General features: G+C 36.7%; 2 protein-coding genes across 2 annotated transcripts; one reads left to right on the top strand and one right to left on the bottom strand.

Annotated features, from left to right (window-relative positions):
* The first annotated feature begins 34,617 nt into the window (after positions 1-34,617).
* Positions 34,618-72,687, top strand: LOC145687850 (uncharacterized). Its single transcript, XM_081761321.1, has 4 exons — positions 34,618-34,894; positions 48,824-48,913; positions 57,441-57,599; positions 71,418-72,687. Exons 1-4 carry the CDS (start codon positions 34,666-34,668, stop codon positions 71,534-71,536), a joined length of 597 nt encoding a protein of 198 aa, XP_081617447.1. The 5' UTR covers positions 34,618-34,665; the 3' UTR covers positions 71,537-72,687.
* A 16,718-nt stretch (positions 72,688-89,405) lies between these two features.
* On the bottom strand, positions 89,406-125,323 carry LOC145687849 (proteasome assembly chaperone 2-like). The gene is made up of 7 exons (XM_081761320.1): positions 125,110-125,323; positions 121,188-121,359; positions 117,982-118,040; positions 116,722-116,900; positions 103,865-104,008; positions 96,666-96,774; positions 89,406-89,911 (listed from the first exon to the last, which is right to left on the bottom strand). Exons 1-7 carry the CDS (start codon positions 125,194-125,196, stop codon positions 89,810-89,812), a joined length of 852 nt encoding a protein of 283 aa, XP_081617446.1. The 5' UTR covers positions 125,197-125,323; the 3' UTR covers positions 89,406-89,809.
* Positions 125,324-144,179: the final 18,856 nt, after the last annotated feature.

Raw genomic sequence — 144,179 nt, 5'->3', positions numbered from 1 at the left:
CGCCATTGGGTACCCACTTACTTTTGCATAGTAATACATTTCGAGTTGTTCAGCATCAATAAACACTTTTTTTTAATTAATCGTTTTTCTACCAGAAACCCAAAAGTCCATACCTAACTGAACAGATTTTGTCCATTTAATTTAAAAAAATAATAAATATTTTAAAATGTAACATTTTAAATATTTTTTTGGATTTTTGTTTCAGGTATTTCATGCATCAAAACAAAACCAGGATTCTGCATGAAAGACAGCGAAAAGAAGCAGTGTAATTTGTGGCTAAAAGCACGTCCTTTCTGAAGACAGACCCGATTATATTTACATTCTTTTGTACGAATATGTAACCTTAATAAATATACTGCTCCACAAATTATTTCTTTCTTCCATAAATTAGAATAAATGTATGTTTGTTTAAAGAAAATGTTTGTTAGCGTTAAGTCCTTTCAACTCTTTTTCTCTGTAAATAAGAACATTATACCTTGCAACATTTTTTTTTATCATTGTGCAATTCCGATTGGATAAAGTATCTGCACGAAGCACTATTATTTCAGACATACATTAATAACTAATGTATTGTTCTGTGAATAAGGCAATGGTATAGTGAACATGTTTTAACATAAAATCTGTAACTCAGCTTTTCAGTAGTCAACTTTATTGAGAATCCGAAGAAAGAAAGAAAAAATGTTGGACTTAATAACGAATTTCAAAATTATTTTTGTTCGAATTCTGGACTAATCCAAATTATCCAGAGAAATCATTTATGTTGCTCTCTACAGATGTATCCTTTATCCAAATCGTATGAAAAGGAGACTTCATACATCGCTATATTTTGTATGAACTATGTTTCGTATTTATTTAATCACTTTGTACCTTTCTCTAGTGTTGACAAGGCCGCAAGTGTCAATCGAATAATTTAGTGTTTCACTCATGTAACCTTGTGACTAACGTACGTCCTGTCGGTATATATATGTTACTGGGTTCGATTAGCGACAAACAATTTTTAGTGTTAAACAAATACAAAAATCTACACGCAATGAGATACGATTATCTTTGCCTCATAGACAATACCAAGCAACTAACGGTACTGAGTGTGGTTGAGTTTACTAGTGGTATTATCTGGCTATAATCAGTGTTCCGAGAGCTATACTTCTTTCTGTACTCTGAATTGCAAACTTTGATATAACCGTTTTAAATTATTGTATATATATATATATATATATATATATATATATATATATATATATATATATATATATATATATATGTATATATATATATATATATATATATATATATATATATATATATATATATATATATATATATATATAAAATTGTATACTAGAAACTTCCGAGTAGTTCTGAGAATCATCGCTCTTTCTTTAAATAATGTATGAGACTATTACACTGCTCGTTACTTAAAATGTTGAACTAAGAAGGATACATCCAGGAAAGTCCAAATTTGCAGAATGTGTAGAGCAGGGAAGGATAAATATGTTTGGTCGATGGCTGCACAGCTTCTCATACCTGTGAACTCCGCCAGCTACAGTTGATGAGCTGTGGCCTTGGATCGTAAGACGCATGGCTTACCATACCAGAAGAGAACATCCTCTCGATGTCTCGCTGTGTTACAGTCGTTCTGGTTGTCAATGTTGGGTCAGTTCTGCTCCTTTGTCACCACGTTGTCACACAGCGAAAACAGCGGTAAGTTTAACCCTTATTTAACGTACCAAGCCTAAGTCGTCAAAGTTGTTTACCAAGCTGGAGTCTTCTGGCGACCCCAAGTATAATTTTAATTTCTCAACATAGTATTGCAGAGGGTTACTCCAACTATTATTTTTTGGATGTCTAGAAGCATACTTAAGTTAAATGAACATTGTTGACATCAAATATTATGTATATTTGAGCACTATTCAGTTCTTCATACAATTTTATATTGTTGTGTTCGTAAATCTGAAACACAGGTTTAACAATGGAGTTTTTACATTTTCAAGTGAGTTTTATTTTTTGTATTTTTTAAAGAAACGAGTCGTTGAACTAATCATGTAATTAATATCTCAAAGGGTTGCAGGATACGAGGGCTATCCAGAAAGTAGATTACGTTTTCGTCTGTGTCCGCTAGGGGCGGGGCTAGCGCGGCCATCTTGGGGTCAGAGCGTTGCGCAGCTCAGTCGGCATCTAGCCGTGCTAGTGAGAGGTTCGTGCTGTGCTCTGTTAAGATACTGTGACGGTTTGAAATGTCTGCGTTAATTGAAAATCCCGCGAGCTGCGAGGTGCGTGCAGTAATAAGGTTTCTGACAGCAAAAAACTGTAAACCGATAGAAATCTATCGGCAGCTGTGTGAAGTGTATGGGAACAACATTATCACTGAAGGTGGAGTGCGACAGTGGGTCATAAGATTTAAAAATGGCCGAACCAATGTTCACGACGAAGATCGAAGTGGGAGACCCAGCAAAGTGACTGCCGAACTTGTCGAAAAAGTCGATGTTAAAGTCCGTGAAAATCGAAAGTTCACAATAACGGAACTTTCTTTGAGTTTTCCACAAATTTCGCGAAGTTTGTTGCACGAAATCATCAGCGAAAAGCTTGGTTACCACAAGTTTTGTGCAAGATGGATTCCAAAAATCTTGACAGAGGACCACAAAAATCAGCGAATGGCTGCAGCGTTGCACTTTTTGGACGCCTACAATAAGGATGGTGACTCTTTACTCGATCGCATCGTTACTGGTGACGAAACATGGGTGAAACACGTGAACTGTGAAACGAAATTGCAATCAATGCAGTGGGGGCACACAGGTTCTCCCCAAAAACCCAAGAAATGCATGCAAACAATGTCGGCAAGGAAGATGATGGCGACTGTTTTTTGGGACAGAAAAGATGTGATTTTGGTGGACTTCCTGGAAAGAGGCACTACAATAAACGCTCAAAGGTATTGCCAAACTCTGCAAAACCTCAGAAGAGCAATTCAAAACAAGCGCAGAGGAATGTTGAGCTCTAAGATCTTGTTGATTCACGACAACGCCCGGCCCCACACGGCAAATGTCACACGTGAAGTTCTTGAATCTTTTCAGTGGGAGTTGTTTCCTCATCCGCCGTACAGTCCCGACCTGGCACCGAGCGACTTCCACCTATTCCCAGCAATGAAGAAGTGGCTGGCTATGCAGCGTTTTGATGACGACGAACAGCTGCAAGAAGAGGTAACGAAGTGGTTGAAGTCGCAGGCGGCCGAATTTTTCGACGAAGGAATTTCCAAGCTCGTACATCGCTACGATAAATGCCTTAATTTGAATGGTAACTATGTCGAAAAGTAGTATTTGTGTGTGGCTTTCATCTGTATATAATAAAATTTGTTTCCTATACTTTGTTGATTTTTTATTCCAAAACGTAATCTACTTTCTGGATAGCCCTCGTACATATAAAAATTGAGAATAAATTGATTCTTATGATTGCGGCAGTATCACTAAATATCACTCTCTGGGGTCCCTAGAGTACCCCGCTTGGTATGTTAAGGGTTAAGCATATTCGACACTTACTATTAGATATCGGCTTGGGAACTTTGGCGTAGCTACCCTGTCTCCATGAAGTTGCATTTTTAATGGCAAGTACTGTAGGAATCATCTTGTGAGGGAACACGTTTTCAGCTGACACCATGTTTTTAATTATAGCGTCATTTAAAAAATAACTTATCTGTTAATTAAAATGTGCAGAGAAGTTATTTCTGGAAAATCCTATTCACGCCTCTTGTGGTAACAACTTCTGCATTTTGGAAGAGGATATTATTAAGGAAAAGAATGAGGTAAAGTCGTCTTTATATAGTACACACGGAAAAGAAAGTATTTGACAGTTGACAAATTTTCTTTTGCCAATAGCTCGGGAACAAATGAATTTATTTGGATCTTTTTGTTGTTATTCTTCGAATAATTATCACTTGACAACCTGCCCAAGTCGGTACTCTAATAGGTTAATTTATTGTTGAGTTTCTAGGAAAACAAATTTTGTCAACTGAAGAATATTTAATTTCGTGACTGTACAAGCAATGGATGATAACGGCTTAATAAATGACTGTACGTAAGTTTGTTTGAGTTTGAACATAGGATTGTACATGGCTGTGCATTTTGCATTATTATTGAAGTGCTGCAACTAAGTTATTGCAAAAGGTATGATAAATTCTTACAGTAATATTGTCACATATTGATTTACTCTGTATGAAAACTAAAATAGTTTAACATATGGTTAACCTCCTTTATGCCAATAATTTTAAAATTAACGCTTGTGCCACTTTTCAACCTTGGCTTTGCAGTAGCTTTCCAAAGAATTAGCAGGAAGTCCAAACTTACACCCTGCAGGTAAATACATTTCTCGGGACATTTCACGGCTCCAAACTAAGATTGAAAAGTGTAGTATTTTTAATTTTATTATTATTGGCACAAAGGAGATCAACCATATTTTAAGCTATTTTTGTTTCCATACAGAGAAAAACAATATGTGACAACATTACAGTAAGAATGTATCATGCATTTCTCAGTATGTTGCAGCACTTCAATAACGGTGCACTATACGTACAATCTAGATCCTGAATATGTCCAATCCATATATTACAACAAGGCAATACGTATGCGATACAGGTAAAATCCGTATATTTCATACGGACAATCTATAAGCTACATACATCCAATCCATACATTACATATGGCCAGCCTGTACGCGACATACGTATAATCTATATACTGCATGCACACAGTCTGTAAGCTGCATATGTGCACTCTCTATGGTGCATACGGATATTCTGTATGCTGTATCGGGACAAGCTGTGTGCGACATAAGGAAAATCTGTATAATACATACGTAAAATACGTATACTGTATCTAGTCGTACGTACGGGGCACAAGTACAATATAGATGCTGTCTCGGGGTTGAACGCAAGAAACACACGTACAGAACGTATATTGCATACTTCTTGAAATTATGCTCCGTCCTGATAGTCAGTGAGTGTCGTCATTATTAACCCACATGCTACATACGATCGTGACGTCACAAAGCTAGATATTACATCCGTATATACTTGTTACTGCAGATGACGTCACACGAATGACGTCATTGCACTTATGCAGACAGTATGTATAATACATACTTTTTCAGCTATACGTTTGCTGCAGGATGTTATATACGGTTGCACGTTAAGTCCGGAAACTACAGGAATTACGAATGTAACCTACGTTTTTAAGTATGCCACCTACATTTTTTTTTTCTCAGTGTGACTCAGGCATTTTGTTCGTATTTCATAAATAGCATAACTCGTTTGTCCTGAAAAGATACACAAGGGATATTTTATTCTTGGGGATGACTTTTTTGACGATTTCTCAGAAAGCACTCAGACGCTTTTGCTCATAGTTCACATACAATTATTTCCTTAATAATTCTAATATAAGGCATAAGTTATTTCTAACAGAAATATGACCAATGGGTACTTTACTTTTGGACGTAAGTTGCTTCGAACAGTTTTCCAAAACACATTATTTTATTCGCATTTCCCAAGTAAATGTTTCAGTAATAGCTGCAGCCTAACACGAGTCAGTTTAAGAAATTCGAGCGAGAAAATTCAGTGCGTCTCATCCGTACCCATTCTTAAATATATTTTTAAATGTTACACCTAATCACAATTTTCCTAACAAAATTGAAACTTCTATTTAAATGTGCCTTGTTGTTGCCAAATGGTTCAAGTCCATTGGTTCTGGATTTGATTCCCGGTGAGAGCTAGTGTATTTTTATCCAACGTCAAGGTATAGGTAATAAGTAGGTGCAAAGAGAAAAGTTTTTAAACAAGCCTAACCAAGCTAATGAATAATACAAAGAAATAATACAATATTACAAAATTATAGAAGAAACGTCGTTAATATTAGATATTTGCGTGTGAAATGTCCAACCGATGACTGTCAACTCCAAAGGTAAGAAAGTGAAACAGGTAAAGGTTAAGTGACTAGAGCTGGTAAATACATAGGGAAATAGTCCCATAAAATTATTAAATAAAATGAAGGAGAATAAGGAAATAAATAGGTACAATACCAGGTTAATCAGCGGTCTCTAGTTAAACCTATCCTACTAGGAAGTGATTGAGATACCAAAATATGTTGTAATCGCTGGGAGACAAGTTAGGAGAATACAGCGGGTGAGAGAGTTTAGTACTGCAAATCATGAATAGTCTGCACCTTCGTTGGTGTATTGAAGTGCAGAGGTCTATATAGGTTTGCATTGAAATGAGCATTAACACACAATATCTGTTGAACATTACGGGGGGGGGGGCTTGCGGACAGATTTGCAGTATATTTCACGGGGTTCGATATTGTAACGATCCTAGCGAACTCCTGAGCCTTCCCCACTGACACTATAAGTTAAATTCGTGCTTAATTAAAACTATTTGTTTAAATTTAACACTGTTAACCGTTATCACCTGTGCACTATGGGCAACAATCCGCCAGTAATTCTTTATTTTTGCCCTTTGTTTTAGCGCCATAAATGTCTTTGTTCATAAATTTCTTTGTCTATGGTTTTGCATATGCGTAGCGTGGACATTAAATTTTGACTTCTACGTCGTATGCATCTAATTACCAACACACCTATAGAACGAATACAACAAACTTGGAATATATAGTTTGTGTATGGAAAATCATACACGAGGCGCTGCACTGGAGAGCAGTAAAATCTTTGAGTTTTAAGTCCCACGGTTATGCTGGTTAGGCTAAAGGAGACGGTGATGATGAGTAATGAATGAAATGGTGGAATGAAGAAAGTCGGAGGAAACGGGAGAACCCCGAGAAAGCCCACGCACACGGTGTTTGTCCACCACAAAGTTCATTTGGTGAGAGCTGGGTCGAACCAAGGATCCCATGCACCAAAGGTGAACGCTTTATCACTGAGCCAACTCGGCCCCTCTGAAATTATTTATAGGAGAGAGTGACTACTTTATGAAAACTTGATATCGAACACATTTGTTTAAAAATACCAGCTTTTTGTGAAATATTGCTTAATATTCAGGAAAACCTAAGTCAATAAAATAATAATAATAATAATAATAATAATAATAATCTTAAATTAAAAACTCTCTGGACCTAGTGCATTGGCACAATTTCACGAATTAAAAAGAATTTGTTTACTTCTCATGTAAGTGTAGAAAGACTTAATCCCTGTTGCATCAATATATGAAGAAAGTGTCCAACTGTCAAATGATATGCTACATAAAATGCCCTATGCAACATAATGTAGAATAGAGTCATCATTTCAGGTTGTCTAAAGAACACTTTCGTTTTAGTAAGAAAGGAAGAAAATAGAAAATACTCAGTTTTAACCTAGAAGAAAGTTTGCAGATTTAAGGGGAAATGCACAGAGTTTGTTGGATATTAAATGTAGTTCGGATAAATGGAGTAAGACACCGTAAACAGTTTATTGTTTGAAATATACTGGGAGTGACCATGCCATTACATATACATTAAGAGATACGTTAATGGTGTTAGTTGCAAACTGTTGTAGAAATGAAAAATTTAAAGAAACCTCTAAAACTCTAAAAATCACAGATCCAAATTGACTGACTGTTAAGTAAAACTGCTAAATTTACTAAAGCCAAAAAAAATTAATGACCTGTGTTACAGTTTCAGACATATCATTCACATCAAAACTACGATAGAAGTAAATTATGAATAAAGGTGAATTTACAGTTCTGGAATACCAACAAATGATTTTGCTAGATGTAAATTTTCGGAAAACTTTTTTATAAGACTTTAGATTTATTTATTGGTTTGTTTGTTTATTAGCTTCCCCATGCCGTAAGCGTCGCCAACACCTAGTGGCCCACTTGCCGGTAAATGGCGATTGTCAATATAGCGACGCGTCGAAGGATTGCCGATAGTGTGCCACTAGTGGCAGCGATTCGTCGAGTCGAAGCAGATATCTAGAATCGGGGGTATTGAAGTTACCACCACGTAAGAACGAGGACTTCATTTTGACCCGCGCTCGTTTGATTTGTCACTTAGAATCGTAACGGGACCAACACGAACTATCGCCAGTCATGTGCATGCCGGTTATTATTATATATTATTTTTCCCTGACGAATTGTTATTATAAGGACAATCCTTGAGCTCCGGTGGTCAAGAGTAAGTCCTGCCTTTACATCATGAAGTGAAAAATCTTGAGATGGGTGCGTATAATTGTATGAATTTAGTTGGCAACTGTCGCCGAGCACTAGCAAGTGAATATGGGAGAACAGTAGTAAGGGCCTGACTATAGGAAACTTTTTGGCCCCTGGGTCCCTGCCTCAGGACCCATGGTCCCTGGCCGCGGTCAATGACCTAGGGGTACTTAGGACCACCCCCTCTAAATTTCGGTAGGGGTACCATGGCCCACCCCCTAAATTTTGGCAGGGGTACATAGGACCACCCCCCTTAAATTTTGGAAATTGCCAAATCTAAAAATTTGGTATGGTAGCCTAGGACCATAGTATGTACCTCTATCAGTATTGGGTGTCTATGTCGTTCCCTTTCATGGGTAAAAAATTGCCAAAAATTCAAATTTCGGTGGTTTTTGACCTAATTTATCCCCTTGGATGAGGTGTTATTACCCTATATGGTTGTATGGGCGTATACAGGGGTCCATTCCCTTTCACAAGACATGGGTATATTAATGCACCCCTTGAAAAATTTGGGAGGGGTACCTTGGCCCACCCCTTAAATTTTGGAAATTGCCAAATTTCAACATTGGGTATTATAGTACAGGACCCTAATATGTATTACGATAAATTTGAGTGGTCCACCTCATTCCCTTTTAGGGGTACATAGACCACCCCCCCCTTAAATTTTGGAAATTGCCAAATCTAAAAATTTGGTGTGGTAGCCTAGGACCATAGTATGTACCTCTATCAGTATTGGGTGTCTATGTCGTTCCCTTTCATGGATAAAAAATTGCCAAAAATTTAAATTTCGGGGTTTTTTGACCTAATTTATCCCCTTTGATGAGGTATTATTACCCTATATAGTTATATGGACGTATACAGGGGTCCATTACTTTTCATAACATATGGGTATATTAATGCACCCCTTGAAAAATTTGGGAGGGGTACCTTGGCCCACCCCTTAAATTTTGGAAATTGACCAATTTAAACATTGGGTATTATAGTACAGGACCCTAATATGTATCATGATAAATTTGGGCGGTCCACCTCGTTTCCTTCCAGGAGCACAAAATTGCCAAAATATAAACGTAAGCAATACGTTATACCACGTGTTTGATTTTTGGTCGATTTTATCCCCTTTGATGAGATGTTATTACCTTATATGGTTATATGGTCATGTATAGGGGTCCATTCCCTTTCATAAGATATCGGTATATTTGTACACTCCTTTAAAAATTTGGGAGGGGTACTTTGGCCCACCCCTTACATTTTGGAAATTGACCAATTTAAACATTTGGTATTATAGTACTGGACCTTAACATGTATTATGATAAATTTGGGTGTTCCACCTCGTTCCCTTTTAGGGGTACAAAATTGTCAAAATATAAACGTAAGCAATACGTTGTACCACGTGTTTGGTCTTTTGGTACATTTTATCCCCCGTTGATGAGGTTCTATTACCTTATATGGTTATATGGTTATGTATAGGGGTCTATTCCCTATCATAAGACATAGGTACATTTGTGCACTCCTTTAAAAATTTGGGAGGGGTACTTTGGCCCACCCCTTAAATTTTGGAAATTGCCCAATTTCAACATTGGGTATTATAGTACCGGACCTTAACATGTATTATTATGATAAATTTGGGTGTTCCACCTCGTTCCCTTTTAGGGGTACAAAATTGTCAAAATATAAACGTAAGCAATACGTTGTACCACGTGTTTGGTCTTTTGGCCCAATTTATCCTCTTGGATGAGGTTCTATTACCTTATATGGTTATATGGTTATGTATAGGGGTTTATTCCCTATCATAAGACATAGGTACATTTGTGCACCCCGGGAGGGGTACTTTGGCCCACCCCTTAAATTTTGGAAATTGCTCATTTTATATATTTGGTATTATAGTACCGGACCTTAACATGTATTATTATGATAAATTTGGGTGTTCCACCTCGTTCCCTTTTAGGGGTACGAAATTGCCAAATTTTAGTACAACCACGTGTTTGGTCTTTTGGCCCAATTTGTCCTCTTGGATGAGGTCCTATTACCTTATATGGTTATATGGTCATGTATAGGGGTCCATTACCTATCATAAGACATAGGTACATTTGTGCACTCTTTAAATTTTTTTTGGGAGGGGTACTTTGGCCCACCCCTTAAATTTTGGAAATTGCTCATTTTATATATTTGGTATTATAGTACCGGACCCTAACATGTATTATGATAAATTTGGGTAGTTCACCTTGTTCCCTTTCATGCGTAAATAAAATTGCCAAATTTTACTACAACCACGTGTTTGGTATTTTGGTTCACCCCTTGGATGAGGTCCTATTACCTTATATGATTATATGGTTATGTATATTGGTCCATTCCCTATTATAAGACATGGGTATATTGATGCACCCTTTAAAAAATTTGGGAGGGGTATCTTGACTCATCCACTCAGTTTTAGAAATTGATTAATATAAGCATTTGGTATCTTCGTACAGGTCTTCAATATGTACCACTATAAATTTGGATGGTTCACATCGTTCCCTTTCATGGGTAAAGAACTACCAAAAATCAAATTTCGGATGTTATTGACCCCTATTTAATACGTTATATGGTTTATTACCTCTATATGTTTATGTTCTCTTTTAAATTTGGGAATTATCAAATAACAAAATTCGGTAAACGTTTTCTAGGACCCATTGGTATTCCTCTTATGGCCAAATATTCAAAATTTAAAGGTTATTGACCGGCTTTATAATTGAATAAGTACAGGATTTATTACTTTTTCATAAGACACAGGTGTATTTGTGTACCAATCCTAAATTTTGGGAGGGGTACATTTCTTATTGTCATATCAATAATTGGTAATTGTTCTTTGGGTAAATCATTGTGATCACGTGATCAGTTATTGACCTATGATGGGATTAGGAGTCCAGGACATTGGTACATTGAAACTTTGTAGGATAATTTGAGAATGCGTCATTGGTATTGATTATTCCCCGCCAAATATAAACGTAAGCAATACGATGTACCACGTGATTGACCTTGATGAGGTAGTGTACAGGGATACATAGCTATCCTTATTGAATCTTATGACTCATAGTCTTAAGGGAATACATGCTACAACACTGGCAAAGTTATTGTTAATGCATTTTCATTGGTTGATCACTATCTTTCCTGCAATCTGATTGGTTGATCACTATCTTTCGTGCAATCTGATTGGTTGATGAGTTTTAAATCTTTGCTGTATTCAGTTTTAAGTTTTGTTGTTTGAAATTTTTTGTTTCAAAATTTTGTTTGAAAATTTTTTTTTGACAACTTTTGTTTCAAAATTTTTTGTTTAAATTTTTTTGTTTGAAATTTTTTTCGTTTCAAAATTTTGTTTGAGATTTTTTCGTTTGAAATTTTTGTTTGAAATTTTTTTCGTTTGAAATTTTTTGTTTGCAAATTTTTGTTCGAAAATTTTAGTTTAAAATTTTTTGTTTGAAATTTTTCGTTTCCAAATTTTTTGTTTGAAATTTTTTGTTTCAAAATTTTGTTTGAATTTTTTTTCGCTTCAAAATTTTTTGAATTTTTTTTGGTTTGAAATTTTTTGTTTGAATTTTTTTTTCGTTTCAAAATTTTGTTTCAAAGATTTTTGTTTGAAATTTTTGTTTCAAAGTTTGAGTTGACATTTTTAAAAGTTTGTGCACTTATTAGTAAAGAACTGGAACTGTTTAGAACAAAAACCTTTGACAACATTGTGGTGCAATAGTACACGTCAGAACCTGGGGTTGTACTTGAAATGAAAAAACACAATTCATTGAAATGGATCATTTTATTACACTCCACATACATCCATACCAGATAGTGGTTCTGGATATTGTCGATACAATGTATTTTGAACTTCTTGCACTAGTTTGTCTTTAGCATATAATTTTAATTCCAGTTGAAGTCTTTTAAGGTCTAATGCAATATCAATTGGTGGAAACTCAATGTCCATTTGATCACAAATAAACTGTTTATCAATACAGGTATGCACCCACGAACGATGTTGACAACCATCACAATATCTAGATACATGTTGTACAATATGCATGACACATTTTTCAAAATAGTACTTTTTCAGGAATATACTGGTTTTGTTGCACACTTCCACTGCATGTTTCACACACTGAAATACGCTGATGAATTTGTTCCATTCTGTTTCCGTTAGATACACCATGTTGCGAGGGACATGAAATGTACTCTTTTTACGTAACAGCACCATCTTCTCTTCGAGGACTGTACGCAGCACCACTTCATGATTTGAGCCTAATGATTTGACTATGGTCACATTTAGCTCATCATGAAAATAATCGTTCATTTGGTCGATTCGTGAACATAATATTTGCCATTCTTCACAGGTCAGTTGTACACCAAATTGTTCTGCTTTGCCCAATCGAATCACAGGTTCAAATGTTCTAGCACTGATACCAATCATCACATGTTTTGTTTGAAATATATTTATTGGATAATAGCTTGCGAAGATGAACTCTTTATCGTTAGAAGTACACATTTCTTTCCTCCTGAAAAGCACTTGCTCAAATGATTTCGTGGGATGACACTGTATTTGCTGGTTTATAGTTATTGCTGACGTCATTGGTAAGGAATATGCTGACGTTTGAATTCATGATTTCATCACAGTTGCTGACGTCATGCCGACCAACCAAATTCATACAACTACGGCTGATGTGCTGACGTTTGAATTCATGATTTTGCTGACAAATCTGGCTGTGTACTAAATTCAAGTTGATGACTTCGACCCAAGAATCCTTTGTAACATAAAGATACAGATCCAGAATTTAAGAAACGCAGCAGTTCTTCTTGTTTTGATGCTTCCATGGGTAAATATCTTGCTGGTAAAATTATATTCTTATCATTTTCAAGCTTCACTACGATTCTTAATCCAAACTTTGTAGGGATCATTTGGCTAGCTAAGATTCTATAAGGTACATTCTGTTGTAAATCAGTAATCTTGGTAAATGATTTCATCACATCACGCGTGTTTAGAAACTGCAGACAAGTAGCCATGATGTTATCATGAATACTAACTCGAACGATACTTATATATGATGAAAAACTGATGACGTTGCATTATCATGTTCTGACGTGTACTATTGCACCACAATGTTGTCAAAGGTTTTTGCTCTAAACAGTTCCAGTTCTTTACTAATGGGTGCACAAACTTTTAAAAATGTCAAACCAAACTTTGAAAAAAAATCTTTGAAACAAAACTTTCGAAACAAAAAAAAATTCAAACAAAAAATTTCAAACGAAAAAAATTCAAACAAAATTTTGAAGCGAAAAAATTTTCAAACAAAAATTTTGAAACAAAAAATTTCAAACAAAAAATTTGGAAAACGAAAAATTTCAAACAAAAAAATTTTAAACAAAATTTTCGAACAAAAATTTTCAAACAAAAAATTTCAAACGAAAAAAAAATTTCAAACAAAAATTTCAAACGAAAAAATCCCAAACAAAATTTTGAAAATTTTCAAACAAAAAAATTTTTAAAACGAAAAATTTCAAACCAAAGTTTCAAACAAAAAAAAATTCAAAAACTTTTTAAATGTTAAAACAAAACTGAATGCAGAAAAAGATTTAAAACTCATCAACCTATCAGATTGCACGAAAGATAGTGATCAACCAATCAGATTGCAGGAAAGATAGTGATCATCCAATCAAATTGCATTAACAATAACTTTGCTAGTGTCAGATTACATCACCTTATGATTAAATTTCAAACTGTTGTAGCATGTATTGCCTTTCGTCTATGAGTCATAAGATTCAATAAGGTTAGCTATCAGATTTCAAATCAATCACCACCAATGATCTTAGACTATGAGCTGTGACTAAAGTTCAATGTATTGTTTTCAAATTTCGCACCTTATGTTAAAATTCTGTTTATCACCATTCCCAAATTTAAAGAATACTTCTCTTGATATACCTAAATCTTAGAGTTAATCATATCATTATATGTTCAATAAGGTCAATAATGTCCGTCAATTGTTTACCTGAGTAGAACCAACTGTTTTCTAGAAGTGTGTGTGTACTCAAACTTAAGAAGTACCACAACAAAGGAAATGAATCCCTGTACACTACCTCATCAAGGACAATCACGTGGTACAACGTCTTGCTTACGTTTATATTTGGCGGGAATAATCAAAACCAACGACGCATTCTCAAATTATCCTACAAAGTTTCAATGTACCAATGTTCTGGACTCCTAATCCCATCATAGGTTAATAACTGATCACGTGATCATAATGATTTACCCAATGAATGAGATACTATCCCATTACCAATTATTGATATGACAATAAGAAATGTACCTCCTCCCAAAATTTAAGATTGGTACGCAAATACACCTGTGTCTTATGAAAAAGTAATAAATCCTGTACTTATTCAATAATAAAGCCGGTCAATAACCTTTAAATTTTGAATATTTGGTCATAAGAGGAACACCAATGGGTCCTAGAAAACGTTTACCGAATTTTGTTATTTGATAATTCCCAAATTTAAAAGAGAACATAAACATATAGAGGTAATAAACCATATAACGTATTAAATAGGGGTCAATAACATCCGAAATTTGATTTTTTGGTAGTTCTTTACCCATGAAAGGGAACGATGTGGACCATCCAAATTTATAGTGGTACATATTGAAGTCCTGTACTATGATACCAAATGCTTATATTAAAAAATTTCTAAAACCGAGTGGATGAGCCAAGATACCCCTCCCAAATTTTTAAAGGGTGCGTCAATGTACCCATGTCTTATGATAGGAAATGAACCCATATACATGACCATATAACCATATAAGGTAATAGAACCTCATCAAAGGGGAGAAATTGGGCCAAAAGCCAAACACGTGGTACAACGTATTGCTTACGTTTATATTTTGGCAATTTTGTACCCCTAAAGGGAACGAGGTGGACCACCCAAATTTATCATGATACATGTTGAGGCATGTACTATGATACCGAATGCTCAAATTGGAAAATTTCCAAAATTTAAAGGGTTGGCCATGGTACCCCTCCCGGGGTGCATCAATGTACCCATGTCTTATAATAGGAAATGGACCAATATATACATGACTATATAACCATATAAGGTAATAGGACCTCATCCAAGGGGATAAATTGAGCCAAAACCAAACACGTGGTTGTACTAAAATTTGGCAATTGTGTACCCATGAAAGGGAACTAGGTGGACCACCCAAATTTATAGTGATACATACTAGGGCTCTATACTATTATACCAAATGTTTAAATTGGGCAATTTCTAAAATTGAAGGGGTGGGCCAAGGTACATTGATCAGTGGACCCCCATTGCCAAAATTTAAAAAGGGTGCAACAAAATACCCATGTCTTATGATAGGATATGGACCCCTTGTAATCATAGGATCTCATCAAAGGGGATAAAATGGACCAAAAAAACAAACACGTGGTACAACGTTTATATTTTGACAATTTTGTACCCCTAAAAGGGAACGATATGGACCATCCAAATTTATCATGATACATATTGAGGACCTGTACTATAATACCAAATGTTTAAATTGGGCAATTTCCAAAATTTAAGGGGTGGGCCAAGGTACTCCTCTCGGGGTGCACCAATGTACCTATGTCTTATGATAGATAATGAACCCCTATACATGACCATATAACTATATAAGGTAATAGGACCTCATCAAAGGGGGATAAAATGGACCAAAAACCAAACACGTGGTTGTACTAAAATTTTGGCAATTTTGTACCCCTAAAAGGGAACGAGGTGGACCACCCAAATTTATAGTGATCTATATTAGTGTCCTATACTATAATACCAAATGTTTAAATTGGGCAATTTCCAAAATTAAAGGGGTGGGCCAAGGTACCCCTCCCAAAAATTTAAAGGGGTGCACAAATGTACCTATGTCTTATGATAGGTAATGGACCCCTATACATGACCATATAATCATATAAGGTAATAGGACCTCATCCAAGGAGATAAATTAGGTCGAAAATCAAACACGTGGTACAACGTATTGCTTACGTTTATAGTTTTGGCAATTTTGTACCCCTAGAAGGGAATGAGGTAGACCACCCAAATTTATCATAATACATATTAGGGTCCTGTACTATAATACCCAATGTTTAAATTGGTCAATTTCCAAAATTGAAGGGGTGGGCCAAGGTACACCTCCCAAAAATTTAAAGGGGTGCATTAATATACCCATGTCTTATGAAAGGTAATGAATCCCTGTATATGCACATATAACCATATAGGATAATAATACCTCATCAAAGGGGATAAATTAGGTCAAAAAACCCCGAAATTTGAATTTTTGGCAATTTTTTACCCATAAAAGGGAACGACATAGACACCCAATACTGATAGAGGTACATACTGTGGTCCTAGGCTACCACACCCAATTTTTAGATTTGGCAATTTCCAAAATTTAAGGGGTGGGCCAAGGTACTCCTCTCGGGGTGCACAAATGTACCTATGTCTTACAATAGGAAATAAACACCTGTATACACCCATATAAGGGACCTCATCCAAGGGAATAAAATGAGCCAAAAACCCAAACATGTGGTTTTACTAAAATTTTGGCAATTTTGTACCCCTAAAAGGAAACGAAGTGGTCCACCCAAATTTATAGTAATACATACTAGGGTTCTATACTATTGTACCAAAATGTTTAAATTGGGCAATTTCCAAAAATTGAAGGGGTGGGCCAAGGCACTCCTGCCGGGGTGCACAAATGTACCTATGTCTTACAATAGGAAATAAACACCTGTATACACCCATATAAGGTAATAGGACCTCATCCAAGGGAATAAAAATGAACCAAAAAAAAAACAAACATGTGGTTGTACTAAAATTTTGGCAATTTTGTACCCCTAAAAGGGAACGAGGTGGACCACCCAAATTTATCATAATACATATTAGGGTTCTATACTATAATACCCAATGTTGAAATTGGGCAATTTCCAAAATTGAAGGGGTGGGCCAAGGTACACCTCCCAAAAATTTAAAGGGGTGCATTAATATACCCATGTCTTATGAAAGGTAATGAATCCCTGTATATGCACATATAACCATATAGGATAATAATACCTCATCAAAGGGGATAAATTAGGTCAAAAACCTCCGAAATTTAAATTTTTGGCAATTTTTTACTCATAAAAGGGAACGACATAGACACCCAATACTGATAGAGGTACATACTATGGTCCTAGGCTACCATACCAAATTTTTAGATTTGGTAATTTCCAAAATTTAAGGGGGATGGTCCTATGTACCCCTGCCAAAATTTAGGGGGTGGGCCAAGGTACCCCTGCCAAAATTTAGAGGGGGTGGTCCTAGGTACCCCTAGGTCATTGACCCTGGCCAGGGACCATGGGTCCTGAGGCAGGGACCCAGGGGCCAAAAAGTTTCCTATAGTCAGGCCCTTACTACTAGAACTATGAAAAAAGTAAATAGACGCTTGCCATTTTGTTATAAAATTACATGGCGAGTGCATTAGATCTGATTTCAAACAGTTATCTTCAAATATACACGGTTAAAGGAACACTCTGATTAGAAATATTAAAAAGACTTCAACGATTTATCACTCTACAAGCTGTGTCTCCATAATCGACTCCGTGGCGAATTCGGAAGAACACGCAGCTAGTAACCCTAAGGTTGATAGTTCACGCCCAGCTCAGGGTACGTTTGTTTCCTTTTTTAAAAATGTTTTAGACTCACCTTGATGCAAAGAAATTACGCATATAGGCGATTTAACGTATTTTAGGGGAATAATTTTGTGCTTCGTTGGCGTTCCGTCGCTTCTCCGCCGGTGGTGGTATAATTTTCAAAACGGAAGTGGAACCAATTTTTGGCTGCGGGACCGCCAATTTTTCTGGACATGTCGCTAGTTGCCTATCGGTGGTCCAGCGACGCTTACGGCATGGGATTGTCCCCTCACAAGTGAGGCAAATTGTAATCGACCAAGAGTGTTTTGGAACAATGAGAAACATTTTCTGACTTCGAATTCTGAATAATCCGTTTTGGGTCAAGTCGAATCAAGGCTGCCCCACGGGAAGGTAGGACAAGTGAGGCAATCATTCCAAGCACTACGCTCGAGAGCGTCAGTCTCATTCAAGACTTAGACTCTTCAGGAAAAGTAACAAGTTTATTACTTGTAATTTATTTTTTGAGTCAAAGTATTTTGCAATAAACCATCGTTTTGTAAGATATTTTTACGATTGTATACTATTAATTTCGAAAATTGTACTCATAATATAATTTCCCATCATGGATTTGAAAAAATCAAAGTTCGAACAAAGAAAGATCTCCGATCCACATGTCTCTTCATATTTGATATGGATGTCTCATCTTCATTATTAACCCATAATTTATTTTAATCCTAGGCAACGCGAATCGACGGGATGGCTCTAAGTGAAAACATTCATTTAGATGGTTAAGTAATCAGGAAATTCCTGCTGTTCTTTCACGAAACACAACAGGTCTTGAGGAAAAAAAACAATTTTGCTTACCAGGGGGAGGGAGTAAATCATCTGCTTACGTTTGCTTAACTAGAAAGAAGGCAAGGCCGCCGATCCTGGGGGACCGGGCCCGCCCAAAGCTCATGTAGGTCTCCTTTGTATTTATGAAGATACAATATTTGGCATAATTTGAGTGTAATTTGTCTTAAAACCCTCATATATATATCTTCTGCATTTGAATGCCCCTCCTCCCCTTCCAAATTTACAGAGAAATCGGCGTCCTTGGAAGAAGGTCTAGTGAAATGAATAAAAATGTGATAACGTAATACTTGAACAACTCTATCTAATGGAGGAAAGTAAATTAGTATTCAACACTTCTTTCAATTTTAAGCATTTCAAAGATTCTCGTAATTTAGTAGCGTCCCGGATTTGCATGTTTGAAGTAAGGGAACTTTATCTATACCTTAACGTTGGAATCGGTTTTGGACCGTGCACTTAAGCCTCTTTGCCACAAGAAGCACATAGGAGTTTTTCTTTCGATTTCCTTAGAAATATTGCGAATGGTATGACTTTTAAAACTATGTTTAAAAAAGAATACACATTGACACAATAAGATGATAATCTGATACCTAGGAAATATATTAATATGTTTTTAATTTGTTCTCACGCTACCAAAACAGTACTTATGCTGCTTTTTTTTTAAATTCCAGCCTTTTAATATAAGCATTTCACACTATTGTCTGTTCTGGGACGATACAATTCCAGTTCATGTATATCCTAGCTTTGGAAATACAGTAGAGTTTCGTTTATCCGACATAAACAGGCAGGCAGATCGCCGAATAATATGGATGTGTTAACAAAAGACCTATCAAAAGTAAAATTTATGATATAATTTTACATATTACGCATCTAATAATCATGTTTTATAACAAATAAATGCACTGAACTGAATCAGAGACGTATCCAGCGTGAGGGCTTAACGGCTGTCCCTCTCCGAAACTCAAGCACTTTTTAATAAACTTGCTTTTACCCTTTTGAGGTTGTTTTATATCAGTTTACTAGTAGTCAGTGTCTAAACTTTGGGCAATGTGCTGTTGTCTTGTTATAATTCTAAGAACATACCATAATGCCATTATACCAGGTGGAATTAAAGAACGGTTTAAATAGGAATAACATTTCGTTTCCGTTCTGTTTTTAACTTTAATATATTAGAACGATACACTCAATGTCTTCTTGCTATTTTTGTTATGTGATATATGTAGCAGACAGTTTTCCTTAGTTACACTTCTCTCTAAAATATGTTTCATTTTGTTTGTGCTATAATGCAGTTTCCAAAGTAAACCGGTTTATAAACGAAAAGTAGGAAAACGTTCAAGAGAAGTACAGAACTGTTGCATTATTATTATTATTATTATTATTATTATTATTATTATTATTATTATTATTATTATTATTATTATTATTATTATTATTATTAAAACATTAGAATTACGTGCTTACGAGGATTCGTGTTGGGCCCCTTCGAATAAAAACCTGGATACGGTCCTGCACTGAATGATACACGTATTAATTAATGTGTAGACGGACTCGCTAGGCGATAGACTCCAGAGCATGAAAAATATATTAAGACCACAACTTGCAGTTCTTCTTGCCGATTGGTGCTATTTGCAATAATATAGGATCATACGGTATGTTGAGCAAAGGATGGTCGGATAAGCGAGACCACGGTGTATTGGTGTTTCACGCACCTAAACCTGTAAAATGTTTGTATAAACAATTATCTTTCATTCCCTAGCTAAATTTGTGGGTATGATCACACACCTTGCCTTATAAAGTATAGTCTTATAAAGAAAAAAATTAGCTAAAACCTAAAGAAAAGCCAACTTCAATAATTTAGTTTTTTTTAAAAATAATGGCAAACTAGTCCATTTCATCACGATAAATCACTTTTGGTACTAAGATGTCTTTTTCTGTCTGTATATCCTTCACACTTTGTTGGAGACAAAATTGTTCTTTTCCCAAGAAAACAGGATGAGAGAAACTATACAACAGCATGAACTGAAAACAATAGCTATTACAATAGTACTCTAATTCTGGATAAATACGTGATTACAGCAAAATATCAACAAGTTGACCTTATTATATTGCTTCGGTTCTTATTAACATGAAAATTATAATGTTTTGTAAAAAAAAAAATTGGATGGGATTCGATGTGGTGTCAAAATAATAAAATAACTACAAGTCCACCACTCTATCCACCTAACCACGGAGGATACGTTGTGTTTGCTCTTTTTTTAAAGAAAAAAATCTTCATAATTATGGTGCGTATCGCTTCGAACCTTAAGATAAGAGTTTTTCTGTTTAATTCTATATTTTCGTACGACATCTTAGTTACAGAAGCTAATTTATATTTGGCAGGCAATCTACACACTAGGTTTTAACCAATAAATGCAACATTTTACTCCACTATCCAGTTCCTTGATCCAACTCCTCGACTCCCCTACTGAATTCCCTCCGCAGTCGTGCCCTGCTACTGAAAAAATCCCGAGAAATCATCGTTGCCAGTATACACAAAACCGAGCATAATTTTGTTTTTTGCTTATATTTTTATCATTTTATTATATCTTTTTGGGGAATATCTCCTTAGATGGATTGTTTTCTATTATCTAAACATACTAATAACTGAATTTTACCCACAAAGGTAAGGAAAATGTAATAAATGCGAAAAATCGTTAGTTACAGTATACGCGCAATTTTTATTGCGCATGGGAGTACATGAAGAATAACTTCCTCAAGTGCAACTTTATAACTTGTATTTTTAGGAGACATTAAGCAAAAATTATCTTTACTACAGTGTAATTTTACACGTAAACTTACTTTGTTAGGGAGCATACGATCTAAACTTACAATATCAGCAAGAGACGTTCACGCAAAAGAAAAGCTCCTGCAATTGTAAAGTTTGGACGACCAACAAAACGTAAACATATACACGACATCTTTTCATAATGGCGCTCCTAAATTCAAATAGTTTTGAATGTTGTACCAATGAATTTGATTTCTTTTCTATACCAATAACACAAACAGCTATTGAAGCAACTGCAAATTCTGAATATCGTCCTATTTCTACATCAGCCTCAGAAATACCTATTGAATTTGTTATTCCGGGAGAAACAGGAGAATTTATTAATATTGCATATCTATATCTTTATGCACGCTGTAAAATTACAAAAGCTGATGGTACAACTTTAACTCAAGATGATACTGTTGCACCAGTAAATAATTTCTTACATTCTTTATTTAGTCAAATTGATATTTCATTAAATGATAAATTAATTAGTTCTTCATTAGGATCTTATCCTTATCGTGCATACTTTGAAACATTATTAAATTATTCTTATGATGCTTCTAAAACACATTTAGCATGGGCCATGTGGTATAAAGATACTGCAAAACATTTTAATAAATTCGATAATACAAATGCTGGTTCTCAAAAACGTGCTAATAAGGTGAGAAATAGTAAATCTTTTGAAATGTATGGGCGTCTTCATACTGATATTGTAAGTTTAGATCCAATGCCCCCTAACAAAGTAAGTTTACATGTAAAATTACACCGTAGTAAAGATAATTTTTGCTTAATGTCTTCTGAAAATACAAGTTATAAAGTTATTGAGGAAGTTATTCTTCATGTACGACGTATTGATGTAGCTGCAGATTTACCTATGCAATTAAATACACGAATGGGTTTGGAAACGGCCATGTTACCTCTGACGAGAGTGGAAACAAGATCTTATACTATACCTGCAGAAGTAAAGTCTTACAACATTGATAATCTCTTCTTGGGCAATGTTCCTAAAGACCTGGTCATTGGTTTCATCTCCAACACAGCTTTCAATGGAAAATCACATCTTAATCCCTTTGAATTTCGAAACTTTAACGTTAACAAATTGCAACTACATGTTGGATCAAAATCATTTCCTCACTCCTGATTTTAATAACGATTTATACCTTCTAAGTTATTATACTTTGATTTCAGGTACTGGTATGTATTACCAAAATTATTCACATACTGTTACTCTTGATGAGTATCCAAACGGATATGCTCTGTATGCTTTTATTCTATCTCCAACAGGAACTTTAGATGATAACACGCGGGATGTAGTACGCGATTCCCCTGTAAATTTAAAAGTATCATTTTCAGAAACTTTACATGCATTGTGTATGCACAATTCGATTCCTTACCACAAGTAGACAAAGATATAAATATTTATACTGATAAACCTTGTAATTTATTCATTTGCGTACGATGAGGGTTGTTGTACACTTCTCGGCGTATCACGATAAAGAAAATGATGAGTTTATTATAAAAGAGCTAACCATTGTAAATCCTGACGTTCCCTTTTTACAAAATTATATTTTTAAAACACCATTTCCTTTAAATAAGTTAGCTGAGCCAATCGTAACTAGAAAGAAATATCTAGGTGAGAATGTGTATGGCGTTACCTGGCACGAAAGCGATGCAGAATATTCACATCTTAAGGAAATACTTCAAACATATTGTTCAAATACTACAACCATATACACATACGGAATAACTAGAAAGGGTTTTCTTCAAGAAATTCTTCAGACACAAGTTACACATTTAGAAGAAATAAACTGTCCAAAGTATACTGCATTAAGTTTTCACGTTCATCGGTGTGCACATAATAAGCATCGTTTCGGACAATATGGGTGTAGTGTTCATGAAGCATTACTGTATAGTGAATATGTAAGAGTGTATGACTATGTGTTACATGTGAATAACAGTGATAATTATATACCTACTACGATTAAAAAGAAAATAATAATAATAATCTTCATCATGTATAGTGACGAATTGTTAGAAATGTTACTAATTGATAAAGTAACTGGTGCAAGTGTTACTGAAATTTACCCTATTGACAGACTTCCTGTAACGGTAGAACCTCCTGCTGCACTTATGAACTTATGATACATCTCATTCTGCTGGTTTCTATTGGGTTGCAGTGTACATCAATGAAAAAATGGCTATTACTTTGACAGTCTTGCTATGGATATTCCCAAGGAAATAAAAAAAAACTTTTTATCAAAAAATACTAAAATGTACTTGACGAATAATCATCAATATCCACATGATGAATCTGTGTTGTGTGGATATTTTGTTTTATTCTTTTTGCATCATATTATTCGCATTCATTCATTTGAAAAGTGTTTAAAATGTTTAATAAGAAAAATTTGAAAAAGAATGATGATATCGTTTATAAACATGTAAACATTTAAAAAAACAAATATTTTTTAATTTTTTTATTTACTTATTATATATTTACATTTTTAATTTTTATCATATATATATTTTTTTTAATTTTCAATGAATTTTTAATCTTACATCCCTGCACTTTGTTTATAATTCCTAAGAAAAAACATTACAATCTTGATAATGCATTAGTTAATGCTGTTGATCTTTCATATTTCCACCAATAATTCAAATGTTGTGCATTACGATATGCACATCCTGATTTCTTTACAACATTTGTGTGAAAATTAAAATATTCATTAAATGTGTTTCCACATAATACATTTAATGAAGGACAATGTTTTTTTCTAAATCAATAACATTATCTAATGCAAATATTCTTTTAATCCAAAGAGATTTCTCTAAACCTTTACAATAAAAGTTTGAATTCTTTAAACATAATTGATATACAAGATTTCGTATGTATGATACAGTATATCCAGTTTTGCTATTCCATTTCAAACAGTGTAAATTTAATGTTTACCAGTCAATTTGTTTTTGACAACCTAGTGATAATAAGTTATAATCTTTTGGTTATTTTACCAAGCAATGAAAATTTACTGTATCATCGCATGCAGCTAAACAAAACTCACGAATAATAAATTCGTTATCAGACATTTTAAAACCTTGAATATCGATAATATACTGATTTACACATGGTGAAATTTCATTTGTGTGATGAATGAAAAATGGAATACTTTTTGTCCAACAAATTCTGTATTATTTAAGAGATCACAAGTTTTAATGATAAAACATATAAATGAGATTTCACTATGTTCTTGTTCAAAAACTTCAAAATGTTCACTAAGAGTTTTATCAAGAGATAAGTGCTTCGTTGTAAAATTCCAGTCTTATGAAGACGTGTACAATCATGAAGAAGATTTACTTTGCATTCCATACATTCAACTGGATTATTGTTACGTAAGTATACTTTTATAGTTTTAATACACAATTCACATTAATGTTTTCATCACTACATAACATATGAAACACTATACATTTTTTTCAATCTAGTATGTCCGATTTCCGTCTGTCTTTTCTTATAAAAATGTCCATTAGTTTCGGAAGGTAGTTTGCATCACTTAATAAATCCACATACTCATCATGGAATTTTTCCCTTGTTAATATTCCAATAATATGCGTGCATACATATAAAACACATCTTTTTCAACACTAGAAAATCCGATAATAGTCCAAGCTCGGGTTTCCAATGACTTTGGGTGTATATTCCTACAATCATGCGCAAAATCATGAAAGGATCCTTCTCTACATCCGTCGGATATTAATGTATCGTTGAAATCCCATTTTTCAATAGCTTTCTTTATACATTCACCGTCCACCTTTTGACTATTACAGCAACAATCTAAACTCTAAAATCGTGATGTTCTTGATAATACAACTGGAGATTATGTCGGGGTTAATGAAACTGGTAGTACTGGTGATTCTATCAAATCAAAATCATATTCTTCATCCGAAGATGATTCGTATATTTATATTTCATCAGATGATGATTATGCTTTAATATTGCTATCGCAGTGATCCTTCTTCTCATACGACTGTATAATGTTTCTATATAAATATTTTCTGCTATAGCTCGTATTTAAAATATTTTCATGCCCACAAGGTAACCAAGTGTTCAATATTCGCGGCGCCTTACTTCTTTCCTATTGTCAATTAACGCGTCCTCAATTTTCTTTGTATTCTTCTCCGACAATGTCTTATCTTTAATCACAGCGGCGCCAAACTTATTTTTATTACTCTGTCGGCATTCGGTGATGTCTACCCGACATGCTAACGGCCTTCTTTTGTATTTAATTTTATTTCAATATGTACCTGCAACACCAACTTTCACTTCTACCCAATCGGTTTCCAAAAACTTCAGTTCGTCTCTTGAGTTCGCCAGGAAAGGACGTCGAACAACCATACTCTGTATATTCAACAGTATAACCTATCATGCAAAAGTTTACGTACTCCGTACACAACGTCTTTCACATTGTTACCTAGGAGCTTCTCGACTTCTCACACAATGTTCCAGTAAATTACAAGACAATAAAAGTTACAAATGAATGAAAATGGTCCTGCATGAATAAAGTTTATTCCTTCCATTCTTTAATATGATCACAACATTTTAACAAGTTTCCACAGCAAACGATTCAATGAATAAGCAGAGTTTGCTTTAGCATACGAACCAAATAAATTAATTAATATAATCACACAATATGCAAGTAAACTACGCAACAGTTAAATTATTTTAGTAGGCTCACACGTAGTGTTCGAATAATTAAATAAAATAGTCCGGGTTTGAGTCTTACGACTTCAAACAACAGCATAGCTGTTTTACAGAGTATGGTTTAGCATATGAACCAAATAAATTAATTAATATGCTCACAGAATGTTCGAGTAAACTACGATCCAATTAAATTATTTTAGTAGGCTCACACGTAGTGTTTAAATAATTGATTTTAATATAATCACAGCATTTTAACAACGAGTTTGCGCAGCAAACGATCCAATAAATAAACGACATATGCATTGCCTACGTTGCAATTTAAAATTAATTGGTTTACAATCTTTAATTTTGCATCAAGTAAATTATAAAAATAAAAATATATATGTCATTCAACCTTTTTCTAAAAACTGGGCCATCCCTCCTAACAATCTACCCTTTCCAGGAACTAATCTAACCACTTAGCGGTCAAATAATAACTCTTGCTTGACCTACTAACCTGTCGGGGCGGCGGCGTGACCCACAAACAAAATAATAATAACTTCATAATGTCATTCCCTTCTACATCCGTTTTATGACCTCAAAATAAATTTAGCGTGTCTTACTAAATCTGTTGTGATGACGTGGGACCACTTTCCTAAACATGACTACTACTATAATAATAATAATAATAATATGTTAAATTAACGTTTACAGTATTATCATTGTATTATATTGTCTATGTAAGATACTTGAAGAGAATACTCGAAACTACACACCGGAATTGGCTCGAATCGACTCAAAACTGACCCGAATTCGAGTCGAGTTGGAGGAAATTTTTGGGTGGAGCTCAAAGATGTTTGTTTCTAGACGAATCGAGTTTCAAAGAAAACTCGCTCGAACTCGCTCTTCCCCATCCCTACGAGTAACGCAAAAATTTACCCCTGACATCCCCTTGACTTATTCTACGTGGAGGTTGTGGGCTTGTTTGACTCTGCGGGAGAATTCTATAACGCAAATTATCAAGTGTCCCGTACGTACATCTAAGTAGCCCCCAAAATAACTATGCATATGGCCCTATGACCAATTAACAAAATCACTATACATATTTCGTGATCCAAATTGATGAACGAAAACTATTGTATGGGATAAACAGGCACATTCCGTTTGCGTTAACACAACGGAAAATTTGCGACTTAGGTAGTAAATATGGACATATAGCTCGTCCAAAGTTAAGTATGTACTGTGGTTGCTTTTGGACTTTTACTTCGGCGCACTTACCCCTTTAAACAGAACAGATTTCATTATTGTAGTTTATCATAAAGAATGTTAAATATTTACCGACGATACAAAAATAATTTTCGTAACTTCTCTTATCCTTATAAAGTATTTAATTGGCTTTTAATGGCTAGTTTTTGTTTTTTAAACTCGGAGAGGGAAGACTCGATAAGCATAACGGCTACTAGAACATTGCCAGTGCATTTTCACGTGAGTAAAACTGTCTGCTCAAACATACCGTTGTCAACTGACGAGAAATTTCACCGTAGTGTCAACCTACATTCCTGCGCCCATTAATATTGTCACTTCCACTGATTTCAAGTAGGAAAAAAGGTAACTAAAAAGGAATAAAAGTACGGCCAGAAAGAATTGAATGAAATCTTTCTGATTTTAAGAAGTAAAATTTTACTTCCACCCCCTTTTCTTTCTTTTTTGTCTATGTCAACCAAAGAAAAATATTTTAATGAAAAAAGGAAAGAGAGCGGAAAAGTTGTTGCAACTGAACGCGAGATTCGAACAACTTGCGTCCTCACGGAGAATCGAACTCAGAACCTTTCTATTACGAGGCGACGAGCGTAACCATTCATCCACGGGGGCAGTCTGAATAAAGAGACAGTAATAATTTCAGGGGGATGGTCTGCGGAATGTTTTTCAAGTACTTCAGTTTTATTAGGTCTATTATTATTATTATTATTATTATTATTATTATTATTATTATTATTATTATTATTATTATTATTATTTAACCAAGCTATAGCCATAATCCATATCTTTCCATAACTATTAACTTATTTGTATTAAATATAAACGCTAAGTGTAAAACTTCTTAGGCCAAACACTGATTCGTCAAGTGTTTCACGAAACATGTGAGTTCGATTATTACTTATATATAGGCCTATGTATTCCTCGTCGGGAAGGAAATTTCAGCGAGAATTGCTGTAGGACGCATTTCATGTTTCTTTTATCTTTCGTGCATTGAAATTTCTTTGGGAGTTCATAACTGACTGTGATTTATGTTGGCTTTCATAATAGTATTGGTTTCAGAAACTACACTAGGAAATAGGGAGACAGTTTTGTGCGGTGGATGGGGCCAATAGCTTACCTACTGTATCGTTTATTGTCGCATTAGAAGACTCTTGTCTGATTCCAAACGAAATTCTTCTCTGTTGTGCCTTTGCTATTGTGCAGTGTGTGGCGGAGTGTGGTCTCTGAACATTCGGCATTTTCTTGATTGTGTTCATTTACTTACTGTGCTGTTCTGGGAACAAAATCGCGCGTGTCTGTTTGCGCATAGGTGCGTGAGTGTTTGTTAATATACCAATATGGAAGAAGTTACAGCCAGCACCTCTTTTAAGCGTAAGAGTGGTCAAGTGTTGAAGGGCAAAGAAAGAGCTATTGTTATGAACGTGTTTAATTATTTAAAGCAGAAAAAACCCTGGTAAAAGTGCAAATTGGGTCGCGAGTGAAACAACTGAAGCCACGGGAATTTCCAGGACAACTGTTTTCAGAATTCCAAGCGAGTTATCGCGTGGGCCTTTAGTAACACCGAACAAGAAGCGTTTAAGAAACAAAATTGCAAACGACAGTCGATTTGTAAAATATATTGAATTTGTTAGGAGTGTGATCAGACAAAAGGTCCATGAGTTCTACTTTAGAAATTTGCCACCAACACTCAATTCCGTTCTCAAACAGGTAAAATTCAGATCACGATTTGCCGAACTTTAAAAGATCCACGTTTCACTTACTTCTAAAAGACTTTAAGTTAATTATGAGAAAAGACAGAATAAGGCCATGCTTATATATAGAGAGGATATTGTGTCGTTGCGCCACAAATATCTACGGCAAATAAGAAGATTTCGAAATCAAAATAGAAACATAGTATACATAGATGAATCGTGAATAAATATTGGGAAAGCCGTGGATAAAGAGTGGAAAGACAAAACAATTAAAACAGCAAGACAAGCTTTTCTGTATGGACTTTCTTGCGGACTTAAACATCCAACAGGTCGTGGGCCGCGATATGCCTTGGTTCATGCTGGCAATGAACAGGGTGTCATAGGTGGGGCAAAATTGGTTTTCTTGTGTAAGAAAAACACGGCCGATGCTCATGATGAAATGGATGGAGATTTGTTTGATTAATACTTCCGGAATCAGTTACTCCTAAGTCTTCCTCCAGGGTCAGTTATCGTAATGGACAATGCATCCTATCATAGTCGCCATAAGGAGCCACTTTCAACAGAATCTTGGAAGAAAGACGACATGCGGCAGTGGTTAACCTTACATAATATTGAATATGATGAGGATATGTTAAAGAAAGATTTGATGGATCTAATAAGCATTCATCGTCCTAAATATGAAAAATATAAGACTGACGAATGGGCTAAAGAATTAGGACACACTGTTCTCCGATTACCCCCTTATCGCTGTGAGTTCAACCCTATTGAACTCGTGTGGTCTCAAGTAAAACACTACGTTGGGGTAAATAATAGAACATTCAAAGTTAAAGATGTTGAAAAAATAATTCATGAAGCGTTTGAGCGTGTAACAACAGAAAATTGGCACAACTACGTCAGGCATGTGATAAACATCGAAAGTGACATGTGGAAAGCAGATGAACTACAAGATGATGTTGAGCCGTTGATTATTCATTTGGGTGAAGATTCCTCTGAAGAAGAATCGTCTGAAATCTTCGATGATGATGATGATATGGAAGGAATTGATTCTTTGGAGTGCGATTGATTCAATGTGGTAATTTGTTTATTATTATTATTATTATTATTATTATTATTATTATTATTATTATTATTATTATTATTATTATTATTATTATTATTTATTAGTCGTTGCTGTGTGGATTCCTTTTTTACTAGTGAGTTGGCAACATCAGTCGGCAGTATAATAGAAGCGCGACTTGTTCTACATTTATTTTTAATGCTCAACTTGGCATCGCTGTTCCCATAAGACCAACAGTCCACTTTTAAGTCTGGATGAGCAAATATAATGACTGCATTTTTGCGCTACGTTGCTTTAGAATTTTTTGCGAATTCTCGTACGGAATGAAAACCAACGCCAGGAACAGAGGCGACTCTCGAGGAAAGAAACACTGGTAAAAATTAACATTTTACGAATGTAATCTAAGAGAACTTAATTGCGCAAGTGTATGATGGAATTTAATTTACGGTGGAAAACATTAATGGTCTCAAAGGAAAAGTTCAAACAAAACACGCCAACCACTTTTTGTTTATTGTTATGCAAATTTTGTATATTATCATAATTATTATTATGATCAGGGGTGGACTGGCCATAATCAAGTACCGGCCCGATGGCCGCTGCGCCCTCCTCACATCAGTGCCTTTGCGCCCTCCTCGGGAGGGGCTAAGACCCGTCTTAGCCTCGGGAAGGCGCACAGTTTCCTCTCTGAACACAATTAAAAAAAACAAAGCTACATAATTATTTTGTAAATCGCTAGCCTTTGGCCAGCTGGGGCTCCACCCCAGACCACGGTATTTGCTCGGCCTGTGGCCTCGCTCTTTCTGTTTTTGGCTTTGCGAATCATTATAATGATCTTAGGGACCTGAAATTTATAGATTTGACTCTAATATCGATCATTTTAAATGATTTTTATATATCAACCCTACCACCCCCACTGCTCCGCCCTCAGATCCAGTCTTTACTCGGCCTACGGCCTTGCCCTTTGACCGAGTTTGGGTGTTTATATATATCTTTCTTTGGGCTTCTCCAGGAAATTCAGATATTTTTTAAAGAATCCCAGAAACGATTTGAGGTGTACTTGGAATAAAACCCAAGCGTCCGTCTTGAGGCTATTGGGATAACTCGATGGAGAAGTAAAAGCAACGCTGCTGTAAAAATATTTGGACACTTTCATTACTGGGCACCCGACTCAAAGGATGCCAGACCAAGAAAATCAAAACCAGTATATGTGGAACTCGTAGCAGCTTTAAGTGTGATTGGCAACTCGCAAGAATTCAATTACAAAGTCAGACATGATGCAATGTCTCTCATTCAAAAGTTGTGCTCCTTTGAGACTATCATTGTGGCTATGATGTTTTTATTGATTTTTCAGCATACCACACCTTTATCAGACTACTTGCAAACAGGAAACTTAGACTATGTCCAAGCATGGCGCCTGATATCCTCAACTCAAAATAAGTTGAAAGAAGCTAGGGATCAATCTGACAAAGTCTACAAAGCAGCAGAACACTTTGCAACAGAAATGTCAAATAGTATTGAAGGACTCATTACAGATGTTCCTAGTCTAGAACAAGTTATTATGGAAACAGAATTGACTGAGGTAAGATGTAGAAAAAGAAAGAAAATGGCAGGGAAATCAGCTTCTGATGAAGTAATTGAAGACAGCAAATACGGATTTGAAGTAACCGTTTTCAACTGTGTTCTAGACCAAGTTTCTAACAGCATGCAGGAACGATTTGCTGAAAATTAAAGCTTATATTTAGATTTAGAGTGTTTTGATCCTAAGAAGTTCAAGAGTTTAAGTCTGGCTTCGTTGTCACTGAAAAGAATCGCTGAATTAATTCCTGATTGTGAAGAGCGAAACTTAAAGAAGAGCTTCTTTAGTTTTCATCAATGTGGGAAGCATGGGCGGCGATTAGGGGGGGCAAAGGGGTCAGTAGCCCCCCACTTTTTTGAAGCAACCCATTAATGTATAAAGTTTCATTTGGAAATGTAAAATTTTGTATGTATTACTGGTCCATAGAAAAAATGGTGCCATATAATATTTGCCGTTGTGTGAGTACGTACTGGTTGTCTTCTCGTGGAGTTAAGAAATCTACAGAAATTGCATTTTAATTGCCACGGAAAATAGCGCAAAAATTGACCTATTGGAGTACAATTCCAGCATATTTTCACTTCTCCTTGCAAGGGCTCGATACGTGTCAGCCGCTTTGAAATTAATTGAGAGAACATTTCGCACAAAAAGAAGTCTTTCACAAGTTATTCTTTAATTGCACAAAAATTGACAATTCCTAAAATATCTTTTGTTTTTTTTTAATAGTAAGAAATATTGATTAAAAAGGGAGTAACAAGAAACAACAATTACTTTTTCCATTGTTTTGCAGTGTAATATACGAGTGAAGTGATGTGTTTAGGAGTATACGAGTGCATATACAATTAAATTTAGTGAATTCAACATAATTCTAGGTTTTAGGATTATTTTCTATAACTGGAGTGTAGAGTGATTGTAAGTATTTTGATGTGTTCCTAGAGAGTGAAAACTGCACCTAATGCCAATGACCATGTTTGGGGAAGCTGCAAAAGCAAATATATCTTTAAATGTCGTAGCGCATTAAGAATTTCATTTTCATTCTGTCTCATTTTCTGAGAGTAATAACATACATTTAATAATATGTGTGAATTAAAACTTAAGTTGTTCATTAATTTCCAGTTTGAATATAACTTTTCCAAAACATGCCTCATTGTTCATTACTGTGATTAATATTATCCTTTCTATTTATTTGTTTTGCAAATTTGTTATTAAATAATCTCATCACACAATATTCCAAACAGAATTTTAAGATGCTCATGAGGAAAGAATCAAATCTCTTCTTGCATCTTCGTGTTGTTTAAGAGTACAAAAGGCTAGTACCTACTTGTGTTCCTCTTGTCAATTTACTTATAATTTACTGGTGAGAAGAGTTTTCAAAATTTCCTTATGAGAACCAAGAAAACAATCAAGAAGCTGTTGAAGTTCGTACGATTGAAGATTTGATTGAAGAGGACAAGTTTTCTGAATATTTCATGGAGGATGAGGAGGAATATTTGGGGCCGACTGACGATATTGTGGTCCATAAAATGTGATGGAGTGAAATGCAATTCTTGCTTTAAGTGTGTCTTCGATGTGATTCTACAGTACAATATGTACTCAAGACTCTACACAGAATTATTCAAAGTTTATAAGTATCTCCTTACATTACCGGCAACACAAGTGTCCTGTGAGCGAGCATTTTCAAAGCTCAGATACATAAAAACAAGACTCCGTTCAAGACTTACAGATGAACATATGGAATCATTGTTCTTGATGAACTCAGAAAAAGACATTCTGACCAAAATAGACAACAATCTTATTATTGACAAAATGTGTGAGAAAAGCAAGGAGTTGCGAAGACTCCTTCAAGCATAAAACAGTGACTTTACTTTGATTTTCCAGTTTTGTTTTTGAATTTCTTTTCTCACTAGGTAGGTATATAATTCTAAATTTACTTTTGTTAATTTGTAGTAAATGTTTCATGTATACTTTTCATCAACGGTTTTAAAAATAGATGAAAAATAAGTTAATGTTATGATGAACATAGCTTTAAAAGGACAGAAGTATGAAAAATAGCATAAGCCCCAAACTTAACTCAATCTTCAGTTATAATTAGGCTGCTAACAAATGTAGCCGAAGAATTTAAACAACTGGCGTGATTTTTGTAGTCTCAGTTAAAGTGTGCAGATTTATATAGGCCAAATATATTTAGTATTCAAAGTCTCTTTGTTTGTTTATGAAAATATTGAATTTGTATAATTCTATCGTGATTAACTGCAATAGCTACTTAATCGTTTGTTGTTTTTTGTGTACTAATTTTCCGGGGGAAGCCCCCCGGGACTTCCTTTAATTAGGAGGGGGTATTTCATACAAGCGAAAGCCTCGCATGGACGGCGCCCTCCCAGAGTATGTGACCGCGCCCTTTTTACATAGCCAGTCCACCTCTGATTATGATTATTATTATTACTAATATACAAGGTCAGGTGTAGCCGATGCCTTCAAAGCAGAATACGCCACTGTGCAAAAGAATAGTTTGTTGATTGTTCTCCTTCCCTAATGTTTTGAAGAGTGTTATAAAACACAGCGGTTCACCGTTCAGGAAAAGAATGCATGTGATTCAAAATGTTGTGAATGAAAAATTAAAATCTTACAAATAAGTTAACTTAGGACATTTTTAAAAAGGGCATTTTAATAATTTCTTGATTTTCTAGGTGTTTCCCCAACACAGAGGACAGCTCTAAAAATACAGTACTGTACTGCGAAAATCAATACATCTGGTCAACCTAGTGTATGGTTGTGTATATATGTATGCGTGTGTGTTGCGTTCTTATCAACTCTTTTGAAACTGGTATGGAATGAAGCCCAGGATGTGTTGATAATGTTAGGTTTTTGACCTGGCAACGTTCGTTCGATAGAGACCGTTCGAGTGGTAGGCAATTTAAGTTGAAGATGCCAGTGTATTTCTGGTTCCAATTTTATTGTTTTGAAAAGGAAAAGTACTTAACTCTTCCTATTCAGTATGGGACTCGCATATTTGAAATCAAAGAAAAATGTGCAAAATACTACCAGTATCCTCTAAACAACTTCAAGCTTGTGTATAAGTGGAAGGAAATAGACTGTCAAGCTAATATTGAGAGCTTGGGTGATATGAGTGGGACCATTTATTTATTCCCCACTTGTAAGTAATAAATTCTATACGGATGTAGTAAAGTGTTGATCTAAAAAATTCGATTTTGTGTTGATAAAATGTATTTGCTTAGTTTGTGGGACAGGTACCGGTAACAGCGCACTTTGAGCAGAACAAGTGATTTTCGGTATCTTTTAGTTCCTCCCCCGATCTTGCGAATATAAGATCTCTGGTGTTACTTACTTCACAAAACATAGCTGAACGAGCGAAGAGTTTGAGAAGCCCCACAGGACTCGTTTAGGCATATTTCGTATGAATGTTCTGCTGAAGGTGTACTTTTGCCCTCTGTTCTTAACCTAGACACTTTAATTTCATTATATTATGCGTCATTTTATTCCCGAGTACAGTACGGTATTGCCTTCTGGGCTGTCAGTAATGATTTGTTTGCAATATTTAGATTACAAAAGAAAATAATCAGTTCTACGAAATTTTCAATTTCTTATATTTTTATGTTAGGTCAGAGATTTTGATCTATGAAATTCCGCAAATTTACATTTTTAAGTTAGGTTGGAGTTAAAATAATGCTGTTATGTATCATTAATGATTTGTTATAGTATAGTGTTGGATTAGGTTAAGCTCAAAGGTTACGTTCATAGTTCTGAGCACGCTGAATGATGAATTGTGGAATATTAAATTAAAGTGCTATGTAACGTAAGTGTACAAAATGATAATGGAAGTGTCGCAAAGTTGTGCCACATGTAGGGCATGTGATTTCATGCCAAATGTATTGTTTATGCATAGCCCCCCGACGCTGTCACACCCCACCGCTTTTGCTCGGGCTCCCCTATTGCACTCCTGCCCTGGGTCTGTTAGCATTCGTGCTTTTTAGTTGCCACTTAGCACAAGTTGGTTGGTGTTTTACTGTTTGTTCTTACTTTATGGTCAACATTCCTAAAGTCAATCTGCATCCAGTAATGCAACACCTGCTTTGAGAAGCATTTTTTAAGGGAGTAAAGGTGTGTTTCGTGAATGTAAGTGTGCTTCCCTAAGATAGGATAGTGCAATGGGCGAAATATATAAGCCAAAATTTCCGATGTTTTCGACGCGCAATTTATAATTTTTGATCCGATAATTCTGGTCATTAGCTGATGGGGTTTGACGCAGTAATGCATTGCACAAACTAAAATGGCACTTAGAGTAATTATCGGCCGAGAGCCATTGCGTTTACAACCTAGGACCAAAAGTTTATAAAATTTGCAGAAGAAATGTGTATTTTCATTTAAGATGAGATATAATCAAAATATATCAGGATCTTACCTCTGATATGCGTCAGCAGGTGTAAATATAAATTGCAAAATGTATGCTTATTACTACGTAATACTACAGAAGGAAGGCGGGATGAACTCTAGTGGTACACGAGGACAGGTGTTGAGTAATGATATGTAAGGATAGAAATGTCCCACGTGTTGTTTTTATTTGTGCTACCTTCATTTACGTGGATATTCACCGTAGCTAATGTGCTGGCTCCCAATGGACGATCCCCTGTGTAGACTCACCAGTCTCGCCCTGCCCTTGCTACGGTCAGATACAATTCTTGCTTTAAATAGCCACATAGCATATGTTGGTTTGTATTTTTCTTTAACTCGTTTTTTACACGTCCGCATGTGGTGGTAGTAACCAATAACGGTTAAGCTCTCTTACAGTGAATTCGCATCCAGGAATGCAGCTCTTCCCATAAGATACAATGTGTAAAGTACTAAGAGTACGTATTTTGAAGAAAGGAAAATTTCTTCTTTTGTTTTTTACTTTAACATCCCACGATTATGCACCAAAGTTATAGGAGAATGTGACGAGATGGATGATGGGGAACGGAAGAACCCCGAGAAAACCCACACATACTGTGTTTGTCCACCACAATGTACACATAGTGCGGACTATGATCACCACGCAGATAAGCGCACTGCTACAGGGCAACGGCACGCCTGATGTTAATGTATTGTTAATACTTGTAAATGTGGTTGTAGATTAATTTTTGATTATTATTATTTTTAACTTTAAGCTTAGTGTCCCTTTCAAGAGCGCGGCTATTTGAGACGTAAACCTACAGCTTAACGTGAAATCCAAACCACGTGATTTCCTGTCAGAAATTGAACTCGGGTCTATGATTGCAAATTATAAACCTGCACCGTCATTTTCTTGAAACTTCAGATAAAATATAGGAATTTAGGTTAAAAGGCTTTATAACTCTTTAATTTTTAATAACAAAGATTTCGCAGCAACCAAGGATTCTTTCTTTAGAAGAAAATAAATGATTTATATATAATTATTTGTAACATCCCTATCGCATGTTCCACTGTGATGAAGTTTAGTTTCGTTAAAGCAATTTACGTTACGAAACAGCTGAGCAAGCGTCATCGACTGAAGGGGTTAGAAGCCCCGCAGAGCTCGTTTTACTCTACCTTTAGCCATATGATAATACCACCTGACATTACGTCACGATCGAGTGGATCAACTTCAGTGTGATTCCTAAACTGCTCCGGGAACCGGGTCAGATGAATCGGTTGCAGTCACTGTCCGCATCAAAGTAAAAACTCCGAAATTTTTAGTAGTCTTGCGTTTCTTAGCTTGAAACGACAAAGAGACTATCAGAAAATTCCCGATTATTGGATGGGTTGCAGTATTGTACTGCCAGATTATTGGATAGCCTTTTTTTAAATTTTTTTTTTTCAGATTGGTGTTTATTTTTGATTTGTAGGTTCAGTTTAGATTGAGGCGAATAGTAGACGCTCCGCAACACGAGAAGGAAGCTTTACTGAAAGATCTAGAAGAATTTGCATTCTGAGGAATTCCTGATATCCGTGACCAGAGAGTTTTAGAACCTGCTCAATCACTCCATCTTCTTTGCTTCTTATCAAAACACAAAGTATCTTTGTAATAGTAAAAAAAAGTTTAGGTAGGTGTAAGATCTTTCGGAGCAAATTTTTGGACTGGATTATACTCAGGTTCAAAAACAATATATAAAAATATATTATTAGTACATTTTGTATGTCAAACAGTTACAGTAATTTTGGTTAACTTCAAGTGCATGTGTCTCATAGTAAATCTACGAACAATCTAGTTGACGATTCAGTCTACGAAAGGCTGTAGCAAGCCAGATGACTTTTACTTCGGTGATGCATGAACAGCACCTCCACTTTTATAGGTTATCTGGCAAGTCTTTACTTTGACTCTAACAGTGACTTTAATCGGTTCTTATAGGTTCAGTCACTTCCTGGAACTGTTACTGCCTGAGTCACTTGTTGGAACTGTTCGTTCCTTACGTGTGACGTTCTTAGTTTAGATTGGCGGTAGTTCATATTTTTCTCACTAGTTGTCTCCGTACAGACATATGATAGTTTGGTAGTGCGATGTCATATGTTCTGTCTCCTTGTAGCAGGGTTGGCTGGTTTAAACCAGCTGTTTAAATTAAAAAGAAAAAAAATATAAAAAAAAAACTGGTTTAAACCAAAAAACGAAAAATGTCCGTAAAAGTGTAACTATTCGTAAAATCTTGATGAACACACATTTGTGGGTTATCACGTTTCACTCCCATATATTATTCGTACTATATTCAGACCTAAATTCCCCATTCTTTACTCAAAGAGATTACATTACTAAAGCAACTTTTTTTTTATGTAACTTTATAGATGTTTCTTATGTGATTTTTTTATAGTTTGTTATTATTGTTATGCAACCAAAGGAAAATTATGAACATTGTTTTGTTTTAATAATGTTTACTATTGATAAAATACATCGAAAGCCGTACCATTTCGGAAGGGGGGTCATACAAACCCCACGAGAGCCAATTTTTGAAATAACAAGAATCTTTGGTATCTATTTATGTATAAATGGGTCAGAGCCAAAGTGGACTCAAATAATACGTATCTTTATTCACTTTTCTTACTGATATGCAAAGTAAGTCGTTATATTTCTTTCACTTGGACTAATAAAAGTCGTAGTGAACTGACTTGGACTAAATTAGTTCTTCTGTACTCTGTAGTACTTTGAAATTGTCCATATGTAATTCTGTATAATGGATCCACTTATGCAATTGTTTATCGTTTTGTCCTTCTGTACTAATGACTCTTGACGATTATATTAACAAATATGTAAAGATCAGTCAACGTATTTTTACCAGGAGTCCTTCGTGAGTGAGTCGGCAGACGTATCATATTTGTGGCCAATTAGTCCCGGTTTCGAGTTCAAATGGAGCACAATTTCTCTTGGGTGTAAGCCGAGAAGCGGTTTGGATTCCGCTTTAAGCTTATGTGGCCCTTTCCAGCATAACCCGGTTGTTGCATACTAACACTAAGGCGAAACAAGCTTACTTCTGTCCATATGTGATATAAATACATAGAGCAAATTATTTAAACCAAAAATACCTGGTTTAAACCAAAAAAAAAAAAAAAAAAACGGGTTTAAACCAAAAAAACCTGTTTTTTTGTTTTTTTTAAATAAAAACCATGGTTTTTGCCAAAGCACGTGGTCGAAGGCTGAAGGTATTTCTCACGTATGGTAAAAGTGGGTGTTTATTGTTTTTTCTTGTTTGTAATAATAGCAAGTGTGCTTACTTTAATAAATCGACGTATGTGCGGAAAGGAATATTTTTCAGTAGTGTGAAGTTGAGTATTGCGCAACTGCTTTTGCTATCTTATTTTTTCGTGTGTGGAATCAGCAATTATGTATTTTACTGGCGGCGTAAATTTGCTGATAGTTTGTCACTTGGAGAGCGATATTTTCCATTTTTACGCCATGCTAGATCTGTCTATCATTAGCAGTGAGTGTTTTCATTGTTTAATTGATACTATTTTTATTCTTATTATTTTTTTTTTATTTTTTTATTTCAGTATTTGGCAAGATTTTCCTTTGTATAGAACAGTACGTATAATTTTAAGAATTATACTATAATCTTAAGTGCAAGGGTCACATCAGCTTGTTTTAAAAATAGTGAATTACTTATAGGAGGAATGGTGTTTAGTAACATTTTGGCCCTTGTACTTATAGTGTACATTACTTTGACTCGGACAGTGATTGCAACTGATTCATCTGACCCGGTTCCCGGAGCAGTTTAGGAATGATTCCTAAACTGCTGCGGGATCCCGTTCAGATAAATCGGTTGCAGTCAGTGTTTGAGTCAAAGTAAAGACTTGCCGGTTATCTTTTCACTCTTTAACCGAAGTTCGCTGACTCTTAATTCAAGTTTCTTCGCTGTTGCTTCACGAACATCGAAAATTCTCCATCTTTCTCAATTGCAATACTGAAAAAGTTTGAGCCCACTGGGAATTGAATCCTAGGAACCACGCCTGTTAACCACACAACTACGCAAGAGCATATTTCTAAACTAGGTTTCAAATATTCGGACATCGTATTTACGTTTATATAATGCTAATTTTTTTTCTTCCAAAATTTTAGATCTGTAGGGAGCGCAGCATGCACAGAGTATTTCTGACAACTCTATCAAACTTTGTTTGCTTTCACCTGAAGTCATTGGCAACAACACTTGAATTTCACGATAAAAGTGCGTGAATATAGAAGTAGTAGATAAAATGTGTGAAATAATTGCACTTCACGAAACCAGTTTGTGTAACGTGGTCAAATTCACTGTAATTACTTTGACGTCTTCTGCGAAAATGACCGAAGAAAATAGTTAAACCGATTTCCTGCCGTTAAGTTACTATGCCCAACTTATATGGGACTTACATATATCGGGTGTTCTGAAAATGGCTCCCTTGAACCACAGAGCACTATTCTACAAGTCAAAACCAAATGTATATATATATATAATTGTATACCTTTCGGGTCTTCGTCTCGAGACGCAAATTACACTATGTGGCAACGTCGCAGATATAGAACCATTGCGTAGATCTACCAATCCATCAAATATTTATATCGATTGTTTCCATATGGCAGCTAAAGTCGATAGCTGTTGAGACTAGCACAATATATTAGCGTAACAATCGATGTAACTGCTTGATGTATACATAGAGTAATACTAATGATTCCAAGTTAATCTGTGACGTTGCCACATAGTGAAATTTTGCTTCCCGGGTGCTCCGGAGGATATACAATCACACAGCATTTTCACGTTATTTTAACCTGAAGAATAGCGCCCTGTTGTAATAATTAAACTAGACGAAAACACCCATAATATTCTCCAATATAAGAGCTGAAGCTTTTCGTGATGCAAATAACTCGAGATATCAACCAAGTTTGTGTACATCCTTCTAATCTCCAAAGTCAATATGAAAAGAACAGAAAGAGAAGCTGCATATATATACGATCGGGGTAGACATAACTGGTGGATTTTCCAGTCAATTGTGGGCCCGGAGACTGGCTCTGATTTTTTTTTTTTTTTTTTTTTTTTTTTTTTTTTTAATCGGTGGGTGCTGTTGGTTTTTAATTAGAGAAATCCATGGACTAAATGGAGAGCCGATGTCCCTGTTGAAATTGCTGTCTTCTTGTAATATAGTTGTGGCTTTCTTTCCTTTCTGTCCCAATACCCTGAGCATCTGGATAGCAGAGTGGTTTCAGTAAGTGACATGGCTTGCTATTCTTTTATCCTGTACACAGCCAGTCCTGATTTGTTGCTTGGAAACGTTGTATGTAGTGGGCAAGTTCCCTGTAGCGAACTTCAATTGTGCATCTGCTTTCCTGATGCTAACCGAGATGAGGACAGTGTTTTGTTCTCGAAACATCGGACAATGTATACATCACCTGGTTGATAATCTGACAACAGCTATTTGAATTCCCCAGTGTAATTAATAGTAAATAATCCCGTTCTATAAAAATTAATATCCTTAATTTGTGTTCTCTTTGTGAACCAAATTGCTGAATTTTCGGTGATTGCAGTTACCGACTTTTCGATACAGACATTGAAAACTACTGGTCGGATATCAATACATATTTATAAAAAAAATAGAAAAGCTGGATGTATATATATATGTATTGTAACAAAATTTAATCAGTGAATTTACGTTTGAACTTTGTCATTGTGAAAAGATACAATGAACTTAACAGAAAACAAGTAGGAGAACACAAGCTTTAACTAGTATTTAATGAGATAGGTAGACTTTAAAATCCGTGCTAAGTGCCAAAATGGTGAGTAAAAAGCCCAGATTTTACTTCACAACTGGTGGGACCTATATCCACGCGCATTCTTCTGGCGATTATTTAAACTACTTTCACAGTGAATACTAGAGAGCCCGTTGTTCGCTGAGCAAAGTTAGGCACATAGGCCACATCGTGACATTAAACCGAACTTTTTCCTTTTTGACACTTAGAACGGATTTTATTTTCAGTGTACATATATGCCTCTCATAATCTATGGATTTTTCTTTTAATAATCAATCTAAAACGAATGGCAGAAGGAATTAGTCCAGTTTTAGCTAGAGGATCGGAAGGTGATAACTGTATTAGGTCATCGAACTTTCAGTAATTGACTTATAAGTAACATTAGAAAATTCGCTAAGTTTCATTATATATATGTTTTCTGCGGGTTTATGAAGATAATTGCTCTGATAGTTTTCTTACCCTCAGCTTAATGTTTGTTGGCTGCTTGTTGTGTTAATATGTATTTTATTGTTCGTTGAAGGGTGGAGATCATGTTAGCACAAAACAGAAAAAGGACAAAATGGTAGCACAAAAGAGACAACAAAAACAGTTGATCGAGCAATTAAAAACACAATCGGAAGATCTACAGAAATATCCATATGAAACAGAAGAAGCCGGGCCGAAACAACTACATACTTCGATTCATTTCAGCCATTAATATCGTATGGATAATCCTGGAATAGAACAAAATATTTAGAATGGAAATGAAGATACTAAAAATAATTATCATTCGAACACCTACCAAACTTCTCTTTCCATAACTAAATGTATGATAAACTTTTCACCTTTTTATAACAAATGCCAAATTTACAGTACTGTCTATTTGTTGTTAATAATCTGTATCCAAACAAATCTGACAGAAAAAAAAATGCACCAATAGACTGCAGAATACTTTATATATTGCATAAGTATTCTGTTTGTGTTCAAAAACGTCTCAATTATCTATTTTCGTTCGTGAGTAAGCCTCACACTGTGAGGAAACTAGCGCCTGGGATTCAAACCCGAGTATATACTCTGGATTTGCTTATTGACATATAACAAAGACCACTAATCACTAGAAGTTAACTATCTTTATTTGGAAGTGGAGTACAAAATACACACTGTTATTTAAAGTTTCAGCCCAAACAAGTTGTGTCCATTTTACATACGAAATAAATCTATCCGCTGCATCACTAAATTATTGTGTATAGCACGTATCTATTAGTACGATTGTTTCCCTCCCCAAATTAGTCGCATTCCGTAAGTCATCCACAGTCATATGCCTACCGCTCATTATGGCATCGCCGGGGTTCGCGATTCACGGGGGTCTCCCGGGGCTAGTTCATTTCTCCACACTCACTGTCCCAGCTGTGAAACCATCTACGTAGGGGAACACAGTCACACGACTTGGAGCTGCTGCCTCACACACTGCTCGGAAACACTAACGGCACACACATCTGCCTTCCATAGTAGCAACCACATGGTGCACGTTAGACCGTGATTGTCGCTTTTTTTTCACAAATACATGTCACTTGGCGCCATCTGTGACTAGTAAAACGAAATATGGCCAGCATGTAGTTCAAGACCATCTGTGTCAGGTGTCATTTCTATTCCTTGGGAGATAAATGTTCTCATCCGGGATACAGTCTCAATCAATATGGAACGACCTGAATTTAATATCAAACTTTCGTTCATTTCCTGTATATTTCACAGTTACTGTTATCATCGAGGGGTGTAGTTAAGGAAGGTATGCCAGGTTTTATTTTGATGAGATCAATATTGCGAATCTAAATTTGTTGAAAAAAGAAAATAGCATCGTGATTGGTTCTTTGTTTTGCAATTTTTCGTTGTAGTTTCAAATAGAAGGTTTGAGTTCAGCAAAGCAGGCAGCTCCACTTTTTGACAACTGTTCTCAGAGATTAATGCGCTGCAGGAAAATTCGCTTTATCGCTTGGTGGAAAATGAAGGGAAATGTAGAGTTAATTTTATAAATAAATTTAATTTTAATAGAATTGTCTATTGCACCATGTTGTTAAATAACAATTTGGTTGTGTTTAATAATAATTGCATGTACACTCATGTCCAAAATGATTGTCGCATATCTATAACTCTCTTCCTGTAAGAATATAATTTGATAATGATTTTGCAGGGCACTTTTAATACTGTTAGTATGTGTATAATCGGGAAATGTATATTTGTGGTAAATTTCATAGGAAAAGAAATATAAATACGAAAATTAGAATGAGTAAAACAAAATGTTGCTAAATGGACAACAAAATTTTATTTTCGCTTTATTGTTCTTATTTACTGCTCTTTTGACACGAAATTTGCCACATACATGTATTTGCCGATTATACACATACTAATATTATTAAAAAAAAAAAAAAATACCGCACGAATTCGTTATCAAGTTATATTCCTACAAGAACATATTTATAGACATGCGACAATAATTTTGGACATGGGTGTACCTTGTAGCTACAAATTTCGTGTAAATTATGTTGGAAACATAATCTGAGCACTTGAAAATACTCAAGAATATATAAGAAAATTCTAAAGGATTTTGTTACTTCGGTTACCTTCATGTGGTTACATCTTATTGCGGTTCAATGTTGACTTCAGGAGTCCTCCAAATGGGTCTTTGACTCCGTTGACATCAACAGTTGTAGTTCTTACTGTCAGCTTGGGGTCTGTGAATAGCTTCTCGTGAACCTGTCACACATAGCTGACAATGACCGCTCGATAATACTGCAAATTCATCCTTGGGTTGAGGGCCTCTTTCAGGATGATGGACTGACTGTGGTGGTCATTCACCTGTAACCAGGGTTGGCAAGGTAATTTACTTGTTACGTATTTTACGTAATTTACTAGTAATATACGTCATGTAGAAAACCAGTTTTTTACGCAGACGTAGAAAACTATATTTCTTTCATTAAAATTAAGATAATTTTGAATAGTCGGTTATATTGTAAGCTCAGTTTTCTTATTTAAGCATTAAAACATTATTATCTTCTAAACATTATATTTAAAAGTAATCATTTCATGCCAAATCATAGTAATAAAAAATAAGTTTGGATAGCCCCTCGCCGGCCCACTACTACTTTCCACCTATTAGCGCACACCCAAACACAACCACCCAACATATAAGCACACACATTAAAAATATAAGTGTTGGTTCGGATATGTTTGAAAGTATCAAGTAACCTTTTTTGATTATAACAATTTATTGTTATACCTTTGCAGCTTTTAATATAAAACTCGAAACATTTCAGTATACTTCGAAACTTCTATTAGAAAAGAAAAAGAGATTGACTGTTAGACTAATTTCACCTTCATATTACACACTAACACACACACATAACTGATACGAAAAATACTGATCAGAATATTGAAATAATGAAATTTTAGAATAAACTGATTTGTTTTTCTTGCACGTCTCAACGATACTATATATACCACTTCACTTAGCACTGGGACATATTGAATTTTCGATGTAAAAGTTATTAGATTCTCATTTTAAACACACACAACTGAAAAAATATAAAAGCACCCAACATAACATTATACTAAATTTTTTGGAATGAACTCATTTATTTTGCACTTTTCTTCCAAGTCCAACAACAACACAAAATATATTACTTCCCTTAGCACTTGACTATCATTTGAACACTTAATGTAGACATTTTTCATGCTCATAATAAATAGACAAAACTGAAGAAAATACTCAACAGGATATTGAACTACTTGTTTCTTCGTTTTTTTTTTTTATTTATTTTTTTGGAAAGAAACATTTTGTCTTTCTTCCTAGTTCGAATACTGAATATATTTCACTTGGTTCCAATAAAACTGCGTATATCATTTCATTTAAAACTTAGCCATTACTTTAATTCTTAAAAAAAAAAAAAAAAAAAAAAAAAAAAAAAATGTTACATGCCATTTCCATTATAGTTTAGTACAATTCGAACACAATACTCTTAATCACACTAATATTCATAACTTGAGTGGTCTTGTAATTTGAGGGTGTAGTATATTTGAAGTAGTTTCTTCGAACGTTCGAAGCTGAACCGGTTTCTTGTGACGTTATGGACAAAGAACAAATTTGAGAAAAAAGTCTTTCAATTTGCGCTGAAGATGCTAGGATGTTCAGTAACTTCATAGCAAATTCCGACAACTCCTTATGTTGCCGAGTACCGAAATACCAGAATGCCCGTGGTATTGTAATTTCCTTCTTCATAAGTTCTTCAAATTTTCCACATTTACCCCGATATTGCTAGTAGCTAGTTATTCCTGAAGGGCCGAGGTTTTCCAACAGAAACTCCTCTACTTGTTCGTGATGCTTTTCTCAGACATTGCAGAAAGTCGTCACAAATGGAGACCAAGAAGGCTTACCATTGTTGTTATATTGCACAATAGTTTCTTCCATGGCTTCTCTGGCATAAAATTTTTCTCGATTACAGAGGGTTTAAAACATGAAACATAATGAAATGAGTTTTGAAAAGTCACGCATGTAAACCGTATTATACAATGCTACTTTACAAAGCCAGTACAAAATTCCCAGTTTATGCTTACGGATTAAGTTTTGCAAAATCCAGCTAGATTCCATACAATTTTAGGAAGAATTTTTTTAAAGCTCAGCGCGTAGAACGTTTTCTTTTAATTTGTAGACCTGTTTCTAATTTTTTTACGTACTTTACGTAAATTACGCGTATTTTACACGTCACGTAGAAAACCTTTTTTTACGCGTAATTACCCAACCCTGCCTGTAACCCTTACTTGTTATGGTATTGACGTTAAAGACAAATTCTGAATCATTCTTCACAAGGTACTCCATGACCAGTCCTCTGCTCTTGGTTGAATCTATCTCTCGCTGACTGAAATCAAAAGGTGATCGTGAGGCAGTTGAAAAAGGTGCAAGGTACACTCATGACCAAAATGAGTGTCGCATTTCTATAACTGTCTTCTTGTAAGAATATAATTTGATAATGATTTTGCAGGGTACTTTTAATACTGATACTAAGTGTATAATCGGGAAATATATATTCGTGGTAAATTTCATAGGAAAAGAATTATAAATATTAAAATTAGAATGAGTAAAACATGTTGCTAAATGGACAAGAAAGTTTTATTTTCGTTTTATTGTTCTTATTTACTTTTCTTTTGACATGAAATTTGCCACATACATGTCTTTGTTGATTACATACATACTAATATTATAAGAAATACCGGGCGAATTCTTTATCAAATTATATTCCTACAACATATTTATAGACATGGGACAATAATTTTGGACATGAGTGTACATGAAAAGTGAAGGTGAAGGATATCGTGATTTCTGCTATCGATTTATTACTTAAATATACAATTTCCATATTTTGTTCAATAGCACAGACTAAGCATTGCTCTGTTGAAGAAAGAAGAAGAAACATCATATTTGGTGACCTTCGTTCTCGTTGAGGAGAATAACCAATAATGTCAACCAATTGGTAGGTTCTGGTACGAATTTGGAATATGAGGCTTACTGGAACGTGAACGGAGCTTTGACTGCATAACTACAAAATGTATCAGTCCAGCATACAATATTACGACATTCCCAGCAGTAGTGTTAGGGCGTTGGTAAAGATGTCTATATACATAATATGTAAGTCATGGTAATACGATAGGTTACTGTGATATACAGTATGTCGGAAAAATAACAGGTCTTTTTAAATTAAACAAAACGACTTAAGTATTTTAACATCTGTAGTTCTGTTTACATCCCTTGCGCATCCCTTGCGCATCAATACATCGCTGGGTACGTTCAATCAAAGCAGGCATAGAGTTTTTAATGTTCTTTTTCGGAATCACCTCAATGACCCTCGTCACGCCGTGTGTAGCAGTGTCAGAAAATGTTCCTTTCATGGCCAATTTTAATTTTGGGAATAGGAAATAGTCACACGGCGATAAATCAGGCTAATACAGAGGATGTGGAAGCACACAGATCTGTTTTTAGCCAAAAAGTCACGAACTGCGACGGTTCTGTGACATGGTGCATTGTCGTGCAATAAACACCACCTGCCTGGTGCTCGATACTCGGACCTTACGCGAACGATTCGCTTCCACAAACGCTACATAACACCCAGATAATATTCACCATTAACAGTTTGACCCTGTGGAACGAATTCCCGAACTATAATACCTTTGGAATCGTAAAATCTCATCCCGGTTTTTGATTTTCGGTCTGCCTGGCTTTGGGTCGTCTTCCAAGGACTCTCGACCGTCCCCGGAATCGCGTATACCACTCGAACTCACGTGTACGAGATAAGCACTCATCACCATACACTAGTTTCATCATTTCCGAAGTTTGTGTAAATGTTTTACCTAGCTTAAAATAAATGGCTTTTTGCTCTATCGTGTTTTTGTGACTAGGTGACACAAGTTACACTCACTTTTCTTACTATAATTTGACACTCCGTTAATCGGTTCTCATGACATTTAGTTGAGCAGATATCCGGCTTTTCGATTATATGTTTCTTCAATAGATGGAGCTAGTAGTTATTTGTAAAGAAAAGAAGTTGAGTTACTTTTCTGACAATACTGTGTATTTATTTCACATAGTTCTAGATCTAAATGTGAAGCCATTTACTCTAGAAACAGGAGGGAAATACAACAAAGAATTTTGAAAGTCACCATCACGTCGTTCGGCTGGTAATAGGGAAAATTTCTTCTACGATGACCAGACTCTGTGTTTAAACTTGGGACTCGTTGATTGTTGAACGAGAAGGTTAACCGTTAATCTAAGACATAGTGTAAGTTGTAATCTCTATGATACACCTGTACAAATTTAACTAATGCAAACTAATTGTTTATTTTCAGCTGCGGCGCTCCGAGCGAGAAGATTAAAACGGATTAATCCGAAAAGTCAAAATGTAGTGGTTTCCCCACAGGCCAGTTTTCCGGCTCCACGTAAGTTTATTATTTATTTATTTATTTATTTTTAATAGTAGAATATTCATTCTTTAATGTACAATTTTTAATTTTTGAGACAATAAATGTATAAAGTTGAATATTTGTTCCACATACAAAGTCACACCATGAACCTTTCGATAAATGTAAGAACATAGATAAGTACCTTCCCCAAGTTGTGTCGTAGGCTATTCACAGTTCGTTTATGCGCATCGTCAGGAGAATTCAAATATTTTCCTTAAACCTTATCCTTTCTATGCAGAGAATTTACTTCAACATGATTTAAACAGTGTTGCAGACTTCAGCAGTGTTCATCATATCTTCCAAACGGTTTGAAATATTGATGTGCTGTAAACAAAAAAAAAAAAAAAAAAAAAAAAAAAAGTCAATTGTAAACCACACAAAGTATTTAGGTACTGTACTTTTCTTTTTTTTAAGTAAAAGAAAGGAATATCAAATTTACAAGCCCTAGTAACTTCGTTTCTATTCATTTTAAACATGACCTCGGTATTTTGGATGTGCATTATCCTGCTGTGTATCTCAGTCTTGTTGTGTGTCTGATAGAGGCTCCTAAACTTTGGACGTTTGTGATACTATATCATCCTTAGTTTGCAACACTGAATAATAAATGTGGTATTTTAATTTTTCGTTTAACATGTAGATTCGAAATATGTAATAATCTGACATAGTGCCATTTGAAAAACCGTAACATTATATTGGGTTGGTCGGGGGCTGCGGTGGCTCAGTGGTAGAACGTTCACCTCTGGTGCATGGAGTCCTTGGTTCGATTCCAGCCCGCACCAAGTGAGCTTTCTGGTGGACAAACATAGCGTGCGTGGTTTTCCTCGTGGTTCTCCCGTTTCCTCCGACTTTCTTTATTCCACTATTTCCTTCATTTCTCATCATCACCGTCTCTTTTAGCCTACTCGGTATAATCGTGGGACGTAAAATCAGATTTAATTTCATTTTTTCATGTTGGGTTGGCAACACTGTTCATTGGCTGTTTGTTTAATACATGCGAAGATGTCCCCTTTCTTATAGTTGCTTCGTGCAAAGTTTCGCTTTTCTCCCTCTTTAGGATTTTCCGTTATCATAGTTGGACATTATACACAACTGAACATTTTAACTTTTGAACATGATTACTACCTACGTCGGACTGTATTTTATCATAATACTTGAATTATAATGTGTCTCCAAAGGGAAGGGAGGGTGCATGCCAAAAGTCGAGTGTATGATCTGCTGTGTTATCAATACAACTTCTATTTTACCCGAGCGACACCTTTACTTCATCACCCAACAACTACATATTATAAATTTAAAATTGTGTTGGAGGTAGTTCATTATAACAACCACCCCTGCCTAATTGGTCTAAATCGAGTAGTCAGACAAAGAGTATTTTTGAAGGGAAGCAGCAATTCTTCTAGTAGTCAAGTTGGCGGAAATTATGGTGATTGGTACGGCAACTTTGACATTAGTTCCAGCCGTAGTCAGAGTAACAGCTGGCTTGGACTAAATTAGTTCTTCTGTACTCTGTAGTATTTTGTAATTGTTCACATGTAATTCTGTACAATGATTTCACTTCTGCAACTGTTTATCTTTTTGTCCTTCTGAAATGACCCTTGATAATTATATTAACAAGTATGTTCAAATGGAGGACAATTTCTCTCGGACGTAAGCCGAAGAGCCGTTTGGATTCTGCTTTAAGCTTATGTGATGCCTTCCAGCATAACCTGGTTGTTACATAATAACACCAAGGTGAAGCAAACTTATTTCTATCCATATGTAATATAAATACATCGAGCAAATTATTTAAACAAAAAAAAAAAAAAAAAAAAAAAAACGGGTTTAAACAAAAAAAAACTTTTTTTTTTCAATAAAAACCATGATTTTGCCTACACTGACTTTGGCGTGGGTGTCAGGTGTTATTATGCTCCCCCTCCCTTCCTGTCTAGGTAGATAACTTATTGGTCGCCCCTCGTATACTCTAGATGTCATTTCTTCATATGCAGTATTTCTTAACCCAGATTCCCAACAGAAACAGCAATCATATTGAGAAACCAAATTAATCTCAGAGTGGCTAGGGTCAGACTTGAACCGCAGACAGAAGTACACAAGGTTTTTATTTACGAATTTAGATGTTTATAAATAGAATCAACTATGCAGTTTATGAGTTGATCCAAGTAGACTACGGCATAGGCAATATACAATTTTTATGGTATTGTCATCCGTTCACCATATTTGGATATATATTTACGCATGGAAAAGAAAGTATTTGACAGTTGACAAATTATCTTTTACCAATAACTCGGAAACAAATTAATTAATTTGGATCTTTTTGTTGTTATCCTTTGAATAGTTATAATTTGATAACTTGCCAAAGTCGTTACTCTAATAGGTTAATTTAATGTTGAGTTACTAGGAAAAGAAATTTTTTCAACTGAATAATACTTTCTTTCGTGATGGTACAGTGGCGGCTAATGTTAGTGTTGCAGCGTTGCGCAACGACCAAAGTATTTCAAGAAAAAGATATTACCAGTAATAGTAAAGAACAGGAAAAATTACTTTCCAATACTCTCGTATACTTTAAATAACATATTTTTAACTTCTATAACTGTAAAATCCATTAATCCGTTTTAAAAAGAGAAAAACAATCCGTCAGAAAGTCTATAATTTGTATTGCGTTGCAGGAAACCTACAACGACCAGATTTCTACAGCGCGGCAATTGGAGCGAATGTTAAGTCTCCTTTCCCCTATCCCAGAAGTTAAAGGCTCTGGTCGTTGCAGTGCTTGTGCAACAACGCGGCATGGTTTTCTGTGAACGAGAAGGTCTTTCGCGCTAAATAAGATTTCTGAATTTTATTTCACTGCCAATTACAAATGGAATTTATTTTTGTGCATTCATATTTTTAAATTACGGGACTATACTGAAGCAAATCGATATAATGAAAAAAAAAAAAAGTCACAGAAATACAAAATAAGAAAGAAAATACGTAATGGAATAGAAAACAAATTAAAATAAACACGCATATACAAGTTAATTCTTAGCTCATATAGATAATGAAAGCTTCTTGTACAGCAATTTGTGAACCAAATATTAATAAGTCAATATACAGAACCCCCTTCCCCTCTCTGCATAGTAGCCTATTGTAGTGTATACATACTATCCACTCTTGAATGTATTTTATGCTCTTGATAACTTTCCACATAAAATTGTATAATGGGAAACGTCACATTGAATTTGGGACTAGTTAGCCACGAGAGAGGGGTCCACCGGGTTCGGACTTCCCAAAAATTTCCAAACTCGACAAACATTAGTAGATTTTCTTAACGAACTATACTTGTTTAACAGAGAATTGATTCATGTACGCTAAATATTTTATTTTACTCCTCATCGTGTACTCTCTCTTTTCTTATAAAAATAATCGTTCTATCATTTTTATCCTAAGAATATAGGTGACGGTAATTAAGAATTACTTATTGTCTTTTCGGGTGCAGAATAAGACAGGTTCGATGTTACATAGACGTTTCGAACCCTTCAAATACTTTGGACTCCTCCCAGCAAATATTTCTGGGTGTAGAACTGGCAATAGACTTTCGGCTTGTGTTACATGCTGATCCTACATCTAGCTGGTTTCAAAGTTTGCTTTCCAGAACGTATCACATTAATAAGTATTATTTCGCCTGTGTGGGAGTATAATTTGTTCATCGTACATTTGGATAATTTGAAATGTAGTTTTTCTTTTACGCATGTGTGTGGGTTGGTGTATATGTGACATTCGTGATTCTTATACCTCCTTTATATCTGCTGTTTCTCCGGTTTAAATTCACAGGACATCTTATGGCAGGAGTGTTGTTTGCCTTAGATATACTTCTACAATTTGTTTTAAATTTTCCTAGATAAACTGAATAAAGTGTGTTCAATTTACATTTTTTTATAGCATAGTCTCTGCCACGAACTGTCTTCTATGTACGCTGCAGGGGAATTTGGATCACTGTCAGGGACTGGGTGTGCTAGAATGAATTGTTCGCAATAATCTTAAAAAAAAAAAAAAAAAAAATCTACAAAGTTTCTGAAATTGATATTAACTGTTCTTATGGCGTCAGCAAACGGAGACAGGCTTTTTCCACACCTAAAAGAATTGACACTTTCAAGGAATTGAACGTTCCAAGAAGGTTATCACCATTGGTTATGCTTTCAATCAAAAAATGCCTCATAATGGGAATACCAGAGTTCAACCAGCATGTATTAGACAAATTTACTTCAATCAAAGAGAGAAAAATGGACTTACTAATTAAATAAGGTGACTAATCGGATAAAATGTTCTGAATTATTTTTTAAAATCAGAATTTTATTTAATTTCACATGTTACATGGCATTTGCATCTAAAGTTTTGCTGATTAGTCAATTAGTCCAACTATATATTTTCTGTCTCCGACCGTTCGTACTGCAACACTGAAACCACATTCCACCGGCCACCACTGTATGTGTATTAGGTGTGTGAGCTTTCACGTTGAGAATGGCTTGAAACAAGGAGATGCGTTGTCGCCGTTATTATTCAGTTTTATTCTGGAATATGCTCAGTGCTGCTATTCAGCCGGTTCGCTAGAACCGGTTGTTAAAATATTTCGAGTTCGCAGAACCGTTTGTTATACCCAGACAAAACACACACAAGCATGACCTAACCAAGAGTGTAAGAAAAAAGCCAAACAAATTTGAGAAAAACATCTCTGTACTTTTCCACCTGGCTTGTATTGTGTGAAAACAAGCAACTTTCAATTGTTTCAATTCAATGGACAGACAGAAATTTGAATGGGCAGATAGGAATTTGAATATGAATTCTGGGATTTTGTCCGGGATACTGGAATCTGTGAGTGTAATAAATGTAATATGTATCTAAGGGGTCGTCCACATATTACGTAACGCGGAAAAGGGGAGAGAGGGTTTGGTCTTGCGTTACAAAGTATGACACTAGGGAGGAGGGGGCTAACGTCTTCGTTACGTAACGTTTCTTTCTGTAATATTTATTTCTATTTTTATGCAATCTTTTAAACAAATAATTTTAGTCAGTTCTTTTCATTTTTATAAATAAATATTTATATTGTTTTGGAAAATTGAGAACATACAGCTCGTATAAATTCAACCATGCAGAAAGGATTTTAAGGCGCTACTAAATAGCAGCATGACTGGTGACGAATCCTGCGTGTATTGCAATACAATAAAGCTCTGTTTTGTGGCTATTGCCGCAATGCATTTACGGTACACGATCTTCTGGAGTTAGTTGTTAGCGATCGTAACTACCGCTTGAAAATGCAGTCGCGTTTTCACTCGTATCGCTGTATCTGAGACTAGATTTAAAACTTTTGGTTAGAATCATTTCCCACTCTATTCTTCCAAGAAGTTTCGCATGTGAAACAGAAGAAACTCTTTTTCGTGAAATCCGTGACACAAGCAAAATAAGATATTAAAAACCGAATTCGTCGGATATTCATCCCATACTGAATTTATCAAGAGAAATCGAGTTTATTCGCATCCAGACACTGATTTAGGACAAGAATTTGAAAAGGGGTAAACTGAAGTCCAAAGATGGTGATCGAAACCTTGTTCACAAACGAGATGTCCCTCCTTCACGTGTAGCCACGTCGAATCTGTGATCTACAAGGAAGAAAACTTCTTTGTATTGTCGACATTCGGAAACTTCAAACACAGGAAGCATCCTGGATTCCAGAAAAAAGAGATCAATGTCAATTCTCTAGATCCTGTTTTACCTGTATTTTCCTGCAGCACTTCCTCTTTGCCAATCATCGGTGACCTAAGAGCTTGGGTACGATCTCCTTGGGAAAACAACAGTATGGGATTTCGAAGAATTAAGACTGGTTAATTAAACAACCTTATGGAGTTAAAATAATATTATGGCACTATCATTTTCTAATACTTTGATTTGTTGGCGAAATAACACTACAAACATATTCAAAATATGAACATTTTGTAATGAAAAGTTGTGCCATTAAAATCATTTATTGTGATAATCCCCAAAGTAAGCAAAATTGGTAAAAAAAATAATAATAATAAAATAAATAAATAAATAAATAGAATAAAATAAAATAAAAATAAAAAATCAAAATCAAAAAGCGTTACGTAACAAAGGGGGAGGGGTTCAGTCTTGTATTACTACGTGTCAAGGAAGAGTTAGGGGGTAAAATTGATCAAAAACTGCGTTACGTAATATGTGAACAGCCCCTAATGCCTATTACGTGTGCTACCTATCTGCAACAAGTTTTTGAATGACTGCAATATCTTTATTAGATCCGGAGATATGTACCTTTGAAGCAATGTGTACAAAATTAAAGTGGCTTTTTATCGATATCTCGATCGATTGCTTGTCATGACCAATACTATCATTCCTCAAAATATGGCACTTTCCTGTTGGGACACACTATATATATATATATATATATATATAGAGAGAGAGAGAGAGAGAGAGAGAGAGAGGGTTGTTAAAAGATTAGAATAGCACCATTGAATATGCTATAAGGAGAATCAAAAATACTAACCAGGGCCTAGAAATGAAAGACACCAGGTTATGACTTACGCTGATTACGTCAACTGATAGATGATGGTATCAGCACAATAAGACTGAACGCAGAGACCTTATTAAACGCCTTCAGGGATATATGTTTAAAAATAAATGCAGGAAAACTAAATACATGAAAATTGACTGAGACCATTATTGTGCAAATTATGGGTACGTTAAAACATCAAACAATACTTTCGACAAAGTGGATGTGTTAACAGGTCACATCCATATCCATTAAATGTCGACTGAAAACAGGGAACTCGTGTTATTATTCAGCTCCAAATCTTTTCTTTTCGCGGGGGACGGTGGCTCAGTGGTAGAGCGTTCACATCTGGTGGTTGGTGTCCCTAGTTCAATCCCAGTTCGCTCCGTGCGGACTGGTACATAGACACCGTGCTCGTGGGTTTTCTGGGGTTCTCCCGCTTTCTTCGTTCCGCCATTTCATTCATTTATCATCATCATCGTCTCCTTTAGCCTAACCGGCATAATTGTGGGACGTAAAACTTAGATATTTCATTTCATTTCTTTTGTCTTCACGAATTCTATCGAAGAATTAATTATGCCTGTTGTGCTGTATGGTTGCGAAACATGATCGCTTACTCTGAGAGAAGAACGCAGACTGAAAGTATTTGAGAACAAGATCCTGAGACAAATACTCGGATCCAAGAGGAAGGGGAATGGCGGAAACTTAATAACGTAAAACTGCATACTTTATACCGTTTACCAAACATTGTAAGGGTCATCAAGTATAGGAGGCTTAGGTGAGCGCGTCATTTAGCCAGAATGGATTAAAGTAGGAACGCTTTCCAAATTTTAACAGGAAGACCTGGGTGGAGATGGGAGCACATTATTACGATGGATGTTGCAAACGTACGAATATAAAATAGAAACTGGATCCACATGGCTAAAGTCAGTGAAGAAATTTTGTAAATGTGGCATTGAAAGTCCGAGTTCCATAAACGATAGAGTGATAGAGTAATGTATTATGTACACGAAAAAGGTCGAATTTTAACCCTATAAGGAAAAAAGGTGAAGTAAGACGTACCTGAAAAATCAGAAATAATCTGCGTTAGTTGCAATAACCTATCTTCAGCGTTTGGGTAGACTGTAGATCCCACATTGGTAGAACTCAGAGGAACTACGTTGTCCTCAAAGAAGCTGTCCAGTATTTAGTTCAGTTTATCTAGGTTACAACAGTTGTTCCTGCACTTGCTAGTCTAACGAAATAAATAAATAAATAAATGATCATCCGAAATTTTGGTAGCTAATATATCGACGAGTTAACTTTTAATGAATCATTCAGTATAAAGAGTATACCACATTCAGGTAGATTGTCCGCCTTTCACCGAGTTCTTAATTTAATTTTTTGCTAAATATCACCTAAGCATTTATCAATGGATTCTCACAATAAAAATCTTAAAACTGAATTGTAGAGAATCCATGAGCATTTAGTCAGTTTCTTCAAATCTTCGATAGAAATTATCTGGAGGTAATTTTCATATCTATTTACTGAAAGCTTGAAATTGAAATTGACAGTGAAATGAAATCTTTTATTTTACGTCCCACGGTTATGCCGGCTAGGCTAAAGGCGACTGTGATGATGAGGAATGAAGAAAGTGGGAGGAAGCAGAAGAATCCCGAGAAAACCCACGGGCACGGTGTTTATCTACCACAAAGTTCACTTGGCGCAAGCTGGTATCGAACTAGAAACCCCATGCGCCAGAAATGAGCGCTCTACCATTGACCCATCGCGGCACAAACTTGAATTTAAGGTTGCTTTGTTATTTAGGTGTAAAACGAGTTGAGTAACAGCTTAGTATCGGAACGAAATGGAAGCTATTCTCCTAGAATTTTTAACTGCTTTAAGTAAACAGTATGAGCGTCTTATACTGAAATTGTTGGAGTCATTGAATTATGACCAATTACTAATTGTATTTGTGTTCTATTCCAGCAATGTCTGCACCAGCGGCCGTTCCGATGCACCCTGTAGCGGTTGGACCCCAGCCTAATATGTTCGCCCACGTACCCCACTTGGGTCCTCCAGCGCGAACTCCAATGGGACCGAGGCCAATGCTTATGACACCGCCAGGACCTCCACCAATGATGGCAGGCAAGTTTCTTGTTAGCTTTGATTATTTATCCGTAAATAAACTACCCTTTTTTTAAAGGTAGGAAGAAAATTCGAATAACCTCCCCGGGAGAATCATATATAAGCCCTAAGTTTAAAATTTTGTCTCGATACCTTGAAGGGTATGGGTCCTTAGGCGAGTGTGCATCAGGACGGACAGATGTCGAAAAATCGTTTTTCGATATCTATGAGTCATGAAACGTGTGAATCTGTTAAAATTTTGAATTGGATTTTTTTTTTTTTTTTTTTTTTTTCATTCTCTCCTTTCGTCGCTCGAAAGTAAAAAGGGCGAGAGACTTTAGTAAAAGCTTTCTGTAGCCCCCTGTACTATTTTGTTTATTGCCTCACTAAAGAAGAAAATTTGGTGAATTATAAAAGCAAAAGTTATAAAGAGTGATCGATAAGTGTGTAAAGTGGATGTTGAACGCTTCACTAACAAGGGAAGTTCGGAAGAAAGCACTCGTCTGCTGAGAAACTAAGCATGCCATTTGAAAGACCAATTTATGCTGATTACAACAAGCTAATAAAATTCCGTTACGGTTGAGAACTTTTCGGGAGATTCAACTTTAAATGCACGATTGCGCCTCCTAGGGACCTACAATTATTATACAGTTTTGATGGGTTGAATTTGCTACTCCATCACTGGAGTTCATTCATAAATTGTCCATTGCGAGTTGGATGGCGAGTGACAAAGACGTAATGGTTGAGAATATACCAAAGAACTGCACACGATGTGTACAATCATTTGATGTGTTTGGATTTCGACCAATCAAATATTATGGCAGGAGATTTGTACTTACTATGAAACTTTTTCATCCGGACGTTATGATGTACCGACGAAACAATTAAATAAAGTCCATGCTAATGAATCAGTTCCGATCACCGCAATACATTGAATTGTTTCAGTATTCGTAACAAATTATATACATTTTAAATCACCTGTTTAATTAGCTTTACGCTTTGGTTAAGCGAACTGTTCCCTTGATAGATGCAACGCAATTGAACATATAAAATGTTCATGGTACAAGGAAATATTTTGCCTGCGTCATTTCTTCACAGAACAGAAGAACAACAGTGATCAATTTTCATCCCTAACCTATCATTAATATGAACTTTATAATGACTAATTTTAACTAACAAACCTGTTAGCTATTGCAAAATAGGCTTTCTTTCTGTTACCTCCGATAGATTTCAATTCGTATGTCTATATTCGTTGCTAATGATGTACTTAACGCGTTTAAATGCGCCTAATTATTTTTTCATACAAACTTTCAAGTTGAATCTGTCGAACAGTTCTCAACCGTACAGACATTTTATTAACTTCTTGTAATCAGCATGAATTGATCCTTCAAATGGCATGCTTAGCTTCTCTGCAGGCGAGTGCTTTCTCCCGAGCTTCCCTTGTGAGTGGTATGTCTAGACAAAGTCCTACTAAAACATACCTCTACTTTTTTTTATTATTTGTAGTTATTTCGAACACCGTAGAACCCTTTGCAGTTACTTGAGACTGATGAAACTTTCCCTGTACCTATACTTTAAATAATCTTGTAATTTGTAATCGAAAACTTAAATTTAATAAGAGCTATCATCAGTTACCCGCTTCGCTGCGTTATATTAAGAAAAAATAGTAATATGTTGTTTCATTAGTCAACAACTTTTTACTATTACTAAAGCACTCTTTGATATCGGTCATTTTCGATGATTTTTATATATCTAACTCCCTTCCCCATGTTGCGGGGTATGACATAGGAAGTGTCAAAGTGTCATTGTTCATCCCAATGACCCCGAAAAATATGAATTCGATCATTCATATATATATATATATATATATATATATATATCCCTCCTCCCCCTCCCCCAAGTTGTGGGGCTGAATTTGGATTTAAACGGCATCACAAGTGTCACTGTTCATCTCAGCGACCACGAAAACTATGGATTCGACACTAATATCGGTCATTTCCGATCATTTTTAATGTATCTCCACTCTCTCACCTTTAAGTTACAACGTCAAAGTGATACGACAAAAGCAATGTCAGGTTTAAACTTCGTCCAGGTTGTAAATTTGATCGAGATCGTTCGGGTGGTTCAAGAGTGATGAAGTCACAGTCACTTTCATTTTTATTTTTTACATATATTTTCTTCTACTTTGCACCGTCAAAGTTAAATGATAAAAAATATCCCAGGCCTGAATCTCATCTACGAGGCACGTCCAGAAAGTAAGTTCCGTTTGGTAATAAAAATAAATTGTGTACATATACAGAAAAATTATTTATTGCACAAAATTCGACAACTCTTAAACTACTTTTCCACATAACTGCCGAAATTTTGCAGGCATTTCTCATAGCGTGGCACAAGGTTTTGTATACCTTCTTCATAGAAGTTTGCCGCCTGTCTTCAACCAGTTGGAAACAGTTTCTTTCAGCTCGTCGTCATTGTTGAAGTGTTGACCGCCAAGGAAAGACTTGAGATGTAAGAACAGATGAAAGTCGCTAGGAGCGAGGGCAGGCATTCAGCGCATTCAGAAAACGAATCACCGCTCAGATTTCACAAGCGGCGGGATTTTCAATCAACCCCGACATTGTAAACAAGCACAACAAAGCATACGTGAGTGACAGCGATTTCCGAATGGCGCACGTTTCTTCTTCTTGATACAGAGCGTCTACCGCGCATGTGCGCAACTGCGATCGCAGCGCTGCAGCGGAGATAAATTGAAACGGAACTTACTTTCTGGACGTGCTATGTATGTTGAAAATTTGATCGAGATCAGTCGGGTGATTCAAGAGTTAGTTATTAAGTTCTATTTATTTTTATAGATCTCTCCCTCTCCCTAAGTTCTACCGTAAAAGTGACATGATAAAAAGCACCCCAGTTCCGAACCTCATCTATGTTGAAAATTTAAGATCGGTCGGGTGGTTTTAGCGTGATGAAGTCACAAAAACAGTCACTTCCATTTTTTTTATTTTATTTTTTTTACATATATCTCCCTCCTCCCCCTCCCCTACCTTGTACCGTAAAAGTAAAATGACGAAAACATCCGAGTCCTGAACCTTATCTATGTTTAAAGTTTGATTGAGATCGGTCGATTGTTTCAAGAGATTAGGAGTCACAAACATAGTCACTTTCAATTTTGTAATATAGATTATGAACTTAGATTTTTACTTTTCTTACATTCTGTACTTTGTGCCGTAGAAAAACGGATGTCATATACTAGTAGTTAAATAAATAGAGAAAAGGGAGGAAAGTCTAAGAAAATCCATGGTGTTTCTAAACCATAAAACCCATATTACATAATATGCTGTCGAACTTGAAACTTAGCGCAAAGAAGAGGAGCACTTTACCACAGAACTTTTTCTAAACTACTTTAAATCTGAGAATAATTTTTCTTTCTTCTTTTTTAAGGAAAACTTTGGATAATACCATGATATGTTGCAATTCGTTGCAAATTACAAATCTAAATATTGATTTTTTTTTTTCGGTAGAGTCAAAGCAAAACGATTCGGGATAAGCCCTTCACAAATCTTAACTATATATAAAACTACACGAACTGACATAAATTAGAGGGGTAGTTCCGGTTGACATGGAAAGTTGAAATTTGGCGTGATTGTAGCTTTCCGGGACAAACCGACAGGAAAATTGCCAAAAGTGAATATTTTTAATTTTTAGGGATCTAAAATTGGGATGAAGAAATTCCCATGCTAATTAAATGGGGGTTTTCTTGGGATACAAAATCTTATCTTTTATATAGTTGAAATAGGAAAAGAAACGATAGAATTGTGGGATCAAGTGGTGCGAGGCCGTAGGCCGAGCAAAGACAGCAGAGATGAAGCCCCCCGGATAGGCAGTTCTAGGAAATATGAAGAGCAAGTTCACGAAATTCACTGTTGATGCAAAGGCCGATAGAGAAGAGATGCGAGGCCGTAGGCTGAGCAGCCTCGGGGGACTGGGGGCGGAGCCCCCAGCTAGCCAAAGGCTAGTCTATATTTCATAAAATTGAAAGTGACTATGTTTATGACTCTTAATCTCTTGAACCGCCCAACCGATCTCGATCAAATTCTTGACGTAGAAGCGGTTCTGGCCTAGGGGTGTTTTTAGCTATTCACTTTGACGGTAGAACTTAGGGGAGGAGGGGGAATTATAAAAAAAAAAATAAACAAAACTTAATAACTCTTGAACCACCGATCCATCTGAATCAAATTTTCAACATAGATGAGATTCGAACCTGGGAAGATTTTATCATTTCATTTCGACGGTTGATCTTAGGGTTTGGGAGGAGGAGGAAATACATTCAAATAAACAAAACTTAACTCTTGAACCAATCGACCGATCTCGATCAAACTTTCAACAGATAAAGTTCGAGCCTGGGATGTTTTCGTCATTTCACTGTTTATGGTGTAACATAGGGGAGGGGGATTGGGGATATATATATATATATATATGTAAAAAGAAAAAAATAAAATTGACTGTCTTTGTTACTTCATCACGCTTAAACTACTCTAGCGATCTTAACCAAATTTTCAACGTAGATGAGATTCGGACCTGGGGTGGTTTTTATCATATCACTTTTACGTTAGAACTTAGAAGAGGGGAAGGAGAGGGGAGATATCTATAAAAATAAATAAAACTTAATAACTCTTGTTCCATCCGACCGATCTCGATCAAATTTTCAACGTAGGTAAGATTCGGGCCTGGAAAGTTATATGTATATGCTTTGACTTTGACGGTGGAACCTAGGGGAGGGGAGGGAGATATTTATATATAGAAATAAAAAAATAGCTCTTGAATTACCCAACCGATCTCGATCAAATTTTCAACATAGATTACGTTCGACCTGGGATATTTTTTGTCGTTTAACTGTGCAACGTAGGAGAGGGGGAGGGGAAAATATATGTAAAAAATAAAAATGAAAGTGGCTGTGTTTTTGTGACTTCATCACTCTTGAACCACCCGGCAGATCTCAATCAAATTTTTAACATATATGAGGTTCGGGCCTAAGGTGTTTCTTATTTCACTTTGACGGTGGAACTTAGGGGAGGGGGTAGAAGGGGGAAATATATAAAAATAAATAAAACTTAATAACTCTTGAACCACCGGACCGATCTCGATCAAATTGACAACCTGGATGAAATTTGAACCTGAGATGGTTTTTGTCATATCACTTCCTCCAGATAAAATGTATGTTTAGGATTCTCTCTTGTCGACAGCGACCTCAGGGGGTGTTGTTAGGTTAATGATCAGTTATGAACTGATACCTCGGTCCTCTTTTATGGGTAACCTTTGAGAGGTTCGTCCATCTTCGGTTACCTCCGAACCGACTTCGTGTCTTCTGTATCCTCCTACTATCGTCTACTTGTAACTGTGTTGGTAAACAATAACACGTATTTACATTTGTGACATGTTTGTAGAAATAACATACATTAGAAAGTGTGGATCCTTACAATATATCTGATAATATTGTTGATATATGTACGAGTTTTGGAAAAATCATCGCTTACATATGTTAAATTTTGTGAATGCCAATGTGTTAATATTGCACCTGTGAGGCTTGTTAAAATCTGAATGATGTGTATATGTCGAAATTTTATATATCAGATATATCAACAGGCTGTTCTTTTGAGCCTTCACTATACCACGGTCAAACAATATGCCTATCACAACCAGTGAAATCTCGTTGGAACTTTGTCAATGAAATGTTATGTAACTTAACACATTGGCTGCCGGACATGAATCACCAAAGGTTATGTTCCAGGTCAAGGCCTTTTTCAGGTATCCACACTTTATGGAATATGTGTATTAATTTGATACACATGACAGTCTATGTGTTAAAAAGTATCGATCTGGGTTTCCAGGCATCAACAACAAATAAAATGAAATTAAAGAAGTGTCTTCAAATGAAACTGAAATCCAGAAATTAATGTCTCAAACTATCCTCATCAGAGTGACATAGAAGACTTAAAAAAATGTCCTATAAAGTACGAGACTGCTCAGGGTTTATCATTATATATTTTTTTCATTAACCAGAGCAAGGGAAACAAATACTAGAATCATTTTACACTACGGCACGTAAAACTTAAAAATTTCATTTTTCATTCTTCATAATAGAATCACAGATATTCCTGAGAAGGCAAAAAAGCACAATACAGTGTGTTTTCTGTTGAAGCACCTTCGGTCTTAAAATTAAACTTCCAAATATTTGTAGAAAATGTGTCTCCATCGCAGAAATGTCCTAAAATTCGAAAGCCTGACGGGCGCACTAAGTTGGGCTTGGGCTCAATAATTGAGCGTGAGCCTAATTGAGAGAAACGAGCTCGTGCGAGCCCAAGAATCTTAGTGAATAGAAGACCGAATGGGTCCGAGCCCCAATGAGCTGGAGCGCGAGCGTAATTGAGGGAAGTAAGCGTAGGCTCGGGCTCTCTTTCCTCATGAAAGGTGATCTGGAAAGCGGATCATGTAACAAATTTGAAATTGTATAGAAGAATGCTTTCGATATTATTATTTGATTTTTCTCTACTCATTTGAACTGGCGATATAGAAATATACGGGTCATCCAAGTATATTACTTTTTTTTCCTAGGGCTTGCAGGAAGTTTCTTACAATACCTTCTATCGTTTAGTGAGTAATTAGCGCATTGTCTAAGGAATAAAGCTCACTATATTTAGTGGCCAGGGAGGCTCGACCTATTTGTATATGGTACTTTATTTCTCGATAACTATTGGCCAAATCGGAATGAAGTTTGATCGGCAAGTATCCCATTACCTAAGGGATAAAAATCGCTGAATTTGGTGGCCAAGCTTGGCGAGGTACAAGCTCGACCCGACAACAGAGGCTGTGTTTTAGAGCTTTGCACGGCAGGAGCATCTGAGCTCGGTTCACCTCGACTTATTGCTTCTTTTTATTCTCTTCCTATTATTGCTTTTTAGTTCCTGTTGAGTTCGTATATGATTTTGTTCTTTCATTGAAACGTAATGTAAAAGTCGGTCTTCCACCTTTAGCACCCAACTCGAAGGCAGATTCTCTGATACTGCGCACGGGAAATTGTGAGAGGTGTGATAGAAAAATGACGTACAACGAAAGCTGATGAAATAACGTGCAAAGTCGCGTCGAAAACACACAGCATGTTTCACATTAATAACAACAAACTCGTGCAGGATGTTCAAGTCTAGTCCGAACCCTTCAATTGCAAGAAGTAGAGATGGTTGGTGCCAGTATAATTCACTTCTGGGGAACTACGACTGTAGTGAGCTTTCAAATTGGGAAGTTCAAAATCCGCTCACCAAGAAATCTTAATTACCACCAAAGGGAGTTCTGCTGGATCAACCATCTCTAGTGTATATTCACAGTTGAATGGTTCACTTATCTGTAAAGATACCCTGCATCAATTGCTGGTGTTATTGATGTGTGGCATGCAGTGTGTTTTCCAGGCGACTTTTCAGCATTATTTTACTTTTTTTAATCACAAAGCTCACGTTTTGCCGTATGTGGTGTCAGGGAATCATTCCTTTTAGAGAAAGGTACAAGATACTTCATTAATGGAAGTATACATCACTTCCTCTGTGAAAAATGAATACGTCACACCTACATGTGTTTCGTAATTTACGCGATATTGTTGACAATCCATATTGGCGCCCTAAATTTTCAATGCGTGTGACTTCAAACTATTCAGATTTCCTTTGGGTGTTTTATTCCGTTTCGTGCCACCGCCGCAAGTCTTTACAGGTAGTTTTATAACATACTATATATGTATATATACAGGGTGTGTCAAAAGTTCCCAAACAAAATGTCATTTACCTGGACCCACAACATAAGTGAATGAAGTTATTATTTGAAATGACGGCTAGTCATCAACGTGTTAGCGTAAAAGACAGTAACTGCATTAACTTACGTTTTGGGTCCAGGTAAATGGAAACGTTGCATTTTCATTTAACATTGGGTGCATAAATAGTTTGCGCCCAAAATGGCTCATCCGATTAAAAAAAAAAAAAAAAAAGCCTTCACTTTAGATTGAAAACATATTTGTAGACGGTTTCCCCTCTTACTTTTTGGTGTAACTCTGATAATAATAGAGTTGCCCTATGTCAAGGGACTTTCGAGACACCCTGTATATATTGTTGTGTGTACATATACAATAATTCATAAATCCATTTGTTGCTATACACTGTGTGTTTGTATTTGGTCTTGGGAACTGAGTTTTGTACTGTATTTACTTTCGTTTAATATTTAGGCTGGTTTAAACATGTTATAAACTATTCATATCTATTCCTCTTATTCCTCGTGGTATTTTATACGTTGTAAGAACTCAGAATTGTAGAATTCAGAACTACTGATACATTTATAGACATAGGGGCCGCGGTGGCTCAGTGGTAGAGCGTTCACCTCTGGTGCATGGGGTTCCGGGTTGAAACCCTGCTCCCGCCAAGTGAACTTCGTGGTGGACAAACACCGTGTGCGTGGGTTTTCTCGGATTCTTCCGTTTCCTCACACTTTCTTCGTTCCACCATTTCATTCATTTCTCATCATCACTGTCTCCTTTAATCTTATCGGCATAACCGTAGGCAGCGGCGTGCCGTCAAGGGGACTAGGGGACTAGGCTAGTCCCCTGGCATTTTAATTAAAGCATTTTGTGATAAATATATACCAAAGAAAACGAAAACGTTATTTGTATTTCTCTATTTTCGTAAAAGAACACTATTTCAATTGTTCTGACACAACTATAGTCAGCGCCCGTGTGCTGGGTGCGACAGCGAAGTGGAGATCGGAAACGCTCGGGTTTTAATCGGCTTTTCTCGGGGAAGGGAACAGGGTCCAGTCAGCTAGTCCTCATATTATGTTGTCTAAGCTCTAAGCACCGGCGTTCTGTCGTAAGCGAATTTAATGCTTGTTTGCTTTTTACAGTTAATAGTTTTAACGCTATTAAATTTACAGTATTAATCTTGACACTTTAAGAAATGTAGTGAAGTGTGAACTTTTTAGATTATCAATATATTGCAAATGACTCGAAGAATAAAGTATGGAAGGGGACTCGTCTGAGAAATCGAGTCCCTTGCAGCAAAGCGATGGCGCAAGCAGTGATATTACTTCAATTGGTATAGGAGACAGTAGGGGTGGGGATCGACCGTTTCAGTCTTGTATTCTGGACCATTGGATTCCTTAATTTTCAAGAAATGCAACTAATAATAACCAGTGGTAGAACAACTCCAAGCATTTCCATTTAAACAAAAATGAAATATTATATACATAATATCAAAACGGATTATTTTGCTTCTTCGAAATAGTTAACTGCATGTAAGACAAGAAACAAACTGTATTGCTGGCTTGTATTCTGTTCCACATAGAAAAGGACGAATGATGGAAGAATGATGGCTTTTGTGACATGAACAATTTTCACAAACCCAAGTTGCGCCAAGAAAAATGTTATTCACACCTGTCCACAATAACTAAATTGAAAACTTTCGGGAAACCAGAATTGATTTTTAATTGAGCAAACAATGCAGAAGTTGATTCAAACCAAGAACTAATGAACCGATTGATTTATTCCTCTTGTTTTATGGCTAAACAAGAGCTATCATTTAGAAGTCATAACAAACAGGAAGATTCTGTCAATGAGGAAAATTATATTGAAGTAATTCAGTTACTTTCTAAGTACGACACTAAATGGACTTGCAGGGGCGCCTAAAGAAAATTTTCTAGGGAGGGGCCCATCTCCATGGTTGCTATTTTCCGTCTGATATTTATGGTATTTAATATACAGGGTTTGCTATATTACGTATACATTTTCGTGAGCCAGAGGAGATCCGGGCCCCATCCTGCCCTCTCGTTCGGGCGCCCATGTTGACTTGTCATCTTCACAGCATAGGAGTGTTTAAAGGAACATCAAACAGAATTCAGAATTATATTATTAAATGTGTTGGTGAGTAATTCTGGATAAAATTAAGTCAGGAATAAACAATACACTTCTTACAGCAATAATGTTGGACAAAACTACGGACATTGCAAAGATCTCTCAACATTCAATCGGTACGTGAAAGACGGCAATTCACGAAAGATTTATTTGTTTTGCAGATGTTACTAGTGATTGTACTGCGACTGCTTTAAGTGAACATGCTTTCCAAATTATCTCTCATTTTAATTGTAAGCAAAAGCTTGTAGCAGTAGACAATGGATGGAGCTGCCACATTTTCTGGACATTTGAACGGTTTACAATATTTTGTGAAAAGGTGTTTGAGTGCACTTACCATTCACTGCTATCATCACAGACTCAATCTCGTTGTTCCACAGTCTGTTAATCATATCAAGGAATGTAAAATATTTTTTAGAATAAGTGGCATTCCAAATTTCTTTTCATATTCATCGAAACGCTGTAACGCGCTTGCTGAATCAGAAGTAACTAAGCGATTTCCAACGGTTGCCACTATAAGATGGAATTACAATTCCAAAATTGTGAATGCAGTAAATGAAAATCAAATAGAACTCTTACGGTGTTCTGAGAACATTGTAGAAGATTCAGATAATTGCGACACCGAAGCTTTCATGACTACAAAAAAGAAAAAATGTGTGAGTTATCATTGAAGGATTTCGATTTTGCATTTCTACTAAAAGTTTTCAATCATTTTTTTTTTTTTTTTTTTTCGCGCACGGATATACTATTCAACATTCTTTAAAGTAAAACCTTGAATGTGAAATATTGCATCCAAAAAGTACAAAAGATGGTATCTCAACTTAGAAATGCAAGAAACGATTTTGAAGACTTATAGAAAGGTAGAATTGGATGACAACGGGAACCTTCTAATAAAAGACGTAAAGTAGATGACTCAACAGATTTAGAAATTAAATACATGCGTCTCTTCAATGACATTATTGATACTGTGATTTCAAGATCTCAGTGAGTTACAATTTCTTGAGCTGTTAGATTTAAAGAATTTTCAGTGCTTGAAATCTCGATTTCCTGATTGCTTGTTTTTGACCCTTAAATCAATTTACGGGAGTTTTTTTTTTTTTTTTTTTTTTTTTTTTAATTTTAACAATTTGCGGAGTGACAATATAGGTTTACAGACTCTTAGATTTTTTAAATAAAACTGTGACTGAAATTATCAATTTCTTGAAAGAAAGAGGCTTGGTAGGAGAATCATTTACAGAAATATATAAATTGTGTTATTTGGTGTCAACAATACTACTCAGGACCTCCATTCTACAGCACACATTCTTTTCGAACCTAGTCCCCTGTGAGAAAAGTCACGGCACGCCACTGACCGTAGGACGTAAAACTCAAAAATGTAATTTCATTTTTTACATTTATAGACATTTCATTAATATATTGTGTGTGTTTAGTGGAAGTCCTGTTTTTATCGTCGATGCCAGGATTCAGTGTCAGGTTTCGAAACTGCGATCAGATATTGAACGTTTTTCCGTTTGTTCTACTAACGTTACTTTGATCAAAAAGTTCCCAGAATTCACTCATAAAATTAGAAATAAAAGCTTATTCCTGAAAATTGATGTTGTCCCTTTCGAAGTAATCCCCATCGACTGCAGCGCACTTACGCCAGCGCTTGATCCAGTTCTCAAAACATTTGTGGTACTCGATTTTCGGTATGTCCATCAGAGCAGTCTTCGATTTTCATATTATGTCTTCTTGGCTGCTTAAACGCGTTCCCCGTAATAATTTCTTGAGTCAATCAAACAGGAAAACGTCGTACAGAGCTAAATCTGATGGATTCGGTGGCTGCGGAATGGTGTCCATTACGTTTTAGGTGAGAAATCGCGGATTATGATGCCATGATGCAAAATCCGCTAGTTGTTTGTCCAGAGATCTTTTCTTTTGGGGGCCGCGGTGGCTCAGTGGTAGAGCGTTCACCTCTGGTGCTTGGGGTCCCGGGTTCGATCCCAGCCCCCGCCAAGTGAACTTTGTGGTAGACAAACACCGTGTGCGTGGGTTTTCTCGGGGTTCTCCCGTTTCCTCCCACTTTCTTCATTCCACCATTTCATCCATTACTCATTATCACCGTCTCCTTTAACCTAACCGGCATAAACGTGGGACGTAAAACTCAAAGATTTCATTTTCATTTTTTTCCAGAGATCTTTTCTTTTTAGGGGAATTACTTCACGCAAATGCTTCATAACGCCCAAATAGTACTCCTTGTTGACTGACTGAATTTCTGGTAGAAATTCATGATGTACAACACCGTTGTAATCCATGGAAACCGTGAGTAGAGAACTGGCAGGATCTTAAAAGCCTTAGTGGGTGGTAATCGGAACTGTCCGAACAATCATATCCTCTTACTAGTGACATTGTAACTTAACTTATGTTCAACGACGTTGCCATAGCTTTGGTTCCCATTACACTGTGATTAATGGCTTACACATTGGGTTCTTTCTTTCTATATAGAGAAGGGGGAAATAAACAAACACTGACCAATTTGCCTGCATATATAGATCATTCCGTCTCAATGGAAAAAGAAATATTCTGTTGAAAGCAGGTTGAAAGTGTCAAATAACAGCAACATCAAGCACTCGGAGTTTCCAGACTACTTTTTTCTTCGCCAAAACATTTGAGACATTCCATTCCATATTCATATGACTGAGAAGATCAGCTTTTGCTCACCCCCTATTTTTGCCGAGAGCTGCCGTCCAGTTCGAATTTTGTTCCTCTCCAAAGGAAGAAGGAAGATTTTTCCACTCAAAGTGTCAAATAACAAAACAACACAAACCATTCGGAGTTTCCACGCTACTTTTTTTTTTTTTTTCTTTTTCGCCAAAACCTTTCTCAAGTGACAGAGAGGAATACGCACTCACCCCTCTGGTCGAAAATTGTCAGCTAGCTTGAATTTCTTGGCAACGCCGGATTTCGGAGAAAATGTTTGTTTTACTACCATGTAGTGGGAGGAGAAGGTTAATAGGTCAATTTTCCATAGTTTTTAAGACGTTTCTAAAACTGTATTACCTTCTTTTTCGACTGAAAACGATGTGTTGTTTTCGGTCTTGGCTCATTGGGTGCTCGCCACTCCCTCACTTGATGTCTGGATTGCATGTCATACACATGACGCTACGTCTCGTCTCGAGCAATGATGCGTTTGGTGAATGTTGCGTGGGATTCAGCTTTGCAAATCATGTCTTTGGCCATATCGACGCAGTCACTTTGCATGAAATTCAGGTTTTTCGGCAATAACTTTGCTGCAGCACAGCGCAAATCCAAATCATTCACTATAATGCCTTGAACGGATCTATAAACAATATTCAAGTCATCTTCCGGTTCTCTCATTGTTAATTTATGGTTGTCGGCTAACATTTGTTTCACTTTATCGATGTTCTCGTCGGTTTTCGATGTCGACGGCCTGCAACTGCGATAATCATTTTCAACTGACTCACGACAAAGTGTAAAGCGTTCGTGCTACTAATAAACTTTTTTTTTAAGCATCATTGCCGAAACACCTTACCGAATCCGTTTTAACGCAAAACTTAATACACACTCATTGTTGCAAAATTAAGCCATTACTAAAACCGAAACATGCACCCAAACAGATATACTCAACACTGCGTCACTTTCAGAAATGGCAAACTAGGATGTTCAGATTGGGAGGGAATATCACTGACAGGTGTGGCAATCCACAAAAAAAAAGGGGGGGGGGGGAATCAAATCAGGTGACTGAGACCGCAATACGGTGGTGACTCCGGGAACTATTTGATCAAGGTAGATTGTAAATGTGCGTTGGGAAGTTCTTCCCATTTATTAGAACAGAACAAAGAGAGAGGAAAAGTTGGTGTAATGACTTAAGTTGTTTATTATAATTGTAATTTTCCTTCTTCTTTCAGGTCTCCGTCCACCTCTGGGGCCAATGGGTCCAATGATGCCAATGGGTGCGATGGGTACCTTAGGTCCAATGCGAGGCCCACCTATGATGGGAGCCCCTCCCCAAGGACTGAATAAATGATGTTAGTTGTGTGGTGCGATGTTGTGTGTGAGTTTTTCTCATTTTTATTGATGTCTGATTCCACTCGGGAATCCAAGAGGCTGTGTCCGAACATATCCGATGGAATGTCGAATGTGAAGTTAGTAATCGAGGCAGTTATGTGACGTTTCTGTCGGTATTAGCAACACATGCTTCAGTTTTTATTATTTCTTAATTTAGGTGTACTTTTAATTACTATATAGATATTTTCTTGTAACTTGTGTTTCTAGAAATTATTTATTCAAATTCTGTTCTATTGTTTAGATTGAAGACGATTGCTATTGTCATGATTGTCATTAAACTAAAGGTATGTGCTTTAAGCATTTCATAAAAAATTTGCATTGATATGTATTTGAATATTGTCATATTGATTTACTTTTTGTACCTTAATAAGGCTGTTATGATTTGTCAGAAGTATCGGATGCATTACATAAACAGTTTTTATTTTTCCTACTCTCTTGTGAAGAATTATATATATATATATATGTTTGTCAGCATGTGTTGCTGTAAAAAATCTAAGAATAAGGATATTGCAAGAAAGCAAGAAGGTTCTCGCTGCGAGAGAAGGGTGTTCCATTACCCGATTTGTGATACATATACTTATTGGAATTGTGGGAAAACTCCAGCCACACTCCCCAGTTACATGAATCTTCGTTTACATATATATATAGGTGAAAGTTACGATATGTATTTGAGTTGTTGTGTTCATAGGATTTGCCTTAAGGAAGTCGACCATATTAAAATATGAAGACAGGCAAGACGTACAGATAAACAAATAGTTCAGATACAATATGGAGTAATTGAATAAAAGGTTTATTTTGAAGACATTACTCGTGTGATTGCTGCAGGGTACGTTTAGGCCTAATACGTTAAGAGACGATCGTGCCTCACACCAGTTGTTCATATTGTTTTATAAAGCCGTGTTACCTGTGCTCAAGTGAAAAATATCATTAAATTTGTAAGTTCCTGAAAACTTCAGCTACACTACAAATATGTGTATTCCTTATCTTTGTTTCGGCTTCCAGAAAAGAACTGTTCTAATGTTTATGTAGAACTTTTATTTGTTCCCTGTCTTTTCCTTTTGTAAAGAATAAATTTTCTTTCGTTTTTTTTAAAGAAAAAAAGTACCATAATCTGAATTTCATTGTATTTCTGCCAGTAAGCACACATTCTATTTGTTCGAGTTTAAAAGTTTAGTATATGTGGTGTCCCATATATTCTCAAAGAAAAGTAAATCCAAAAGTGAAAATACTCTGCTACAATTATCAATATATATATGAGTTGCATTTAGAGATTTTCCAGAAAACGTTGAAAATAGCAGAGCCAGTCATAAGTTCGTTGGTTTTTGAACCCATCTGAATGTGTCATATTATTGTGTGTTACGTCGAAGCACCGAGCATAACCATAGTATGGTATGAATTGCATGTCAGTTATATCGTAGATGAGTCAAATTGAGCGGTCAAACATACGAGCTCGATCAAGTGGCTATTTTGTATACTGTTAAATCATTATTGGTAGAAATGGGTGAAACATGAAAGTTGCAGACGAAATGTGTGGTGTGAATAGGAAAAGCACTGAATATTTTTCAGCCAAAAAGTTAACTCAATTCACGTCAGGAGACACGACTGTTGAAGGCAAACCTCAGGTCTGGAGACTAGTTTCCTTAAACAGGGACCTCCTGGGTCAGACTGTAATAACCGATTCAGGCACAAGTACATGTCAACTGGCATTACAGATAAGATCATTCCAAAGAAACGTGTTTTACCATTTTCGTCGACTGGGTTTGTCTCTAAATGGTCTCAACTTGTGCCCCACGGGTTGATATCACGACCCGGCAAAAGACTAATCACAATGTACGAAATCCTAGTGACGACAGGTTGGTGTTGGATCATCGCAGGTGATGAAAAATAGATCTTATTGGGATATTCTGCTGGTGACGACCAAGTTAAAAGGCACTGCAAACTGTCCCAAGAGAGAGGTTTGAGCAAATGTCATGTTGTGTTTATGGCGGAATAATAATTGTTCAATATTCTGAAAAGCTCCTTTCAGACTACCATGCTGGGGATGGAAATCTTTACATTGAACAATTACACTGGGTCCGTAATGCTATGCGATAAATATACACAACTTTGATGAACAGGAAGAGGGTTTTACTTCAGGTGGATTTCATCCTGTGGCATTGGTCACTGGTAGTTACTCAAAAACTCCAGGAAATTCAAGGATTCGAATTGTTATAGACAGCAGAGACCTTGTCCCCATAGTTAATATGTTCCACACCTACGCGAGTTTTTGACCCCCAGACCCTTCCAATGGTAGCTTTTGAGGAACATTAGCGGAGGACCATCCAATACAATAGACTTTACTTTTAGAACAAGTGAGTAAGATTTGAGTTTTAGTGCCCCTTTCAGCAGTAAGGCTATATGACACGTGGACCTACGGCTTAATGTGGAATCCGAATCGCATGAGCTCCCGCCGGTAATGGAACCCGGGTGTCCCACACCAAAGGCGCGTATGATTTTTAGAATGACATGGGTTCTGGTGGGAGCTCATGTGGTTCGGATCCAGATTAAGCTGTAAGTCTATGTTTCATATAGCGTTAGTGCTCAAAAGATGCTCAAGTGAAATCAAATAATAAAGGAAATGCAGTTTGAGCCTTTCTTACCGCGTAAGAAGCGTGTTAAAGGGAGAAGAATGTTAATGCCTTAGATCAGACTTTATAGTAAGTTGTTTCGAACTAGAATACTCTTTCTGTCGTGACTCTCGGTGAAAAACTAGTCAAGTCAATTGAAGAAGTGTCTACATAAAAGTTGCGGTTTTTAGACTCAAAATTTGATGTGCGTGAGTATAGGAAGTTTTATAGGACGACTCTCTTTCTCTCTCTCTCTCTCTCTCCGCTATATATGTGTGTGTGTGAGAGAGAACAAAAATAGTTGTCAGAGATGTTTCTTGATATGAAGCGTGCTACAAATGTACTTCGTCACTGCTCTATTGTGAAAACGCTTAGTTTGAAAGTCTATCGTGGCTTGACAATATGAAACGAAACTCACTTGTTTTCTTACGGAATTATCATTAGTAAAAACCGAAACATCGAGATAGCCAAAATGACTTCTACTAACACCAGAATACCGACAATAAATGTACACGAAATTCATTTGCAAATCGAAAATGAAATGTTTAATGTCCCACAGTTATGTCCTTTACGTTAAAAGGGACGATGATAAGGCAAGTGAATGATGATGGAAGAATTATTGGAATGAAAATGTGGGAGAAACAGTATACCGAGAAAGCCGACGGGGACGATATTGTCCACCACAAACTCACGTGGCCGGGATCGAACCAGGGACCTCACGCACCAGAAATAAGCGCTTTACCACTGAACTACCGTGCCCACATTTGCAAATCGAATAGGGATGGCCACATTGTTTCGAAAAAAACGGATAAAGGAAAACTTTGCCGAGAAACGGAAAACGGATAATTTTCGTAAAACAAACTGACTTCATCTCATTTGTTAGTACTTCCAAACTACAGTATACTATGCATACGTATAGGAAGTCTTATAGAACGGCTATGTTCATCTGTCTGTCTATCCATCCGTTCGTCTGTAAGCTGGCATCAGAGCAAGAGCGGTTAGAAATAGCGAGAAGCATAGTTTTGCAACATGAATAGATTAATCTAATGCATTTGACTTTTATTTAATCCAGAAGTGGTAGAGATCTATCGCTTTCTGCTACATTGTTGATCACCACAGAACACAAACGGTAATATATAGAAAGACGCGGTTTTCCAGAACCAATTCAGTGTCCCAAGAATATATTCAATTACGCTTCCAGCTTAAGCTATGCATAAGTGTCGGAAGTTTTATAAAACGGCTTTGTCCGTCCGTCTGTCGACAGGTGTCAGATCAAAAACAGTAACATATTACGAAGGCATTTTTTGCAGTTGATTCAGAGTTCCCAAAATAGGTCCCATTTCCTCCATTAACCCTCCATTCAAGGCGGAAGTGGTTCAAATACTCATTTCTGGTTTCAACTTCTATCGCTATAGAACGAAAAGGGTAATAGCGAGAAGCGATTTATTGCAAACAATTTAGCGTCTTAAGACAACATATAACTATCCATAACATTCTATGGAAGTCAGAAATTGTTTATATTTATTATTATTTCGGTTTTAATACTGATTTAGATAAAGCAAAAACAGAGATATCGAAATGTAGATTTTTGCAATCGATTCAACTTCCAAAAAATAGTTCTATCTTTCCCATAAATCCTTCCTTCAATTCGGAAGTGTTTGAAATTAACCATTTTGGGTTTCAACATTAATCGATATAGAACAAAAATAGTAATAGATAGCCGCAAGACTTTTCAATCGAATCGATATAGCGTCTCAAGAGTAAATATATATATATCATCACAACTCATAATACTATCTAAACCGAAAGTGGCTGAATTTACTAGTATATTGGTTTCAAGACTGATTTTTATAAAGCGAAAACTAAGAGAAATCATGATGTGTTTTTTCGCAATCGACTAAGCGTCCTAAAAATAGGTTCTACCTTCACCCTCGACCTCTATTCACACCATAAGTGGTTCAAATTAACGATTACAAGTTTCAACATTTATCGCCACAGAACAAAATTGATAATATTTTGGATTCTTTGAGTCTGTCCCGTTCAGCAGCGAAGCTATATGAGACGCGGACCTACTGATTAACGTGGAATCCGAACCACATGAGCTCCCGCCGGGAATCGAGCCCGGGTCTCCCACGCCAAAAATTGGTAATAGATAGCGACAAGTGGTTCACCTACAATCGATTCAGGGTCACAAGAGGAAATACGACTCCAATCCACAACACTCCACAAAGGCAGATGTGATTGAAGTTTATTACTATTTTTCATTTTATTGGTAATACTAATTTCCATGGAGCAAAATCGGTGAGAAATATCGAGATACAGTTTTTTTTGCAATCAATCCAGCGTCCCAAGAATAAATTCCACGTTCTTCGTTAACACTTTATTTGAACCGAAAGTGTTCAAATTAACCAGTTCCGGTTTTAACACTTGTCGCGATAAAACAAAAATTGTAATAGATAGCGGGAAGCAATTTTCTGGAATCAATTCAGGGTTTTAAGAGAACATATCGTCATAACGTGCATCACTGTTTTTGTAACCGGAAATGCTTGAAATTTATTACTACTTTCGGTTCCAATACATATATTCATAGAGCAAAAACTATAAAAGATATCGAGAAGAGATTTTTCTGAAATCGATTCAACGTCCTAAGAATAGATTCTATCTCCTTCCTTAACCCTCTATTCAAGCCGAAAGTGATTCAAATTAGCCATTCCTGCTTTCAGTATTTATCGCCATAGAACAAAAAACGATAAGTGATAGCTAATAATGGCTTTTTGAACCAGGAATTTTAGTTGTGCTACTTGTTACTGAAGTTTGAGTATTCAATTCGCATAGATTGGAAGTGTATCATAGTTTTACACTGTGAAGCGAAACTCACTTGTTTCTCTACAAAAACAGGAAGTAGGATAAATGGATCACAACCAGAGGCGGATCGAGGCAATTGTCCCCTCCCATAAAGACACTTTCTTATTATATATATATATATAAATAAAACCCATCCCAGAGTTTGGAGCTCTTAAAAGTACCTCTAAGAAGCAGTATTACAACCCAGCGCCACACCCAAGAAGCCCGTCCTGGACCCGCCCCTGATCACAACTCCCGGTTTCAATATTGACCACCATAGAGCAAGCATGGTATAGTACGACACAAATGACGTAGTAGTATTTGCGTCACCCTATCGCGTTTTGGACTTTGACCCCGACCTTTATGATGTCATTGGTCAAAGGTCAATGACCTAGGGGTACCTAGGATCACCCCCTCTAAATTTTGGCAGTGGTACCTAGGACCACCCCCCTTAAATTTTGGAAATTGCAAAATCTAAAAATTTGGTATGGTAGCCTAGGACCATAGTATGTACCTCTATCAGTATTGGGGGTCTATGTCGTTCCCTTTCATGGGTAAAAAATTCAAATTTCGGAGGTTTTTGATCTAATTTTATCGCCTTTGATGAGGTATTATTATCCCATATGGTTATATGGGCGTATACAGGGGTCCATTCCCTTTCATAAGATATGGGTATATTGGTGCACCCCTTTAAAAATTTGGGAGGGGTACCTTGGCCCACCCCTTCAATTTTGGAAATTGCCCAATTTCAACATTTGGTATTATAGTACAGGACCCTAATATGTATTATGATAAATTTGGGTGGTCCACCTCGTTCCCTTCTAGGGGTACACAATTGCCAAAATAAAAAACGTAAGCAATACGTTGTACCACGTGTTTGGTTTCGACCTAAGTTATCCCCTTGGTTGAGGTCCTATTACCTTATATGGTATTGTATAGGGGTTTATTTCCTTTCATAAGACATAGGTATATTGGTGCACCCCTTTAACAATTTGGGAGGGGTACCTTGGCCCACCCCTTAAATTTTGGAAATTGCCCAATTTAAACATGTGGTATTATAGTACTGGACCCTAACATGTATTATGATAAATTTGGGTGGTCCACCTCGTTCCCTTCTAGGGGTACAAAACTGCCAAAATATAAACGTAAGCAATATGTTGTACCACGTGTTCGGTATTTTTGCCCAATTTATCCCGTTTGATATGATCTTATTACCTTATATGGTTGTATGGTTATGTATAAGGGCTTATTCCCTATCATAAGACATAGGTACATATGTGCACCCCTTTAAAAATTTGGGAGGGGTACCTTGACCCACCCCTTAAAATTTAGAAATTGCTCATTTTATATATTTGCTATTATAGTACTGGACCCTAACATGTATTACTATAAATTTGGGTAGTCCATCTCGTTCCCTTTCATGTGTACGAAATTGCCAAATTTTACTACAACCACGTGTTTGGTTTTTGACCTAATTTATTCCCTTGGATGAGGTCCTATTACCTTATATGATTATATGGTCATGTATAGGGGTCTGTTTCCTATCATAAGACATAGGTACATTGATGCACCCCTGGGGGGGTACCATAGCCAATCCCTTAAATTTTGAAAATTTTCCAATTTAAGCATTCGCTATCATAGTACATGACCTCAATATGTTTCATGATAAATTTGGGTGGTCCACCTTGTTCCCTTTCATGGGTAAAAGAAATTGCCAAAATATAAACATAAGCAATATGTTGTACAATCCGCGGCAAAAAACCTGCAACATGAGGATGTAAGTTTATTGTGAAACCACGCCTAACAGCACAGGGAATAAACATAACGTCTAAGTGGAACGAATCACGCCAGGATAAACCTCGGCCTCCTCCCGTGCACACTTATTTTGGAGCAAAAGACTTTGTCATTTCACAATAAACTTATATGCTCATGTTGCAGGTTTTTTGCCGCAGATTGTACCACGTGTTTGGTTTTTGGCCCAATTTATCCCGTTTGATGTGGTCCTATTACCGTATATGGTTGTATGGTCATGTATATAGGTTCATTTCCTATCATAAGGCATGGTACATTGATGCACCCTTTAAAATTGGGAGGGGTATCTTGGCTCATCCACTCAGTTTTAGAAATTGTTTAATATAAGCATTTGGTATCTTCGTACAGGTCTTCAATATGTACCACTATAAATTTGGATGGTTCACATCGTTCCCTTTCATGGGTAAAGAACTACCAAAATCAAATTTCGGAGGTTATTGACCCCTTTGATAAGTATTTAGCACGTTATATGGTTTATTACCTTTATATGTGTATGTGCCCTTTTAAATTTGGGAATTATCAAATAACAAAATTCGGTAAACGTTTTCTAGGACACATTGGTGTTCCTCTTAAGGCCAAATACTCAAATTTTGAAGGTTATTGACCTATTTTTTTTTTTGATACGGCTTTATTATTGAATAACTACAGGATTTATTACTTTTTCATAAGACACAGGTGTATTTGTGTACCAATCTTAAATTTTGGGAGGGGTACATTTCTTATTGTCATATCAAAAATTGGTAATTGTTCTTAAAATTGGATACTATCTCATTCATTGGGTAAATCATTATCAAATATGAGTATGATCACGTGATCAGTTATTGACCTATGATGGGATTAGGAGTCCAGGACATTAGTACATTGAAACTTTGTAGGATAATTTGAGAATTGTCAAATGAAATTGCGTCATTGGTTTTGATTATTCCAGCCTATGGACCAAATATAAACGTAAGCAACACGATGTACCACGTGATTGACCTTGATGAAGTAGTGTACAGGGATTCATTTCCTTTGTTGTGGTACTTCTTAAGTTTGAGTACACACTTGCAGAAAACAGTTGGTTCTACTCAGGTAAACAATTGATGGACATTATTGACCTTATTGAACATATAATGATATGATTAATTCTAAGACTTAGGTATATCGAGAGAAGTATTCTTTAAATTTGGGAATTGTGATAAACAGAACTTTAACATAAGGCGCGAAATTTGAAACAATACTTTGAACTTTAGTCTAAGATCCTTTGTGGTGATTGACTTGACCTTGAGCTTTAGAAATCTGATAGCTAACCTTATTGAATCTTATGAGTCATAGTCTTAAGGGAATACATGCTACAACACTGGAATTTAGTCACAAGGTGATGTAATCTGACACTGGCAAAGTTATTGTTTATGCAATTTGATTGGTTGATCACTATCTTTCGTGCAATCTGATTGGCTGATCACTATCTTTCGTGCAATCTGATTGGTTGATGAGTTTCAAATCTTTGATGCATTCAGTTTTGTTTTAACATTTTAAAAGTTTTTGAAATTTTTGTTTGAAACTTTGATTTGACATTTTTCGTTTCATATTTTTAATTTAAAAATTTTTGTTTGAAAATTTTTTTTGAAATTTGTTTCAATTTTTTTTTCTGTTTAAAATTTTTAGTTTGAAAATTTTTGTTTGATTTTTTTGTTTCAAAATTTTTTGTTTGAAATTTTTTCGTTTGAAATTTTGTTTGAAAAGTTTTGTTTGAAAAATTTTTTTCAAAACTCTTTTTTGAAATTTTTTGTTTGAAATTTTTGTTTCAAAATTTTTTGTTTGAAACTTTTTGTTTGCAATTTTTTTTTGTAAATTTTTTCGTTTGAAATTTTTTGTTTAAATTTTTTTTCGTTTCAAAACAAAATTTTTTTGTTTGAAATTTTAGTTTTAAAAATATGTTCGAATTTTTTTCTCTTTAAAATTTTTGTTTAAACATTTTTGTTTCGAAATTTTTGTTTGGAAAATTTTGGTTTCAAATTTTTGTTTGTGCACTCATTAGTGAAGAACCGGAACTGCTTAGAAGAAAATTTGTTTTGAATTTTTTTCGTTTGAAAATTTTTGTTTCAAAGTTTGGTTTGACATTTTTTAAGTTTGTGCACTCATTAGTAAAGAACCGGAACTGTTTAGAACAAAAGCCTCTGGCAACATTGTTTATCATGGTGCAATAGTACACGTCAGAACATGGAGTTGTACTTGAAATGAAAAAACACAGTTCATTGAAATGGATCATTTTATTACACTCCACATACATCCATACCAGATATAGGATCTGGATATTGTCGATACAATGTATTTTGAACTTCTTGCACTAGTTTGTCTTTAGCATATAGTTTTAATTCCAATTGAAGTCTAAGGTCTATTGCAATATCAATTGGTGGAAACTCAATGTCCATTTGATCACAAATAAACTGTTTATCAATACAGGTATGCACCCACGAACGATGTTGACAACCATCACATGTTGTACCATCACATCTAGATACATGTTGTACAATATGCATGGCACATTTTTCAAAATAGTACTTTTTCAGGAATATACTTGTTTTGTTGCACACTTCCACTGCATATTTCACACACTGGAATACGTTGATGAATTTGTTCCATTCCGTTTGCGTTAGATACACCATGTTGCGAGGAACATGCAATGTACTCTTTTTACGTAACAGCACCATCTTCTCTTCAAGGACTGTACGTAGCACCACTTCATGATTTGAGCCTAATGATTTGACTATGGTCACATTTAGCTCATCATGAAAATAATCATTCATTTGGTCGATTCGTGAACATATTTGCCATTCTTCACAGGTCAGTTGTACACCAAATTGTTTTGCTTTGCCCAATCGAATCACAGGTTCAAACGTTCTAGCACTGATACCAATCATCACATGTTTTGTTTGAAATATATTTATTGGATAATAGCTTGCGAAGAGGAATTCTTTATCGTTAGAAGTACACATCTTTCCTGCTGAAACGCACTTGCTCAAATGATTTCATGGGATGACACTGTATTTGCTGATTTATAGAACTACGGCTGACGTCATTGGAAAGGAATGTGCTGACGTTTGAATTCATGATTTCATCACAGTTGCTGGCGTCGTGTTCACCAACCAAATTCATAGATCGAATTCAGCATACAACTACGTCTGATGTCAAAGGAATGTGCTGACGTTTGAATTCATGATTTCATCACAATTGCTGACGAAACTGGCTGTGTACTAAATTCAAATTGATGACTTCGACCCAAGAATCCTTTGTAACATAAAGATACAGATCCAGTATTTAAGAAACGCAGCAGTTCTTCTTGTTTTGATGCTTCCATGCGTAAATATCTTGCTAGTAAAATTATATTCTTATCATTTTCAAGCTTCACTACGATTCTTAATCCAAACTTTGTAGGGATTTTTTGGCTAGCTAAGATTCTATAAGGTACATTCTGTTGTAAATCAGTAATCTTGGTAAATGATTTCATCACATCACGTGCGTTCAGAAACTGTAGACAAGTAGCCATGATGTTATCATGAATACTAACTCGAACGATACATATATATGATGCAAAACTGATGACGTTTCATTATCATGTTCTGACGTGTACTATTGCACCATGATAAACAATCATGCCAGATGTTTTTTTTTTTCTAAACAGTTCCGGCTCTTTACTAATGAGTGCACAAACTTAAAAAAAAATGTCAAACAAAAATTTTGAAAAAAAAATTTCAAACAAAAAAAAATTTCAAACGAAAAAAATTCAAAATTTTGAAACAAAAAAAATACAAACAAAAAGTTTCAAACAAAAAATTTTCAAAGAAAATTTCGAAACAAAAATTTCGAAAACAAATTTTTTTAAACTAAAAATATCAAACGAAAAAATGTCAAACCAAAGTTTCAAACAAAAATTTCAAAAACTTTTTAATGTTAAAACAAAACTGAATGCATCCAAGATTTGAAACTCATCAACCAATCAGTTTGCACGAAAGATAGTGATCAGCCAATCAGATTGTCAATTGTCAATTGTTTACCTGAGTAGAACCAACTGTTTTCTGCAAGTGTGTACTCAAACTTAAGAAGTACCACAACAAAGGAAATGAATCCCTGTACACTACTTCATCAAGGTCAATCACGTGGTACATCGTGTTGCTTACGTTTATATTTGGTCCATAGGCTGGAATAATCAAAACCAATGACGCAATTTCATTTGACAATTCTCAAATTATCCTACAAAGTTTCAATGTACCAATGTCCTGGACTCCTAATCCCATCATAGGTCAATAACTGATCACGTGATCATACTAATATTTCACAATGATTTACCCAATGAATGGGATGCTATCCAATTTTAAGAACAATTACCAATTATTGATATGACAATAAGAAATGTACCCCTCCCAAAATTTAAGATTGGTACACAAATACACCTGTGTCTTATGAAAAAGTAATAAATCCTGTAGTTATTCAATAATAAAGCCGTATCAAAAAAATAGGTCAATAACCTTCAAAATTTGAGTATTTGGCCTTAAGAGGAACACCAATGTGTCCTAGAAAACGTTTACCGAATTTTGTTATTTGATAATTCCCAAATTTAAAAGGAAACATAAACATACGAAGGCAATAAACCTCTGTACATACCCATATAACGAGCTAAATCCTTATCAAAAGGGTCAATGACGTCCGAAATTTGGTAGTTCTTTACCCATGAAAGGGAACGATGTGGACCATCCAAATTTATAGAGGTACATATTGAAGGCCTCTACTATGATACCAAATTCTTCTTCTATTCTAAAACTGAGTAAATAAACCAAAATACCCCTCCCAAATTTAAAGGGCGCATCAATGTACCCATGTCTTATGATAGGAAATGAACCTATGTACATGACCATATAACCATATAAGGTAATAGGACCTCATTCAAGGGGATAAATTAGATCAAAACCAAACACGTGGTTGTACTAAAATTTGACAATTTCATACCCCTGAAGGGAACGAGGTGGACCACCCAAATTTATAGTGATCTATATTAGGGTTGTATACTATAATACCAAATATATAAAATGGGCAATTTCCAAAATTAAAGGGGTGGGCCAAGGTACCCTCCCAAAAATTTCAAGGGGTGCACAAATGTACCTATGTCTTATGATAGGGAATGGGCCCCTATACATGACCATATAACCATATAAGGTAATAGGACCTCATCCAAGGGAATAAATTAGGTCAAAAACCAAACACGTGGTTGTACTAAAATTTGGCAATTTCGTACCCATGAAAGGGAACGAGGTGGACCACCCAAATTTATCATAATACATGTTAGGGTCAAGTACTATAATACCAAATGTTTAAATTGGGCAATTTCCAAAATTTAAGGGGTGGGCCAAGGTACCCCTCCCAAAATTTTTAAAGGGGTGCACAAATGTACCTATGTCTTATAATAGGGAATAGACCCTATGCATAACCATATAACCATATAGGGTAATAGGACCTCATCGAAAAGGATAAATTGGGCCAAAAGAACAAACACGTGGTACAACGTATTGGTTACGTTTATATTTTGGCAATTTTGTACCCCTAAAAGGGAACGAGGTGGACCACCCAAATTTATCATAATACATGTTAGGGTCCAGTACTATAATACCAAATGTTTAAATTGGGCAATTTCTAAAATTTAAGGGATGGGCCAAAGTACCCCTCCCAAATTTTTAAAGGGGTGCACAAATATACCCATATCTTATGAAAGGAAATGGACCCCTATACATGACCATATAACTATATAGGATAATAACACCTCATCAAAGGGGATAAAATCGACCAAAAACCAAACACGTGGTATAACGTATTGCTTACGTTTATATTTTGGCAGTTTTGTACCCCTAGAAGGGAACGAGGTGGACCACCCAAATTTATCATAATACATATTAGGGTCCTGTACTATAATACCCAATGTTTAAATTTGTCAATTTCCAAAATTGAAGGGGTGGGCCAAGGTACCCCTCCCAAATTTTTCAAGGGGTGCATTAATATACCCATATGTTATGAAAGGGAATGAACCCCTGTGAGGGGTGGTCCTAAGTACCCCTAGGTCATTGACCCCGGGCCTTGAGGCCCCTCATTGAGGATAATCAAAAGTTAGGCAGAGTGTCGCACTTACTACTGACGTTATGTCTGAATACCAATTTCTACGTGGCGCTAGGGTCAGTTACTCACTCTGAATACTCCCCACTTTTTCTCTGACAAGCCGGCGTTGGCATGTTCTCACCCTACCCTCCCTCTCCAACGTTCGCTCTTCCTTTTACCCAAACGCCAAAAATTATATACATTTTTTATACTATAAATCATGCAACACTAAAACAATTTTTGCGATCTAAGCCTTGGGTGAACTAGTTTCCCCATTAGATTTGAAAGATCTTGATAACGATTACTTGTATGTTTCTCGTCTCCTCTCTAATTTGAAAATGCACTCGTCTCGTGTGCAACACAGGTCCCCAACCAGCCTCAGAGGTTTGGGGGGGGGGCATGAATATGTTAGAGGGCCAAGTCATTAAAAATTCTTTTACACATATCAAAATTGTGTTTTTTGTATTAATAATAGCATCTGCTGATAAGGTCTATGGGGGCCACGAAAAGTTTGGAGGGAAGGTTCCTTAACCCCCCTGTAGTTGTGGGCCTGGCGCAACGCTACTTAGAATCCTTAAAACTGCTATATCGATGCAATTGATATGATAAGGTTACATTTAAAGAGTTATGTAACACGAAAGAACACTAATTTTGCACTAAAGAATGTCGTAAAACTTTGTTATGATGCAATAGACAAACTTGACAATTTATTCTGGAATAATGTAATGAAACATGCATGGGACTTAATACAAAAGGCTTGGACAACGCGAGGAATTTTTAAAAATTGTCAACAAACGTGTCACACTGTTAGGAAACTGTGACAGCAGCAATGATAATGATGATGATGATATCAATATTAGCTCTCCATGATGGAAAAGACGATGATTAATATCTACTGTACATCAAGTGAGTTTGTTGCCACGACATTTTATTTTTCATTTCTCAATAATAATAAAAAATGTCGTTTGTTAAAATTGCATGTTCCTTTGTATATCATTATAAGGCGTTATGTATGACATATCATTTCTGACGTTTTGCACCTTTGAGCGTCTTCATGGGTGGAGTTATGGGGGGCATTTTCCCCCCAACTTTTTGGCAAAAATTAAAAATGTCACCTATAAGATGCCCATCTACCAGGACCTCAAAGACCGACCAAAAGTTCTTCCCCCCCCCCCATTGCCCCTTCACCCGACAATTCCTAGCTCCGCCCATGAGCGTCTCCTCTACATGTACATGTAATTAATAGATGTTTTTATTTTGAATCATAGTGCATAACGTGTGCGGCCATATCACTCCATGACCAATTATTAAACATCATGTATTTAGTTTTGTTGACATTTATTTTATTTCCACTTGCAGCTAATATCTCGCTAATTATGTTGTAGTGCCTCATTTGAATTTTATATATGCTTAAGAGGTATACATAACTACAATTTAAAACTGCTTGGAATGAAGAAATCTAAAAGTGGAAATCGAAAATTAACTGCTTACCAGAAAACATTGAAAAGTTAATAACAAGATCTTTCGCTAAATGCTACATCACATAGAGATTATATATATATATATATATATATATATATATATATATATATATATATATATATATATAAACAAAAACACCAGAGGTGCAAAAAGTGCAGCCAAGTTCGTCAGCCTCAAAAAGTGTTGAGAAGTACGCTGCAAAATCATTATCAAATTATATTCTTACAAGAAGACAGTTACAGATATGCGACAATCATTTTGGACATGAGTGTACCTTTATGTAGACATTCACATCTTTATCTCATTGGGAAGTACCAAGTCAATGTGATGGGTAAGTGAGTGAACCCATTTCTGTTTGGCTAAGGACAGTTTACACCCATAAAAAAATTTTCATAGCCCATTCCTTAAATTTCGGACATTTCCCATACCCAAGTAAGGTATTTTTATGCAGAGATTGATGCCTCTATCTCATTGGAAAGTACCTAATCAATGTTATGAGTGTGAGAGTCAGTGAATGCGCCGATTTCTCCTTGGCTAAGGACAGTTTTCACCCATTAAAAAAAAAAAAAAAAAATCCTTAAATTTGAGACCTTTTCCATACTGGTCATTATAAGGTACCAATATACAGAGTTTTACGTCTCTATTTCATTAAGAAGTACTAATTCAATGTGACGAGTGAAATGAAAATGAAATGAAATCTTTAAGTTTTACGTCCCATGGTTATGCCGGTTAGGCTAAAGGAGACGGTGATGATGAGAGATGAGTGAAATGAAGAAAGTAAGAGGAAACGGGAAAACCCCGAGAAAACCCACGAGCACAGTATTTGTTCAGCACAAAGTCTACACGGCGCGAGCTGAGATCGGACCAGGGACCCCAAGCAACGGAGGTGAACGCTCTACCACTGAGCCCCCTCCCCCCAATATGACGAATGAGTGACTGAACCCATTTCTGCTTGGCTGGAAAATAAAATTTTCACCCATAAAAAATTCCCATCGCACATTCCTCACATTTCGGACTTTTTTTTTTTCACACACGTCATTATACACGTCTCATATAGCCTCGCTGCTGAAAGGGACGTTTAACTCAAAATCAACTTAAGTCATTATAAGGTATCTTTATGCAAACCTTCACGTCACTATCTCATTGGAAACTAGCTAATCAATGTGATGAGTGAATGAATGCACCGATTTCTGCTTTGCTAAGGACAGTTTTTCACCCATGAAAAATTTACCATAGCACATTCCTCACATTTCGGAATTTGTTCACACTTAAGTCATTATAGAGTATCTTTATGCAGAGTTTCACGTCTCTATCTCATTGGGAAGTACCTAATCAATGTGGCGAGTGAGTCAGTGAGCCTAAAAACAGCATATTTTAGGGGTCCAGTGCTCAAATATGGTTGAAGGTAGGAATGTGAGATTTGGTATATGAGCACATCTCTCGAATATCTCCTTAAATTTTAAATCTCATGTTTCTACCGTTAATATAATTTAGAATATATTACCGTTAATATAGGTTTTTACAGAACCTCTAAATCGGCGGTTTTATCCAAAACTCTCGTTCGTGTATAACATGCTTACGGCAGTGCAGGTCAGTTTTCATTCGAGGAACTTCGCTGCCATGCACTAACGTGCATGTTGATAAAGAGCTATGTTGCGTACACATGGGTGTGATTTTGTCATGTATGGTGACAGTAATGGTAATATTTTTGCCTGAAAACAAGAGAGTATAATGGAACAGGATAAAAAAAAATAGAACTAATAGAAAAGATTAAACTGTAAAAGTACAGAAGAGCGAAAGAGTAATAAATAAATAAATAAATAAATAAAAGTATTCTATTTTGAATTACTATCATGTGAGTGGATTCCAATACGGCATTCACTTGGACGCGTTATATCTACTTTGGACGTATTCACTTTTCTTCCTATGAATCACTTAACGAAAGTGCTTATACTGTAAGCTTGTATGCGTATGTATATATACATACACATACATTGGCGGACCCAGGATTTGATCATGGGAGGGGCTAAACCATAGTTTGCCGCTTTATCCAGTATAGAGCAGAATTGAAGCCCATTTTATTCAGTTTATACCTGAGCGTCAAGGGGGGGGGGCTATATATATATATATATATATATATATATATATATATATATATATATATATATATATATATGTACAGGGTGTTCAGAAAGTAATTATGCAGTTCATAACTTGCCGTATTTTATTTTCCATAAACCACTTTAAACAACTGAAATTAACTCGAAGCTAAACTTTAATGTCATTGAATTTATAAGAGATGCTGGAAGTGATCCCCTAGCACTTGAAGACACAATTGCACACGTTTCTGCATGTTCTTGAAGACGTTGTGCAGAACATCAGGAGTGATGTTCCGAATGTGACGTCAGTGCAGATTGGAGTTCTTGTATGGTAACCGGAGAGGTGAAACCATGCTTCACCATGAAAAACGTTTTGTCAAGAATCCCCTCATCATTGTCCTGCAGAAAGGACAGGAACCAGTTGCAAAAGTTCACACGCGGCGGGCGATCGGTGTCTCTCAGTTCATGCACGACCAAAATTTTGTACGGATACATGGACAGTGACTTCCGGAGAATCTTGTAAGCGAAATCACGAGCACGTGGGCCTGCTGAGTTAGTCGTCTAACCGATTTCTTTGGACTGTGTAGCATCACGTCTTGCACCTCTGCGGATGTGGCTGTGGATGTCCTACCTGATTTTGGAGCATTATGAACGCTTCCCGTCTTTCGAAACTTGGTGATGAGCTTCCGTACAGCATTGCGGTTAGGCATCTTGACAATCATATCAGTCATCCCTTAGCACAAAATAAACATGGCAGTGCATAGTTACTTTCTGGACACCCAGTGTATATACATATATACCTAGGTATATATATGGAAGTGACTAGTTTTCACTGGTTTTTGGTAAATAAATTACTTTACAATTTAAAAATAGTACATTTATTCTACTTTGATATTACATTTCTCCTGTAACAATCAATTTACTGACCACTGATTTAGTCTTTGAATGACTAATAGTAGAGGATCGATTTCGTAGTTAGAAATATTTTGTATTCCATTAGAGGTACTCGAAGTACTTAGCCACTTATTTGGCCTTCGTGGTTTATTGCTACGCAATTAGAGAGAGAGAGAGAGAGACGAGGTCATTACGAGCACTGCTTTAGTCTTTCTACCATTAAACCAAGTCACAATTAAACACGAAGTACTTATGAACAGCTTGAGCAGTTTTTCTCGATAACAACTCATTCCAATCTTAAGAAAAAGTGCTGTACAATAATGAAAACCGAAACCGTAACAACATTCTTGATTATTCACTTAATTAACACCGTTAATAAATTGATGCTGGAGGTTTGTTGCCGAAGCCGTTCGTCCATGATCGTGGTATACTCCAAATGCACGTTGTGGATTTTTCTGACGCACTAACTGGGATCTGAAAGAAATAAGAGTGAATTTATTTATGTAGTAGCATTTATTTTCATTAAATGAAATTAATATACGTTCAAATAATATATATATATTTTCAGTCACTAATCCTATATGTACCCTCATGTCCAAAATGATTGTCGCATATCTATAACTGTTTTCTTGTAAGAATATAATTTGATAATGATTTTGCAGGGTACTTTTAATACTGTTACTATGTGTATAATCGGGAAATGTATATTTGTGGTAAATTTCATAGGAAAAGAATTATAAATACGAAAATTAGAATGAGTAAAACAAAATGTTGCTAAATGGACAACAAAATTTTATTTTCGCTTTATTGTTCTTATTTACTGCTCTTTTGACACGAAATTTTCTACATACATGTCTTTGCCGATTATACACATACTAACATTATAAGAAATACCGGGCGAATTATATTCGTCCAACAACATATTTATAGACATGCGACAATAATTTTGGACATTAGTGTACCCGGTATTACTACTTTTATTTATGAATTCATTTTCCTTTACATTTGAACTTTTTCGGGGCTCTTAAGCGCTAGCATTCTAGCTGTAAAAGAGAAAAGGCCTCAAGGGTGTCAATTCACTATCTAACATAACTCAGGTAACTCGATCATATCATTTTCTTCTTAAAATAACCTCAACACTTTTGACTAAAACTTCGCTCTTAACAATTTGTTGTTGCCTGTAATTGTTTCAATATTTGTCTGTTTTGATTATGTACATTTTTATTTTTTATAAATGAACATAAATAATGTAATAATAATAAATATAATAAATCAACATAATCGAATTATACAAATGTTGAAACAATTGCAACCGACAACAAATTATTAAAGAATGAATTTTTAGTGACAAGTGTCCATGTTATTTCAATAAGAAATTTATCTAATGGAACTACCTCTATCTTGTTAGATAGTGAACAGACACAATACTAGCCTTATTTATTTATTATTTTATTTTTAGAATACAATAGTACCTTTTCTTTTTTCACCAGACAAGAAAATGTTACATTCGAGGATGCCAAATTAATATATTCCGCCTAGCAGAAAATATAGGCCCCGAGAAGGTTGAATTATAAAGGAAGATTAACTCATAAATAAATGGAGTACCAAGTACACGGTAGGTTTTGTTTTATATTAAAACTAGCCTTTGGCTAGCTGGGGGCCCCGCCCTCAGTCCCCGCGTTTGCTCTTATGTATCACCCTTTGCATCAACAGTGAATTTCGTGCATTTGCTCTTCAATTACACTTTCTAAATTTGGCCTAGCTCAGGGCTTCGCACCCTAAACCCCGCGTTTCTCGACCTACGGTCTCGCACCTATTAAACCCTCAATTCTACTAAATTTCAAGTTTCTTTTCCTACTTCAACTATCTAAAAGATAAGATTTTATATCCCAAGAAAACACACAATTAAATAATATGGGAATTTCTTCATCCCCCCCCCTAGACCCCTTAAAACTAAAAAATATTCACTTTTGGCAATTTTTCTCTCGGTTAGTCCCAGAAGGCTACAGTCATGTCAAATTTAATCATTCTAATCTTGCCGGAAATTCCTAAACATTTTGGGGTGTAGATGATGTCCTATATAAATAACATGGGGAAGATTTTTCAGTTCCCCATAAATCCACTCTAAAGTTGGAAATTTTTATTTTTGGCGATTTACTTAGTTAATACTAACGAAAACGTGCAAGCATACCAAATTTGAAGTTTTTATTCCGATCTCAAGCACGAAAAACATATTATAAGTCCAGAAAAAGGCCCATTTAAATAAGATGGAGAATTTCATCCCCCCTTTGGATCCTCTAAAAATTAAAAATATTCACTTTTGGCAATTTCCCTGTAGGTTAGTACCGAAAAGCTACAATCATGCTAAATTTTATCATTATAGCCCTACAGGAAGTACCCAATAATTTTGGAATGTAAAAGGTCTTCCGTACAAATAACATGGGGAAGATTTTTCAATTGTCCATAAATCCACTCTAAAGTTGGAAATTTTTATTTTTGGTGATTTACTTACTTAACGCTCACGAAAATGTACATGCATGCCGAATTTCAAGGTTTATGCCAATGTCAAGTACCTAAAACATGATATTATAGGTCCAAAACCTGCGCATTTAAATAACATAGGCAAGTTCTTCATCCCCTCTTCAGACCCCTTAAAAATTAAAAATATTCACCTTTGACAATTTTTCTGTAAGTTAGTCCCGAAAAGCTATCACTATGCCAAATTTCAACTTTTCACGTAAAACAGAAATACCCTTTTATTTTATGTCAGTCCATGTAGTTTTATATATATTTAGGATAGGATCGGACAGGATGTATTCTATAGTATTTATTAGTAATTACATTCTGGATCAATATACAGTGTGTTTGAAAAAGAACTCCCTAGTTTTAATGTGTCCTAGAATCTGTACAAAGTGGCATACACTATTCTAGTTTATGGTGTTTGATTCATCAACTCTCCAAGTTTGGCTCCCCTGGAGTTGGCAGGTCTGCTTGACCTTGAGACGGCACCAGTGCTGTTTTTTTCCTCTGTTTCCCCAGTTCAGACCAGGCAGGCGTGCAGTGCAGAAAACTCAGCAACAATGTGTACTCCGCAACAGAAAGCGCAGTGTGTTATTTGGCTTGTGAAAACTGAATCAGTTATAACAGTGCAACGTAATTTTAGACGTCAGTATGGTGGTGAACCACCTACAGCGGAAACTATCCGTCATTGGCTAAAGTCTTTCAAAGAAACCAGTAGTGTTTTAGAAGCAAAATCACCAGGTAGACCGAGAACTTCTGAAGATGTTGTTGAACAGATCCGTGTTTCTTGTGTTCGGAGCCCGAAGAAGTCATTGGCCAGACGTAGTCTACAATTAGGAGTGCCTAAAGGTACTGTGTATGATGTGCGTAAAAGACTTAAGTTGCGCGCCTACAAATTGCAACTGTTACATGAAATTAAACCTACTGTTAAAATCGAAAGGTATGAGTTTGCTGCTGACATTCTACACAGAATTGATGATGATGTCATTTTTTAAAAAAGATTCTGTTTTCTGATGAGGCTATATTTCATGTCAGTGGAACAGTTAATCACCATAACTGCAGAATTTGGGGGGCAGAGCATCCACATGAAGTTCTTCAGCATCATTCTCCCAAACTTAATGTCTGGTGCGGTTTAATGGACGATCGTGTAATTGGTCCTTTCATTTTTGTAGAAAAAACAATAAACGGGGACGTTTACTATGACATGCTGACAGAGTACGTCTTTTCCCAAATGAACGATATTGAGGCGGAAAAGGGTCTTGTGTTCTTCCAACAAGATGGCGACCCACCTTATTACAGTAATCATGTGCGTGTGGCTCTTGACACTCGCTTTCCAGGAAGGTGGATAGGCAGGGCTGGCCCAATACTTTGGCCACCAGGAAGCCCAGACTTAACTTCACTGGACTTTTTCTTTTGGGGCCACATACACAATGTTGTGTACAGTAAAAAGATCAAAGACATCAATCATTTACGGGAAAGACTCGTCGCAGCGGCTGGGACAGTTACACCTGAAATGTTGGTGAATATGTGGCGAGAAGTAGAATATCGTCTCGAATTTTGTGTGCAGGGCCAGAAATGGATCCCACGTTGAAGTCTACCAACATTAAACAAAACTTGAAGGAATTCTCTTTCATAATATGTACTCATTGACGTAAGTTTTCATTCATTTTCCAATTAAAATTGATACTTAAAACTAGGGAGTTCTTTTTCAAACACCCTGTATATCATATTTAGTTGTTGTGATCGAAATTCTACTCCATTTTTGTGGCGTGCTTTCACAGCGAAGTTAAAGCTAATGCAGCTGTGGCTGACATCAGAGGGCACAGTGGTCAGTAGTAGAACTCTTACCTATGAAGTGAAGGGCCCCTGCTTCGATCCCCGCCCAAGTCAGCTCACACTCGACATAAAAACGCCAAGAGTTAAGTATTTAAAATTCTTTAAAATTTAAGAGCTCCTCCGTGGCTAAGCGATTAGCGTACGCGCCTTTGGCGTGAAAGACCCGGGTTCGATTCCCGGCGGGAGCTCATGTGGTTCGGATTCCACGGTAATCAGTAGGTCCCGTCTCATATAGACTCGCTGCTGAAAGGAACGTTAAACTCAAACTCAACTCAACTCAACTCAACTCTTTAAAATTTAAGAAAGCCGTTCTTATGTCGAAGATTAACGAATAAAACTTGCCTGAAGCTGAAAATTCGTCGCCGAACAATCTTCTGTATCTTCGTTTCAACTGTCACGGAAAGGAATGGAATGCATACATTTAAAAATTAAAATGAAATGAAATGAATAAAATGGTGGAATGAAGAAAGTGGAAAGAAACGGGAAAACCCACAAGCACAGTGTTTGTCCACCACAAAGTCCACACGGCGCGAGCCGGGATCGAACAAGGGACCCCCAGCACCGGAGGTGAACGCTCTACCACTGAGCCACCGTGCCCCCTTGCATAAATTTAAATGATTTTATGATTAATGAAAGCGTGATAAATGCAGTTCATATGTTCGAGATGTTTCAAAATAAAGTAATACAGAGCTTGTCCCTGGAATGCACGCGGATCAGCAAATAGTTCTTCTAGGTTATGACTTAAGTGGACCATACATCCCGTTTTGACCGGGACAGTCCCGTTTTATGGAAGTAAAAGAAGCAAATAGCAAACCTAGTACCTTTACAGCTATTAAAAGTATTAATAATCCTCCTAACTATACATAAAACTACATGAGCTGACATAAATTGAGCAATTCCTGTAGGGCTACAATGATTAAATTTGACATGATTGTAGCTTTTCGAGGCAAACCCACAGAAAAATTGCCAAAAGTGAATATTTTTAACTTTCAGGGGGTCTAAAGAGGGTGTGAAGAATTTCCCCATGTTATTTAAATGGGCAATTTTTTTGATCTATAATCTCATGTTTTAGATAGTTAGAATTGGAATAAAAACTCGAAATTCGGTGTGCTTGTACGTTTTCGTTAGCGTTAGCTAAGTGAATCATTAGAAATAAAAATTTCCAACCGTAGAGTGGTTTTATGGGGAACTGAAAAATCTTTCCCATGCTATTTGTATGGGACGTCTTCTACACCCCAAAATATTTAGGTACTTCCGGCAGGATTAGAATGAAGAAACTTGGTATGATTGTAGCCTTCCAGGACTAACCGACAGGAAAATTGCCAAAAGTGAATATTTTTAATTGTTTAGGGGTCTAAATGGGGATGAAGAAATTTCCATGCTATTTAAATGAGCGTTTTCTCGGGATACAAAATCTTATCTTTTATATAGTTGAAATAGGAAAAGAAACAATAGAATTGTGGGTTCAAGACGTGCGAAGCTGTGGGTCGAGCAAAAACAGTGTGTGGGGGCGAAGCCCCGGATGGGCACATTGAGGAAATATGAAGAGCAAGGTCACGAAATTCACTGTTGATGCAAAGGCCGATAGATAAGAAATGTGAAGCCGTAGGGCGAGCAGACTCGGGGCCTGGGGGCGGAAACCCCAGCTAGCCAAAGGCTAGTCTATATTATAAAATAGAAAGTGACTATGTTTGTGACTCTTAATCTCTTGAACCGTCCGAACGATCTCGATTAGTTTTCTGACGTACATGCATTTCTGGCCTGGGAGTGTTTTTAGCTGTTCACTTTGGCGATGGAACTTGGGGGAGGGTGAGAGGGTGGGGGTTAGAAAAAATAAATAAAACTTAATAACTCTTGAACCAAACGACCAATCTCGATAAAAGTTTTAACATAGATGAGGTTGGGGCCTGAAATGTTTTTTTATCATTTCACTTTGACGGTACAACTTAGGGGAAGGGGATAGGGGATATAAATATCAAATAAATAAAACAACTCTTGAACCACCTGATCGATCTTGATCAAATTTACAACCTAGATCGAAAATGGCCGATATTAGTGTCGAATCCGTAGTTTTCAAGGTCGCTGAGATGCCGTGCCCCGCAACGTGGGGAAGGGAGGGAGGATATATAAAAATTACCGAAAATGACCGACATCAAGACAGCGCTTTAGTAATAGTAAAAATACGGTTTAGTAATAGTAACGGAACATATTACTATTGTTTTCTTAATTTAACGCAGCGAAGCGAGGAACTGATGCTAGTGAAGAATAACAAAGAGGCAAGAACTGAACTGAATTAAACATGTGCTATAATTCGCAGTACTTCCCGGCGGGAGCTCATGTGGTTTGGATTCCACGTTAATCAGTAGGTCCACGTCTCATATAGCCTCGCTACTGAACGGGATGTTAAACTCAAAATCAACTCAACTCAATTCGCAGTACTGTTCGAAAGGCAGCAGAGACTTTAGCAGTTGTTTTTTTGTTGAAGAAATTTCAACGTGCCTTGCCTTTTTCGTAAGTATTGAATTACATGGAACTAATTTGCGCCCTGACCTGACTCTCATTTCTCATGATTTTTAAAAAGCCGGAACCTGTCCCGTTTTCAGCTTAAAATTTTATGGTCACCCTATTATGACTTGTAAATATGAAAGGATATGATTCCCAAGCTAGCCAAATATTTACTCGCAACAAAATGACCATGACACTTATTTGCGCTACTAATACCTTTTGTTCGGTCACGATACTCAGTTTCTTAGAAAATAACATGCCATTAGGTAACACATACTGCATAATCTTTTTTTTTTTCCTATTTATTTTTTATTTTATTTGTTTCTTTTAATATGGAACTTATTCTAGAAATTACGGATATACATACTATTTGAAGCCATTTATTGAGCTGGTTCGCCAGGTAGCACCCATCAGGACGATTATCCCCTTCACAACAAAATGATGTCAGAAGAGCTACAGGGATTTGTTTCTTCAGGCTGTAAGTAAATATCAAGTGATTATGGAAAGCTAAATTTACGCTACAGCATTCATAAACTATACAGTTCTGGACATGTTTCTTGTTTGGGAAAATCCTCAAATTACTAATTGTAACAGACACTAAATTAATACAAAAGTAATCGCAATTTCAGCGGGAATAAATTTTTCTTCGTTTTATATTTTCTACGTACAAAATAATAATAAGAATCTTTGCCAACTGTGTTAACAAAACTCAACAATATATTTACAATAGGCCTTATTGACCAAAATATAATGATCATGTAGTTACTAGCAAAATTAAGGCTTTCAGTTTCAAGTCCCAAAGTTATGGCAGGTAGGCTAAATGAGACGGTGATGATGAGAAACAAAAGAAATGGTGGAATGAAGAAAGTGGGATGAAACGGGAACCCCCCCACACGGTGTTTGTCTACCACAAAGTTCACTTGGTACGAGCTGGGTTCAAACCAGGGACCCCACGCAACCAGAGGTGAACGCTCTACTACTGGGCCATCACGGCCCCTATGTAATTATAAAGGTAACCAAGAAAGTTCTGCTGATTTTTTACCCACCACCTTCGAACATCGATATGGCACCTAAGACGTACTTAGAAGATCAAAAATAGTCCCCATCAGCATCGACGCTCTTCTGCCAACATTCTGGAAGGCGATGGGTTCCATCGCGGTAGAACTTGGTGGGCTGTGAAGCAAAGAAGGTTTCAAGTGCATTTTGCATCTCTACTAGGGATTTGAACTGACGTCCTCTTAAGGTGATTGTCTGGAACAGGTAATAATTGGACGGTGCAATGTCCGGGGAGTATGAAGGATGCAAGTGTTTTCCATCGAATGTGTAGAATGGTATCCCGGGTCATCCTAGCCACGTAGGGTTTAGCGTTGTCCTGTAACAGGAAGACCCCTTTGCGATTCAGAAGTGCTGGCTCCAGAGTTTTCACTTTTTCTGGAAGACGGCTCCACTGCTGACAGTACACAGTTGCATTGATACTCTGAATAGCTTATCGCAGTTACCGATGCACGATACCGCGAACAGTCCACCAAACACACAGGAAAACCTTCTTCTTGTGCAGTGCTGGTTTCGACTCTTTTGGAACCGGTTCATGAGATGCTAACCAATGATGATGGCGCCATGGAGCTTCGTACAAGACTCACTTCCCATCACATGTCAACACCCTGTCTCGGAATGGCTCCTTCCTCAGACGAGACAGCAAAGAAACACAGATGTCTGCTCGCGTTGACTTCTAACCCGGAGTCAAATCATGTGAGGCCCAACGACCCAACTTGTAGTGCTTCCCAAGTTGATGGAGGTGCTGCCGGATGTTTTTTCCACTTACACTGAATTGTAGTCCCAGTTCCTCACATGTCTGGCCACTGTTCGCCTCAATTGCTGTCTGAAGATCTTCATTTTGTACATGTGTTGGTTTTCGGCACGTGGTGTGTCTTGAGTGCTTCACCGCCGTCCATAAATTTGTTAAACCACCGTTGCATTGTCTGCGTAGTCACGATACCCTCGTCAAAGGCCTGGAATATCTTCCGCCACGCTGCTGCAGCGTTTGACCCAGTTTGAACGCATGCAGCTTACACGCCCTTCTATCCGTTGTGGATTTTCAGGAGAAATGTGTTAGGCTACATAATAATGTTATTAATAAAATGTGAACAATATTGCGTGAATTGCTTTTGAGAAAATGTCCTGGAAGAAAGCTCACCCTTTGTGGAGGTTTTCAGGAGAATGAGTTTGCATTTTTTTTTTCTTTTCAAGGTTACCATACCTTAGGGGGGGAAAGTGAGGGGAAACGCGGGGGTAAGTAGTTACTCCACTACCAGAAAATATCCATGGCGTCCCTCCACTTCCTAAAAAATAAGATCAAAGATAGGCACGGTGGACGGAGTGGCATCATGCGTCCCCCTACCCTTTCAGATTCACTTTTACCCCTCGATTAACTGAGTTTCTTGGTGGACGTCCCAGTGTGTGATATGCACTAACACTTTCTCCAATAGCTCTACGATATGTTGAAGCTCATCCTCACTTCAGAAATAAAACTTCAAAAGAAAACGTGGCAAACTCCATGCATGAATATCAGACAAAATTTGTATTTCATGTTAAGACAAATAACGAGAAAGTGTTGAGAGCATCGTACTTGGTTAGTCATGGCTTATCTTTTGTAAACTTTACGTGCTTGCTGAAATTCTTATAAAACTATTGCAATAGAGTCCCGAGAACTCGGACTAATGTGGACCCAAGGGTGGCCGAATTTGTGAAAATGCCGGGTTATCGCGAATAGGGATAAAAGAAAGAATAAGGGCGAGTGTTTCCTCAGAAAATACAGTGCTGTACCTGTATGTATTGGTTACTTGAGAATAGGAGGTTGTAGGTAGACTGAACGGGTGAGCGAGCGCCAGACACGTGGTGGAGGAGTGGGAGTGTGACCCGAGAAAAACGGAATGCGGGAAAAGGGGACACACGCACGCGGGCAATGACCTCGAACTTTGTGTGTGTGTGTGTGTGTGTAGCCGAGTTATTATTTACACTGCCGGGTTATCGAGTGCCGAGTTTTAGGGATTCTACAGTATTCGTGAAAGGAGTGGATGAAACAACTCTGAACTTGATCTCCAGTGTGTCCTTGTCAAATAACAGGTTACGTTGCTGGCGTTGTTACAAGAATCAAAAAAGTTAAGGAGAAAAACAGCACAAGTAGTCATTATGTACTACACGGACATACCCTCCAAACGAAAAAAAAAAAAATCCTAGCGGTATTAAAGGGAGTAACACACAACTCCAACAAAATCATCTACTCTGTTAAGGTACAACCTTTGCAAGGTAGACTGCTCAAAATACTGTGTGAAGATATCGGAAGTATACACAAGTCATTCTTATTAAGACAGAAGTACAATGGTTATCATTAGGTTTACTTTAACTTCGAACAGAAGTTTCTTCACTTTCGAATGATCCAAAATAGTTTGCTATTCTCTCCCTCCACCCCCCTTCGAAACGAACGAATTGAACACATTCATAGAGGAGAAAGACAATTCTCGATGCTAGTAAAAAGAAAAATGAAATGTTTGAGTTTTACGTCCCACGCTTATGCCGGTTAGGCTAAAGGAGACGGTGATGATGGGTAATGAATGAAATGGTGGAATGAAGAAAGTGGGAGGAAACGGGAGAACCCCGAGAAAACCCACGCACACGGCGTTTGTCCACCACAAAGTTCACTTGGCGGGAGCAGGGTTTGAACCCGAGACCCCTAGCACCAGAGGTGAACGCTCTACCACAGAGCCACCGCGGCCCCCCGCTAGTAAAAAGAAATGCCGCGTTGAAGAAAAATATAATATTCACATAGAAAGTGTCAACATTAAGGATCTGACATGTTTCACATTGACTTAAAACTTATATATATATAAAATATAAGAAACTTGAATCATTGCAAAAGACCTTAAATGGCAATTCATTAGCAAAAATATCTTAAGTACATATTTTTCTTGGACTTAAGGCTTTTTAGCTTCTTATGAACAACATGAATCAATATCTTATGTTTAGAATGAAGCAGCAGCTAAGGAAAAATGTATTTCGAATAAACTGTTTTTCATCTTTTGGGCAATAATGTTGTGTTATTGCGTTTGCGGCTTTTTTGTTCTTTATTTTTGGGTAATAAATACTTTCTTTTAAGTTGCAGTCTCTGTTAGCTCTTTAAGAAAAGATTGTTGCTAGTTAATTTTGATTTCCAGTTTTGTAATTAGTGTCAGACTGAGGGAAGCAGTTGAACGATTTGCTTTCTATTCTGTATTTTTTTACCAAGCTAACCATGAATAGGATTTGGGATTCCAGAGTGAAAGAGATTAAGACAACTGTGAAAGAGAGAAATTCAGATTCACAATTGACGTTTGAATTAGGACACCAGGCAGTTGTGGACTTCAACGTGAACAAACAAATCATTATGAAGTCCACACTACAGATCAAGTTTTTCATGAAACTTATGCACTGATTACATCATCAATCCAGAATCTCTTATAATAGAACGAGTACTTCCTCCTCATTTCCGAATAATGTGTTTAATTGTGACGCCGAAGATATGTTAGAAGAAAATTATCGTTCGTCTTGAGTTTCATCATGTAAAGAAGAATCAGCTATCGTTTCACATGGAATGTGTGAAGATATAACAGTAATGGCTTCAGATGATATTCAGGTAACTGAGCGTGGTTTACCTAGAAAACGGAAGAAGAAATGTTCCAGTGTAGAGGAGCGAAAGAAAATCAGGTTTAAAAATATTAGCATTAAAACATAATGTTAAGACTCCTTGAAGTAAGTTCCGAACAGAATGTGCAGGGAAAATATCCCAGACCCGTAGGGAAGAAATACATAAGCACTTTTGGGATGTGAGCAAAAATGAAAGACGTATGTTTGTCTTGGGATGTACAATTCGTCATCCAGTACAAAAGGAGTGTTCCTTACATAAACTCAATAAAGATAAGGCCTAGCGTCCAAAACTAGCTAATATTGTGTACATCAAAGCCCAGAAAGTTTTATGAACATCAATGTACAGCACTTCTGATGATGCTTATGCACCATTGCAAGAGCTGGATTTCTTAAACCAGACAGCTACTAAAAGAGAAATTCAAACGGCTCAAACGAGGAAACAATGTCATGGAATCGATGAAGCGAAGAAAGAAGAAATAATCAAGAGACTTGTACCACTAATGCCCACGTAAATTCTGGTTGAACTTGTCATGTTCTCCGAACATTGCAAATCTTGGAGAAAAAGACAATTGAATGATCACTGATAATTCAATCAAGAAACAAAATTCTTAGAGAAATAAGCAACAATTATATTACTGTACCAAATACAGCTCAGCCTATGTAATTAAATTGTATTAGAAACATGTAGTGAAAACGGTTTGTTTGTAGATTCTATTCATTTTATATTTGTTTCCAAAGATATTTTTTAATAATTAATAGATGTTAGTGTATTTACAAAAGTATTCGACGTTAGTACTGTAACGGTAATAAATGCTGTATTATGTAAAGGTGTTAAAGCGAACTAAAAAAAGATGGTACTCTAAAATACAAATTTTAACGTAATAATTATGTTGTGTTTAATCGTCCACGAGGTATTTTTCCTAGTGTGATCGGTCATTTCTATAAAGGACATAAGAAACAAAATAACAGTAACTCCAAATTTACCCATAATGCAACAGTGTAAAATATTTAAATGTATTGCCACATAAAGTTTAGATCGTGAAAATATATTTAATAAAGTTTTACTGAAATACAACAAATCTGAACTTACAGCCTAAGCCAAAACGAGTTTTGCTTATTTTCTCGAAATTATATGAAATGGAGTTAAGGCCTTTTCGCTTAGGAGAGCAGTATCATTCATTTTAGATATTTTATAAGTGGAATAATTTGTTTAAAATCTGCAAGACGTAGGCACTGATAAACCAATAAACTCTGTGTGTGGAAAATAATTTTCGATCTGGAAGAAGATAATAAAATTTGACCCACACAAAACAACGAACTTGGTCGGAACGAAACTAACAACGTAGTAGCTAGCTCCGGGAGAGAGCGCATTTATGACGTAAGAGTTGACTGGCGTAAGAGTTCGCAAAAGGTTCTTGCCTGGACTTACTACGCTCATCATCATCATCATAGATGTTCTGCCATTATTGACTGGTCACTTGCCGAAACTGACAAGTTTGCATGCTCTACGGTCTTCAGCTAACATCTTCGTCTTCGTGCACGAATTTTCTGTTTTGATATCGTCCATCAATTGTAGCCTGCTTCACCTCCTCTCTCTCTTTCTTGTCACCATACCCTCTACTACCTCCCGCATGATACAGTTCCTTCTTAGCCAATGTCCCAACCAGTTTTCCTTCCTCTTCTTAATAATATCTAAAATTGTTATTTTCTCCCCAAGCATTCTATTACTCTCTCAGTCGTTTTCCATTCAGCTCAGTTAATTCTCTTAATTCTTCTCCACACCCACACTTCGAAAGCTTCCAGTTGTTTTTCATCATTTTTGCGTAACTTACATGTTTCTGACCCATACGAAGCATTTTATCAGTCCTTTTTTCAACTCTTTATTCAAAGTCCCAAAAAGTAGTATTTTCTTCCTCCTAAAGGCTTGTTTCACAATTCCTATCCTTGCTTTTACTTCATATCATTACTAATAATACTACCCACGTATCGAAAACTAGTCACCTGGTCTTTTTTCATCCCTCTTACTTCTACATTTCGTACCAATCACTTCATTCCAATTATCATGTTTTTTTGCCTTTCTAACATTTATTTTCATCCTATATTCTTCACAGCCCTTCCTCAAGTTTTTTAACATCTTATTGATTTTCCCTTCAGATTCTGTAAAAAGTGCCCTATCTTCTACAAACCGTATACACTTAATCATTCTACCTCCTACTGAAATGCTGTCTTCCTTTTGTAGGCTCTTTTTCACTATCTCTTCTAGATAGACATTAAATAATATAGGCGAGAGACAGCAACTTTGTCGAAGTTTCCTTCCAATTGCATTCCCCTCTGTCATTTCGTCCGCTATTCTAACACTTACTTGTTGGTTACTACACTGAAGTTTCTTGTAATACAATTACAACACAACATTGGCTCAACATGGAAAATCGTCTCTCCACTGGAGATTGAATCCGGGTCAACGCTAACCATAGTACGCGCGGAAAACACTTGACTGTAGCCGAGCACAATTTCCTTATCTTCTCTTTTAAAAGCACATTACAAATTCCTTTCATTTTATCATCCCCTGTTTCCTAAATTTTAATCTTTTGAAATAATTTTCGTTTCTTTTTTTAATTCCGTACAGTAAAAGAAACAAATATCTTGATTGGTTAGTTAGAAGTTCAACATCTTGTTCAGCACGCACACTCCCACCAGGAATCGAGCCCGAGTTTTTCGTACCAAATGATATCCGTTTATGTTAATCATTAACCACAAGAAAACTTCTTACTTAATCTCAATTTCATAAATAGTTGACAAAATAATATGTGCAATAACTATGTATAATATTATAGGGTTAAGTACAACATAAATAATTGCACGAATAAATAATTATAAGGGTCTTACCACATAAAATAAAATTTACGTGCGAAACCTCCCCCAGGTAGATAGTGCTTTTGCTGCAATGTTTCCTCAGACATGGCTGAAAATGACTGCCCGGAACCAGCTGATATGTAATCACGCTCTTCGAGCAATTTCCAATTCAGTGACCTAAACCAAGTAAAGTTAGAAATAATTTATTATGAAGCCACTTGCGAGTAATTACAGTTTTAACATATATACGCATGATAATCATAACAAAATAAATAAATAATTAAAAAAGACGTTACACTGTTTCCTTAAAATATAAAGCAAATCACACTACAAAGTAACATGCATTCCTAAAAGTACAAGACTGGAAAGTGCTCTCATATACGATCAATTTATAAAATTTTCAATACTCATATAATATTAATAGAGTATTATTATTTTATTATTAGTATATATGTTCGGGTTTCTATAAATGGCGCCCACGGACTCTTCTACAGGCAAAATAGACCGAAAACTTTCAATGATGGTATGCCCTCCGAGGCCTCCTCCAGCCGCTATGGGGAATCAAAATTTCCCAGTGTGGCAACGTCGCAGATTAACTTGCAGCCATTAGCATTACTCTACGAATACAGCAAACAGCTGAATCGATTGCTACACTAATAAATGACGCTAGTGTCAATCAATATCGACTTTAGCTGCAATCAGCAAAGAATCGATATAACTATTTGATAGATCTAATCTATGGTTCTTTATTTGCGACGTTGCCACATATTGCAATTTGTCTCTCCAGACGAGGACTCCAAAGGTACACAAATATAATAAAGAGATTGTCTGTGTATCTGTGTCCGGCCTGAGGACCAGACGAGTGGCCCAAGAATTACCAAATTTTGGTCATGGGTACCTTGGTCCAGGCCCAAGACGAAGCGTTTATTTTAAAAATTTGAACCAAGGGGCCTAAGGTGACGGGGTGTTTACCGGGACATGTAAAAGCAGTAGAAAATGACTGATATTAGTGTCAAATTTATAGTTTTCGCGGTCGCTGAGATCAATGATGAAACTCCGATTCACCTCATTCGACTACGGGCCGGGGGTTATCGGGAGGATACCGAGACATGTAAAAATAATCCAAAATGACCGATATTAGTGTCAAATCCAAAGTTTTTCCGGTCGCTGAGATGAATTGTGATACTCCCACAGACATTGACTTCCAACTACAGCTTCCAGCTGCTCTTTGATATCGGTCATTTTCGAAGATTTTTATATATCCCCCTCCCCTCCCCATGTTGCGGGTCACGACATCGGAAGTGTCATTGTTCATCTCAGCGACCCAGGAAACTATGAATTCGACATTGATATTGGTAATTTCGATCATTTTTACATATCTCTCCCTCCCACAAGTTGCAGGGCTGAATTTGGATTTCAATGGCATCAGAAGTGTCACTGTTCATCTCAGTGACCTGGAAATCTATAGATTCAACACTAATATCAGTCATTTTCGATCATTTTTAAATGTTCCTTAAGCTACACCGTCAAAGTAATATTACAAAAAACATCTCAGGATCGAAACTCATCTATGTTAAAAATTTAATCGAGATTGATCGTTTGGTTCAAGTTTTTTTTTTTTTTTTTTTTTTTTTTTTTTTTTTTTTTTTTTAATTTTTAACTCCTCCCTTCTCCTCCCCAAAGTTATATCGTCAAAGTGAATAGATAAATACCATCCCAGGCCTGAACCTCATCTATGTTGAAAATTTGATCGAGATCGGTCGGGTGGTTCAAGTTATTAAGTTTTATTTATTTTTATATATGTCTCCCCTCCCTTCCCCCTCCTCTAAGTTCTACCGTAAAAGCAGTGGCGTATCCTGAAAATTTATTCAGGTTTACCACAGGTTGTATATGATAATATCTTAAGTATACAACATCATTTCTCACTATATTCTATATTTCTGAGCACCTTAACTGTATACTTACACAAGAACTGTATTCGCAATGTATACGTTTTAGTTTATGTTTGACCCGGTCACAGATAGATAAAGAACCACGATGGCTCAGTAGTAGAGCGCTCTCCTCTGATTAGTGTTCCTGGATCGATTTCGCATGCCAAGTGGGCCCACCCAAAGTAGTATAGAAATAAAACATGAGTGACTTGTATGAAAAAGATTTGGTTATCGTAGGATTTTTTATTTCTTTTACATTTTAAATGTACATTTTGCAGCTTTCAAAATAGGTATTACAAAAAACAAATTTTTAATTAATACAATAAAATCTGTTAAATATTCACATAATTATTTACTTTGTTCGAAGGGAAGGAGCAGATTTCTCATGGTCTGCTGGTGAGTACAAATGTGTTCATGAAATGTCGTGACAACTACTAAAACCAGTTCTCCATCTGCAAGGATTGTAGCAGAAGCCTTTATTTCTTGCAAGTTTCAGCGGCCAACTTCACCGCCAATCCCAGGCGCCGCCCCATGCGTATGGGTGTTGCTTTCCATGCTGCTTATTCACAAGTATGTTGACAGGTAGATGTTGATTGCTCACTCCTTCTTCCGGTAAACTCAAAAGATTCTTGTATCCGCTAAGTGGTGCTGGTGTTTCAATCTTGTACAGAAGCGCTGTTATGATATACAGTTTAAGCCACGAGACATTCCTATTTGTACTTGGAGTGAGCCAAAATTAAAACAAAAAATTTTTCTTCGATTATTTGTTTACCGCCGGTAAACGCGGTAACACCGAGAAAACGCCACTGCGTAAAAGTGATATGACAGAAAACACCCCATGTTCAAACGTCATCTATGTTAAAAATTTGATTAAGATCGGTCGCGTGGTTTAAGCGTGATGAAGTCATAAAGATTTTTTTTTTTTACATATACCTCCCTCTTCTTCCCTCCAATGTTGCAGAGTAAAAGTGAAATGACAAAAATATTCCAGGCCCGAATCTTATCTATGTTGAAAGTTTGATCGGCCGGGTAATTCAAGAGTTATTAAGTTTTATTCATTTTCATATATTTCCCCTCCTCTCCTCCCCCTCTCCTAAAATTTGGCGTCAAAATGAAATGAAACATAATTTCTCAGGTTTGAACTTTATATGTGTTGAAAATTTGATTGAGATCAATCGAGTGGTTCAAGAATTATTAACTCACGAACACAGTCACTTTTATTTTTATATATATTGATTTTTTTTTATCTCCCCTTCCTCCCCCTGCCATAAGTTGTTCCGTCAAAGTGAAATGATAAAAACCATCCCGAGCACGAACCTTACCTATGTTGAAAATTTGATGGCAATTAGTTCAAGAATTTATTAAGTTATATTTATTTATTTTGTAATTCCCCCTCTCATCAGCTCTACCATCAAAGTGAAATGATAAAAACACTTCAAGGCCCGAATCTCATGAACGTTGAAAATTAGACTGAGATCGGTTGGGTGGTTCAACAGATTGAGAGTCACAAACAAAGTCACTTTCAACTTTATAATATACTAGCATCGATTAACCGCTTCGCTTAGTTAAAATGAAAATTTAACTGCACAACTCCGTATCTCATGTGTTTGGTACCAGTGTAACATGCTGTTTTCGGTTTTAGTGGCATCGGAAAGATCACTGTTCATCTCAGCGACCCCGCAAACAATGGATTCGACACTTATATGGGTCATTTTTGATCAGTTTTATGTACTTCCCTTTTCCCCTCCCCCAAGTTGTGGGGCTGCATTTGGATGTAAACGGGATCGGAAGTGTCACTATTCATCTCAGTCGCAACGAAAACCATGGAATCGACACTAATATTGGTAATTTTTGATTATTTATAAATGTTCCTGCCTTAAGTTGCACCGTCAAAGAGGTACCACAAAACTATCTCAGGTCTGAACATCAGATATGATGAAAATTTCATCGAGATTGGTCGGGTGGTTCAAGAGTTAAGTCCCCCCCTCCCATAAGTTCTACCATCAAAGTAAAATAACAAAAATCGTTCCAGATCCGAACGTCACCTATGTTGAAAGTTTGATCGAGATCAGTTGTATGGTTCAAGAGTAATGAAGTCACAAAGACAGTCACTTTCATTATTTTTTATTTTTACATATATATCTTCCTCCACTCCCTCCCCTAAGTTGCACCGTCAAAGTTAAATGATAAACATTCCAGGCCCGAACATCGTCTATGTTGAAAATTTAATCGACATCGGTTGGGTATTTCAAAAGTTATTAAGTTTTATTTATTTTTAGATATATATCTCCCCCTTTCCTCCTCCAAACCTAGGTTCTACCGTCAAGGAAAAAATATTAAAAAAAACTCTGCAGTCCTGAATCTCATTCATGTTGAAAATTTGATCGAGATCGGTCGCATAGTTGAAGAGTTATTAGGTTTTATTTATTTTTATATATTCCCCCTCACCTCCCCCACACTAAAGTCTACCCTGGAAATGATATGATAAAAACCCAGGTGCGAATCTCATCTGTGTTGAAAATCTGATCGAGATCGGTTGTGTCATTCAAGAGTTATTAAGTTTTATTTATTTTCACATAAGTCTCTCCCTCCCCTCCCCTAACTTCTACCGTCAAAGTAAAGAGCTAAAAACACTCCTAGGCCAGAACCGCATCTACGTCGGAAATTTGATCGAGATCAGTCGAGTTGTTCAAGAGATTAACAGTTACAAACATAGTCACATTCAATTTTATAATATACTAGCAGCGTTCACCCCGCTTCGCTGCGGTCACCCCGGAACGCAATAAACTTTGTTACTTAGATAATTTTTACTTTTTCGCTTTCAAGTGATATGATAAAAACCATAGAAGATTGCAGTAAATGTTAACATTATATCGCCTGTCATTTATGTTAACCCGCCCCGCTTCGCTGCGGTCACCCCCGAACGCAATAAACTTTGTTACTTAGATAATTTTTACTTTTTCGCTTTCAAGTGATATGATAAAAACCATTATAACGCCTGTCATGTATGTTAACCCGCCGAGTGACACGGTCATGCGGGTTGCATATAAATACGTTTATTTTTATACCTATGATGAACTAACAAAGGATTTGTACGTAATGGACACCTGAATGGTCAATTATCTCAAGACACTGGTAATTGAAAATTAAAGTGATATGATAAAAACCATCTAGGGTCCAAATCCTAATAACCCCCCAAAAATAAAAGAAATTGGTTCAGCCGTATTAGCGTGATGAGCGGACAAAGGATTTGTACGTTCTCTTTTATATATATAGATCTATATATATAAAAGAGAACGCACAAAATCCTTTGTCCGCTCATCACGCTAATACGACTGAACCGATTTCTTTCATTTTTGGGGGGTTGTTAGGATTTGGACCCTAGATGGTTTTTATCATATCACTTTAATTTTCAATTACCAGTGTCTTGAGATAATTGACCAATCAGGTGTCAATACGTAAAAAAAATCCTTTGTCCGCTCATCACGCTAATACGGCTGAACCGATTTCTTTCATTTTTGGGGGGTTGTTAGGATGTGGACCCTAGATGGTTTTTATCATATCACTTTAATTTTCAATTACCAGTGTCTTGAGATAATTGACCATTCAGGTGTCCATACGTACAAATCCTTTGTTATTAGTTCATCATAGGTATAAAAATAAACGTATTTATATGCAACCCGCATGACCCTGTGACTCGGCGGGTTAACATAACTGACAGGCGCTATAAATCACTTGAAAGCGAAAAAGTAAAAATTATCTAAGTAACAAAGTTTATTGCGTTCCGGGGTGACCGCAGCGAAGCGGGGTGAACGCTGCTAGTATATATATATAGTTAAGGAGTCTTAATAATTTAATACCATTTTCAAGTGAAAATAATACTATTCGTAACATTGTGTATGTTAATTCTCAGTTTTGAAGGATTATCAGTTTGTTTTTCTTCGGTATTCAGTTTCACAAAACAGTCTGTGAATGTTATTAATGTTGTAAGTTTGTCGACTAGGAAAGGTCGCTCTGACTTCATATCGATACTATGCTCAATCGACTCGTTTTTACATATGAAACTATTACGAAAACGGAGAAATCCTCGATCGGAAGTGTGTTCGAATTACGAGCGTTCAAAGTTCAAAATTGAACAGATTTTGCGAATAATTTGAAGTTACCACTTTTTGAGATAGACGCTTCATTTTTAATATCGGGGGGGGGGGGGGGGGGTTCTTGAGTACCCAACACAGTGGTGAGGTAGAAACATAAGATAAGGGCACTTATTGGAGAGGCGGTGAAGGGTAATGGCGTCTTACAAGTTGCAAATTGCCTCCTGTTTGGGACACAGTATCGATAAGCTAATGAAATGTATTTGCTACCCCTACTCGACTGTATTGTCATTCAAATATCATATCATATTATCGACTGTATTATTTTCTGTGTGGCCACCTTCAAACTGAACAATGACATTTGTCTCCAAAACGCTTTGCTAGGCGTTTCAGTGAAGAACGTCATGGTATTCATAATTATATTGTGATGCTCTTTCACTTCTGTAGATAGGAATGAAACCGATATTTTCTTAGAAGGTTCTGTCACCAATATGTTGTTTTGCCCAGATCAGCTGTAAAACAAAACTTTTGCATTGGGGCGCACAACGTAGTATCATATGTGGAAAACAAAAACAAAAACGAAAAAAAAAAAGTTTACTGTAAAAAGGAAGTTAATCCAAATAAATTATCCAACACAGGCTGGCACTGACAGTGAATACGAATATCAGTTTACACCACCGGCATTTCATTTGTAGTTAATCGCGCGGAATTGGCGCTTCAAACTAATCGCGCTGCGTCAGAGCGGTCGGCTGCGGAACTATCCTGAGTGGTATTCCGAACCCTGTCGGGCTATGCTTATGCACTGCGGAAGAGGGTGTTTCACATCATCGCTTTCCCTTTTTTATTTTATTTTCTATTTATTTTTTATTTTTAGTTCTCAGTGAATTGAAACGCCGATTGAAGCACAAATGAAGCACCTATCTCAAAAAATAGTTACGTCAAATCTTTTGCAAAATCTGTTCAATTTCGAACTTTGAACACTTGTAATTCGAACACGCTTCCGATCGAGGATTTCTCCGTTTGCGTAATTGTTTCATATGTAAAAACGAGTCGATTGATCATAGTATCGATATGAAGTCAGAGTATCACCATGTGACCTTCCTTAGTAAGATGATTTCTGTCAATGTAAGCATTTTTGTAATTGTGTGTTTTGTTGTTAACAAATACACACTCCAGCGGACACCGTGATGTAAAGTTATGTTAAATTCTGAGTGTTGACAGGATGTTCAATCTGAAAGAAGTATTGGTTAACAAAATTTCTTCAGAGAAATCTCATACGCATGTGTAACGATTTCGACTCGAATTTTGAGAGCCACAAGCCGCAGTGCAAGCACTTTTTGTTGTATAAATGCTTCTGTCTACTTCATCATGGTGCAGTTATTGCGAGTTAGTTGAAGAGTCATTAGGGAGTCAGTGGTATATAGTAACTCAGCGAATCTAAGACGCAGTCCGTCAGAATTAGGCAGAGAGTCTTCACCAAAAGTCTTCAAAATTCAGAAACAACCATTCACCAAGTTATTCACGTAGACTGATAGTGTGTACATCAAGGGTACCTGCACTCGACTAGTGGAGTTCCTGATGTTGGTCGACATCATCAACTACGTAAAGTATGATCCAGTTATCCTATCCTCTTTTAGGCTAAGAATTGTCAAACACTTTAGAATAATATAATAGACATTAGCTACACGAACAGACATCTATACACATTAAGTATGAGACAAAATAAGTGTTAAATATTACTTTAAATTGTGTTTCTCTTTTACATACACTGTTCTGTTTTGCCGTCTCAAAAGAGTGGTGGGGATCCCCATAATACGTCATAGCACATTATAGGTGTGTTGTTTCAACATTAGCAATATAGGCAATATAGGATGTACCTTAAGCTAATGCTACCAATCTTGGTCTACCCCAAGTGTTTTATATTAGAGAATGCTACATCCCAAATTCCATTTTAGAGGACTAACAACCCAGGTTGACAATATACATAGTACTAACTGAAATCCTGTTCTTCGCACGGGTTTATATGAAACATTTGAATCCACTTCCTCCTTTAGAACATTTATTTCAATTAGACAGAAATTATAAAAATACAGAAGATACAGTACCTTTGGCGTAACCCCCATAGAATACGTCTTCAATCAAATTGATATGATTAGAAAACCCAGCTTGAAGTGAATACTATCTATCTTCCAAAAATCATCTCAAAGAGAAATGTAATTCAGACCCGGAAAACCATGAATTCGATACAAATCTCAGTCATCTTTGACATTTTATTTTTCACCTCCCCCACCTCACCCTTTATAAAGGCATGAACTTGGACTTCAGCATCTCTCGATTATACTCTTTAGGTTCAGGGAGGCGATGATTAAGGCAAATGAATGATCATGGAAGAATTGGTGGAATGAGAAAGAGGGAGGGAACGGGAGTACCTCGAGAAAACCCACGGACACTCTACTGTCCACCACAAACCTTCTTGTCCGGGGATCGAACCAGTGACACCATGCACCAGAGGTAAACGCTCTATCACTGAACCACCGTGCCACGTTGATTTACTTACAGCAAGAACTGGCTTTTTTGATTTGGTTTAGCGTGCTATCCTTAACCCTTGTGTACTACCATGGGGTCTTTTGAGCTCCCAGTGATGTTTATCGTGATATATCTTTTAAACAAGTGAGATTACAAATCTGTCTTTTCTTCTATTCCATCTCGAGTATATCGTAAAAAAAAAAGTCAGTTGTCTGTCTGATGGTTCTGCGTAAAGAACATAATTTAAATGGGGTTCTAAAAGACTCCATGGTAATTCCTCTGTAAAAATGTCCTTGGTAGTACACAAGGGTTAAAGAAACCAGAAGGGGCATAAATCAACTACTTCATGTTTTTAATGTTGACCACTACAGAGCAAAAATGGTGATACATAGACGCGGTTTTCTGTAATCAATTAAGTATTCCAAGGATACGTACAATTTCTAGTCTAATGTTACTAAACCGCTACTACCACTTCCAATTTCAGTACCATACACTAAACACACTTCCACGTGGTGGGGTCGTGGTGGCTCAGTGGTAGTGTTCACCTCTAGTGCGTGGGGCCCTGGTTCGATTCCCTGGTTTCTATGATAGCTCACTCGAAAATTTCGCTCGTCCAGCGTATCACAATGTACTCACCACTCGTACTACTCTGTCAGAGTTTATTTCGCGTTCTCGTCTCCCTCAATTTCCAGTAGATTATTTGTGCATGTATTTTATTCGTACATGACACCGAAAGTTATACAGGCTACCACATTCTACCCTTATTACATCGACTAACTTTGGACTTAGTAACGCGAACTAAGACATTGATTGTAAAGGGTGAAAAATTTAGGTATGTCAGGCAAATATGATACGCGTCTCATACGGGAAGATCCCACAAGTTGTCGCTCAAATCTGACTGCCACATAGCACATCTGATAGAGCATCATGAGAAATGAAAATGAGCAAACTTGAAAGTGCTAAAGACCAGAAGGATAGGACCTACGGGGCTTCAACATTTAAATATATATATTTAAAAAAAAATCATAGAAATATATACGTTTCAAGTAAGTATCTTGAAAACCGTTAAAGCAATCAAAACAAAAGTTGCACAATATAATGAGAACAAAATGCCCTATCGAAAACCACAATACACTGTGGCTACAGGTGAAGCACTGGTGCCAACTCAGCACAAAAATATTTTGTTTGAAATAGCATCATATACAAGTGTGCACAGATTAAAAATGCACTATTATCACTAAACATAACAGTGAAGTGAAGTGTAGTACAATGTTACACACTGTTTGAGCTACGTGTACTGAAAATGTACCATGGAGAAGTCTGATATGTTGCAACAGATGGCAATAAAGGAATCTGGGTCTCATACTATGAATTTAGTTCAAATACATAACACAGATAGTATAACATAGCAAAATGTCAGCAGTGTCACAAAATATTGATGCATTTGAAAAACGAAATTGAGTGATGCCATTTTTACGTCCTGTGTCAGCTCCGAAGCTATATAGGGCGGGACCTATAGTGTAAAGTGGAATCCGAACCAGTATGAAATAGAAAGATAATAATGAAATGTAAAGTGAAAAGAACAACAAAAAACATGTCCGAGAAGGGATTGGAACCCGCAACTCCTAATATGTCGGTTGTCTAGCCTTCTAGAGCACACGGCTATCCGGGCCAACTGAAAACGAAATGAGGTAGTAATAAAATAATATTTTCAATGTGAATATTGTAACATTACAGTGTACAAACATAGTCATACAGAAGAGGAGGTATGTAGGAGAGGGAGTAAAAGAATATGTCACTTAACACGAAAGAGATAAATCAAGAAAGTACTCTTCCAAATATTGATAAGATAATTTGGAGAACCAGTTTACAGAATTAGAAAACAAGTGTTTCTTTCGTCGCGTGTATCATTTTGTTTTCGCGAGTTGTCTGCTCATTCACCAGGGCTACATAAGTATAATGCAAAGCTCTCACTTTTTTCTAACGCATTCCTTTATTACCATCTGTTTCCACATATCAAATTTCTTCCTAGTACATTTTCAGCACACGTAGCTCAGTGTGCGACATTGTACCACTACACTTCACTGTTATGTTTAGTGATAATAGTGCATTTTTAATCTGTACACACTTTCATATGATGCTATTTGAAACAAAATATTTTTATGTTCAGTTGGCACCACTGCTTCACCTATGACAACACTGTATTGTGGTTTTCGATAGGGCATTTTGTTCTCATTATATTGTGCAACTTTTGTTTTGATTGCTTTAACGGTTTTCAAGATACTTAAAACGTATATATTTCTATGATATGATATAAAACGTATATATATTGATATTTAAATAACAAAGCCCCATAGGTCCTATCCTTCTGGTATGTAGCACCTTAAAGTTTGCCCATTTTCATTTCTCATGATGTTCTATCAGATGTGCTATGTGGCAATGAGATTTGAGCGACAACTTGTGGGATCTTCCCGTGTTAGGCAAGTTTTAGGGTTAGACAAAATTCATCTGAAGGTTCCATGGTTGGTCCATATTTACTTCTAGTTCGCAGGACGGATCAGTGGAAGGTCTTTCTCTTACGTACAGAGGGTCCCTGATCTATTTCACACAATATAGACAATACTTTGCAAAATGAGATCTTGCTAAACGGTTTTCTTAGTTTTCTCAACACTTCTGCGATCATTCCCATTCGTCTGGGATCAGGGCATAACAGGGTTTGAAAAACCCTGTTTTTTTTTAAAAAAAAAGCCCAACCCACATGGGCTCATATGTATTTTTCGGATTTAATTGAGTTTTTTTCGAAATATTTCAATGTCTTTGGGGTAAAAGTGTTAACATGTGATTTATATTTCATTGTCATTGTCACAACTTGCAACAATTTTCTATTCACTGTTGTTTTGAAAAAAAAAAAAAAAATGGCTGCCATTTTGACATTGGATCGCCGAGAAAATCTATAAAGATAATTTAGAATGTCTCATGTTTGTACCCTGAAAATTTACACTTAAAAGCCCGAAAGTTGTAGTCTGTAGTGTGTGTGGTACATGCAAGCAAACGAACAATTGTAGATCGAGTCATCCCAGGAGCCTCAGTGGCCTTCGCCAAATATGAGTATCAAATATATTAATTTAAAACAAAGATATAATTTGTTTTATTAAATAAATGGTTTCATTGTTGAAGCTCACTTCCGATATTTTGTATGTTCAATTACGGGAGTTTCCCAAGCACTTGTTGCAAGACGGTTCTTTCCCGAAAATAAAGTATATCTTTGTTAATTGTTCTAAATTAATACTTTATGAAGTGAATGTTTCAAAAAGTCTTAAATGAAATTAAATATCTTGCAGCGTAAAATAAATAGTTTTATTGTTGAACTATTTACTTCCGAGCTTCAATTGTGGGTATTTTCCTGAAAATGCTTCTCTCTTTACTGTGCATGCAAGTTTTAATTCAATACTTGAAATAGTAAGCGCAGCGAGGCAAATACGCTAGTTATCGCCCAGGGCAAGAACTCATCTTAGCGCCCCCTGAGCAACCAAAGGAAAACGCTCCCCCAAATATTTGCCCAATTTCTTGCCCTCCCAATCCCGCGCTCGTGCCACAAACCCCGTTTACCCCCCCCCCCCCGGTTACGTCACTGAGTAAGCGTTATGTAGTCTTCGGAACTTCGAGCATTAAGCTTCTTAAATCTGACCGCTATTGCTGGTGTTGATTTTACAGAATGCTTATTTGAAGAGAAGAAACAAATGACTGAACTAAACTGTTGTTGGAAAACCAAATTTTACTGAAGAATACTTGTGTTACCATCAAAGGTAAGAAATAATACTAATAGTTTTACTAATGTACTTACTTACATATTTAGTGGTAGTACCGGTACCTATGGCCTTAAACCTGTCAAACGTGTGAGGGATAACGTCCCTCGGCGTCACAGAGTCGGCGAGCACCCTATTCACGGAAAGCATTTTATAAAATATAAAATTGCATATTTTACTTCAAATAGGCTATAAGTATAATCCATACATTCTGTAATTATCTCAAGCTAAGTTTTTTTATTCATTCAGCGCATTGAGAACTTTATAAAGGCCTTACGTTGAATGCTGTTGTACAGCTTAATGTAAAAGCATCTAATTCGCCCAAGGAAAATTCAAAATCTGATAAAAATCACTTTCAATGTGATTACCTTGGCTGTACCATTAATATACTAACAAAAATCTGAAAAACCTTTTTTTTTTTTTTTCTGGGCCTACTTGGCAAACCCTGCGAAGTTAAGCCTACACTTTCACAAGTTTTCAATTTTCTTAATAAAATAACAGAAAGAGAAAACGCTTAGTTATTAAAAACCTACCTAAATGTATCTCCATTTTCCGCTTCCACTTCTGGCGAAGCCAAGTATCTAAACGGTTCTCCACCGATTTGGACCTCGATTCTGTCCGATCCGCACATACTGGTTAAAATTATAATTTTTTTAACTTTCATTTCCTTTGCCCACTTTATCACATGATCCAGAAGTGAATGTATATGCTCCTGTAAAGGATAACAAATAAAAACATGTCAGCAAACACAATAAAGAAAAATTAATATGTAATAGTAGCTCACATGATTCTTTTAGTTTCTATGAACTATATACATTGGACACTATAGTAAATACAGAAGATCATTTTAACCTTAAAATGCACTCAGCTGCCCTAGGCTGCAAAACCTTTTCACATCACCGATTATGTTCAATATGATGGCTCTGGCGACGAACAACCGCACTACATCAGAGCTTCCATTAAAGGCGAACTTTATTCAGTACAGCCCACTCGTCCTGCCACACTTTCGAGAGTCCCTCAAGTGATGTGATTCGACGTCTTAATAAGTCCAAAACACAAAAGTTGATAGATGATGATGCCCGGCCACTTCTGATGGTTCGACAAAGATGTATCTAAATGTGATAATCTAGATACCTGTCTCCTGTTCCAAACGAGCCATGTACGCCATTGTTTCGGCGGTGTGACTGCTGGCTTCCTCTTGGTGGATACGAATTCTGGCGGTCTCGTTCCCATAGAAAGCAGCGGGCACGTTGGCGGTACAAGGAATCTAAGGCATGCTGTATGTAAATAACAGTATTTATCTTCATATTGAATACAACTCTGTGTATAGGAAGATTTCCCTTGGTAGAAAAACCCGCCATTACCATAAACCCTATGGGAAATTTATTGTGCATCTGTCGTGAAGTTTGTCATCGTCAGGCCGATCATACTGAACATGATCGATGATGGAAAAGGAGTCTTAGACGGAAAAGGGGTCATAGCCTAGGGTAGACGGGTGTAATTCGCTACTATAAGAATGCAATGGTCTTTTGTATATTTTACATTAACACTAATTGACTAGGCAAATCATACTACGGCCATATTAGCATACGTGTACTTTACAGCACAATGCAATCAATAGCGATTGAGTTTCTAGTTCAGGGCTTTAAGTCATTACTATTTTTTTTTTTTTTTATTTATCTTTCAAAATCCTAATAATTCCAACTACAACAAAAGCGTCTTATTTTATTTATTTTTGTATACACAGATCAGAGAATGCCAATAATACATATAAACCAATCGCAGTAACTCACTCGCACAGTTGGAGTTCTGAGCTGGATGAAGAACATGTGAAGATTCTTGTCATAAAATACTGAAACGAAAAGAAAAAACAGAGAAAATGTAAGTGACGCACTTTTTTTTGTTTTTTTTTTTTTTCTAAATCATTACTTGAAGATGAAATGTACAAATGCTGAAAAGAGGTTAAATATATTGTAATGTACCACGTGCTTCTGTATACAAACAATACTTTACACTCTTGTTTCTAAACTTTACCACATGCATTTACAACAGAGTATTATACGCCACGTGGATTTACTATGAAAAATCAAACGACGGGCTTCCAGCGCTTCCTACGAACGAGATAACGACATGGGAGCAGCAGCGCCACCAGCGCCAGGACGCCTATATAATGAGATGCAGCCGGCAGACCTTCACCAGTTTGCTGGTCCTCTGATCTTCAGTAGCTCTCAGGTCTCCCCTCTATAGACTTGCAGTGGAGTCTAAAAGGCACCTACCCTTCTGCAAAGCCTCACCTTGCAGTAGAACAACGGGAGAATCCTAACCACAATCCGGCTTGGGCTTGCAACGGAGCCTTGACGGGAACCTTAAGCCCCTCTACTTCAAGTAGAGTAGAGCGTGTCCCACAACCCTTCACGTAGCTCACAATTGAGGATTCCTTCCCGAGGCCGTCAGATCGAGGAACACATGTATTTCACCCAGAACCTTGTTAGAGGATGGTATATCAGTATTTGTGAATACTATTATAATCTATTTGAGGATTTGTAAATAAACCGATAGTGGGAGTCGATTCCGGACATTCAATTACTCAACCTAGGTCTACTTATGAACTATAAGGAACAGTTTTACAATGTGTATAACTAACTAACTAACTAACTCTATGGCCTATGGAACCCGCAGGTTCAGTGCCGCGTTCACAAAAGCTCTCCACTGACTTCTATCCTTAGCTAATTGCATCCAGTTTCTACTTTGTATTCCTATCTCTGCGAGATCCATCTTAATCCTCCCATCTGCGCCTAGGTCTTCCTAATGGTCGTTTTCCTATGGGTCTTCCAGTCAAGGCTTTGAAAGCGTTTCTACTTTATTCCATTCCAGCTACATGACCTGCCCACCTAAGCCTCCTAGACTTGACGACCCTAACAATGTTGGGTACACCGTATAAACTATGTAGTTCCTCGTTATGAAGTTTCCGCCATTCCCCATTCTCGTTCCTCTTGGGTCCGAATATTCTTCTCAGGATCCTGTTCTCAAATACTTTCAGTCTATGTCCTTCCCTCAGAGTAATTGACCATGTTTCGCAACCATACAGAACAACAGGCATGATTATCGTTTTATATATTTTAAGCTTCAAATTTTTCGACAGAATTCGCGACGACAAGAGATTTTGAACCGAATAGTAACACGAATTCCCTGCTTTTAGTCGACATTTAATTTCTTCGTGAATATGATTTTCATCTGTTAATATTGATCCTAAATATTTGAAAGTATCCACTTTATCAAAAGTATTATTTAATATTTTAACGCCCCCACAATTTGCCGTATTACGGTCCCGACGCACTTCCATGTATTTAGTTTTCTCTGCATTTACTTCTAAATCTATGTCCCTGCAAGCGTTTAATAAGATCTCTGCATTTATTTCTACTGTTCTCCTATCATCCCCTATTAAATTTACATCATCAGCATATGCCATCACCTGGTGAATACCGTTTAACTCTAGGCCCTGGTTGCTATCTTTGATTTTCCTTATGGCGTATTCCAGCACAAAGTTAAATAATAATGACGACAACGCATCTCCTTGTTTCAGGCCATTTATTACAATGTATATATATATATATATATATATATATATATATATATATATATATATATATATATATATATATATGGGTTTATTTGTCAATTGTGGACCCCATACCGTTGTGTTTATCAACTTACTAATCCTAACCAAAACTTAAAAGTTTTCAATAAGTAAACAAATAAATAAGAACTTATTTTAGAAATTTTAACAGTTCAATAGTTTAACAAATAGTTGAGACTTCCCGATTATATATATATTTTTTTCATGTTGTACAGTCTTGAGCAAAGGTATTTACTCCCCCTTGTACGATTCTTTTCAATAACTTTGCAATGGATGGACGAATCGGAGAGTAGTTTCGGTAACTTGTAGATAATTACATTCTGTTTATGTCGAACAAAATCGTACGCAGTCCGACAGTTGATAAGATGATACGTGAAGGCTAAGTACTCTTCGTGCTGACTATAATTTGCCCTGACGGGTCACTGGAACTACCTTTCAACGTTTTTAAATTATTGTTAACATTCTGCTGTAAATAAATAAACTACGCTTATGCGACATCCGGTGACTATATTTAACTGAAGAAAGCGTGCAGAATTATTATACGGATCTATACACAAATTCATGAAATAATACTACTTTCTATCTGCATTCACTTTTTGTACCTACAGCAATCATTTTGGAGGTGTGCCCTTGCATTCTCCAGTGTAGATTTACTATAAGAGATCTTCTGCAAAAACACCAACCAACCTGTGCTAGGTGGCTAGTAAAAAGCACGAATGCTATTTTCATAAAACATAGTTGAACGACCAATAGTGAGCGACGGAGGTTAGGAGCCCTGCAGGGTTCATTGTTTCCTACCTTTATCACAATTTAGACAAAAACAAGATGGCCACTAAAAATCTGAAAAGATTTCAATGGTTCCGCTTTTTAACTCTTCACTTCGTATACCCTGATTCACCTTCAATCAGTTCATACACTGTCCATAATGGCTGCCTAAACGTGAGCGCTTGTGTAAATTGTTACACTTTATTTTGATTTTTTTTTGAGGTAGTAAAACCACTAACTACTTCGATTGCTTATAAACTACTTTATTAGTTGCAATTTATCATAAACGTTTCACAAACTAGGAATCCATCTCTAATTACCTTATGGGAGAATACGTGGATACCACCTTCGACTTTCATTTCTACATTTCAACGTAAACACGCATCTCAGAAGTAAGTGCACATCATATTTCCGTTATTTACACACTACTCTATTAAAGTATTATTAGAGATTTCTTCTGTAAATTTTATAAATCTATGAATCCGTATAATAAATCTGCAACGAAGAAAGTTTACATAGTCATTCTGCCTGTGGTTACAGTGTTAAAATACTTTCGAACGTCAAACTTCAAATCTAGCGGACTACCGTTACGCTCACCTTCTGCAGACGTTGTAATTCCTGTGTCATCTTCATTACCTCCCTCAAACAGTTCGTCTCCAACGACTGGCGGAACGGCGGGATGCCAAATACAAGCAACTTTAACAGGTTTTAAAGTTTCGAGGATGAGATCCATCGCTAACTGTCCAACGTTCCCAATACCAACTGACGGCTGAAATGGAAGAATAATAATAAAAGAAACCGTAAAAGAGAAAACACATTTCAATCATGCTTCATACTTAACATCAGTATGTCAAACTTGCAGTAATCAAAAGCTGAAAGAAAATGTCATTCCGAATGCAAATTTAATGTATGAAAGTAAAACTTTTACAGTAGTTTCTAGGAAGTTACTTCCATCATACGCGAGATATAAAAATGTAATATTACTTTTGAGTTACTTACTGGATAAAAAGTACAAACAATTTGTAATGACAGTCACAGTGATAAAGTTCACTTCTCAAGCGCAAGTTCGCATGATCAAAACTATTCTTCACCATGGGACACTCAAACCCTTGTTTTTCTCTCCGGTTTTATGAACATCCCACGATTATGCTACGAGGTTAAGGGAGACGGTGATGATAATAATGAACAAAATGGTGAACTGGGAGGAAACGGAAAAACAAGATGCTTTTACTCCCATTTTATCTCTCTCCCTCTGTATATACACATTGCGAGGCATTTAAAACTATCAACTGAAATACCGTCGAAACGAGAAACGCTAGCGATATACGGTAAACAGTAATATCAAACGGGGCTCGTCAAATGGAGGTATCGTGCGGTAGGAACAATATCAACAAATAGAGCATCAGGTATGAAGTAAATTTTTTTTGTTATGAAACGATAGACAAGAGCATAAATAGCATGAAAGAGTACACGTGGAGAAATACAATCTCGTTCGTCTCATGCTTCTAGGGCACATAGTAACGAAGACATGACCATGGGAATGGTTGTTAACAGAAAGACAAGTGACCCACTTGACCGTTAGTGCCGCGGTACAAATTAGCTGCAGAAGTCCAGACAAGATATGAACAAACACGAAAGGCTTCCATTACAAAGGACGTTAAACATTGTTTCGCATAACCAAATATATATGCCCATTAAAATAGTTTTTTTTTTCTTCTTTAAATTATTTTCTTACAACAATTGCCCCTTAACGTGTTCTGCTTCATATTCTAATGGGCATTCTTTTATTGTAACATTTCTTTCTACAATCGAAGCTATGCGAATGATGTGCCTACAATAAGACCAGGAAAATAAGCCAAGTTCACTCACCGGGTGTGTGAAGAATGGAAATCTTGCCCCAAAGGTGCAAAAGCTAGACTATAGCGGGAGTTTATAAAAGATTAACTACCAATTTAAAAATATTAGATTATGCTCTGTTTGTATCCCCTACACACTTTACACATTACCTGCACCTAATAGGGTAATGCATGCCGGTCGGTGCATTATTATATTTTTTTTTTTTTCAAAACGAATTAGAGAAAATCAATACTAAACAATTACTACTATTGGCATAAAATCTACAGTGTATAAAACAAAAACCAACTTGTGCTAGGTGGCCACTAAAAAGCAAAACTGACAGAAAACTAATCCACAGCAGCGCACCAGGGGGCCCAGCGATAGCGCAAGGGTGCGTTTGTAGATAACAGGCGCGTAAGCGGCGGTGTGCATATGCATAAACGAGGACAGTGGAAAAACAGTTCATACGGCATAAAAATATATGCCTTGGGTCTGGCAGAGCTTTGTGGTAATTCCATGATGGCCTTCAGACATCACTACACTTTATCATGTCTTACTACTTGGTAAGGAGCACACTTTCCATTTCATAATTCCATCTTATCAGGCCACGATATTGCAAAACATGATCACTTACTCTGAGGGAAGAACGTAGACTGAAAGTATTTGAGAACAAGACCTTGAGACGAATATTCGGACCCAAGAGAAACGGGAATGGCACAAACTTCATACCGTGAAACTGCATAATTTATACGGTTTACCAAACACTGTTAGGGGCATCAAAACTAGGATGCTCAAGTGGGCAGCTCATGCAGTCAGGATGGAAGAAAGTAGGAATGCTTTCAAAGTCTTGACTGGGAGACCAATCGGAAAACGACCATCACGAAGACGTAGGCGCCGATGGGAGGGCAATATTACGATGGATTTCGCAGAAATAGAAAGTGGATCCGGTTGGCTAAGGATAGAAGTCAGTGGAGAGCTTTTGTGAACGCGGCATTTAATCTCCGGGTTCCATAGGCCATTGAGTCAGTTAGGTAGTTAGACTAAGAAATATTTTAATTACAACAAGGTTTTAGAACACAGGTCCCCCCCATATAGGTTAATAGCTAAACTGGTTCTCTTCTGTACCAAAGTTTAATATTTAAGTCACATATTATTGCAGAGCGAGCGTGAGCGAGTGAAGGCGGGCTAGAGACCCGCAGTCACGTTGTTTGCTGTCTTTATTACAGTTAAGTGGGAAGGGAGACCTGTGTTCTAGAACCTTTCCTTTAATTACTCATAAAATCCTGAGAGAAAAGCAACTCACGTATCTCTTCCTATTATCCCCCCCCCCTGAAATAGGATAGCACCGAAGGGCGATACGTTATGGTGCACCACTGAGTGCTGCTACAATTCATTGGCACTTTCTCTCCCCTCCTGCACCGCTTCTTCATAGATTGGTTACTATGCCAGTGGGTTTAAAACACTGACATTATGTTCTATTGCCAGTTTACCCAATATAGCGCCAATCCACAACTTTATATACTGAAATATTAAACTTCGTTTTTCCCTGTGGTTAGTCGCCGTACAGTGATAAGTTTCATTTTACCTTATGCAGTCATTTTGACATATGATTAGCGTCATACTAAAGGCCTGACTACTGCAGGAAACATACGTTAGTCGATCTCTTTAGCATGTCACTCACTAATCACACATCAAAACAACTCTGCATAAGGCCCATTACCTTTTTCGTTTTTATGTTGCTTAAATTTCGTATAATTTAATCAATATTCTCGTAATTTCGGGAAAACACCCCCGGTACTTAAGGCGATATTATTTTTCGCTAGCGAAGTACTTTTACACAATGTACAAAAACCCGTGCAGGTCCAGTTAGGTACACTACTGGAAGTAAATTTTGACAAACCTTGAATTGAATAATTGTTGAAATTCTGTCACTAATTTATTCTTATTGTTCTCCTGGGCGATATGACACTACCCCACTTAGCATACATAAAATTCAACGGGTGTAGCAGAAGTAATTGTTGAAAAATTGCAATACTTTACAATTTGCGCATAAATACAACTTCCGGATGTATGGCATAAATAATAAACAAAAAACAAAGTGAGCTAGGTAGCTACTAAAAAGTACGAATATCTAACCGAGTCGGTGCAGGACGAAACTGGTGCACAACGCGGAAGCACGTACATAGGAAGCAGGCGCGTCAGCGTAGGTGAGTACACTCTTAAGCGAGGGATGTGTAAACACGTGGTTTTTCGCAATGATACGAGTTCCAACAGCAGTTGTAATGGTTTCATGCTAGGAACTTTACACTTGTAAAACGGTACGCTTTTGCACGCTGAAATACTCTACCGGTGGCAAGTAGTATCTAATACAGTTATGTTTCATATGCACTTATATTAACCATCGTAAAGCGCTGGTAATGAATGTAACTACACTAGTAACCCTATACTTGTAAATCTAAAATAAAACTGTACTACATACTATTTAATTCTGCTGCCTGCAGAAATTTGTTCTAATAAACATGACTTTCCATGCAGAGTATTGAACTTTACCTGAAATTTTTGTAACATGTGGTGAGCCTAAACTTGACCACCAACGTAATTAATTTTCAGAGTCCCGTATTTTTAATCTATACGGTATACACATATAAATATGTACACGATAAATCAAGAAAAACAGTCTTACCATTACTAAAGTACACCCATCATCATTTATTTGTCGAAACATTTTAAAAGGATTATTTACTGCTTTATGCCTTTCATCCCCCATCATTGTTTCTTTTACTTTTGAGTTCAGCAATCACAACTTCTTCGCCTTCCGTCAAGTGTCAACTAAAATGTACCTGTACGGGCAGCTTTTAAAACAAAATATTCTAAGAAATTGAAAGATAACAAGTACGGTCGCAGCAAGAGAACCATGTCAACCATATCACTGAACTTTTTCCACTTACACTTCTTCTGGGGGAGAAGGAATCTCTCCCTCTCCTTTGTTCCAGGAACTTCTTTATGTGTAAATTGATTATGAAAACAGTAATTGATGAAAAGCTCGTAGTAAAACTGCAAAATAAAGAAAAAGAAGAAAAGTGGATAACATGGAACAACCGATTCCCTACTTGCGAACAGAATGTCACAACTATAAAATATTGATCGAATACTGATGTAAGATAGCACGAAGATGAATTGTTATAAAACACACACAAATGATTGTACAGCAAAATGTGGATGTGGCAGAGTATGTATAGAAATTGAAATTAAAATATTTGAAAAAGTTTCAACCTGACCGGAATTCAAACCCGGGCCCACCGAACAGAAGTTCAATACGCTAACCACATACCTACCGCGTCATTTAACCTATTATCTAAACTTTTAGTTAGTTAAAGCCATTTCATGAAAAAATATAAACAAGATACTCAAATATAGCGAAAACAAACAAATATAAACAAAATATAAATAAGAAAATATAAGCAAATTTTGTGAGTGTGTTAATGACTTACTCAATTCCTTGTTTAACTCAGAAACAAGTTATATAGACCTTACTCAATGAGGAAAATATCACGAAATGTTCTTCAAGTAGATGCTACGCCATTGGTAGAGCCATAACTTGTGAGGGGGCAACTTCCCCCCAGAGAAACTCCCCTCCGTACAAAGGGGCCCATTTGAGACAAAATTTTCTTACTCCGTATATGATACGAACATGAAATTAGAAATGAAGCATCAAATAGGGTCGCTACATTACATAAACAAAACAGCACACAAAAGATAAATAGAACAAAAAACGAGTCGTGGACCCATTTCAGTAATATTTATTCGTATGGCTTTGAGATTTATCAATATTGTCCCCTTAATAATTTAGTCATGTATGGAATGGGACAGGGAGTAACTAACTGAACCGCAGACCTTGCAGTGCGGGAAGGCCCAGAGGCTCCGGGGGCCTAAAATATTAAGAGAAAGTTGAGGGCCAATAATTAGAAAATCAACGTTTTCTAGGGGGGCCAAATAAGCTTATTAATACTTGCCCCACCCCCAGAAAAAAATCTAAGTTACGGCGCTGGTCATCGGTGGCAGGGATGGTCCCAATTTACATTACATTTCGTCTTTACCATAACTTCTAATTTCCAAAAAGAAACTAGGGGTTCGAATTCCTTTGAAGAGCAAGGTCGGAATTTTAATTGTCCTCAGTATTTATATGATCGTGTTCCTGCAGTGTTTGGAATACGTCGAAAGGACATGAGGTGCCAGTGGCAAACAATACTCCTGTTGGGGCGATTTGTTTTTTAAAAAAATGTGAAAAAAGCAAACTCCCATTGCAGCTACTTGGGTTCAAATCCCGTCGTGGTAATTAGTAATGTTTCTGATTGGGAAGATAATGTTTATGTAATTGGTATTGTAATTATTTTATTCCTTTATTATTATTATTATTATTATTATTATTATTATTATTATTATTATTATTATTATTATTATTATTATTATTATTATTATTATTACCACAATGGAAAGAAAAAGTAATATAGTCGAAGGTATTCATGGGAACAGAAAAAAAAATAGAATATGTCAGATGTTTCTTAGGTTTACACATGAACGCAATAATATTATTACGTTTATGGATTTACAGGTAGAATTATCATTTTATAACAACAAGAAATGGAATATTGTTAGCTGATAACATTAATGCATTTTGTTTCGACTTTCTTCTAAGTAGAAAGGTGAGGTGACATCTTAAATAGGATCATTCTCGTGACTAACGAGCCCTATTGTCAGTTTGATCACTATTTGCAAGTTTTGCACACAATTCCTTGGAACTCATTTTTGTCTCATACTACAGCAGTGGGGACGTTAAACTCAAAATCAACTCAACAAAAAATACAGTGCTTCGCACCATATATCCATATATGCTTACCATCCGCTTTATAACCATTGCTGAAGCTTGTTTATTATATGGAACGCTTAGAGCTATCAACCCATAAAGTTGTGAGAAAAATAGAAAAATTTGTAATGTAAGCTTCTGTATGTTGGTCTACGTACCTTGATTTGGGACTTTCATCCGTTTTTCCACTGAAAAGTATCGATAGTTAAACAAGGAAATAATTAGACCATGATAATTTAATTGAAATTCATCGTAATTTTGCCCATGACAAACACTTTACCATTTTATATCGTAAAGGTCCGATCCACCATTATTGTAGCAGAGCGGTGCTTTAAGGATTGACCGTAGAAATTAAAACTCCGATTTAGTTAGAATTTGACAATCTGGTTTTTATTACAAGTATAAACTCTTTAGTCGGTAGAAAAGAGGACGTAGATCATGTGTTAGAGTTGATGACGATGTGTGTTGGTGGTCAGTGGTTCATGGTGTGTGGTGGGTCCGAGTGGGTCATGATGGGTAGTGGGTCAGAGTGGGCCAAGGTGGGTGGTAGATCATGGGTCAGAGTGGGTCGCGGTGGGTGGTGGGTCAAGTTTTCATTGACCCACGCTATCTCTTATCAAATCTGTAAAACCAAACCAAACAAAGAGCAATATTACTACACGAAACGCTCAACATCTTAGCTATTCATGACAAACTACTGCATGATCCGAATAACTCTACGCACAAATCATCATTTGTCATATTTTATCGAAATACATCATGACTTTTCTGACAACCTGATATTTGAAATGTTGTTAATACGCAAAGTTCATTGATCTCATCATTTATTCACTTATTCTCTTATGATCATCACAACCTTTAGTGTACTTCCCGTAGATATAGAAAGCTGAAATGTAGTATCCAGGCTTGGTGTAGCGTGCAAGTAAAGAAATGAAAAGCAACAGGATAATATTTCCCTCTTCCGAACCCCCTAAAGTGGAGTGTGTTGATTATTCAATAATAAGACTTGAAATCTAATCAGAAAATTCATAAAATATAAAATATGTAGCCAAGTTTCGACTTTGCAGTAATAATAATAATAATAATAATAATAATAATAATAATAATAATAATAATAATAATAATAATAATAATAATAATAATAATAATAATAATAAAGGTATAACGGAATTAGAAAATAAATTGCGTAAGCAATACCTTCCAATTAAGAAAAAAACATTGTCACAACGCAGGGCCGTAACTTGTGGGGACAGGGTTGCCACTGTCCCCCAGGGAAGCTCCCCGCCGTTCGAGGGGTTCCCATTTTAAGACAAAATTGTCTTAATCCATATACGATACGAAAATGAAATTACAGGGTGCGGCACGTAAAACCGGCCCGTAAAGTGAACACATAAAATGAAATGTAATGTATTGAATATGATTAACTACAACACATAAATAAAATGTAATGTATTGAATATGACTACTCACCTTCACAGCAGGTGCTGAAAGTGTCCTCCGCCCACTTCAACACACATGTGAGCACGATTGAGGAGATTCATATATACCCTTGTCAGTTCTTGTGTTGTAATGCTATTGGTGACATCCTGGATCGTGGTCTTGAGTTCTTCAATTGTGTGTGGATTTGTTTCGTATACTCTTCCCTTTAACAGTCCCCATAAGTAAAAGTCACACGTGGACAAGTCTGGTGACCGAGGAGGCCACAAGCCATTGCTGATTGTCCTCTCTGGTGTAAACATCTCATGCACAAGGGACAATGATGCAGCTGATGTGTGGCATGTTGCACCATCCTGCTGAAAGTAACATAACTGACGCTCCTCTTCGGTCAAGTGTGTATAAAACTCCTCCAGGATTCCCATATACACGTCACTGTTCACTGTCGTCTCAAAGAATATGGGCCCAATAACGCGTGTGGCGGAAATGGCACAACAAACACCAATCTTCTCATCATGCAAGGGTACCTGGTGGATTGCGTGTGGATTTTCTTTCGAGCAATACCGGTTGTTTTGGGAATTTACGTACCCAGACAGGTGGAACCACGCCTCGTCACTCATGATGAGCATTAGTGGATCCAAGAAACCACTGGCAACATTGCTCAACAGCCATGAACAGAAATGCACCCTCTTCTGCAGGTCAGGCTCCTTCAGTTCTTGCACAACACTTATCCGGTACGGTTTTAACTTCAGTCCCCTTAAAACACGTCTGCAACTTCTCTCACTCGCATGAACCTGTTGACTCAATCTCCTGGTTGACTTTCGAGGACTTCTTGTCATTATCTCCTCCACCTGCATCTTTAATTCAGGTGTGCAGACAGATGGTCGTCTGTTCCTGGGAGCATTTTGAACCGATCCTGTACGCCGCCATTTTTCAATCAATCCCTGAATGGTGCTTTTTGCTGGCACAGAACGTCCTGGAAATTTCTCCCGAAACAAATTCTTTGTTTTCACAAAAGATCCAGTGAGAATGAACCCTTCAACAATGGCAACACGCTCGGGTATCGAATACGGCATTATCACACACTGACACTCACCCGGCTTAACACAACGAGGCCTTTTTCTCAACTAGATTCGACAAGTTTCACTGGCTGCGGCTGCACGTGACTGCTGCAGGTCACGTAAGTCGACCCGACCTCGACACGCCATCTCTTGGTAGGAAGGTAGATTATTTAAGTGTTGCCAAAAACACAATATACCAGAATATTACGACGGGCCGGTTTTACGTGCCGCACCCTGTATAAGTGAAGCATCAAACAGGTTCACTACATTACATAAACAGAACAGCACACTAAAGGTAAATAAAGCAATAATGAATCGTGGGCCCATTTCAGTAAAAAGAAATGTCTACTATTAGGGGCACTAGAAATAATATGTATTCGTATATTATTGTCAGATTTGTCAATATTGTCCCCTTAATGAATTTGTCGTGTATGGAACGGGCCCAGAGGCGTAACTAACGACCCCGCAGACCTTGGTGTGAGGGAGATTCCAAGACTTTGAGATATCCTTTTATCTTTTTGGCCGATACAGATATGACATCAAGAGTCATGACCTACATATAGCGGAAATTAAGGCCAATTGCTGTCGGTCCTTGTGGCCGAGTGTTGTAGGGCAATGTTCTAGTAATGAAAATATTTTTTGGTGTGCGTTCGAACCTTGCCGAATGATTTTTTTTTTTTAAATTTTCATAACGCTCTTTTTATTAAAATAAGCTTGCAGTTTCACTATACGGATCGATAGTAAAAGTAATAATAATAATCATAATAATAATAATAATAATAATAACAATAATAATAATAATAATAATAATAATAATAATAATAATAATAATAATAATAATAATAATAATAGGAGGAGGAGGAGAATAGGAGAAGGTCTCTCAATGAAGGCAATCATTTACTAACTGATTTCCAGCAGTTGTTCTAGATTTGATATTTTCAGCAATTTTCAAGCATTTTCTGATTCATGCGTGGTCAGTATGTTTATTTCTCTAAACATACAGTATATAAAGAAATAATACATTACATACACAACAATATTAAAATAAATATATGGTGTTCTTTGGGAAACACGATCCGGACCATAGAGATTCATCTTAGAATGAAGAACTGTTTCGTTAGTCACCTACTTTAAATTTTACCTGGATAAACACCTGGAGCAGGTCTACCAACTGCTGTCAGTGCCGGAAAAAGTTAGGTGTAAGTTGGGTTGCATCTGTCTAGGCGTTCTCACAACCGCAAATTACTTGGACCCCAAGTAGTGGAATTAGAGCACTTAGGGAGGAGATAGTTTTGTGGTTGAGTGTATATCGCTCTCACGAACCAAGGACCAGATATAGTAACCATCATATTTTGATTGTACTGTACTTGATACCGGCGTTCGAAGTTTAAAATGTCCTGCGTAAGTGTTCCCCACGCTCTTCAGAAATATACCCCCATGTTTTCCTGAAATATCTACTGTTGTGAATGCAGAAATTGAATTTTGAGTCACATCCTGCATCGTATTTTACCATAGCTTTCCACCAGATTGTCTATCACCTCCATATTACTTTCTGCTTTATATGATTGCAAAGAAATTCTTGAATCACTGCTTTCAATTTCGGTGAGTATCTAAGGATATACTTCACACTAAACAACCGTTTTTGCTTGTGGGACTTTGAAAACTCTTGCCGTTATCTTTGTATTTGACAATTGGGGAACATGCCTTTTAAATATGTGAATGCTGCGGACTCTTGTTACGAGTTTTAACAAACTGTTTAATTAAATAGAACTTAATATGTAGTGGGGGCGTTAATACCTTTCGAGGATCTACCAGTGGCTCAAATTTCACGCTTTGCTCTCCCAGCAAAAACTCGTCTTTAGTTTCCAATCCTTCATGCAGTAATGCGCACCAGTGTCTTTACTCTCCCAGAGGCAAAGGTAGCATGGGAACTTTGTAAAACTACCTCAAGGACCCATTAGGATTCTGGTAAGATAACTTTAAAAGTCTCCTATAACCTTCCATCGATATTTTTCATAACACAGGATCTGCAATAGGATCTTCACACTATTGTATTCATCCTTCAAATGTACAGAGTGGGCCAAAGGAAGAGACAGATACTTGTCTTCATTGTGAAGAAGCACTTGCTAGTTACAGAGGATACCAATTGACTCGAGCAACTCGCGTAGTCTATCTTTCATCGAAAAAAAAAGAACGCGAAAGAGGCTCGTTACGAGACCTCTACAACGATACACTTACGGGTTAGTCTACTAAATTCCACTGTTTCATTCTTGATGTTATAAGCTCGCCATTGTCTTTAGTGAGACCAAGATCTCTCATCTGATTTGGATAGTACTTTCTGCTGGTAGAATATCACACTCGTAGTCCACATATCTCATATCCTTATCACCAGGTCTGACGAGTTATGTTCTTCAGAGCTATTCGGTTTCTAGGGGATAGAAGGAACAGGATACTGGAGGCTATGTAGAACCAGGGGCGGATCCAGCGGGACGATCGCCCCCCCCCCCTTCCAAGAGGAAATTGTCTTATTTTATATATAAATAAAACCCATCCCAGAATTTGGAGCTCTTAAAATAGCTCTAAGTAGCAATATTACAACCCACCGATCCCCCAGAAATCCGTTCTGGATCCGCCTCTGTGTGGAATGGGACCATCGACGAAGGAATGTCGGGATATATGACTTAATGTGCATTTTTGCCACTTCGTCGTTTCGATGGGTTCACTATACAGAAAAAGAAGTTGGTACTGTGTTCAGTTGGTTCCCTTCAAAATTTTTCGGCAATGCTCATAGGTCACATGTGGATCCCACGGTTTATCTAAATTTCCAATAGCCATTCCAAAATACGCTTTGTAAGCCTGACGCATCTTGGGGCTTATTTGTAAAGAGAATCGTTTTCTCCTTTTCTTGATGAATTCGAGGCAGACGTAGCAAAAATTGTCTGGAGAATACCTACAGTACAGATGCCATCTCTGAAATAAATATGTAGGCCAAACATTAGACTTTTATTACACATTTGACACAATATTACACAGTTTAAATACTTGCATTCAATCGAGAACGAAGATTGGTTCATATCAAATCTTAGCAAAATGATTATTCCTTTACAAACAACATGAAAATTTAATTCTGCAGAAAGTTGGAAATGAAATGAAATCTTTAAGTTTTACGTCCCACGGTTATGCCGGTTAGGCTAAAGGAGACGGTGATTATGAGAGATGAGTGAAATGGTGGAATGAAGAAAGTGGGAGGAAACGGGAGAACCTCGAGAAAACCCACGAGCACGGTGTTTGTCCACCACAAAGTTCACTTGGCGGAGGCTGGGATCGAACCCGGGACCCCAAGCACCAGAGGTGAACGCTCTACCACTGAGCCACCGCGCCCCCTGCAGAAAGTTGGAAACACTGCTAAAGTTTTACATATTATCAGTACCGCCTGGGTAAGTTCCATTTCTCACCAATTCGAGCAATCCCTTTATTTAATAAAATACAAACAGATTCTTTCTTACATGAATGTTTAGTACTTGTATCGCACATATGAATGATTGCAATTCTAAGTAAATCAGAGAGAAAAAAGTACTATACACTTACATATTTATCAATATTTCCGGGAATTATTGTTGCACCAGATTTTCTCATTTTTGCAGCATAAGAGCCATACGAGAGTCCCGCAATGTTGTCAGGTGGGATGAGGGAGTAATCTGAAAACGATCTTCAAATACTTCAGAAATTACGTAGTTCATAGAAGTAATTTTTACCACATATTTTGTCTATATGTCACAAAAACAATGTTTATCCAAAATAATATAGCATTTATGTCTTCTTTCAACACAAGCTAATAGAAAATAACAATTAGACTTCAAGGACAAAATGTGTGTTACATAGTGTTATTTACTATGGTTTTCAGGAATTTTCTTGAATGCCATTCTCTTTCTACAGACTCACTGTCAATTTCACGACAATATGCTTAATTGAATCGGCATTAGACTCCAAACGTTTGTTACCTTATATGTTTTAATTACAAGGTATGATGTTTTGTGAACTGTTAACAGTATACACGAAACATACAATATATCAAATTATTATGATAGTTGTAGAGACACCTTTAATTACGAACGCTTTACCCAAGTACTTTTGCATTGTTGTCTCAAGACACTTCATGACTGTATATTTTGTATTTATGTCCTATGTTAAAGGTTAGGCTATATGAGACGATATTTATAGTTTAAAAAGGAGATCACTGTAATGTGTTTGATGCTCTCCCACCTGGAATTGAACCCGGGGCTTTTCCCGCATCATAAACATACACTAGTCGCTGTATAATAAGGAGGACAAGGCACATCATGAAGCCAACCAAACCACGGAAAACACCAGAGCTACCAGAATCTTCAGACTCCTCATGTAAACATACAGCATATTCAAATACCCCAAAATTTGATGTAATCAATCAAAAGTGAGAGAATGTTACTTCTTTTCGTACAAGGTTATACGAGTCTTAATAGAAATCATCATGTGAACGAATCGTTATATAACATTTGGCACGCACACAAAAAACTTTTTTTTTTGGATTAGTCCAAAGTTTGTGAGGGAGGGGGGGGGGTACAATACTATATGAAACTACATCTATGCACGATTGATCCGATCTAATTCTACACCCGAGAAACGATGTGTAATTGTTAAGTACTGCCATCTATACTCTAAGAAAAATTAAGCTTATATAGTATTAGATATTTTTAAGAAAAGGAAGAATACAGATGAAGTGTAACATCAGATCTTTAGGTTGCATCAGTCATTTCTCTACTAACAATTATAGTTTTATTATGAAAGTGTACAAACGTATGTCGAGTTAAGAAGTTTTGAGGGAGATCCGAACCAGGTAGATTCTCCGTGTGGGTGCAACCCTTGTGCTCACACTATTTAAATTCGGCATAGTTTTAATGTGTTTATTACAGTTCTTATATTACTTTACTTTTTTTCCATCAGATGTCCCAAATATATTACACAAGTCAGGTCCATTGCTAATTCCCTTCATATAAGACGCGAGAGAAGCAAAACAATGATATTTTAATTTCATAATCTGTCAGTCATTTATTGCTTTTAATGAACTTCGAAATTTCGACACAGTGCAGTTTTCACCTCCTGATGGTAGTGAACTTTGCTCGATTATATTCTAACTTCTTTCTAAACTTTCATAATCCGTCAATGCTCTAAAAGACATACAGTAGTTTGCAATCGATCAACAGAATCCTCTACAAAATAGCGTAATCATAAGAGTTTTCTTACAAGAAATCTTCCGAAAAATGCTTCAGTGTCGAAGAGCTTCAAATCCGCTAATGAGAAAGTATTTTAGGAAACCCTAACACTACAAACCTATTGAGAAGGGTACACGGGAGTATACGTAATATACCAACCTTAATATTGTAATGATTTTGGTAGAGTCAATAATGGATCGAGATTTATCCCCTTCACCAATTTATTATAAAATTTTGTAAAATACAAAACGTCTTTGATTACAAAGAGTAAATAATGTCTCTATCTCGTTATATTCAGATTAAAGGAAGTAGGTGTTTGCACGGTGCCACATCTCTCAAGGGAGTCTCCAAGGCACCTGCCTGTTCTGGTGAGTCTTGAAGGATAGCTCCTCAGCTCAAGGCAGCTTCGCGAGGCTTGGTTGTAGTAAGGATCCCGAGTCCAGTGCGACCTCAGGTAAGGATACATGTACCCCTAGTCCAGTGCGATCTCAGGGCGGTGTAGGTGATTTGATCAGTTGGACGACTGATGATGGGTCCCTTGGTGGTCCGTCTTTTATCTATCCTCTTCGGGTCCTTCCGTTAGATCCGTCTTTTTTAGGCGTTCCTCGGTGTCTTTCGTGTCGGCTTCTTGTCTGCTAGGATGTTTACAATCAATAGCACGTGTTGTGTTGACATGTACTCTTGTCGTGATGTGGGGATCGTTACAATATATTTATAGTTCAGCATACATTTACTTTAACTGAGAGATTTAATGGGAAAGAAATAATACTACACATTTATAAATCAGTAGGTATACCAGCACACAAGACAGTTTCACTTTTGCCACTTTGGAATACATTAAGAGAATAATGCTTCCGGGCATTGTATCATACATACAATAACCTATGTAAATTATTAGGATTTATTTCATGCTTTTAATTAGTTTTCTTAATTTGAGTATGAGATGTTTATTTTACATATGATTATTTCATTTAGATTTAGGTAGTTAAATAAAGGATTAGTTGTGGAAGTAATAGAGTAAAGTCCATTTTTACGTATATTATTATTAGTAATAAATGAAATGAAATGAAATCTTTGAGTTTTACGTCCAATGGTTATGCCGGTTAGGCTAAAGGAGACAGTGATGATGAGAGATGCATGAAATGGTAGAATGAAGAAAGTGGGAGGAAACGGGAGAACCCCGAGAAAACCCACGCACACGGTGTTTGTCCACCACATATTATTATTAGTGTTTGATATCATTTTTGTATGTGTGAAGGATGTAAATAAGATAGATTCTTATTAATATTAATTGCAAGTGACATATAAAATTTCAATGCAAAGCTCTAGTTAAATTCTATATGGAAAACACACGAAGTTGTGGAACTCAGCTCTCGTGAAACGCAGCACATAGAAGAAAGAAAAAAAAAGTTTAAAGACAAGAGTATTTGTCTACATGAAGAGAGCACACTTGAGTTTGAGGCATCTGGTACATCGTTGCTAACCCTATTAATCACAGTATAGGTGCATATGGCCGAACTTTATGTATCTAAGGTCATACAAATGGCATAGGCGACAATGTTATTGCAGTCGCATACGTTGACAGCAGGAGACACAATGTCGAGAACAGCCGTTGTTAAAAACGTTTCTGGAGTTGAGAGGCACATTTGGAAATATGGAATACAAAGAGGTGTGAAAGAATAAGAACATGACCATTTCCTCGAAAGCATCACCTCCATCGAACTTTTCGGCCAGCTTAGAGCCGATCTAGAATTTTGAAGCTCCCCGTCGGTTGGAGGAGAAAAAACTAGGAGAGAGCATTCCTGTAAATAATTATGCTTTCACAAGTAATTCTTTATTGATGTACAAATTTTCTTGAAGTTTTTCGATATCGTAGTATGTAGGATAAGGTAACGTACTATAGTATAGTTTTGAGAATAAAGAAAGGCTTATTTCGGTTCAGGACGGCAAGTCCAACAGTTTAAACGTGAGGAGGATGGATACTAGATGTATGCATCCTCCTCAGTTGTCCTAGAGACAAAGTTCTTGTTGAAGAAGCAGACGTCCTCGGGAGAAAACTATCACCCACGTCAAAAAAAAAAAAAAATCATGCTGTACTAAGTTGTTATGAAATGAAAGCATGTCATATGTTTATAATATGTGTATCTATGTGTATAATTACTTATTTTAATATGCTGTCTATTAACAAACTGTTCAATCACCTGAAAACATTGAAAATCAGGTGAAAATCTCGACAGATAGCAACACTAGCTGAAGAAAGTGTGAGGATGAGAATAACTCAAGTGCAATGCATGCACATTGTGTTTATAGCTAATCCGTGTGTTTATTGGTGAGATCTTCATATAGTCCTGCATATCAAATGAAAGCTTGATCTGTCTAGTTTTCAGTGCGAGTGACAAAATTTAAATAGTGATTACCAGTTTTATGTAATCAAAGTGAGAAATAGGCAAAGTGCATAAATGAGGTCAGAAATGACAACGACCTGTGGTGGAAACCCCCTCTTGCCGCAACCATCCCCGTCATAAGAATCGCGATAAGCAGGAAGCGAGGCCAGACATTTTGCAACTAGAAGGGATTGTTAAAAGAGAACCAGAGAGGGAATCCACAGGAACCACCAGTAACCAGGATCAAGATGTGTGATGTAACGTGCACGAACTGATCATATTTAAAGATAGGCCTAAATTGATAAAACGAACTTTTCGGCGAAACTACTTCAAAATTTACGATTAAAAGTATTTCTTTCTCTTCTCTGTAAATTGTGTGTAAAATGTTTCTCTCATAACGTGTGCCTTACTGAATATTAAAATTCATTCATCCCAATGAAATCAGAGTGGATGATTTCTCCAGCAGGAAGTCTATTAAGGTATGTGGAAATTGTGTCAATATTATATATCTTTTTCAGCTGTCCTGGAATTGTCCTGGTCCAGTGTGATATGGTTGAGCAACATCTTTATGTTGTTGTGTGAGTGGGAGATAGTATTGACTCATTACACCTGGAGTAAAACCATGTTTGTGGCCCTGAAAATTAGAATTTCATCTTTGCTCAAAATTCTAAAGTAATAAGAGTTCATTTTGTTCAGCATAATACATTTATCAGTCTTATTAACTTTTGCTCTACTGACCTTTAAATTAGCTCTACCGACTTTGCTAGGTAATTTGCATATTATTTAAATTAAATTAAATTCATTATCATATTTAAATTTCATAACATTTACATATATTTACATCTAACTTGAGGGACCATATGTTAAGTAATTCAAGGCATTTGGACCCCCTTGCATCTTTCCCATTTACAAGAAGTGGCTTACCCAGCATGTGGCACGATTCACTCCAGGTACAAAATTATTAGCTTTGTAAGGTTAGAGAAAACTGCTCAGTATAGATTTGGTTGAAAACCTTTCAAAATTTTGTTAACTTTTATAATTGTTTGTTTTATTGAAACTGAGTAGTCAAATGCTGATGAAAGTATAACGTAAATGCATTTAAGTATTTGTAGTTATATCAATTCATATGTGCCAAATTGAAAGCTTAGCTGAGCAATACTATCGCTCACAAAGCCATTTCAATCGAAATAAGCCTTTGCGTGTGACAATTTTTCTTACAATTTCTCGCGTCTGTTCAAAGAAATTTAAAAGTGCGTACTTTTGTGTATTTGTTGTTTTTTGTTTATGGTTTTATAGCATTTGAATAAATTAGAGATTATCCCGACATTTTGAATTTAGAAGGGGGATTATGTTTTGAAATTTGTGTAATCAGGAAATTTAGTTATTAGGAATTTTATAGTTATTAATGGCAAAGACGCGTAGTCAATCGAGAAAGATGGCTGAATTCGAATAAAATTTTAATCAGTTAGGCGAGTTCGGGAATGATATAGAGAACCGTACCCAAGACAAGGGAAATGATGACAGGGACGTAGTTATCCGAGACACACCAGATGTAGGAGAATACGTGATAGATGGAAACACTGGCGACTTCGTAGTCAGCGAAGTAGCGAACGAGCGTAACGTTGAACCACTTCGGGGAACCTCGCCTCAACTCGTAGGCAATATGACTGACCCCGCCCTCTTCTCGCTATCCTTGATGTTGAGGGAGATGTCGGAAAGAGAAGAGAAATCCTTACAGGAAATGTCTTGCAATCAGAAAAAGACCTTGCAAGAGATAGCAGGGAAGTTAGGAGAACAAGAACAAAATCAAAATGCTATAGCCGAAGAGCAACAACAAGCAAGCCAGAGATTGTTAGAGCGGTTAGAGACTGACGCGCGAAATAACCGTAATCGTTAGACAGGAGTTAACCACCAGCGTTCAAGAACTAAACGCACGGTTAGACACGACGGCAGAACATCTAAATGAGAAATTGACAGTGACGTGCAAAGAGCTCAAGAATTCAATCCGAGAAACAAATGAGGGCGTTCGTCAACTTGAGGTCAGCTCAGGGAATCGGATTGAAGAGGTCACTGAAGCTCTAGGGTCAGATCTGGCAAAGGTAGACCGGGAAGTGGGTCATTTACAGGGAGACATCGAGAGAGTAAGTGACCACGTGACCGAAGTAAACACGCAAGTTGAGGGTGTCAGAGACAGTGTGGGAGATTTAGTAGGGCGCAGTGACACTGTAGAGGGAACTGTAGGTTAACTACAGAGTAACCTGAGACAAGTCGAGATCAATTGGAGAGAGCAATTGATTCTAGGAAGAAGAGAATTCGGGCAAGAGCAACATCTCGAGGAGGTACGAAGCGAATGCCTGGATGATATTCATGAAATGCAGGAGAATGTGAACAACGTATTTTCCAAACTGGAACGAGAGCTCGAATCTCTCAGATAAGCGGTACGAGACAGAACGAGCGAAGTAAATATATCTGCATCCGTCTCGAATACCAGAGCTGTGTCTCCAATCCAGGCCCAAGTCATTCGAGACAGACCCCTGAAGATTCGAGACGAGACACACAGGCAGATTAGTCGTCTCTCCAATTGTCAAATGTACCTCAGACATGTCAGCTAGCGTCCGCACTAGGTTTCTTACACCGGGACCTGACATTACCCACCTTCACTGGTACGGAAAACGAGGAGCAAACTCACAACATTTTACAGGAGTTAGAGAGCTACTTTGAACTCACTGGTGTGGCTGAAGACAGGAGGTTAGCCTTCTGTACACGCAGTTTTAAGGGGATCTCCAGGCAATGGTACCAGGTCACCTCGTTGCAATGTCAGAGTTACAAAGAACTAATAGGTCACTTCCGGGCTACCTACTTGAGTGAGGAAAAACTGGCGAACCTACGTGCTTCGATACTAACAGCGAGATTCGAGCCGAGGGAGACAAAAAGCCCACAGATTACTTGTTAGAGCTGTTACACACAAACAGTATTCTGGACCCGCCACTGCCGCAACAAGTCCTACTCAGAGTGCTTTCGAGACAACTTCCGTTTTCGATATACATATGTATTGTATTGTCGAATCTTCGCACAATAGAAGAGCTCTTAGGGATTGTAGGAGTATTGCAAAGTACGTATCAACCACAGAGCAGTAATAATGGTGGTAAAAGGAGGATTAATCTGCTCACCGTAGAAGAAGAAGAGAGAGAGCAGTCGCCTCCTTCACAACGGAACAATAGGCCAAGTAACCCCTCCCGAATTCGCAGAAGGGCGCACCAAAATCGCGGTCCTTATAATCAGAGGGGTAGGAAAGGCGGACCAAACCGCCTTAATAATGGAAGTCACGAGAATGATGAAAGTTGGCAACAACGCAATCGTGGCTCGCAGATGCGAGACAGCGCGGCGTCTAGACGAACGAATGGAAGTAGACGTGGTCGTGGTAGAGAAAGGAACTCTGGGCATGAGAGTGAAAATGATTATTCACAGCAGATAAACGAAATCAGCCTACAAGAACAGAGGACAGGACCGTAGAGACAGCCTCAGTCTCGAAATCGATCGCGACTGAATAACCCTACTACTGCGCGAAACTGAGGATTTCTCCCGCGTAATCAGGAAGACGAAGAAAAGAATTGTATAATGAATATTCTGGAAAAGCCGTCGAAAATTACACCTGAGTAGGTGCGTAACATTGTGAACGAGAATTGTATATCTCATGAAGTAGACTGCGAGACGCGTGTTAAAGAAATTGAAGTAATAGAAGACGTTCATAATTGTAGTAAATGCGTAGAAATTATTGAGAAGCAACATTTTGCCCGTGAAGGAAACGACTACGTTCGTCAGCAAGAGATTCGCATAATTTTGAGAAATGGAAAAGAAATAAAATTAGATAAGTGACATTTTGACGAGACGAACACGATATTTCGAGACTTATTAGACACTAGTGTTGAAAAACTTCCGACGAACAAAGTAATTACATTACCGGAAGTAGAAGTAGTTCTCTACGGTGAGAAAATTTTAGCGTTTCTGGATAGCGGCGCTACGGTCAGTGCGCTATCGGAGCAGCTTTGGGAACGAGTGAAACAGCGTGAACATTCTCCAGCGTTTATAAAGTCGACGAACATTAAGGTGAGCTCTGCGTTCGGAAGATCTGTCGCAACACTTATTGGACAAGCGATGCTAGAGTTCGAAATTGAGGGAAGAATGTATTACACCGTTGGTATAATAGTGAAGGGGATAAATAGAGAACTGATTTTAGGATCTCAGTTTTTCGTGGAATATAGAGCCGTCCTGAATTACGATCAAGGCGTGTTGCAGCAAAACCATCCCTATGTAATAGAGATTTCTTTTCATAACACTGAGATCGAGGAAGACGATCTGATAATAAGAAAATTATCCTGGGAGTTGAAGGACGAAGCTATAGAGTTGCATAGTGACATTCCCAATTCAAGTAGTATGTGCGTGTCAAGTAGAGGACCCCATATGAATGTTCAGCCACAGCTGTTTGACGCAGTAGGATGTCGTGGTAAGGAATTGGAAACACTGCCTACACGGTTGGACGATGGTAGATTCCCTACCACCGCTGAACTGGCGAATGTTGAATACTCGCCTCATGAATGGGAGAAAGCTCTAACCCAGGTTACCTCAGCAGAGATCAAGAAGCATGTCGAAAAGTATACCGACTTAAGTAGGGATGAGAAACAACAATTGTATAATCTTCTCTGTAAACATCGTGAGACTTTTGACGAGAAGCCCGGGTTTATACAAAACTACGAACATACCATCGAAGTTACAGACGACAGACCCCTAAAAGCGAAAATGTATCCTTATGCGTTGAGATACAAGAACAGGTGACCAACACCATCAACCGATGGTTGGCTTGGGGAATCGTGAAGAAGTTCCCAACCTTGTATACCAGTCCACTAGTTGTCGTCCCCAAGAAAGATGAAAAAGCGCATATATGTCTGGATGCACGAAAGTTTTATCACGAGAGATAACATATGTTTTGGAGAAATCAAAATCTTGCATGTTATTCGCACTGTCGACTCAATCTGAATTAATTATATAGATGAAGAATTATACGCACGCAGGCCCAAGATATTCAGCTACACACTTTCTACCCGCCACAGACTGAAAAATGGTTTCCATTTAAAACAGTTCATCGAGCAAGACACCTCTCCACAGCAGGACGCCGATGCTCCAACATGAAAAGAACGAAGAAAACAGAGTGGATGCATAAAATATGTTTCTCGTGTGCGTACCTCACTTCAGGTAGTTGAGGGAACGACTCAGAATGTAACTTGTATATATAGCTTGGCAGCTTAGTGTATTATTGTATGTATTAGGAGTGTGATTTTTATATGTATGCATGTTTTCAATTTTTATAGTGATATTAGTGTTTATGTTATTATGTAAACGTAATACAGATTTGAGAAAATGCAATGATTATTGGAAAAATATTGCATACTCCTTAGAAGGGAGATGATGTATCATACATACAATAGCCTATGTAAATTATTAGGATTTATTTCATGCTTATAATTATTTTTCTTAATTTGCGTATAAGATGTTTATTTTACGTATGATTATTTCATTTACATTTAGGTAGTTAAATAAAGGATTAGTTGTGAAAGTAATAGAGTTAAGTTCATTTTTACGTATATTATTATTAGTGTTTGATATCATTTTTATATGTGTGAAAGATGTAAATAAGATAGATTCTTATTAATATTAATTGCAAGTGACATATAAAATTTCAATGCAAAGCTCTAGTTAAATTCTATATGGAAAACACACGAAGTTGTGGAACTCAGCTCTCGTGAAACGCAGCACCGAGAAGAAAAAAAAGAGTTTAAAGACAAGAGTATTTGTCTACATGAAGAGAACACACTTGAGTTTGAGGCATCTGGTACATCGTTGCTAACCCTATTAATCACAGTATAGGTGCATATGGCCGAACTTTATGTATCTAAGGTCATACAAATGGCATAGGCGACAATTTTATTGCAGTCGGATACGTTGACAGCAGGAGACACAATGTCGAGAACAGCCGTTGTTAAAAACGTTTCTGGAGTTGATAGGCACATGCGGAAATATGGAATACAAAGAGGTGTGAAAGAATAAGAACATGACCATTTCTCACACCTATTTCCTCGAAAGCTTAATCTCCAACGAACTTTTCGGCCAGCCTAGAGCCGATCTAAAATTTTGAAGCTCCCCGTCGCTTGGAGGAGAAAAAACTAGGAGAGAGCATTCCCTGTAGAAGCCTTCACCCCTGTAAATAATTATGATTCCACAAGTAATTCTTTATTGATGTACAAATTTTCTTGAAGTTTTCGATATCGTAGTATGTAGGATAAGGTAGTCGTATTATATTATTGTTTTGAGAATAAATAAAGAAAGGCTTATTTCGGTTCAGGATGGCAAGTCCAACAGATTAAACCTGAGGAGGATGCATACTAGATGTAACAGCGACAAACTTCTTGTTGAAGAAGCAGACGTCCTGGGGAGAAAGCTATCACCCACGTCAAATAGAATCATGCTGTACTAAGTTGTTATGAAATGACAGCATGTCAAATGTTTATAATATGTGTATCTATGTGTATAATTACTTATTTTAATATGCTGTCTATAAACAAATTGTTTAATCACCTAAAAACATTGAAATTTTTTTTGAAAATCTCATTTGCGACAACCCCTCATGCAGGTGAAATGCCTACGGGAAATCTCGACAGATAGTAGCACTAGCTGAAGAAAGTGTGAGGATGAGAATAACTCAAGTG

The sequence above is a fragment of the Thermobia domestica genome, chromosome 6, assembly GCF_964235325.1.
Source record: "Thermobia domestica chromosome 6, izTheDome1.hap1.1, whole genome shotgun sequence".
In the NCBI taxonomy this organism is placed as follows: domain Eukaryota; kingdom Metazoa; phylum Arthropoda; class Insecta; order Zygentoma; family Lepismatidae; genus Thermobia; species Thermobia domestica.
This window is presented reverse-complemented; position numbering and strand designations above follow the sequence as displayed.

What these genes read in the sequence shown, in the direction of transcription:
- LOC145687850 (XM_081761321.1), top strand. Translation starts at nt 34,666, where the DNA reads ATGCCAGTGTATTTCTGGTTCCAATTTTATTGTTTTGAAAAGGAAAAG. An exon ending in CATTTATTTATTCCCCACTT is followed by an intron (nt 34,895 to 48,823) that starts GTAAGTAATAAA and finishes GTTTATTTTCAG; the next exon opens with CTGCGGCGCTCCGAGCGAGA. An exon ending in ACCTCCACCAATGATGGCAG is followed by an intron (nt 57,600 to 71,417) that starts GCAAGTTTCTTG and finishes TTCTTCTTTCAG; the next exon opens with GTCTCCGTCCACCTCTGGGG.
- LOC145687849 (XM_081761320.1), bottom strand. Translation starts at nt 125,196, where the DNA reads ATGATGGGGGATGAAAGGCATAAAGCAGTAAATAATCCTTTTAAAATG. An exon ending in AATTACAACGTCTGCAGAAG is followed by an intron (nt 118,041 to 121,187) that starts GTGAGCGTAACG and finishes TTTTCGTTTCAG; the next exon opens with TATTTTATGACAAGAATCTT. An exon ending in GAAAATGGAGATACATTTAG is followed by an intron (nt 104,009 to 116,721) that starts GTAGGTTTTTAA and finishes TACTTGGTTTAG; the next exon opens with GTCACTGAATTGGAAATTGC.